Source organism: Saccopteryx bilineata, chromosome 2 (assembly GCF_036850765.1).
Source record: "Saccopteryx bilineata isolate mSacBil1 chromosome 2, mSacBil1_pri_phased_curated, whole genome shotgun sequence".
Classification (NCBI taxonomy): domain Eukaryota; kingdom Metazoa; phylum Chordata; class Mammalia; order Chiroptera; family Emballonuridae; genus Saccopteryx; species Saccopteryx bilineata.
In genome coordinates, this window is record NC_089491.1 from 29,635,501 (window position 1) to 29,779,679 (window position 144,179).

General features: G+C 38.8%; 1 protein-coding gene across 3 annotated transcripts; it reads right to left on the minus strand.

Moving 5' to 3' along the window:
• Nucleotides 1–16,976: 16,976 nt before the first annotated feature.
• On the minus strand, nucleotides 16,977–91,068 carry SMC2 (structural maintenance of chromosomes 2). Of its 3 annotated transcripts, none has more exons than XM_066256613.1 (25): nucleotides 90,895–91,068; nucleotides 89,798–89,997; nucleotides 87,805–87,954; nucleotides 85,114–85,236; nucleotides 83,259–83,297; nucleotides 79,474–79,584; nucleotides 79,239–79,283; nucleotides 77,426–77,659; nucleotides 77,086–77,235; nucleotides 59,654–59,887; nucleotides 58,097–58,256; nucleotides 57,099–57,216; nucleotides 56,332–56,470; nucleotides 55,833–55,952; nucleotides 53,626–53,830; nucleotides 51,439–51,574; nucleotides 48,841–48,965; nucleotides 42,964–43,157; nucleotides 41,847–41,990; nucleotides 36,692–36,886; nucleotides 34,602–34,802; nucleotides 30,998–31,114; nucleotides 27,401–27,561; nucleotides 22,909–23,056; nucleotides 16,977–21,524 (listed from the first exon to the last, which is right to left on the minus strand). In XM_066256613.1, the coding sequence occupies exons 2-25, from the start codon at nucleotides 89,963–89,965 to the stop codon at nucleotides 21,366–21,368; spliced, it is 3,576 nt and encodes a 1,191-aa protein (XP_066112710.1). In that variant the 5' UTR covers nucleotides 89,966–89,997; nucleotides 90,895–91,068; the 3' UTR covers nucleotides 16,977–21,365. The 3 variants fall into 3 exon arrangements, with proteins under 3 accessions (XP_066112710.1, XP_066112709.1, XP_066112708.1); XM_066256612.1 differs by having other exon boundaries at nucleotides 89,798–90,026; XM_066256611.1 differs by having other exon boundaries at nucleotides 89,798–90,026; nucleotides 90,887–91,068.
• Nucleotides 91,069–144,179: the final 53,111 nt, after the last annotated feature.

Genomic DNA, 144,179 nt, shown 5'->3' on the forward strand with positions numbered 1-144,179 from the left:
ATTTTGTAATCATCAGAGCTGTTTATTACTGTCTAATCTGGATACCACTGAAAATGTACAAACATTGAAGTTGAAGTTGTGAATACAACCCTGGCCAGTTGGCTCAGTGGTAGAACATCAGCCCAGTGTGTGGAAGTCCTGAGTTTGATTCCCCGTCAAGACACACAAGAGAAGCAACCATCTGCATCTCCACCCTTCCACACTTCCTCCTCTCTTTCTCGTCCCCTCCCAAAGTCATGGCTCGAATGGTACAAGCAATGTTGGCTCAGGGCGCTGAGGATGGCTCCATGGTCTTGCTTCAGGCACTAAAATAACTTGGTTGCTGAGCAATGGAACAGCACCCCGGATGGGCAGAGCATCACCTGGTAAGGAGCTTGCCAGGTGGATCCCAGCCGGGGCGCATGCAGGAGTCTGTCTCTGTATCCCCACCTCTCACATAATAATAATAATCATAATAATAATAATAAAAGAAGCTGTGAATACTACAGGGGTAAAGTGCTGTACACAAGAAGAAAACTAGGTAGATGGCCAGTAATGTTTCTTTTAGTCCTAAACTCTTCTTTAGAAAATAATGATCCAAAAATAATTTTAAAAGAAAATGACAGAAATTAACAAACACAAAACAGAAAAATTCAAACTGAGTGTAAAGTATTACAGGTTGTTTCCTTCAGAAGCAGATTCTAAGTCTGAGTTAGTTTGCTGAATGCTCATTAAGGAGTTTGTCCCCTTGGGGACACTCTCTGTAGAAGGGAGAAAAGATTGGATTGAGAAGAGAGGAGCCAAGTCTGGAGGCAAGTCCAATGACAGCTTCAGCCTGCTCCAAAAGTTGTCCTGAGTTAGAAATACCCCGTGAGAGTCGTCCTGGGTTGGCTGAGGCATGATGGCCAGGCTTTTATTTACTATCATTGGTCATTCATTAGATGTGAACTACTCACCAAAAGATGCAACTTTTGGCAAGGTGACTGACTCACTGCAGCGGAGGCAGACCCTGACAGCTGATGGCTGAAGGGGGTGGAACCCGTCAGCAGCATGCTCAACAATTGGGGCCATAAGTGCTTCACTGAAGGGCGATCTGGGTGATATATTGTCTTTTTTTTTTTTTAAAGATTTCATGTATTCATTTTAGAAAGAAAAGGGAGATAAGGAGGAGAAGGAAGCATCAACTCCCATACGTGCCTTGACCAAGCAAGCCCAGGGTTTCAAACCTGCGATCTCAGTGTTCCAGGTGGAGGCTTTATCCACTGCGCCACCACAGGTCACACTGGGTGATGTAGTGTCTCTAAAATCCATCCCCATGTACAAATCAAAGCTACTTTTTTGTATACAATTTGTGAGCAACTTCTACAGAATGCTAGCAGACTTCTCCTCTTGAATGGACTTTATAGAGGAGGAAACTGCATTCACTGCAGTTGGTCTCATTTTCTCCCTCTCTTTCTCCCCCTCCCTCCCTCCACTAGGGGGCAGCACTCTCCAATTCTAGGTACCCCTGGGTCACAGCTTCCGCTCAATTGGCAATGTAAGTGAAAGACCATACATACTATTCAGCACGTGCATAGACAGACCCCTTTGAACCGTAAGCCTATTGTGTCAGGTGGCATGAGTCAGACTCTTGAAGAAGTTTGCGACCGAGGCGGGGAATCTCTGGAACCCAGGTGTTTCTCATCCCAGGACTCCTGTGCTGCCCGCCCCATCTCGCCCTGGATCTCCCGAGATCCTGCAAATCCAGCTGCTCCTGGGAAGAGTGATTCCCCCGCAGCACCTCGGGCCTGATTCAGCCATTCCCTGAACCCATCCTCTCTCTGCCCTCCATCAGGATGGACACTTACTCCCCGCCACACCCTAAGCCACAGAGCATATCCTGTGGGCTCCTGTTTGCCTTCCTGGGAAGCCCCACCCCCCACCAGGCCCTGGCCTTCAGGTGTCACTCATGCTGTTCAAAGGAGGAGGACATTACCTGATGGAGGGGCCAGCTCCACTGTCACAGGGGCTGGCAGTTGGTCTGAGGCAAAAGAGAGAGCCGTGCACCGAAACCACCCTTCAGGGAGGCTGGTGGAGCAGGCAGCAGTGGTCTCCTGGGACAAGTTCAAGACACCTTACTGCTGCTGGGAGTGAAAATTGACCCCGCGGATAACGTGATTGTGCCTTTGTGTTGCTGCGGACTCTGACCTAGCCAGAGGTAAGCCTGGCGTCCCTGAGCCTGGCGGGCATCCTGGGGCTTTGGGCGCTTGCCCGTGTGCAGTTTTCTCCCTGACCAGATCTCGGTTGGTCAGGGTCAGGGTCAGGGTCAGCCTGGCGTCCCTGAGCCTGGCGGGCATCCTGGGGCTTTGGGCGCTTGCCCGTGTGCAGTTTTCTCCCTGACCAGATCTCGGTTGGTCAGGGTCAGGGTCAGGGTCAGCCTGGCGTCCCTGAGCCTGGCGGGCATCCTGGGGCTTTGGGCGCTTGCCCGTGTGCAGTTTTCTCCCTGACCAGATCTCGGTTGGTCAGGGTCAGGGTCAGGGTCAGCCTGGCGTCCCTGAGCCTGGCGGGCATCCTGGGGCTTTGGGCGCTTGCCCGTGTGCAGTTTTCTCCCTGACCAGATCTCGGTTGGTCAGGGTCAGGGTCAGGGTCAGCCTGGAGTCCCTGAGCCTTGCTGGGCCCCTGGGATTCTGACCGACCACTGGGTCAAGGGAAGTTTGATGTGAGGCATTCACTTTGACATGGTCTCCTGATGGTGATCATATGGCCAAGGGCAGGAGGGAGAGGCACAATGTGACAGTGGTGGGTTCCTTGGAGGTCTTGGGCTAGCTGATAAGGGACTTGTGCTTTATTTTGTTTATATAAGTGTGGAGAAAAGAGCTGTGTTAGGCTTGCTCACTTACCTTTGCATGGTTAGTGCATGAGCACGCACGTGACAGAGACACAAGTATATATAGCCTATGTAAGGCTACGGGCGCTTTGACTCAGGGTAAATTGCAAGCCTGGCTTTGGCCACCGGCATTATAATAAGCAAGCGAGAGAGAGAGAGACCCAGGAACGGAGAGAGATGAGAAGTATCGCAACTCATAGTTGCGACACTTTAGTTGTTCATTGATTGCTTTCTCATATGTGCCTTGACCGGGGGGCGCTCCAGCTGAGCCAGTGACCTCTTTCTCAAACCAGTGATGTTGGGCTTCAAGCCAGCAACCTTTGGGCTTCAAGCCAGTGACCATGAGGTCATGTTTATGATCCCACGCTCAATCAAGCCAGTGATTTTGTGCTCAAACTGGTGAGCCTGTGCTCAAGCCGGCGACCTCGGTGTTTTTAACCTGGGTCCTCAGCATCCCAGGTTGATGCTCTGTCCACTGCACCACCACCTGGTCGGGCAATGCTTGATTCTTGATGTAGCATTTTTATCTTAAAAATGGGATTGTTGGCCCTGGCCAGTTGGCTCAGTGGTAGAGCGTCGGCCTGGTGTGCAGGAGTCCCGGGTTCGATTCTCGGCCAGGGCACACAGGAGAAGTGCCCATCTGCTTCTCCACCCCTCCCCCTCTCCTTCTTCTCTGTCTCTCTCTTTCTCTCCCGCAGCCAAGGCTCCATTGGAGCAAAGTTGGCCTGGGCACTGAGGATGGCTCTGTGGCCTCTGCCTCAGGTGCTAGAATGGCTCTGGTTGCAACAGAGCGATGCCCCAGATGGGCAGAGCATCGCCCCCTGGTGGGCGCGCTGGGTGGATCCCGGTCGGATGCATGCGAGAGTCTGCCTGATTGCCTCCCCATTTCCAACTTCAGAAAAATACAAAAAAAAAAAAAAAAAAAGGGATTGTTGCTACATCCACCCGGGCTGTATGATCACTTTGTACCCATGGTTAGGTATCCCATCTCTACAAGGACTCGGTTTCACACTAGGAGTTGTTCAGAGGATAGGAAGTCTCTGCTGCAGATGGCCTTGCCCCTGCGTCTGTGTTGTAAATATCCCATAAGTTCACATAGTATCTTTTCCTGCAGCTGGTCATACCACAGGTCTTTCCCCCTCGTCTGTTCCAAGTGGCAAAGCTGCTTCCAGCACACCCTGGCCTTGCTACTTCCTGTCGTGGCGCCATCTCAAAGCTTTCGTGTCACGTGGTATACAGGTCAACAGTATTCCCAGTTATTCAATGTACTGCGTTAAGAATTTTAAGAGGTCTACCAATCATTGTGCTTCTTTGTCCTGGGAGATGCAACAATTTATATTTTATTTTGTATAGGATGTCCTGGAATGCCTGTGACCACTAGACCAGTGAAATTTTTCTCATGTGGCATATCCCTGAGTTGTCCCAGGGTTTATCTCTCATCCTCCGGAGCACGTATCTTAACAAGGTCTCTGCAGGCTAACCACTTCCTGCCCATCTTGCCTAGTTAGCATGATGTCATTGATATAGTGGATCAACATGGTATTTATAAGATATTTAGATTTTCCAGGCTTCTTCATATATTTTGATAGCAGAAGGAAAAACTAACAGAATCCTGGAGCTACACTCTAAATCAGCGATTTTCAACGGGTGTGCTGCAAGAATTTCTAAAACGTGCAATACCTATTTAGTCAGGGGCACTGACCCGTTTCCTTTAGAATGTCAGATAAAAAAATGACGAAGTGCAACAATAGTCATCCTGTGTGAATGAATACAAATTACACCAGTTATTTTTGTCAGATTGGCAAAAAATATATTTTGGTGTGCTGCAGAATTTTAGTAATTAGTTTATGTGTGTCATGAGATGATAAAGGTTGAAAATCACTGCTTTAACTATATACTGTTGCCTGTTATCTGCATTCAAATTATTTCTGATACCCTGTTCTGATAGTGATGGAAAGACTACGTCTGATAAATCAATGGCTGTATCCGTGTACCCAGCGCTGTTTTAATTAGCTCAAGCAAAGAGCTTCCACCTGGGATGGTGGCTGTAAATTAAAACTACTCTTCGGTTGTGAGTTTCCATAGTAGAGTGCTCTATCGTCGGATCCATCTGGTTTTTGCAGATGCCAGAATGGTGAAATAAGTGGGAAAAGGGCTGGGGCCACCAACCCCGGGTTCTGTAGATTGTTGCAAGTGGGATATGGGATTCTTTTTTATTTGTTGTATTTGGAAGGGAGTTTTGCAGTATCAGAAGCTTCCACTTAGGTTTTCACACTAGAATAGTTGTTACCCTACCGTCCAAGGTCCTCATGTAGGCACTGTACCATTGTCAAGAGTGTTTGCTGGGACTACATTTGGGACCAGGAAAATGACCACTAGGCGGGTTCCTACCCAGTGGACTCCTGTGAACCAGTTTTCATTTAGTACCTAGCCTCCATACACCCCCTTTCACAGATCGTGTCACTGTAAGCCTCCAAATATCTATTTAACCCAGACTTTTTACCCATCATTCCATAAAATGTTTGGCGATTTACCTGTTACTAGGACACAACCATTCTAGCATATAGTTGAGTTGTCTTATTAATCCAATCTAAAAATTTCTGTCTTTTAACTGGTGGTTTACACCATTTTTATTTCATGTAATTATTGGTATATTAAATTTTGGCCTAACATTTTGTTTTCTCTTCATCCTTCTGTTCTTCATTTTTCTGCTTCTTGCCAAATTGGTTGTGACTTATTTGAATATGTTTTAGAATTTTATTTTAATTTATCTGTGTGACTTTTGGACTGTGTCTCTGTTTTGGTTTATTAGTAATTGCTGTACAGATCAAAATGCATTTGCCTAATTTTTCAGTCTACTTAAAGTTAGTATTTTACCCCTTCAACTGGACTGTAAAATCGTTATGGCTACATAAGTCTCTTTACGCCCGCCCTTCATTCTGTGGTTGTCCTATACATTACACGTGGCAGGGAGAGGGAAGAAGTGGTGGGGGGGGGGGGAGGCAGACCAGGAGTCGGACAGGAACAAGAAAGTAATGCACTAAAGAAGAAAGACTGGGCAAAAAGGAGCAGTGAAAAGTTTCGAGCCTCTTCATATTTATAAGTTCTATTCAAGAGTGGACAGACACATTCAATTCTTAGGTTTTTAAAATATATACCAAGGTTTTAAATGAAATTAAAAGCTCTTATTTTCATTCTTCCTATCAAATATACCAGTATCCCCACTAAACATACTTCATTTACCAATATAGCTCTTTTGTAGTTCTGGTTACGGCTAAGAAAGGCCTGCGGGCTGACAAGGTGGGTGGGTCTGGTGCTCTGGAGAAGATGTGTAAAATTAAGATCAGAAAGACTCACTGAAAACCCCCTTGGACTATGGTATGATTTTTGTTTTCCACAGTCAATATATATTTTAAAGAACTAAAAGAGAAAAAAGTATATTTTATATGTTTACTTATTTACTGCTTCGTGTTCCTTCCCTCGGTCTGAAGTTGCCCCGTGACGCCATCCTTCCGCCTGCACAACATCCTTCTTCAGAGCCGGTCCGTGGAGACCAGTTCTCTGTTGTATTTCGTCTGAGAGTGTCCTAACTCGCCTTCATTTCTGAAGGCTGTTTTCTCTGGATAGGGGCTTCTGGGTAGACTATTTTTTTTCTTAGCACTTCAAAAATATTTTTCACTATTTTATACCCCTCATGGTTTCTGATGAAAAATCTGAGGTCATTCAAATGGGCATTCCCCTATATGTGATATGTGGCTTTCCTCTGGCTGATTTCAAGATTTATTTCTTTATTTTTAGTTTTTAGTAGTTTGATCACGATGTAGTGGAATGTAGTTTTCTTTGTATTTATCCTGGTTAAATTTCACCAAATTTCTTGTATCTGTTGAATTGTCTTACTCCAAAGTTTGGAAATTTGAAGCTATTGTTTCTTAAAATTTTTTGCATTGATTTTTCTGTTTCTTTCTGGGATTCCACTGACATGAATATGCATTTTTTTTTGAGATGTCAAAAGTTTATGTCTTTCATTTTGTCATTGGAAATCTCTCAGGCTCAAGGCCTATTGACTTTTTTCTTAGGACCAGTTTTAACAAGTGTGTTGCTATTTTTAAGCCCACGGGAAACGAAAAGGAACAAATAAAACCTTTATTTCTAAGAGAAAGGTTAAGAAGGGAGGGACAGCAAAAATTAGAATGCTGACAAAATTTAACAAAATGCACAAGTCTTTTAAGGTAATGGAAAATACACACACCTTCTGGGTCAGCCAGTGAGGATATCATTGTTATAGCACATATAATTTCTGGAGTCATCAATTAAAAGTTAAATTAAAAGAATACATTTTTTTAATATTGTCTGGTGGGGTCTTTGAAGATTTGTTCATTTTAACAATTTTTTTCTAGTTTTAATTTTTTTTTGTATTTCCCTGAAGCTGGAAACAGGGAGAGACAGACAGACTCCCGCATGCGCCCGACCGGGATCCACCCGGCACGCCCACCAGGGGCGACACTCCGCCCACCAGGGGGCGATGCTCTGCCCCTCCGGGGGGTCACCAGAGCCACTCCAGCGCCTGGGGCAGAGGCCAAGAAGCCATCCCCAGCGCCCGGGCCGTCCCTGCTCCAATGGAGCCTCGCTGCGGGAGGGGAAGAGAGAGACAGAGAGGGTGGAGAAGCAAATGGGCGCCTCTCCTATGTGCCCTGGCCGGGAATCGAACCGGGGTCCCCCTCAAGCCAGGCCGATGCTCTACCGCTGAGCCAACCGGCCAGGGCCTTTTTTCTAGTTTTAGATTGGAAAAGTTTAATTGGTCTGTCTTCAAGTTAATTGATTCTTTCCCATGTCATATTCATTTTGCAAGTGAGCTATTTAAGTGATTTTTCAAAAATCTCAGTATTATATTTTCCAGTTCTAAAATTTCTATTTTTTTTCTTTTTTATAGCTTCTGCTTCTTAGCTTAGAACATACCTTCCTATTCATTTTATGAATATTTGTCCTTCATGGAGTATGGTTATAATTTCTGCTTTAAACTGTTTGATAGTTCCATCCTCTGGGTCATCTTAGGTTTAGCATCTGTGAATTTTCTTGCACTTGTGAGCTTTATTGAGATTTTACTGGTGCTTGATATGTCAAGTACCTTTCAGTTGTATCCAGAACTTTTTGAATATTATGTTGTGAGATTGTTACATTCTTCAGAGATGTTGACATTTTTGTTTCAGCAACCTACCTTATGAAGTTCAAAAGCAATTCTTAACCTTTCGTGGGCTGCAGCTTAGAGGTCAGTTTAGTTTTCCAAGTTTATGCCATGCTGCTTGAGCTAGTCTGGCGAGTCATCAGTGATTAAAACTCGCGTGTGACAGCACACCTCACGTCAGTCTCCTGTCTGTGCCACCCAGAGGGTAAGCCTGGGACCTTGTGCACAGATCGAGGAATCTACCACAGATCCCTCCTCTCTGCAATTTCCCCCACACTCTGTCTTCACGAGATCCTTTTTTGCTGACCCTCTGGCCATTATGCTGAACTTTTCCTGTTCTGTGCTGTCATACACTTCCTGTAACTGGGTCTGCCTAAGCAGACAGGTGATGAGAGGAGGAAAAAAATAATAACCTGAAATGTCCCATACTCTTTGGATCCAATGACTTCTTTTCTTTCAGTCAGAAAAAAAGGATTTTATCTCACATTGTTAAATTTTGAGTGGCCACTGCTACTATCTTTTTTAAATTTTTAATTTAAAAATTGTTTTATTTATTGACTTTAGAAAGAGAGAAACATCAGTTTATTGTTCCACTTAGTTATGCATTCATTCATTGGTTGGGTCTTGTATGTGCCCTGACCAGGGATGGAACCTGGCGTCTCAGGACCCCGCTCCAGGGACCTGACCGACATGGCGGGGGAGGGGCACGGCTGCTCTCCTCGCTATGCAAGTGCAGCTTCCTGACTGGGGCTCACATGGGGCTGTGACTTTCATTAAAACTGGAATTTCCTCTACATCTAGTCTACAAACTGCCTCTCCCGCTCTTTCTCATCCTCTGGGCAGAAAAGGATTTTTCTGCCCCTGACAGCAGATTTAGGATAACCTAAAGCCTACGGTGGAGTCATGGAAACAGAACGAAACAGGAACTGCGAGGCTGTACTGGTCGCTCTTCCAAGTTTTTCTTTTCCTCCCAAATCTGCTTGCTATTACTGATTTTTCAGAGTTCTCAGTTAGTACTTTTGTATTTTGTCCAGGGTTTTTAGTTTTAATAAATGGGAGAGAGAAGGTAGAATGTGTTTACTCCATCTTAGTTGGAATTTGAACCCCCAAAATTGAAGTTTGAAGAATTTAGAAATTAATTATTGTGAACCTCACAAAAAATATTAATTAAATTAGTCATGTCATTTAAGAAACTTAAAAAAAAACAGTAGGGAACATTCAATAGTTTTTCTTATTAGAACATTTTTACTTAGTCAGTTGGTTTTGAATTATTCTTTAGTTTCACTTCTTTTCACACATTAAATGATTTCAACACTCTTTGATATAATGAGAACTTTAAGTGTTTTGTTTCACAAATGGGCTCATTTGATCTATTTTTTAATAAATGCAAGGGTTTGACATGCCTGCTAGAAAGATTAAAGATCTCTTAATTTTTCTGTATTATTTTTTTTCCTAAGTGAAATGACTCCTTAAATGTTAAGGATTTTAGCCATTTTTGAGAATAAATTGCTTTATAGCAAAAATGGTTTTAACACCTATATATCATAATAAATTAAAAAATAGCATTTTCATGCCCTGTGCACAACTTCAAAAATTTTAATGTATTATAACAAGCTTCAAGAACATTGACCATAATACTATCCCTTGATTATATACTAAATTAAATTGCTTTCATAATAAAAAGGAACAATTTAACTTTTAATAATTGCCATGTCTCCTATGAATGTCTACCTTTTCACATTCCCATAAATATTTTAGTCTTGATGATAAAATTTAAATTAAAAAATGTTTCTCTATTCTGCCTTGTACTAGCGATCATTCTGAGCAAGTTATTTCATTTGTCCTGCAGCTTCTCTGCTATAAAATTGGAACAGCACCCACAATTTTACATTATTGTTGCCCGAATTAAATGAGGGTATCTGAAATTGACAGGCCTAGTAGTTTGTAGATTTTTTGTCTCTTGAGAGTGAGAGAGAGAGAGAGAGAGTGAGAAAGAGAGAGAGAGACATAAAGGGGCAGTCAGGCAGGAAGGGAGAGAGATGAGAAGCATCAATTCTTTCTTGTAGCTCCTTAGTTATTAACCGAGTGCTTTTTCATACATAACTTGACCAGGGGGCTCTAGCTGAGCCAGTGAACCCTTGCTCAAGCCAGAAACCTTGGGCTTCAAGCCAGCGACCTATGGGCTCAAGCCAGTTACCATGGGGTCAAACCTATGATGCCATGCTCAAGCCGGTGACCCCACACGGAAGCTGGTGACCCCACGCTCAAGCCAGACGAGCCTGCACTCAAACCAATGACCTCAGGATTTTGAACCTGGGTCCTCAGTGTCCCAGGCTGATGCTCTATCTACTGTACCACCACCTGGCCAGGCAGTAGTTTCTAGTTTTGAATGGTTATAATGTATTATTGTTTCTCCATACTCCCACCATAACACACCATGATCAAATTCACCCACTGTCAACAGATGGCATTTGTGCTACAGTTCTTATTCCCACCCTCCTTGGCTCAGTTCCTAGGACTGAGTTTCTCTTATTTACTATTCAAGTTCTACTCTCCTGGGAATGAAGGTGTGTAAATGCAACTTGAAGTTATGTCCCCAAGACTACGTCCCTTTCCACTCTACACTCCTAACCCTCCTATACAGGTATTCTGGGGCCAATGCAGTTCCCAGCCACTCGGGTAGGTACGCTGACTCTAAGCTGTACTCTTATGATTTGTGCATGTTTCTTTACTATTTTATCCTTAACAAGCTATAACTAAAATATATAAATGAACACAAAACAAGAGGGCTGAGTCAAAGATACCTAGGATTTGGAGAAAATGGTTGTATATCATACAGGGAACAAGATTTGGGAGGAGAAGCCTGCATGGTTGAGAAGGACTGATACGAGCTGCTCAGACTGGTTCGACGGACTGTTCCTCATTTGTCATGGAGGAGTGTGTGTGTCTGTTAGAGTGAAAGGAACGCAAACAGCTGGAGACGCTCTCATAAATGATGAATCTTGCCTTTTTGTTAAACCCAGTGATGATTTTTATAAAACGCTACCCAGGACTTCAGGACAACACACTTCAATACTACCCTTGCAACTCCAGGTGCTCCCTCCTGCCCGAGTTTTCCTCAGTGTCCGTAACTGCCAAATTGGCATCTCCAGGTGACAGGATAAGGACCGTTCCACCCTGGTGCCACTCAAGAATCATCCTGTTCAGAGGGTCAGTTTTTCTAGGCCCTGCCCCACTTCCTGTACCTTCCTGAACACTTATCCTGACACTTACAAGCCTAAATCAGCAGCCTTTTATAGCTGTGCCGAATGTTTTCACACATGCTGTAAATGTTTCTGCTCCCTAACATTGAGGCACGCCATAAAACATATTCACCCATGTTATTTCAAGTTCATCTTGACCTGGCTTCCCGGAGTGAGAAAATTCAGAGCACGCAAACATTACTAGCAGTGTTCATGGATCAGGGAAGCTCATTGAAGTGACAGATCTAGAGAACAAGAGTCAACATGGCCTACAGATAAGTTATGTAAGGACAGGACAACACACTAAATAACCCTAGGCTACATTAACTAAACTACCCTGGAGAAAATTGTCATTCTTTTTTCTTAGGAGCATTCTGAGATTACTGAGCCATATTTCCAAAATATTGTGGGTTTTGTTTGTTCATTTGTTTGTAGACTTCCCTCCCTTTCACGCAAGCAGGAAGACAGGGCCTGAGCAAGGACAAAGTGAAATCATGGTGTAAAGGTGACATTTTGAATTCATTTTGCTTGAAACTACCAAAGTTAGCTGCGGTGTCCTATCTTTGCCAAAGATGGACCTCATAAATGCCAAATTCTTGGGGCCACCAGTTCTACACTTTAAAAGTATAATAGTATTTGACCACTTTGATTATTGAAATGTTTGGACTAATGATGAGAAGTGTGTGAAGCAATTGTAGTTACTTCTGTATTCTAAACCCATTCAAAAGAAAATTCACTAAATGTCATTAAGATGCTAGAAAAACACAGATGAAAATATTGGGGGTTATATTTGTATTTTTTTGAAGTGAGAGATGGGAGGCAGAGAGACAGACTCCTGCATGCGCCCGACCAGGATCCACCCGGCAAACCCACTAGGGGGCGATGCTCTGCTGCAGTTGGAGCCATTCTAGCACCTGAGGCAGAGGCCATGGAACCATCCTCAGTGCCCAGGCCAACTTTGCTCCAATGGAGCCTTGGCTGCGGGAGGGGAAGAGAGAGAGAGAGAGAGAGAAAGGAGGTGGGGGGAAGGGTGGAGAAGCAGATGGGTGCTTCTCCTATGTGCCCTGGTCGGGAATTGAACCCGGGACTTCCACATACCAGGCCGACACTCTACCACTGAGCCAGTCGGCCAGGGCTGAAAATATTGTTCTTGACTGATGTAGTTGATGGTCCAATTTGGGATATAGAAATAAAACCAAATAAATGCAGTTCAGAATCAGGGTTATAAGAGAAGAATGGTCAGAAGCCGAGGGGCAGGAAGAAAGGCATGACACAGGGGAATTCATGCATAAGTTGGGCTTCAAAGAGTGAGAGTTCATCAGGAAGAAGAGCTGTGGGTGAGGTGTGGATGAACATGCATGTTATGCTGTGGCTGCAGCAAAGTGTGGAGGCGGCGGAATGAGGCGGTGGAGATGCCCTGGACGGCTGGACTACAGTTAAATATAACTGTGTTTACTTAACTTATAGACAATCGGGAATAAATAGTTTTAAAAGAATGACATGAACAGACCTCTATTTTAGAAATATGCTGGAAGCAGTGTGAGCTGTGGAAATAGACAAAAGATAGAGACAGTTACAAGGGCAGAGAAAAACCTCAGTAATAACATGTACTCTCACATATTTTCAGCTTTGAAAAGATCTTATCAAAGGCAGAATTATGTTTGCAATTGAATTTATAAATGATGTGAAAATTTTCATTGAACAAATATTTGATACCTGTCATGTAACAGGTATCGAGAAAACAAATATACCTGAGGCACAGGTAAGAATGACAGGCGCCTCGGAGTGACGTGTTGATTCTGACACTGTAACCTAGACTCACTCTAAGGGTCAAGCACAGCACCGAGGCCACCTGTATCCCCCTCGGTTCTGTCTGTGTCTGCAGGGTACAGAAAGCAAGAGGCACCAAAGGGTGTGGTCGATTTTCAGTGTGTCTGGAGTGGACGCTACTGAGTCAACAATTTTCACATCATGAATTCGAGTTTGAATATGTCAGACTTCTAATTTAGTTATAGATAGTGCTTTTTATCTTTCTTTCTTTTTCTTTCTTTGAACAGAAAGCAAATCAGAAGGCCTCATAGTTTTAGGTGAGGCTCTTTTCCCAGCCTAAAGTCTGGAACATCTTCCACCTGCTTTTGCAGTATTTTTCTCCCCACTCAGGGACACTGTTTCCAGTGATTGCTCATCTTAGAATTGTGCTAATTTTTTTTTTTTTTTCTGAAGCTGGAAACGGGGATAGACAGACAGACTCTAGCATGTGCCCGACTGGGATCCACCCGGCATGCCCACCAAGGGGCGATGCTCTGCCCCTCCGGGGCGTCGCCCCGCCGTGACCAGAGCCACCCCAGCGCCTGGGGCAGAGGCCAAGGAGCCATCCCCAGTGCCCGGGCCATCCCTGCTCCAATGGAGCCTCGGTTGCAGGAGGGGAAGAGAGAGAGAGGAAGGGGGGGGGGGTGGAGAAGCAAATGGGCGCTTCTCCTATGTGTCCTGGCCGGGAATCGAACCCGGGTCCCCCGCACGCCAGGCCGACGCTCTACCGCTGAGCCAACCGGCCATTGTGCTAAATTTTAAAGGTTGGGTGATGGGTCCACATCCACATTAACAATGTCACATTTTTTAGTGATACCTCTCATAAATTTGCAAATATGTAATACGGTATTAATTATAGTCACCATACTGTACATTATATCCTTGTGACTTACTTTGTAACTGGGCAGTATTTGTTTTTCTCACTTAACACAATGGTTTCAATATCCACCCATGTTGTCACAAATAGCAAGATTTTCTTTTAACGGCTAAAAAATATTCCATTGATGTATACACTACACCTTCTTTATCCAGTTGTCTATTGATAGAAACAGGTTGCTTCCACATCTTAGCTATTGTAAATAATGCTACATTGAACATGGGGGCGCATATATCATTTTGAGTTGGTGTTTTTATTTTCTTCAGATACTTAGGAGAATTGCTGGATCATATGGTAGTTGTTTTTAATTTTTGAGGGACCTCCAAACTGTTTTCCATAGTGACCACACCAATATAAAACCCCACAGTACACAAAGGTTCCCTTTCCTCCACACCCTCCAACTTCATTTCTGCATTCCATTTACCCACTCTATCCCAGGCATATAAAATATTTTCAGTTACCTAACATTCAGCATGTTTTCACATTTTCATGCTCTATGTTCTTCCCTCTCTGGAATGGCATTGCCTTTTGCTTCCAGAAAGGGTTCATTCTCTTATTCTTACATAGGAATAATCAGTCTTCATGCCTTTTGCTATGTTTTTGTTTTACAAATAAAGCACTTGGCCCTGGCCAGCTGGCTCAGTGGTAGAGTGTCAGCCCAGCATGTAGATATCCTGGGTTCAATTCCAGTAAGGGCACACAAGATAAGTGACCATCTGCTTCTTCACTCCTCCCCTCTCTCTCTCTCTCTTCCTCCTGCAGCCATGGCTCAATTGGTTCGAGCTCATGGGCCCCAGGTGCCGAGGATGGCTCTGTGGAGCCTCCACTTCAGGCGCTGAAAATAGCTGTTGTGAGCATGGCCCCAGATGGGCAGAGCACTGGCCCTAGACAGGGGTCACTAGGTGGATCCTAGTTGGGCACATGTGGGACTCTACCTGCCCTCCTCTCTACTGGAAAAAGAAGAAAAAAGAAAGCACTTGTGGTATGGTTACAGGTAGCATAATGAACCTCCTGCAAAAAACATCTGCAATAAGTAGGTTTTATTTGACATTCTTACAGGACTTCAGAGATTAAAATTAGATTCCAAATGGTAGAACTATTCGAGCTTTTTCCTTAGATTCAAAATGAAAGTCCTGAAGCTATCACCTTTCAAGGAGGTGTAGAAAGTTAAAGCATAGTAGAACATAGATGACAAATACTCGTAAGAATGCTACTGTGGAAGGAACCTTACCTTTGTCAGAGAATGTCTATGCAAGTTATCAAGTGAAGGCTCGACATGCTGTAGTGCAGTCCTTTTCAAATTGCTTTGAGGAATCAAGAATTCTTAGGACTCTGTAATGTCTCAATACTCTACATTTTTTTTGTTTTGGTAAAATTAAAAATGAATACCTACATATTTGGGGCTCATCTCAACAACTTGCATCTTAACCCTGCATGATTTCAGTGCTAGCATTTATACTTGAGTAATAATCTTTTTAGCATGAAGTACCGGTAAGTGTATTTTAATGCAATGTGCCATGAAATACAAGGTGTTACTATGTACATGTGGCATCTCCACAGTAGAGGAAGACCAAACAGCATTCGCCCTGCTGTGCGGTTCTAGAGCGGTGTGTGTGGAACAGGGAGGAGGATGGATGAGTCCCTACATGGTTCACACAGATGCTAAGGCACAGGAGCCGGCTCAGCACACAAAGCAGTCTCTCTGAACAATTTTATTTCACCCTGCATTGGCATGATTGTTATTAAGCTAAACATTGTTCGTGGTTGTTTGTATTTATTTTGTATTTTCTATTTAATAGTTTTTGAGAATGGAAGGCAAAAGGAGTTCATTTCAAAGTTTATGTTCATACACATTAAATATTGTGTGAAAATCACACTTCCTTTAAATAGCTTTTATATTAAATGTTTTAGAAACAACTAAGGTGAAAGATTGTGAACCCTGGAATTGAACATATTCAAAGTGTTGCACTTTAACTGAGGAAGTAAATTCACTTCTTTGAGCCTATGTTTTCTCATCTATGAGAATAATAGCAACTTTGTTGTTAAAACCAGGAAATAGGTAAAGCTGTGCAGTCAATGTAAGCTTTTCTTTGTTTTTAATCTTCAATCCACATCTTGCTGTCTATATTTTTTCAGTAGAACCCACCAGGGAATAGCAAGGGCCACAGATTAGCAGCACAAGATACAGCTTAGAGTACTGGAATTACTGGTTTCAGGTGTACAGCAGAGTGGTTAGACAGTCATATACATTACAAAGCGTCCTCCTGATAGTTCCAGTACCACCTGACACCATACAAAATCGTAATATTAATGGCATTCCCTATGTTGTACTTGACACACCTGTGACTATATTGTAACTTCAATCGTACTTAATCCCTTCACCTTTCATAATGCAACACACCTCACCTCTTGCAACCACCAGTTCATTCTGTGACTAAGTCTGTTTCTATTGTTTGTCCATTTATTTTATTTCTTAGATTCCACATATAAATAATTGAAATTATATGGTACTTGTCTTTCTTAGTTCACTAAGACCCTCTAGGTCCAACCAGCCGTCTCAAATGGTAAGGTATTTTCTATAGCTAAGTAATATTCCATTGAATCTATGCAACACTACTTTATCCACTGTTTTATTGATGGGCACTTGGGTTGCTTGCATATCTTGGCTATTGTAAATAATGCTGCAATGAACATAAAGGTGTATACAGTCTTTCAAATTAGTGTTTTAGGTTTCTTTGAATGCCCTTAAGTGGAATCACTGTGTCATAAGGAAGTCCCATTTTTAATTTTTGAGGATCCTCTATACTGTTTTCCAAAGTAGCAGAACCAATCTGCATTCCCAGTACCAGTGCATGAGGATTCCTGTTTCTCCACATTCTGGCCAACACTTGTTTATTGACTTATTCTGAGAGGTATGAGGTGATGTCTTGTGGTTTTAATTTGTATTTCTGATTAGTGACACGGCATTAAAAAAAAAACAACCTGTGAATAAATTTAAGAGGTAAAACAATAATTTACCTCTCAATAATTATAAGATACTAAAGAAGCTGAAGGTACAAATAAATGCAAGCATAAACGGTCCTCATGGATAGGAAGAATTAACATTATTAAAATGTCATATTATTTAAAACAATCTATAGATTAAACACAATTACTAGAACATTTGTTCTAGTTCATATTTCAAAGAACTAAAATAATCCGATAATTTTATGGAACCACAAAAGAAACTGAATAGCCACAGCAATCTTGAAGAACAAAGTTGGAGGTATCACAATACCTGATATTAAAATATATAAAGCCACAATAATCAAACAGCATGGCATTGGCATAAAAAGACATACAGATCAGTTGAGAATATGTAGATAAGAATACTTAGTATTAGATCATGTAATAATTCTTTGACGCTAAAAAAAATGAGACAATAGTTTCTTAAAAGTTGCAATGTTGAATTTGAGACCATACCAAATGTTCTCATACTGTAACATTAAAAACTCTGTTGGTCTCTACTGTATTTAGAATGGCTGTCTTATTCACGCAGGTTTTTATAGCATTTCACATTGGACACTGGAAAATACCACTCACTAAGTTATGCGGATCTTCACTATATTAACACATTTCATAATACAATATAAAACGCCCACCTGACCGAGTGGTGGCATAGTGACTGGAGCGTCAGCCTGGGAGGCTGAGACCCATGTGTGAAACCCTGAGGTCACTGGCTTGAGCGTGAAATCACAGACACAACCCCATGGTCACTGGCTTGAGCAAGGGGTTTCTGGCTCAGCTGGAGGCCCCCCCCCATCAAGGCATGTTTGAGAACGCAATCAATGAACTAAGGTGCCGCAACTACAAATTGAGGGTTCTCATCTCTCTCCCTTCCTGTCTGTCCCTCTCTTAAAAAAAGGAAAAAAAATCGCATCAGTATTACCACCAGTATTAGAAAAGTCTTTTAAGTACTGAGAAGTTGTCAAGTCACAATGATGAATACAAGTTTGCCAAAATTCTAATTTTCATTTGAAAGGTACAATTTTATTATTTGCAACAAATATGTCAGGTTCTTATGACAGGATCACTTTGTTCATTATTGAAAAATGTCTATCAAATACTATAGACTTAATAACCAAATTTGTCTTAGTCTTATATTCAAGTAAAAAATGGTATCCCATGAAAAATAAATGCAGTTAATTCAGACCCCAACTGAAATAACTGCATTTCTGCAAAATACCCATCATGTTTTATGCATATGTACATTATACATAATTCCCATTTTATCATTTCAATTATTAAAAATGTATACTCAGCAGGTTGATATGTTTTCAGCTTCATCAAAGACACTTAACTGACATTAAAAAATTCAGCTACATGGTAATGAAAACTACCACTGGTGTGTTGTACTGCCTTTATTTGTGTGTGCATGAAAGGTCGTTTGTTTTTCTACAGAAGTATCTAGCCATCAATGCCATCATTTAAAACAATTTGACAATAGCTTATTGCTTATAAATGTTAAAGATTCAATTTGCTTATATTTTCAGGACTTTTGAGGACTAGAGTCCTACCATTTTCTTGTTTTGTTAATGTCTCTGTCAAGTTTTAGCATTAGAAAAATACTGGCCTCATAAAAAAGGATATAAGAATTCCCTCCCCATCTATTTTCTGAAAGACTTTGTGTAAGACTGATGCTATTTTCCCCGTTAATGGTAACACTGACAATATTAAAATGATACAAATGATCCCTGACCATAACAAAATTAAACTAGAAATCCGTTAAGAAAAAGCTACCTGAAAAATCCCAAGTGTAACTGGCAATTAAAAAATACACTCCAAAAACACCAAAACACTTCCCAATTCACTTTTTAAAGCTAGTATTACCCTGAAACCAAATTAAGGCAGTAGGAAAAAAGAAATCTACACGAAAATACATAAAAATCATGACCAAATTTTTAGCATATAAAAATTATATACCATGAGCAGGTGGGGTTTATTCCAGGGACACAACACTGGTTTAATAGTCAAAACTGAAACAATGTAATTCATAATACTAACTGGCTAAAAATGTTATATATCATTTCAATGTAGAAAAAGCATTTGACAAAATTCAACATTCATCCATGATAAAACCATGATCAAACCAGGGAGAGAAGGGAACTTCTGTAACTTGATAAAGAACATTGAAAGCTAATATTATGTTTAGTGGTGACAGACTGATTAATTCTGGGAAAAACACACTTATGCTATTACTTCTACAGGTATGAAAAGCATATACAATAGATCAAAAGGAAAACACTGCTTGACGAATGGTGGCCTGTGATTCTTCCAGCATACTGGAAGAGGGACTCTAAAGTCTGGGCTTTTGCAGTTGTTGGTGTACTTGAAATGCTCAAACAAAAACAAGGAATCCTCTCTACAAATGTGTGAGGTTCTCCTACAGGTAATTTTCACATGTTGTGATACCACTCATCCAGGTAACCCTTAAATTTATTATGAACAATAAATACAAATGTTCAAGCTGTCAGAGCTAGTTCTGGAGGCCAAGCGCCAATTCTGCATCTTGGCTCTGCCACTAAACAGTTAACACTGTGGGCAAGTTTCTCAACCTCTCCGTTCACTTCAATTTCCTCAATTATATAATGCTGCAACAACAGTACTCACCTCCATGGGTTACTACAGGATTACATGTGAAAATATGTGCATGTGAGAACAGTATTTGATGCAGAGAAAGAGTTCAATCAATGTTACTCATATTATTACAGATGTGCGAAATAAATGTCCGCAGCCTACTTAATATCTTCCTTCTAATCAAAGAATAACCTTAACACAAAAATTTAATGTTTAAGGATTTTCATCAAAGAGCAAAGTATAGATAAGATAAAATTAGAAAAGCAAGCAAATAGAAAATTTGTAGCAGAGGGAAATTTGTACATACTGCAAAATATTCAAGCCCAGCAATTATTTATACAATGCTAGTTTAAACAGCAACGCAGTGCCGTTTTATAGCTAGTGAATGACAAGTATTAAAACTAACGCCCCGTGTTGACTATTGTGGTCAACAGGTAAACTTACTGGTGACAGTGTAAATTGATGTAATTGTTTTGGTAAACAATCTACAATACATCTGAAAGAAAATAAAAAACTTCTTACGTTGGTTAAGTGTAATATTGGGCTGTCACTCAGCATTTACACCTTTGTCCCCCCCCCCCCCCCCCAAGTCAGAACTAATCCCAGTCAGTTCTTTCCAGTGTATCCCATAACAGCTGCCTGGGCGTTATCTGACATCCTCACATATGTATGAGGACAGAGAAAGAGAAATGTTAAACCCAGGGTCAAGAAGCATGAGCATATATTATATTAGGGAAAGGATGTAGGATCAAAGAACATACCCAAGACCCTATTAGATCATATCAGAGCATTCAAGATTCAGTTTGGAGACACTGGTGGTATACCTATACTCTTCTAGATAACAACTATTCTTAGGGTGTTTGTTAGTACAGTCTTTTGAGAAATGTTATCTTTTTGATCAGGAAAGCAGAAGACACTAAGAAATACAATAATCATCAAACTTTGAGTCTTTTTGGTAGAACAGAGGGAGGAAAAGATAAATTTGGCTTGGTCCATTGTTCTACACTTTCTCTCACCAATACAGTTACTGATTGCATTATGAAAAAGCTGACAAAAATCTCTGAAAACACTGGGAGACTTCAGATAAAGTTGCGTCAAAAGTAGTATGAAATATATCATCTAAGCTCCTACTGAAATATACATAAAGGTGTTTTTTAAAAATGTATGAATGCACAGATCCATCTAAGCATATAGAAACATGATATTCAAACATAAAATGGGAACTAAGATCTTCAAAGATTTCTGTCATTAGAGCCTAAATCAGGGACCTACATTGTGTCCTCAAGGAACTAATCACAAATAGCTCAGAAGATGCTCAATACCTTTCTCTGTTCCCTTTGTTGCTTTATATTCTTTACTTGAATGACTTTATTAGCAATAGAAAACACATTAATATTATCTTAGGAATTAAATGAAAAGCTGATTATCAGCTAAATTTATCCTATGACCTAATTTCATCTGATTCTTTGTATTTTTGCTTTTGCAAACAGAATTTCCAACAACCAGGTTTCTCAGGCTCCCTAATACATAAAAGACTAGTGTAAGAAAAATAACTGATGACATGCAGAAAATCACAATCACAGTAATTGGGCCATAGTTACATTAAGTAAGAAAAGTAGAATCATGCTCATTTATAAGTAATTATATAAAGGAAGAAAAAATATGGGTCAAGCAACAAAATAACATTAAATCTTTATATAAACAAATTAGATAAATCCCAAGTTCTGAAAAAGTTTGTTTAAAAAACAGGTCAAGGTGAAGGAGTCAATTTATACAGGTAACTTCCGTGCATGATCACTTGGGGCCTTTCGCCTTGGACTTGGCTTCCTTTGGAGCCTTTCCATTTTGACTTTGCGTAAATCTGGCTACTGTAGAAACACCATCCACAAACTTGGTTTTGAAAAGGACGTTTGCATTGTTGAACATACCTTCCTTTAGGGACACCACAATGAACTTAAAGAAAAAAAAAACAGAAAAAATAATTTTTGTAATAATCTTGAAAAAGTTCACTTTTTTAAAAAAATAAATGGAGTTAAAGAATTGATTGTAGATATTTTTATTTTATTTCTTTCGATGCTTGGTTCCAAGCAAACATATATCCTCAAATGTAGGTAACAACTAGTTTTAATATCAGGCACCTAAAAGTTAATTCTAAGCTTCCCATATTTGGTTTTAGGAGGCTCTCAATTTTACCTTGCGCACTTCATTACCCAAGTTTACACTTCCTGCTAGCTGACTGCTTGTTGCTATCTTCTGTAGCTGACAACTGTTTTATTGCTGGCTCTAAGTGCCCTGGTGAAACATTTTTCTCTGTGATATTTTAATAATATCAAGGCTTCACGTTCCTACATTACCACCAGCTCAAATGGAACATTTGTATTTGTTGCCTGCTAAAAAACTGCCTTAACTACACTGTTGGCCCTGGCCAGTTGGTTTAATGGTAGACCGTTGGCCTGGCATGTAGAAATCCCACATTCGATTCCTGGTCAGGGCACACGGGAGAAGCGTCCATCTGCTTCTCCACCCTTCCCCCCTCCCCATCTCTCTTTCTCTTCCCCTCCCACAGGCATAGCTTGAACGGTTGGAGCAAAGTGGGCCCCAGGCACTTAGGATGGCTCCATGGCCTTGCCTCAGGCGCTAAAATAGCTCTGAGCAGCGGCCCAGACAGGCAGAACATTGCCTGGTAGGGGGCTTGAGGGGCGGGTCCAGCGGGAGCACATGCTGAATCTGTCTCTGCCTCCCTGCCTCTCACTTAATAAAAAAAAAGTATACTGTCTATGGTAACTATGATATGGGAACCCCCAGAGGTACACATGCATTATCTATAAATCATTTTTGGCAGCTCCAGTTCAATAAGAAGAAACTATTTAGTAGAAAAGGGCTTTCTCTACTTTCTAGCCAGGAGAAACGAAGGGTCCACCACCGAGTGCCACATGACATTCTGACACAGGCAGAGCCCTGAGACATTCCTGTTTTGACCACGCTGGTCAGCTAGCCATAAAAAATAATTCCATTTAATCATCACTTAATTCCAAATGATGAAAATATCAGATTCTCCTTCATGCTACAAAATCAATGATTGTAACGTCCGGCATTTTTCTTTAATGGGAGACCAAACCCTCTTTCATTTTAAACCCATATGAATAGCAATATACTATATATATATATATATATATATATATATATATATATATATAAAAACATACAATGCTTTAGTATTCCTCAGTCTTAAACATCTTATTAATGATGACCACTACTAAGGAACAGTTATATAAAAACAAGCACTATTACAGAGACATTTATAAAACTTGAACAGAGCCTCCCTCCTGGCTGCTACCTGTGAGTGTGTGAAGTGGGTGCGCAGCATCTGGCCGATGTTCTGGGTGTGGGACAGGTCCAAGGCCGCGTCCACCTCGTCCAGGATGTAAATCGGGGCTGGCTTGAAGAGCAGCATGGACAGTATTAATGACAGAGCCACTAAAGACCTAAGAAAAGAAGGTGGGAGAAAGCTGTCAAAACTTGACTGTATTAGTTTTTCCCAAAACACTGAAGCAATTCTGCTATCCTGTTATTATGAAAAGTACAGATTTAGCTGAGAGAGTCATAGAAAAAAATAACCTTGAATTTCAAACTTCAACACTTTTATTAAAATGTTTTTTATTTTAGGCTTTCATTATTTCTCTCTTTAACAAGTTTCATTTTGAATAGAAAAGGTTTATAATTTTCTTTCCAGTCAAATAATCAGGATATTACATTTGGCATCTATATTTAAGAAAAATATTAATGTTAATAGTTTCTGCCCGAGTAGGCGGTGGCAGAGTCCTGGGATGCTGAGAACCCAGGTCTGAAACCCCGTGATCGCCAGCTTCACTGTGAGGTCATAGGCATGACCCCGTGGTAGCTAGCTTGAAACCCAAGGTCGCTGGCTTGACAAGGGGACACTGGCTTGACTGGAGTGCCCTCTGGTCAAGGCACATATGAGAAGCAATCAGTGAACAACTAAGGAGCCGCAACGAAGAATTGATACTTCTCATCTCTCTCCCTTTCTATCTGTCCGTCTCGTCTGTCCTTTCTCCCGGGAAAAAAAAAAAAAATTTTCCTTCCACCACTGCACAAATGCCTACGTGGCAGGTGATTAAGGACTATACACTTGTTAAGGTAACAGCTATCGTCTTGGTAACAATGTAACTGGTTTTGATGCCCTCTTTCTAACTTTTACTATGTACACATCCATGTGCACACACACTATCAACTTTTTTACTGGCACCATTTGAGTAAGCTGCATAGATTATGGCCCATTACTCTAAATACCGTACTTCAGTGCCAAGTTTAAGCAATCCTTATGTGATAGTTAATTCTGTGTCAACTTGACTGAATCGCAGTGCCCAGATACCTGACTAAACATTCTTTCTGGGTGTGCCAGTGAGGGTGTTTCTGGATGGGAACAGCATGTGACTGGAACTGAGTCAAGAGTCTGCCCATTCAGCCGCCGAGAGAGCAAACAGCAGAAAGGCAGAGGAAAGCGCTCTTCCCTTCCTACCTGATGTCTGTATTTGGGACGTGAATATTCTGCTCAATGCTCCTAGTTTGAAGGTCTTCACACTCACCAGACTGAATTACACTACTGGCTTTCCTGGGTCTCTAGTCTGCAGACAGCAAAATGAGTGATTTCTCAGCTTCCACAATAAAATGAGTCAATTCCTCCTAATAAATCTATTCATACACATACACACACATATGTATGTATATAAAATCTCTTATTGGTTCTTTTTCTCTGGAGAATGGTAATACATCTTATTTAACATTTGTTGTCATGCCCTCTTAGATTCTGCAGCTCTCAATAGTTCTCTTCTAGCTAACCATACTAGTTAACAGGTAGCTATTTTCTTTTTTTGTATTTTTCTGAAGCTGGAAACGGGGAGGCAGTCAGACAGAATCCTGCATGCGCCCGACCAGGATCCACCCGGCACGCCCACCAGGGGGCGATACTCTGCCCATCCGGGGCGTCGCTCTGTTGCGACCAGAGCCAGTCTAGCGCCTGGGGCAGAGGCCAAGGAGCCATCCCCAGAACCCGGACCATCTTTTGCTCCAATGGAGCCTCGGCTGCGGGAGGGGAAGAGAGAGACAGAGGAAGGAGAGGGGGAGGGGTAGAGAAGCAGATGGGCGCCTCTCCTGTGTGCCCTGGCCAGGAATTGAACCCGGGACTTCCAACAGGTAGCTATTTTCATTCTAATCTCGTATAAAGAATCATATTAATTTTTATAACATTTTATAAGAAAGCCCTGTTTATTTTAAATACAAGACATTTACAATTATTCAACATTATTATAAAAGTTACAAGAACATTGTAACACACTTACTGTATAAGCTGATATACCTCCAGCATGCAGCACTAGAACGCACTGTCACCCTAATGCTCACTGCACGCCACGACCAGGGGATGGATTAGGAAACATGTAAGAGGGGGCAGAGGAAATGTGCACAAGTAGAGGGGGGTCTAGAAAGGTGAAACCAAAATGTCTAGCAAAGGAAATGAATGAAATGGTACAATAAAAACAAATAACAGTGAGACGGAAATCTGCCTCTACTGAAGGTAGCTGAGGTCATTCAAGCAACCTAAAATTATTATTTTTTGTATTTTTCTGAAGTTAGAAGCAGGGAGGCAGTCTGACAGACTCCCGCATGCGCCCAATCATGATCCACCCAGCATGCCCACCAGAGGGCGATGCTCTGCCCATCTGAGGTGTCACTCTGTTGCCACCATAGTCATTCTAGCGCCTGAGGCAAAGCATGGAGTTGTTCTCAGCGTCTGGGACAACTTTGCTCCAATGGAGCCATGGCTAAAGGAAGGGAAGAGAGAGACAGAGAGGAAGGAGAGGGGGAAGGGTGGAGAAGCACCCTTCTGTGGGCGCTTCTCCTGTGTGCCCTGGCCGGGAATCGAAACCCAGGACTTCCACACACTGGGCTGACGCTCTACCATTGAGCCTACCAGCCAGGGCCGCAACCTAAAATTATTTTTAATTGGCTTTCTATGAACCAAATGTTTAAGGCATTGATTGAGCTTTCAACTTCCTCATTCAGAAAAAAAAAATCTCACCAACAGTTAAAATAATTTGGATAGTGTTATAAATACAAATAATTTTATATCATCTTAATTATGGAAATAAGTTTTAGGTCCCAATATCAAAATAAACATATATTTTCTGTTTTCCTCAAAATATTTTCTCGGACTTTGGCAAAAGCTCTAAAGATACTGGGACCTAAACTGTGGAATTCAATTTTGGTTGACAGGCAGCAGAAACTCAAAGTATTTAGGCATTTTATCAGTAACAAATACAGAGTGGATTGCTAGTCTACTCATAAAAATGACAATAGATTCCATAAAGAAAATAAACAAGTCCTAATATTTTCTATATATGTAAGAGAAGAGTAACGATGGCATTACAGGGAACATGAAAATAATTCAAGGTCTATGGATCGTACCCTGCAGGGGGAAAAATTAATAACCATCTTCAATTATATTAATATTCACAATTTTCTCTTAAAAGGTTTTAGCTCTCTGCAGGTAGGGAGTTAGGCCACTTGACCTTGAGTTTCTCTTGTTATGGTGATAGCCTTGTTACTTCTGGCAACGGTTTAAGATTTTTCTTCTAATCACTGGCATATAAAACCACAGCAATTTTATACGACATGCCTTGTCATGTCTTTGTAGTTAGATATGTGTGGGGTGGGGTGTATGTTTATCCTACCTAAGGTTAACAGAAATCAAGTAAGTAGGTTTACAGAATTTATCAACTTGGAAAATCTGGGACCATTATTTCTTCAAGTACTTTTCTGTTTGGCCTTTCTTTCCTCTTGCAACTCCACCGCATGTATATTTGATGGCTTAATATCCACAGGTCACTGAAGCTATACTTGTTTCTAGTGTTTTGTGTTTCTCGGGTCAGCTTGAATAGATTCTATTGCTAGATCTTAAAATTTACTCATTTCTTTTACGTTGTCTAATTTAATGAATAATCTCATGCATGAACTTTTCCTTTCAGGCACATTTTTTATCTCTAGAAGTTTCACTTGCTACTTTTATTAAAAAGTTTCCATTTCTCTCATCACATTCTTTTTTTCTTGAAATTCTTAGGAATAGTTGATGTAACTATTTACCTTTCTTATCTGCTAGTTTTATCACCTATCATTTCTAGGTATGTTTTCATTGGTTGATTATTTCCCTATGGTATGAGTCATTTTCTTGATTTGTCTATTAATTTTTATAAGATGCTGGACACCTATGTTGTTCAGAGTCTGTTTTGCTGTCTTTCTTTAAAGAATGTTGGGCTTTGTTCTAAGAAACAAGTTATATGCAGGTCAGCTTTATTCTTTAATGCCTTCAATTACTTTGCTAAGGTGCATCTATAGTAGCTTTCCCTTCAGGGAGAACAGACCTAATGCTATGCTGTCTATGCTGTAGCTCACGGGAGCCTCCCAAATGTGCATTCCAGAAATTGCTCCCAGAAAGAAAGGGAGGTCAATAGCACTTACATTTCCTTTCTCAAGTACATATTCCTGGGCTACTCATTTGCCAATGTCTGAAAATAATTGTTTTTCATACATTTTATCTAGTTTCTAGTTGATTTCATTTCCTTTGTTGCCTTCTATTTTAATCAAATGTTCTAACTAAAGTGTATAGTCTTGCATACTGGGTTCCTCAAATTCTATGTATATGCAAGTAGAGCTAAGCAATGCAAAACTGAAATAAAATTGGTAAGCAAGGAGATGATGGATTATAATAAAGTAAGAGGAATCAGGAATTGTAATATAACTAAGGGATTACTCACCTCTGACCACCACTAAGTTCAGTTAGGTTTTCTTTCCAAGTGTTTCCTAGGGCAACCCTGAACTCCAGACCGTCCAGCACAGTGTGCCCCTCTGGGGGTGCAAGCATAGCATTAGCACCAGGCAGAAGTGTAGAGAAAATAGACCCAAAGTCTTTGTTCACCTGGGTAAAAAAAATATTTAAATATCATGTGTTTTCTAAAACATCAAACATTGACATGTGTATATTAGAGCCCAGCAGTGCATTTTGTTGTCTGTTCCTCTAAACTAGGGTTGGCAAGTTATGGCTCATGTGACAAATCTGGCAATACTCAATTCACTTATATATTTTCTATGGCTGCAAGCACTATAACGATGAGTCTAGCAGTTACAACTGAGACTATTTGGCTCACAAAACTAAAAAAAATAATAATTTTTCCTTTACAGAAAGTTTGCTGAGCCCTATTCTACTTCTAGAGGGAGCTGGAGGCTTTACCTCAACTCGACCCTTAAGTTTTGATAGTTTTATAGGCCATAGTGCAGGAATCCTCAGAGACAAACAGTGTACAATATAGGAGAGTAAACTTGTGGATAGAGAAACAAAGACAAAACAAAAACTCTTCTGCCACAAAACGTTCTCTTAAAAACTTGTTTTCTGTTAACTGGTATGGTAGATGGGACTGTGGTTATCAGCTAACCTTAAAAATTCTAGGATAGGCCCTGGCCAGTTGACTCAGTAGACAGAGTGTCAGCCTGGCATATGGACGTCCCAAGTCAGGGTACACATGAGAAGCAACCATCTGCTTCTCTTCCTCTTCCCTCCCCTTTCTCTCTCTTTCCCTCTCACAGCCACTGACTTGATTGGTTCAAGTGTGGCCCTGGGTGCTGAGGATAGCTCAGTTGGTTCAAGCATCAGTCCTAGTTGGGGGTTGCTGGCTGAATCCCGGTTGGGGTGCATGCAAGAGTCTGTCTATCTCCCCTACTATCACTAAAAAAAAAGAAAAAAATCTTTGTAACATCAGGATGGCTCTAGGAGACAAAGAGGTATGAAATCAAACAACCAAATCTTTCAAGGTTTTCAATGGTCTTTTTATGCTTCTCATAGCCAAAAAAGTGAGGTCTCAAGGGACAGGAAAAGGATTGGACCCCAAGAGAAAAGGCTAAAGAAGCTGTCTGGCCTATCTTCATCAAGTCACAGTAGGAAATTACAGAGACTTAAGACCAATGGTGCAGCTTATAATTGGGTAATTTTCGTGCATATACACTTGATGATTTGCGAATTCGGCCATCTGTTCTCAAAGACATGACTAATAACCTTAGAGTTTAGCAGACACTGTGACAGTGTATACACACACCACACACCCACAGATCTGATAGCCATGTTCTCTAGGAAAATCTCCAAGTTCAAGTAGAGACCTGAAGGAAAATATACTTTTTTATGAGTATTTTAGGTAATGAGAACTCTCCTAGACACAAGCAGTGTTCCTGAACATGGACTTACTAAGGAATACATATTTTAAGAACACCTGTACACATGCTCAGTAATACCGTACTACAGAGAACGGAGGTGCTAGTTTTATCTGGGAGGATGCTCAGGGGCAGGCAAGGTTCATCTCAATGGGGAGACAACCATGTCTCTTTTAGGAGAGCGGGAAGATAGCAGAATAATTTATAAACACCCTAGGTTCTTTATCTTTTTTAAAAAAACTTTTGGCCAGACAAGAGAGAGACACTCAGAACTAAGAAAATGGAATGCTACTAAACCCTCAACATGGCCATGAACTCCATATATAAATTCCTCCAAAGGGGAAATGAGAAACTAACTTATCAATTAAAGGGCAAAGAAGATTATAGCCTTGTCCTGATAGAAAATGAAGTATATTCATGGGTAAACATAAAGATAAAATACAATCAAATTTTGAAAATCCAATGAGGCTAAGAAGGGGACAAAAATACAGTGACTAAAATGCTCTGGCTTTGCGAATCAAGTGTACTTAAAACCAGAGGGAAGTACAAAATATTATAATACTGATAATATGTACCTCATTAGGTTTCTGTGAAGATTAAACTAAATATTAATATGAGAATAATGCGCAACATAGGCACTCAACAAATTTACATGCTTTGTGAGAAACTTGGATATTGGGAAGGAATCAATCTAAAGAGTAAATCTATACTAGCACTAAATCCGGGAACCTTGCGGAAAACAAGAGACAAAACCTGTCAGATCCAATATTAAAATCCACATGTTGTACAAGAATAATGGGGGTCCACTTCTGCATGTACTTTGAGACAGACAAACCTGACACTGAAAATAAGTTGTAGAACAGGAAAAACAAGGGGACTGGCAGGAATTAATTGTGCTGCTATAACTGAAAAGAAAGTTTCTATAGAATCAGGAGAAAAAGAGGCAAGATACTCAGTTAAATGCCAGAAGCACAGGATTGCTCAGGTACCAAGCAGCACAGTAACTATGTTCAGAATTTAATGAGAAAGTGTTTTTTGCTATGGTAGATATAGGAAAACTTCCACAAAAAAAGGTTAAGAAATTATCCTGAAAGAGACAAATATATACAGCAAGGTAAGTAGAAATAATGGTAAAAAACCTTGAAATCTTCCAAAGTTGTCATAAAACAAAACAAAAATGTTAATTGGAATTTTTTTTTTAAATTAGAGTTCAATAAAAAAGACTACAAAATGCCTTGTTTACTGTCCGATTCTTAAAGAGGAAGGGTGGAAGCAGTTAGCACCAAAAGAAAGTTTTAACTTTGGTACTACCAGTAATTTAGGAAAAGAGAATCCTAGCTTTTCCACCTTTGGCTACATAATTTTAGTCTATTTCATTGTTGTAAGCTTTGGTTTCTTCATGTATAAAATGGGGATAATACCTACCAAAGTTATGGAATTGTTTTAAGATAATTCATGTAAGTGAACTAACAGAGGGGCAGTTTAATATGTGTTATCTAATATACTTATTAATCTAATGTACACAAAAACGCTTTGTTAAAAACCCATAGAATGCATATCTATGAATTCTGAAATGCAATTAATAATTTGTAAGTGGTAAGGAATATCCCAATCTTGCTATATAGAAACATTCTTAGAACATTTGACCACCGTGAGTCTGGGTAAGAGGAACCATGGAAGTCATAACTAAAGGGGTCGCTGGGTAAGCTTTTCCAACCATTGAAAATGATACCACTCTCCAGTTTCAAGCAGAGGGTAAGTGGGCAGTATCTAAGGCTTCTTCCAAATATAAGAGCCTATGATCTCCTGGGAAGTAAAGGGGGACAGTTGTCCCCTTTAAGGTAGTACAAACTTGGCAAACAGAGTAAGAATAAAAAATGGGAGAAACCGAAGAAGTTAGGGAGGTAATATAATCTAGGAACCACTCACCATGAGTGAGTATGATGGAGTGACACAAACTTACCTTTCCAACTCAGTAGTAAAGTCCAAAAGGACAAAATGCATGAGGTCCAGGTTTTAATTAAATATGAGCATGAGCTTCCTTCAAACACAAATCTGCCACTTCCAACTCATCTTACAGCATAAACCTACTGCCCACATTCTTCACCTTTGCCACACACAGAATAAATAATATTATTTTTTGGTTCAAATACCTTTTGCCAAGCAATATTCAGGGCTTGGTTTTTCTTCTGGTCAAGGTCTTCTATAGTTGCAAGGATTTTGGATTTGTCATTTTCTACAATTCTCTTCTTCTTCATCAAGTCATTATACTAACAAAACAAAAAGCATATATAATTTGAAAAATATAAAAAATTTTTTCTATTCTAAAATTCAGCCAGGAATAAAGACCATTATTTTATATACATTATATACAGTTTTATGTACCAAAAAGATATACTGTATTAACAGCTATAATGTAAACCACTTATGGGGAAAGTAAGTATCTCACCTATACAGTGTGTCCGTAAAGTCATGGTGCACTTTTGACCGGTCACAGGAAAGCAATGATAGAAATGTGAAATCTGCACCAAATAAAAGGAAAACTCTCCCAGTTTCATACCTATTCAGTGCAGTTCGATGTGGGCTCACACACAGATTTTTTAGGGCTCCTTAGGTAGCTATCCCATATAGCCTCTACAGACTCATCACTGACTGATGGCCTACTGAACGGGGTTTCTCCACCCAAACTGCTGGTTTCCTTCAACTGCTTATCCCACCGAGTAATGTTATTCCTATATGGTGGCACTTCGTTATAAACGCGCTGATATTCACATTGCACTTTGGTCATGGATTTGAACTTAGCGAGCCACAGAACACACTGAACTTTCCTCTGTACCGTCCAAATCTCGACTGGCATGGCCTTGGGCTGCTCCGCTGTATACACGGTGTTATGTCATCATCTGTGCATGCGCACATGCTGCCACATCATCCTACAGAAACTGGGAGGGTTTTCCTTTTATGTGGTGCAGATTTCACATTTCTATCATCTTTCACATTGAGAATTTATAGGATAACCTCCTAAAACATTTTGACTCCACTAATATTCCATTACTTCCTAGCAGCCAAGGCACCCCCCACCAAAGTGTCATATGTAAGCTCAAACGTAGCCCTGCATACTTTCTTCTTAAGGTTAGCCTTAGCAGTAACATGAAATGTCAATTCTTCACCGCAATGTACAAATACTACTGACCCTGGCCTTGTTTTTTTTACCTGACTCTGGCATCACACTCCTCCCCTTGAACATAACAAGCTCACTGTAGGCTTATGGCCCCTGCACTGTCTTCCTGAACATTCTTCCTCTGTATCTGACCTACCTGCTATCTCAAGTTTCAGCTGGAACATAAAAACTTTAGTGATCTTTCCTGGCTAACATAGAAATTTTCTGAAAAACAATTTGAGGAAGGCTACAGACAGTTAATTATACCATAACTAACAGAACTTCTTTAAGATCCTATTTTCCCTCAAAACCTCACATATCAAGGCCTCAAACTCTCCCTTTAAAATCCCAGCTAGTCCTGCTGGCTAGCTCCCTTGCTGTCCCTTATTTAAGGCTAGGCTCCTAAGACCTCCCTACTCTCTTACTTTTTTTTTTCTTTAGGTGAGAGGGGGAGAGATAGACACACCACATGTGCCCTGACCAGGATCCACCCGGCAACCTGTCTGGGGCTGATGCTTGAGTACTAAGCTATTTTTAGTGACTGAGGCTAATATGCTCTGAGCAACCGAGCCATCCTCAGCATCTAAGGTCATGCTCCAAACAATCGAGCCACTGGCTGCAGGAGGGGTAGAGGAAGAAAGGGTGGAGAGGGAGTGGAGGAAAATGCAGATGGTCACTTCTGTGTGTCCTGACTGGAAATCGAACCCGGGACGTCCATACACGGGCCAATGTCCTATCCACTGAGCCACCGGCCAGGGCCTAAATTTTTTTTTAAATCTAATTCCTTGCATAATTCCATGTAGTAGTAGTTTCTTATGTGGACACACATGATAAAAAAAACAAAAAACCAAAGGTCATCTGTTTATCAATAATAGAGCTTTCCTCTCTGGAAGTGGTGATTTGATCAATTCTTTTTTTTAAAAAAACTAGACCCAGTTATCATTATCTGATAAAAACAAACAAGTAAAAATGAACAAATTTCATGATGCTAAACAGCTCAAATTTAGGCCAATGGTTTACTTCCACAAATATGCTATACATTGCAAATGAAGAAAGAAAAACTAGCACGAACATTTTACAGAGATCACAACACATACATTAGCCTGTTTGGAATGTAATATAGATTCTTTGTAGATACTAATGCCAGTAAGTTTTTTTTTAAAAAAAAAAACCCACTACAGCAAAATTTCTTAGAAGTAACTGAGCTTATCCTAAGTATTATCACTTTTACAGAACTCTCATTAACTGTTACGCAAATTCAAAGTTTTACAGAATTAAAGAAGGTATAGGGCATAATAAATAATTACTCAGATTGCTAATTCCTACAGGGCTGTCAAGAATAGAGATTGCTTTCCCCTCTGCATTTTTCTAGTGACATGAAGAGATGTATAACATTATCCAGTAATAAGAGTACTAAAACAGAAGATGCTGTTCGATTTAGAGATTAGTAAAACAGTGGTTATGTATATGACATCTGTAATCATTAATTATATAATGGTTCCAATATACACTCAGAGTTAAAAGGAAGATGGTAGATGTGGAATGACTGGTAAAGAAGCAGTATACCTTATTTTTGATGGCCTTTCAAGGTAAGTAAAACAAATAATAACAATGTGAGGCATTAACATGGTAAGAAAGTACTGGGGGTCCTTGGGTTACAACACAGTTCCATTCCTCCAACAGTGACGTAACCCAAATTTTGGTCTAAATTGAAACACACCCTATCTAAGTCACTTACCTATCCTAACACAGTTGTAAAACCATAATCTAGAGCATAAAAACACAACTAAGCCACAGAAAAAGGAAAAGGATATAAATACACTGTACTGCAGTGGTCTCCAACCTTTTTTGGGCCACGGACCGGTTTATGTCAGAAAATATTTTCACGGACCGGCCTTTAGGGTGGGACAGATAAATGCACAAAATAAAATTATGTGACCGGCGTAAAAACTGTGGTATTTTTAAATATAATTGTCGAACTTACGAGACAAGTGTCAAGAGTGAGTCTTGGATGTAACAGAGGAAATCTGTTCATTTAAAAAAAATAAAACATCGTTCAGACTTAAATATAAATAAAACAGAAATAATGTAAGTTATTTGTTCTTTCTCTGTGGACCGGTACTGGGTCGTGGCCCGGGGTTTGGGGACCACTGCTGTACTGTACACTGTACTGCATCTTCTTCCATTGCTCAACCTAACTACTTTGCCCACGTAGTCTGTAAGTACAGGCTAACAGCGTAACCCAAAACACATCTCAGTTTAAGTTTTTACGGGAGTGAGCATTGTAAATTTGAAACGTATATTGAGACTGTCATAACCCGAGGACCCCTGTATTGTGCCTATATACCAAGCGTAAGATAAAGAATAGAATATATTTATGACAAAGGGCAAAGCCACCAAAAATATCACTCAAGGACAATAGAACATATAAACTGGTGATGCAAAATGAATGAAATAGGAAAACAAAGACCTGTGAGGAGAGAAAAGGAAAGCCCAGAGCCTCAAACAATAGGCTGACCGTGGGAACTGTCTCAGAGCTTAGCAGACATCAACGCTGCACCTGCTCTACCAGGACCAGCCAGCCACAGGAAAGGGCTTACCCGCTCCTCTGCTTCCGTCAGCACATTCATAGCTCTCATGTTGACATTTCTTCCTAGTTTCTCTTTCATTTCTTGCAACTTCTGAAGTCTCTGACCAGCTTCTTTTGGGTTGTTTGTTTTGAAATCATAGGCGCTATTGGGTAGCCCAAAGAGGTGTCTGTCTGCTTTAATCCAGCCATAATCTTTCAACATTTTGGATACCTAGTCGCATATGATTAACAGAAGGATTTATCACTGCTTATAAACCTACATTTAAACCAGATTTCTTAAATATGTAGTTACTAAGTTTTTAAAATCAAACACTGGAGAAAAACCCCTATAGTAAGTATGAGTATTTTTACCTGGAGGATAGGCTAAAAATAAGAGGTTATATAGAAAAAATATCTTCCTATTACTTAGCATTACAAGAAAGCCAATGCAGGGAAATTCTTATAACATATATGTAAAACATTTAAATTGGAATGAAATATGAGGTTTCTTCAGATTTTACCAAATTCAGTCATTGCTTCAAAAAAACTTGTGAAAGTTAAAATTCTTATAAGAATATTTAAATCACAGATTTGCTAAAATCACGGAAGCCTATTCCTGACTGATACACCTAGTAATTCTTCTCAGAATTACAATCTAAGTAAAAAAACTGTCCTAAACATAGATCCCATCCCCTCATCACTCACTCTCTTCTGACCAAGCTGAGGAAAATATATCTTCAGGTAACCAATTAAAAAGTTTAAATATAGTGCTTAAGGAAGACTTCTCTTGATTAGAATTAGTCAAGGTGGGTTCTGATTGGTAGAATCTGATACTTGTCAATTTGTTTATTCTTACTAATTCCCTGGGTATGAGCTCACCACTAGGCTCCAAAGTAAAAGGATTATGTCTAATTTGTCTTCCCTGCTGATACATAAACTCTGTGGAGGCATTCTGTGTATGCTGCTCATCTTTGTATCTTCAGTGCCTGGCACAGTATCTGACAGTATGTCAGATATGCAGTACATATTTGCAAAACCGTGTATTTCACAAAACCCTGATTTTTTAGCATTCTACTTCCATGCCCCTTTCCTTACCCCCTTAACTGTAATAAATCCCCTAGCAATCACCAGTACTAGCGTGTTCAATTACCAAATAGGCTAATGAGGAATCAATACTAATAAAATATTAGGATATAATGATGTGGCCATAAAAAATATTTTTTAAACCAAGTAATGAACCCAAGCATGGCTCTTTCAGGGGCTGAGAAGACTTTATATGCTGTAATCTTTTTGAAGTTAAGTCTGTTGTACTTTTATGATGCTACAAAAGATTTAAAAGGCACCAAACTATTATATACTCTAAGAAAATATAATAGGCATGAATTTCTCTCCAAAGCATGTATTTTCCTTAAAGCACTTAAGACACTGTGATCCACCAAAGGAAGAAGCTTGGCAATGGGTTTACGGTTGGCCCACCTCTGTGGGCCTCTCACAGTGTACCCAGGCCAGAGGACACTTCGGCCTGGGCCCACTGCCTAACCCCCTTACCTGTGGGCTTCAGCCATTCAGGTAAAGAAAAGAAAAGAGGGGAGGGGAGGAAGTGACCAAAAACAAAACAAAAACCTGTGAAATAATCTCAAAAAGATAACTGCGTGGTAAAACATCACATTTCAGATGAGAGTGCAAAATTGATTATACTGATCTTGAGAAGGACATCCAGAAGCCAATTATGTTTAGAAGTTGCTTGTGTATGTAATTTCTTTATCTTTACATTCAATGTAAAATAAGATAAAGAATATATGTTATTACTACTAATACATTAGCAATAGTTCTACGAACAATGGGAGAAGAAACAGCCATTTCCACGGGCGACCACTAAGTATGTAGTAAAAACATCTTGTAGATGGGAATGAATACCTGGAATTAAATTTAAAAACATTTGTGCCATTTGGTGAAAATGAGCCCTGCTGAGAAGCAGTTAACATAGCTGTACAGCTTCAAACTTGTTACACAGTAGTTCTGCCATCTATACCTAGCACTTCACCCAGCAAGCAGTTTACTGAATATTTCAATTACTCAGAAACAAAAACCTGAATCTGGGTAAAAATGAACACAGCGTGCCTTTGCAGCGGCGTCTTCAGCTTCCCGTTTGTGTTTGCTGATATTGTGATCCAGCTCCTTAATTTTAAGCTGAGAGTCATTGTTTTGCTCCTTATACTTTGCCACTTCTGCGTGTTTAGCTTTAATTACAGTGTCTTGAGCTGTTATCACTTCTTTTTGCTTGGTCATCTCTTCTTGAGTTTTATTTAATGACTCCTGAAACAAAGAATTAGGAGATAATATGGAGATATTTTTAGTTTACTAAAAGATCATCTAACAGACTTCTAGGTAAGATGGCAACATGATTACAGGCAGATGGTCACCTAATCCTCTTTACTTTACATCCCCATTAAAACGACAAATGAATTTTATACATAGGAGAAAACTGAGATTTCCACTGGAAATAAAAGAAAGGATTGGATGCAGTGATCACGGCTAATGGGTCAGGGAAGACTGGAATCAGACCTGTGAAATCTCTCAGAAAAGTGGCATTTAGTTAATAAAATCTGATAGACTCCTGAATGACATTTATTGGGAGGGGCAAAAAATAGGGGTAGAAGTAAGCTAAATAAACTTTACCAGTATAAATGGAAGGTCATGTTTGGTTCTAGCACAGAAAAAAAGAATGTTTTCTGAAGAAACAGATCTGTGGCATAAAAAGAAAACCTCCTATCCCCCAACTTCCCAAGGCTGAAGCTGATCAACCTCCAAAGGGGTCATTACAATTGGAATTTAGTCTAATACAAATGCTCCCTGCCCCCTAAAAATCCCATTGCTTCACCTAGCTCTTCAAAGAACTCACACAAATGCCTACAGAAAAAGCTACCTCAACTTGTATTTAAGGATAGAAAACAAAGAAGTAGGATACCTGCTACCTAAGATCCTGAGGAAGAACAGATCTTTGTAAGTGATTAAAAGCACCAGTAAAAATTTAAGGATTTTCAAAGCACTGCTCATTAGGAAACAAGATAATTTTGAACAGTAAAGAATACCTGACATTATAATTAGGTTATTGAATGAGCCCAAAGTGCTGTAACTTCTTTATACTGTTTAATTTGTGTCATTAGAGGGCTCTTACAAAAGGAAGATAAATCATGGCATTCATCTAAAAGAGCGATTTTCAACTGGTGTGCCACAAGAATTTTAAAAACAAACAATATCTCACTATTTAGTCATAAACACTGACCTCTTTTCCTTTAGATCAAGGGTAGTCAACCTTTTTATACCTACCGCCCACTTATGTATCTCTGTTAGTAGTCAAGTTTTCTAACCGCCCACCGGTTCCACAGTAATGGTGATTTATAAAGTAGAGAAGTAACTTTACTTTATAAAATTTATAAAGCAGAGTTACATCAAGTTAAAGCATATAATAATAATCACTTACCAAGTACTTTATGTCGGATTTTCGCAAAGTTTGGCAGAATAAATCTTTGTAAAACAACTTACTATAGTTAAATCTTTTTATTTATACTTTGGTTGCTCTGCTACCACCCACCATTAAAGCTGGAACGCCCACTAATTGGCGGTAGGGACCAGGTTGACTAACACTGCTTTAGATTGTCAAATTAAAAAAATGACAACAGCCAACATAACAATAGCTTTCCAGTGTAAATAAGATAAAATAAATTATACCTACTTTTTTTTTTTAATTGAGAGTCAACAGACAGACAGGAAGGGAGAGAAATGAGAAGCATCAACTCATACAGTAGTTGTAGCACCTCAGTTGTTAATTGATTGCTTTCTCTTATGTGCCTAACTGGGGGGATGGGGGGCTCCAGCCAAGCCAGTGACCCTTGCTTAATAGCCAGTGACCTTGGGCTCAAGCCAGAAATCATGGGGTCATGTCTGTGAGATTGTACTCAAGCCAGAGACCTCGGGTTTTGGAACCTGGGTCCTCAGTGTACCGGGTCGACACTCTATCCATTGTGCCACTGCCTGCTGAGGCTATTTTAGTGTTTTTTTGTTTGTTTGTGTGTTATTTTTGTATATTATGAAGTGAGAAGCTTGGAGGCAGAGAGACAGGCTCCCGTATGTGCCCAACCAGGATCCACCCAGCATGCCCACTAGGGGTGTTGCTCCTTTCTAACCGGAGCCATTCTAGGACCTGAGGCGGAGGCCATGGAGCCATCCTCAGCGCCCAGGCCAACTTTGCTCCAATGGAGCCTTGGCTATGGGAGCGGAAGAGAGAAAGGAGAGGGGGAAGGGTGGAGAAGCAGATAGGCACTTCTGTGTGCCCTGGCCGGGAATTGAACCCGAGACTTTCACATGCCGGACCGACGCTCTACCACTGGCAAACCAGCCAGAGCTATTTTAGCTTTTTAAAAGGTTTGAAAAACAAAGTGAAAAATACTCAGGTGCCACTAACCAAAAGAAAACAGAGACAGGTTTATTAACTGTATATGACAATAACACATTTATGATGAAGATTCTCTCATGCCTCAACATTAAAGACTGTATTGCATATGTAACAGTATTAATCTTTTTTTTTTTTTTTTTGTATTTTTCTGAAGCTGGAAACGGGGAGACAGTCAGACAGACTCCTGAATGCACCCGACCGGGATCCACCCGGCACGCCCACCAGGGGTGACGCTCTGCCCACCAGGGGGCGATGCTCTGCCCCTCCGGGGCGTCGCTCTGCCTCCACCAGAGCCACTCTAGCGCCTGGGGCAGAGGCCAAGGAGCCATCCCCAGTGCCCGGGCCATCTTTGCTCCAATGGAGCCTTGGCTGCGGGAGGGGAAGAGAGAGACAGAGAGGAAGGAGGGGGAGGTGGAGAAGCAAATGGGCGCTTCTCCTATGTGCCCTGGCCGGGAATCAAACCCAGGTCCCCCGCACGCCAGGCCGACGCTCTACCGCTGAGCCAACCGGCCAGGGCCTAGTATTAATCTTTTTTAAAAATCATTTTTATAATAGTAGGGAAAAACAGTAAATCTATTACTTAAGGCTGAGCGTTAATGAAATTTTAGTATTATTTGTTTGAAGGTAGTTAGTTAGTAGGCAGTATCTTTTCTTAGCTCCTGAGGAACAATTTAGAATGTAAAGGCTGAAAGAACAAAGAAATGGATACCCTCTTTATAGAAATAGGTACATGGTTTAAATTTCTGTATTTAGATGAAGGAAGGAATAAATTATTTTCACACTTCTCTTTAGAAAGACAATATCTAAGTTTTATAACACGATGCTCATGAAAGAGAAAATATGGAGAAACGAGATAAAATAGAGGGTGAGCAAAGTAGGTTTACTATGTGTTGCCTTCCACTGGTTCCACTGTGCATCAGAACTTCCATCAAGAATAAACTGTCTTGCATACTCAAAACTATAAACCTACTTTTGCCCAACTCTGAATATGAGATTAAAAGACAAATCAGAAGAAAACAAAATATTTTTAAAAACTAAAATTTACTTTGGAGACATAAGAGAAACTGAACAGTAACTATGGAAAACTTAATCAGCAACAAAACCCACAAAGCTGAGAAACATTTCTGTCCCTTATCTTTTTTTTTTTTTTTTTTTTTTAGAGAGGAGAGAGACAGAGGAGAGAGAGACAGAGAGAGAGAAGGGGGGGAGGAGCTGGAAGCATCAACTCCCATATGTGCCTTGACCAGGCAAGCCCAGAGTTTCGAACCGGCGACCTCAGCATTTCCAGGTCGACGCTTTATCCACTGCGCCACCACAGGTCAGGCTCTGTCCCTTATCTTAAAAAAAAAATAGTAAAAATTATTTTGTGATTGATTCGGTAAATGTTAAGAACAAAAGACGTGAATTTAGCCACGAACAGAATCAAGAAGAAACACCTTCTTTTCCAAACACTGGATGATATAATAATTAAATGATTAAAACAATCATTTCAAGGAGAAACCATAACAGAAGATGTCAAAGCAGATGACAAAAGGCAAAAACGGTCTTACTACAATGTAGGTACATAAACAGAACTCTTGTTAAAGCTATGGACATTTTGCCAACATGAAAAATCAATGACACACTACTTATAAAAACGGTATTAATGGCAACAAGACAGAAAGCTTCATTTTTTCAGTTACATCCCAAAATGAAAGTACAGCATGATTATTATAGTAAATAATGCTGTATTGCATATTTAAAAGTTGCTAAGAGAATAACTTTAAAAGTCCTCATCACAAGAAAAAAACTTGTAGCTGAGCTGATTGATGTTAACTAGACTTACCATAGTGACCATTTTGCATATTATACAAATAACAAATCATTACATTGTACACCTGAAACTAATATATGTCAATTATAACTTAATTTCAAAAAGAGAAGTAATATGTAACAAAACATAATTCAAGGTTAAAAATCAGAGACAAGAGGGTATCTAATATTAATAAAGAACAATCTCTAATAAAGACAAACCATAACATTAATTTGCAGGTAACCTAAAATTTGAAACCCCCTTCTCCCAAATCCACACACTTCACTGACTGCTTCTGATATAACACTATTTCTCTCTCACCAGCTACAATGATATTAAGCTCCAAAATAAAGAATGCTATAGGGACCTTGTCACGGTCAAGGGTTACAACTTGCATGGCTTCTCCTAACATCCCAGCGAGGGGGCTTCTCCGTATGCTCGCAGGCCGGGCACCTCCCCATGACAGTCTCCCCTGGCATCTAAGACAGCTATTTATTTCCCAGCAAGTGGGGCCCATGCAGCACTTCCCTAGACGGCTTCTCCTGGAACTCAAACCTCACCCTCAGTGGGCCACAGCAGTGTCTTCTTCAACCAGATCTGGTTCTCAGCCCTGAAGACAGAATGGGGCTCTTCCTCAAATTTGTTTCTTCCATGAGTGTACTGCCTCAGCCCTATGGGTAATAACTGCTCCTTGTATTTGCCATTTCTATTTTCAGAATTCTCTTGACCCCTTAGTGATCAATCCGGCATCATTCCTAATTCCTATTATAGTTAACCATTTTTATTTAAAATGCCCATTCAAATTACTGTATAGGTTTTGTCATCTGAATATACTTGGGCTAAAATAATCACAAAAATCATTTCAGGACTCTGAGTCGAAATCATCATTATTTTTGTCTCTCATCATAGAAAGAGTGAAGAGATTGAGACGACTGAGACCTCTAAAGTCAAATAACTCCAAGCTAACATGGAAAATTTCATAAGTAGATTAACACTTGCAATTTTTCAACACAGCTAGTAAATCTTACCTTACTTCTAGCCACCTCAGCTGCCATTACTTCAATCTGACCTTCATAGGACTTGATAGCTTCATTTACAGCTTCAAGCTGCTGTTCACAGGATGCATGCTCTCTTTTGAGCTCTTCCAGCTCCAGAGTGATAGCTTCAACTTCCTGTAAGAAACAGTATCTGGGATTCAATGGTCATTAACTACTGAAAAGTAAATGCTTACATATCAACAAAACCAGTAAGAATCTCATGCAAGTAAGACCCCACAGCTTGCTACTCAACTACCAAAAACACACATATGCTACTTCCCCAGAAGAAGGAAGAAAAAAGAATTTACTTTCCTATACTTAAAATTATGGGTTAAAAAAACTTTACATAAACTATGTCCTTAATCATTTTATTCCTATAGGAAAAAAAAATACAGAGTTCTACATAACAGATAAATTAAGTACATGTAAAACCTTCTCTCAACAATTATTCAATGTAAAAAAATCAGTTTCTCAATTTTTTTCTTTCCTATTTATAGCCTTTAACTCACTGGAAAATAATTTGTGCAGCTATTTACTGACAAATCATAAGATGGATTAAAAAAAAACAACTATGAAGAAAAGTGAAATTGTATGAAATGGTAATTCAGAGCCCAGCCACAGAAATATCTAGGTTTAATTTCCAGCTTCGGTACTTTCCAAAATATATAATCATATATCACTAGTCTCCAAATGAACAGCACTTTGTACATATAACATGCTTTGCCCTACATTATTCTTTCACAATATACATTCACATAAATGATCACCAAAAGACATACCATCACCGAATCTCTGATGCAACCTAGTTCCACCACACAATACAAGGATTGGTCCACTCTATAATGAAGCATTTACCAAAAGGCAACTTTGCTCTTACTCTAGAATGAGCAAGCAAATGCAACAAACACAATTATGACACTCAGAGGGTTTTCAGAGTAGACTATTTTAATTTAACTTCTAGGATGTGTAATTTATTTCTTAAAGAAGCATGCTTTGCTTTTGGATTCTGTGATGAATGCTGATTAATAAGGCCAATCAATGGTGCTCTTCCTCCTTCTGCTCCATGTAGATGTTAAAAGCTTGGTTCTATTTCTAGAAAGATTATTACCTGTTGTTTTTCTTTCATTTTCTTGCTGGAGGCATCTGCTTTGGTTTTGGCACTGTTAAGTTTGCTCTGAGCATCCTTTAGTTCTTTCTCTCGTTCAGCTTCTGCATTTTTCATTTTGTTCTCCAATATTTCATATTTTTCTTCTGCTTTTTTTTGAATTTCTTTGGTGTTTTTTAAGGTCTCCTCACTTTCCTCTGTTTAATAAAGTAGGCAAATGTGGCTAAATGAGGTACTCCAATTATTAAGTTATAGATAATGGCTTACAAATTCAACCTTTAATAAAAGAAGTGATCTAGAAAGTTAGAGGCTAGAGTTTTAAAAATATAACTGTTCCAACCTTATTCTAGAAATGGTATGTTGAAATACAGATCCTGCATAAAAGCAATACCTGAATTACCTAAATATCTGTGATGAAATTATTCCCAATCACATGAAATTGAGTAATATAAACTTTACCTACAAATCACCTACTTTAACAAGGATTTAAAACTTTTTAAAAATATCACAGGTCTTTTATTTTTAGAGAGAGACAGAGAGAGGGACAGACAGGAAGGGAAAGAGATGAGAAACCTTAGTTGTTCATTGATTGCTTTCTCATATGTGCTTGACGGGGGGTGGGGACCCTCTAGCAAGCCAGGGACCATGAGGTTACGTGTATGATCCCATGCTCAAGCCAGTGACCCCACACTCAAGACCAGGGGTCTCAAACTCGTGGCCCGCCGAACAATTTTGTGCGGCCCGCAGACTAATCCACGAAGTTCAAAATATTTTGGATAAAATTAAGTAAGCCTAGGGGCCTACTTGTATTTTTCATTTCTCTAGCATCCTAGCTAGATATTAGCTTAGTTAACAGCAGTTGTGATGCGAACTACAGTTTCTGGTTGTTTTGTGACACTGAGTAAACTGCATGTACGATTGTGCTTGTTGTACTGATTTTTTTTTTGTTTTCAACTGCAGTGAGAAAAGTGTTGCGTAACAGTTGCCTTTTGTAGACCTAGTGCGGCCCGTCGAACGGCTGTGATCTTGCTCTGCGGCCCACATGCTGAGTTGAGTTTGAGACCCCTGCTCAAGCCGCATGAGCCTGTGCTCGAATCAGTGACCTTGGGGTTTCAAACCTGGGACCTCTGCATCCCAGGCCAATGCTCTATCTATCCACTGCACCACCACCTGGTCAGGCACAGGCCATCTTTTTAACATACCTGTATGCTTCCTAAAACCAGAACTGAGAGAATATCTATATTTTTTCTTTATGTATTTTAGTTACAAGAAAGCTTATAATTAATTTCATAAGCAAGCTTTTTTTGTGTTCTTTGCTCATTAATTGATTCAAGGACCCTCTTATTAAAGAGAAATATTGTGAGAATACATCTAGGATGAAGCATAGTAAAAATATTGTCTCTAAATTTATGAAAAATAAAGACAGATGACACATTGTGACAGAACCTAGGTACAAATATAACCTTGGATACCATGAATTCACTGCAAGATATCACTGCAAGAAATCAAAAGATAAATTAAAAAAACCCTTTAGACAAATGAAGATGAAATACAACCTACCTAAATGTATGGAATGTACAAAAGAAGTTCTCAGAGGGAAGTTCATAGTGATAAATGCCAACACCAAGAAACAAAAAAATTAAAACGAACAACCTAACTTTACACCTCAAGGAACTACAAAAAGAATAAACAAAGCCAAAGTATGTAAAAGGAAAAAAATAAAAAAGGTCTGAGTGGAAAAAGAGACTAAACAACAACAACAAAAAAATCAATGAACTAAGAACTGGTTCTTTGAAAAGATAAACAAAATTGACAAACTTTTAACGAGAGTTGCCAAAAAAAAAGAAATAAAAAAATTGAGACTTAAATAAAATCAGAAAGAAGTTACAAACAATACTATAAAAATTCAAAATATCAGAGACTACTGTAAATACTTATATGCCAACAAAATGGATAACCTATCCTAACAATAAATCATGAAGAAATATAAAAGCTGAACAAATTATTACTAAGGAGATTGAATCAGTAATCAAAACCTCTCAAAATACAAAAGAACAAAGTCCAGTACCAGAGGGCTTCACTGGTGAATTCTACCAAACATTCAAAGGAGAATTAATACTAGTCTTTCTCAAACTGCTCCAAAAATAAAGAGGAAGAAACTCTTCCTAACTTATTTACATGGCCAGCATTACCCTGATAACAAAACCAAACAAGAATACCGTAAGATAATTACAGGCCAGTATCCCTGATGAACAAACATAAATGCAAAAATCCTCAACAAAAGATTAGCAAACCAATTTCAACATAAAAGGGTTATTCCCCATGTTCAAGTGGGATTCATCCCTGATATGCAAGGATAGTTCAACATCTGCAAATCAATGTGATAAGCCATATTAACAAAATAAAAGATAAATAATAATCTCAATGATATAGAAAATTAGACAAAATTCAGCATCCATTTATGAGAAAATTCTCAACAAGGTATGTGTAAAGGGAATATACCACAACATAATAATGGCTTTATATGACAAGACCAGAGTTAACATTATACTCAACAGTGAATAACCTGAAAGCTTTTCTTCTAAGCTCAGGGACAAGAAAAGGGTGGCTACTCTCACTTCTTTTATTCAACATAGCACTGGAAGTCTTGGCCAGCACAGTTAGACAGTAAAATGAAATAAAAGGCATCCAAATTAGAAAGCAATAAGTAAAACTGGCACTATTTGCAGACAATATATTAAGCAATCCCCCTTTACCACTTCATTAAAAAAAATAAAATATCTAGAATTAATTTAACTGGGGAGCTGAAAGACTTTTACAATCAAAACTATAAGATATTGATAAAGAAATTGAAGAAGACATCAATAAATGGGATAGTCCATGCTCATAAACTAGAGAAATGTTATCAATCTCTATCAAAATTCCAATGGTATTTTTCAGAGAACTAGAACAAATAATTCTAAAATAAGCATGAAATCACAGAAAGCCCCAAATAGCCAAAACAATCTTAAGAAAGAAAAACACAGTCAGGAAATGTACAGGAACAGAGCAATGTTCCCTTCTCTCTCTCCCCTGTCCTCTCTCTATAAAATCAATAATTAAAAAAACAGAAAGAAAAACAAAGCCAGCAGTATCATACGCCCTGATTTCAAATTATGCTATAAAGCTATATGTTCAAAACAGTATGGTACTGACAAAAAGACAGACACACAGATACATTGAACAGGATATAGACAAATGCAGAAATTAACCCTCACAAAAAACGGTCAATTAATTTATGAGAAAGGAGTTAAGAATATGCAATGGAGAAAGAACAATCTCTTCAATATATGGTGCTGGGAAAAGTGGACAGCCACATGAAAAGAATAAAATTGGACCACTGTCTTATACCATACACAAAATTAACCCTATATGGATTACAGTCTTGCACATAAGACCTAAAGCAATAACACTCTAGAAGAAAACAGGGTCATCTTAGTTTTTTGGATTTGACATGTAAAGCAAATGTAACAAGAGCAAAAATCAACAAGTAGGACTGCGTCAAACGAAAATATCAATAATTCTGCACAGCAAAGGAAATCATCAACAAAATGATCTAGTAATCATCAAAATATCAGAGACTACTATAAATACTTATCATCAACAAAAAGTATCTAGTGAATGGGAGAAAATATTTGCAAAATATAAAATAGGAAATAGCTAAAACATAAACTCATACAACTTAAAAGAAAAAATCCAATTAATAAAATGGACAGAGGCTTGACCAGGCAGTGGCGCAGTGGACAGAACGTTGGACTGGGACGCGGAGGACTCAAGTTCGAAACCCCAAGGTCGCTGGCTTGAGTGCAGGCTCATCTGGTTTAATCAAGGCTCACCAGCTTGAGCCTAAGGTTGCTGGCTTGAGCAAGGGGTTACTCAGTCTGCTGTAGTCCCCGGTCAAGGAACATATGAGAAAGCGATCAATGAACAACTAAAGTGCCACAACGAAGAATTGATGCTTCTCATCTCTCTCCCTTCCTGTCTGTCTGTCCCTCTCTGTCTCTGTCACAAAAAATAAATACATAAATAAAAATAAAATGGGGAGAGAATGTGAACAGATATTTGCCACAGAAGACATAGATTGCAAATAGTTGGTCAACACCACTAATCACCAGGGAAATTCATATCAAAACCACATTAAGATATCACCTCCACTGGCCCTGGCCGGTTGGCTCAGCGGTAGAGCGTCGGCCTGGCGTGCGGGGGACCCGGGTTCGATTCCCGGCCAGGGCACATAGGAGAAGCGCCCACTTGCTTTTCCACCCCACCCCGCTCCTTCCTCTCTGTCTCTCTCTTCCCCTCCCACAGCCGAGGCTCCATTGGAGCAAAGATGGCCCGGGCGCTGGGGATGGCTCCTTGGCCTCTGCCCCAGGCGCTAGAGTGGCTCTGGTCGCGGCAGAGCGACACCCCGGAGGGGCAGAGCATCGCCCCCTAGTGGGCAGAGCGTTGCCCCTGGTGGGCGTGCCGGGTGGATCCCGGTCGGGCGCATGCGGGAGTCTGTCTGACTGTCTCTCCCCGTTTCCAGCTTCAGAAAAATACAAAAAAAAAAAAAAAAAAAAGATATCACCTCCACTTTTAAGAATGGCTATCATCATAAAGAAAAGAAATAAGAAGTGTTATAGAGGACGTAGAGAAAAGGAAACCCTTGTGCACTGTGCTAGCAATGTATACTGGTGCAGCCAACATGGAAAACAGTATGGAGGTTCCTCAAACAGTTAAAAATAGCACTACCATATGATGCAGCAGTCCCACTTCTGGGTATTTATCTGAAGGAAATAAGACATTAACTCAAAAAGATATAGGCACCCCTCACCATGGTCACTGCAGCATTATGCACAACAGCCAAGATATGGGAAACAACCTAAGTGTCCATTGTGGATGAAAGACTAAAGAAAATGCGCCACACACACACACACACACACACACACACACACACACACACACACACAAATACTATTCAGCCATATAAGAGAAGGAAATCTTGATGTTTGTGACAATATGGACAGATCTAGAAAGCAATATGCCAAGTGAAATAAGTCAGAAAGACAACTACCATATCTCACTCATACCTGGAATCTTACCTACAAATTATCTAAGATCAGAGACAGAGAACAGATAGCGAGAGGCAGGGGGTAGGAGAATGGGGGTGAACACAATGGGTAAATTTTTTATTTTGTAAAAGAGAAAAAAAATAAAATATTAGTGGAGAAAAAGGTGTATGGATATTATCCTTAAAAAAGAAAAATTAAGACTACCTTATACAATTAAATTCTGATCAAAAAGGTAAGGTACAATAGGTTCTTAAAATTAGGGAAAGAGATAGCTATAAACTGAATCATACTAAACAAAAAATGTTCTCTACAAACACTCTAAACATAAAGTTAAAAGTCAAGCTAGAAGCCAAAAATATTAATAATGGAGATAAGCTACAAGAAATCAGAATGAGAATAGACAAACAATAAACAAATCAAGAGAAAAATGGGTAAAAAAAAAAAAAATCACAGAAGCAGAAGCCAAGGACCATACAATAAAAATAAAGATCCCAAACTTCACCAAGCAATCAGAGAAATGCAAATTAAATGCTAATGATCTACCTCTTCACAACATAACAGGAGAAATTAAGGATATATTTGGAGAAATGAGAACTTTCAAATGCCACTGGTGTGTATATGTGTACGGGTACAAATGGGCAGAACTTTAGCAATAGAATAGTCATAATATGTAATAATTAAAACAAATAAGGAGAATTCAAAAATTTTAATACAAATATATAATAAAGATAAGATCTAAATATCTAAAGGTTAGCAGAAACAGAGTAAGCACAAAAGTGCTTTATATTACCAATGGTTTTTTTAAGAGCATCTAATTCTTCTTCCTGCTTGTGATAGGAGCTTTGCTGTAGCTTGGTTTGTAATAACTCTGCCTCCTCAGTTTTCATCTCCCACTGCTGTTTTAGTTGGCGATACCTCAGAAAAAGAGAAGTTTGTAAAAATGAACACAATTTTCCTGATGTTTGAGACATGTATTCAAACTACAGGCTTTCACCTAAAAATAAACTCACATACTAAATATAAACAATATAAGATGTCACTGGTTACAAGAATAGTTTTGAGGCATCAATTAAATTCGAGTCTGATTTGGTCACTGAACATTAACAATTCTAAATGACCAAGACTGATAATAACTATTTACAGAAATACTCTTAATTTTAGAAAACACAAAAAATAATCTGAATAGGATTCCCTAAAAATAATCCCTCCTATTAATCCTTACTAAAAGGAAAAAATCCACAACAGCTCTCTGTCAGAAACCAGATTAACTATATAACAATTCTATAAAATTTCAGATATTTTATTTATTAATCTCCATTTTCAAATGTAAAAAAAATAACATTCCCTACATTTTCTAATGAGACTGATAGTATACTGAACAGATATTTGCAATGCACTTTTTCTTGTAAACCCAGTAATTCTACCCCAGTTCCGGCTGCTTAGTTATTTCTTTAGAAGGTACTGAGCTAATTCAGCTACAGTGAAATTACAAGTTATATAAATTCACAAGGTAGCTTGACACTAGAAATTCATGAGCTTTGAGAGAAAGTATAAAACACTCCCTTGAATACCTTGCCTGAGACTGCTTGATATCAATTAAAACCATATTTTTAAGTTAGTCATTTTTCAATTCATTAAAAAATGTAGTTGTAGAAAATCAGGGGGAAAAAAACAAATGCTACATTCCTGATAAGGTCTATGAAAGAATGGCTTTAGTTGACCCTTCCGCTCATACTTTTTCAAAATCCATTTCCTTTCCTTGACCTCAGTGCCACAATTTGTCTACACGACAATTCTGCAAAACAAATGATCCAACACTACTGAACGAAGTTAACAGTTCTGAGCCAAACACGACCACAAACTAATGGCATTGCCAGACCTTCCACACATCTCAGAGAAACTGTGCGCTTTTCTCACAGAAAAAGTTCAGTCACTTTATGGGTAAATACAGAGTTTATATGTATATGATGTTTGAAAGTAGACATTTTGATACAACTTATATCTTAAAATAAACACACTGATTATGACAATTTCTTCAATATACAGAGTTCTAAAGGTCTTGTTACCATTCTAAACTTTAATAATTTTAGAAGATGAATCCTAAAAATCTACCAAAAAGCTTCATTTCAAAGTTTAGATTTTTAAAAATCTTTATTCAGTACTATGAATTCTGAATAAAAGATTTGGTTTTAATTTTGCCAACTTCAGAGGGATTGGAAAAAATTACAATTAAACTTTCAAATAATGTACTTTGTAAGTTTGTGGCAATTATACTCCTGAAGCTTTCCAAGCAAGTAAGGACTCTTCCCCAGAATAACCTATGGAGTTAATTCACATCATTCAGGCATTTATTCAACAGCCACCTTCTCAGTGAGGCTTTCTCTGGACACCCAATCTGAAATTTCAGCACCTGTTTGTCCTGGACAGCTCCCACAGCCTTTCCCGGTTTACTTTTTCTTCTTATAACTTGGCATTACCTAACATGTTTTACCAATTTAATTTTCTTTATTGTTTGTTTCCCCAACTATATGTGTTTAAAAACAAGGTGAGGAAAGAGATTTATCTGTTTGATTCACCACTGTATTCTAGGTCCTATAAGAGTATTTGGCATATATGAGGTGGCATTTAATAATGAGTAAGTCTGAGTGACAAAAAAGAGGCCACTTAATAGCATGATCTCAGTTTTGAAAATATAATAATATGCATATACCTTGTAAAATACACAATAAGAATACTGAAAGATGCATATATATACTTATGTCTATACCTACAGAAGAAACACTGTAAGGACACACATCAGACTTTAATTTTAGCAGTGACATTCCGACATAAACTTTTTTACTTCTTCCACAGGCAACCTAGTGATCTTCAATAGCTACAGGACAGCCAGAATGCTGCTAAAGTTAGTGCCGGCACCTGATCAATGCTATATTGTATTGTATCATTTCAAATCAAGAACTCAAGTATCTCTATTAACCTCTAGAGTACAACATATGGGTTTCTCTACCAATCCCAGCACAGCACATCTCAAAGAGTAACGGAAATATTTGGCTATTTTTTCTTCCTTTTGTTTACTTAGCTTTCCCTAATTTCTATAACAAAGACATTTTTATTAGAAAAATAATAACTGATAAACAAGTTATCAAATTCACAATCTATTCAATTAAAACCAAGAATATTATAAGAAAAGCCAGAAGTTGTATTTCTTCTTTAAAAATATACACATACACATTTACAGGGTGGGCAAAGTAGGTTTACAATTGTGTGTACGCAAACACCAAGTTTACTCTTGTATTGCTCTTCATTCTTATTTTCCATACAAACAACTGTAAACCTACTTTTGTCCCACTATATATATATATATAGCTTAATTCAACAGAAGTCTTACTTCTCAGCAGTGTTTTTAAGACCTGCTAATTCCTCTTCTAGAGCGTGTAGCTCATTCTCCTTGATGCTCAGCTTATCTTGAACATCTTTGAGCTCTTGAAACTTGGTTAAAATAGAAGCTGCCTGGGATGAGGCACCTGACAGAGCAAATGAAAAGAGGCCCTGGACAGTAAGTTATCACATATTTAGTAAACAATAAAAAGTTTTCTAAGAGAATTATACTTGACATCATTCCACAGCCAATCTTGCACAGTGAGCTTATGAAGCTACAGAATTCACTTCACCATTTCATATTAGAGCATACATACATGGTAAATACTTCTACCTACTGGGCCCATCCCTCCGAGGCCCAATCTCCCCCCACTAATAGCGGGGTTTAGCCATGTAATTTGCTTTGGTCACAATGGGAAATGCGCCTCTTCTGAAAGTAAGCCTTAAGAGACAGCACCGAATTCACCCGTTTTCCCCTGGCCCATTCTTCCTTCAGCTTGGTCCCACAATAAGATTAACACGGAACAGAGACAACTGACCTACAGTCAGGTGACATAATTATTAAAAAGACTTGTAAACCACTGAGATCTGGGAACTGTTTTTACCACATCATAACTTTGTCTGAGCTCAGACAGAGCAGAGCAAATCGGTTTCACTTTATAAGCAACTGTATTTGTCTAGCAGTTAACAGGCTGAGGTGTTATACTGGCAAGAAAACTATATAGGTTTGATAGGAGAATACAAAGGTCAATTCATTAGCAATGCTATTATGAGTCCTTCATTAATATGATACAGGGTTACATATTTGCCATCCTTTAAGTATGAACTTCAGGAACATGCAAATCAATTAAATCTAGTTTCTTCTGTTTCAGATATTTAAAAATATTTGGTCAACTTGACTAGGCAGTGGTGCAGTGGATAGAGTTGGACTGAAACGCGGAGGACGCAGGTTTGAAATCCTGAGGTCGCCGGCTTGAGCGTAGGCTCACCAGCATGAGTGCAGGGTCGCTGGCTTGAGGGTGGGATCCTAGACATGACCCCATAGTCGCTGGCTTGAACAAGGGGTCACTCGCTCTGCTGCAGCCCCCTGATCAAGGCACATATGAGAAAGCAATCAATGAACAAAGGTGCCGCAATGAAAAATTGATGCTTCTCATCTCTCTCCCTTCCTGTCTCTCTCTCTGTCTCAGTCACAAAAAATAAAAATAAAATTAAAAAAATTAAAAAATATTTGGTCTATCTTTCAACTGTAACTACTAGTCATCTTATTGTATACTGGGAACTTGATACTTGATCCTGGGGTTCATTTTGTATTCTTGGCCTAGAAAAAAATTATGTCACTTGATATTGTAAGAAGTGCTATATATCCTCTTGGTTTCATGAAAAGCACAAATTGTAATGAGACTACCTAAATTCAAATTCTAAGTTTTGTCACCTACAAGCAAATTATTTAATCACACTATGCCTTACCTTCTACAACTGTATACTGGAGATGATAATAATATGCCTACCTCATCATTGCTATAAAGATTAAAAGAATAAATTATTAAAGCCCTTAGAATAGGGTTTCGTAGAATGATAGAAATGTTCTATAGCTGCATTTTCTTGTTACCCATTAACCATTTATGGTTACCGAGCCCTTAAAATGTGACTTGTAAAACTGAGAAAATTATTTTTAACATTAATTTTGATTAATTAAATGTAAGAGCCACATGTGGCTAACAGTTACAGTTTTGGACAGCACAGACTTAACAGCATTGCCTGGTATACATTAAGTATTATTCAGTGTTTGTTATTATGATCATTTGACACAGATCTGGAAACTCAATGTGGCAAATATTAGAACAAGAAGAATATTACCATTACCTAAAAATTCTTTTCTTAAAAGCATTAAAAAAGTACTATCTCACGGTACTTTAATTTTTTACTTTGACAGGAGCACTGGCATGTACGCAAATTAGAAGTTAACATACTATTTCCTGAAGGAGAAAATATACTGAATAAAAAGACTTCTTTCCCAATTGACCAGAATATCCTGATAGGGCAAAAAGCAAGAGAAAATAAGAGAACCCAACCCCTAGATTAGGAATAAAACTCTGTATTAAGTCATTCCAACCCTATTTCCTATTAAAGACAATAAAAGCCCACATCTTATTTACCACACAGAATCATTAGGACAAAATGATATAACACCTACCTCCACTCAACGTCCCTTGAGGATCAAATACCTCACCTCCTAGAGTTACAGTTCTAGTCATTATTCTTTTATCAAAGGCTACTTTTTTTGCATTATCCATATTGTTGCAAACAAATGTTGTTCCAAAGACAAATTCCATTGCTTTTTGAAGTTCTGGTTTGTATTCAACCAGGGAAAGAGCTATATGAACATTGTTAGGCCCAATCTGTGGAAAAACAGACGTGTCATAGTACATGCTACTCCTCTCCTTTCAGGAATTATTTTATAAAATAGTAAGACGGAAGACCCGGGTTCGATTCCCGGCCAGGGCACACAGGAGAAGCGCCCATTTGCTTCTCCACCCCTCCGCCGCGCTTTCCTCTCTGTCTCTCTCTTCCCCTCCCGCAGCCAAGGCTCCATTGGAGCAAAGATGGCCCGGGCGCTGGGGATGGCTCTGTGGCCTCTACCTCAGGCGCTAGAGTGGCTTTGGTCGCAACATGGCGACACCCAGGATGGGCAGAGCATCGCCCCCTGGTGGGCAGAGCGTCGCCCCTGGTGGGCATGCCGGGTGGATCCCGGTCGGGCGCATGCGGGAGTCTGTCTGACTGTCTCTTCCCGTTTCCAGCTTCAGAAAAATGAAAAAAAAATAAAAATAATAAAATAGCAAGAACTGCTATAATAGAAAATCAGGTGATACTTACCTAGTACTCCAATTCCTTTTGAACTTTCTAAAAGGCTGTGGAAATCTCAAGACTTTTAGAAAAAAACAATCCTACTGCAAAGTAAAATATGTAGCAAAAAAATCAGGCACCATGTGAATTTTATCAAGCAAGAGCCACTACCAAGTTTCTGAATCCAAATTGGACTATTTGGATATATTTTCTTAATAGCACTTTATTCTTTTTTATTATTTTTTTAAGATTTTATTTATTCATTTTTATTGAAGAGAGAGAGAGAGAGAGAGAGAGAGAGAGAGAGAAGGAGAGAGAGAAAGAGAAGAAGGGAGGAGCAGGAAGCATCAACTCCCATATGTGCCTTGACCAGGCAAGCCTAGGGTTTCGAACCGGCAACCTCAGCATTCCAGGTCGACACTTTATCCACTGCGCCACCACAGGTCAGGCTGAACATACTTTCTTAATTAAAGCACAGTAATGGCTGCATCAACAATATGACATAAAATGTTTTATTTCAATTATCAGTAATATGGGTGGTTCCACAGTAAATACTTTTTTATTCAAATTAAACATGCTAAGGCAGCCCCATTAGTTACAGAAATAAAAACACAACTAATAATCAAAAGTTAAAAAAAAAATCTTAAATCCTCAGTCCTTTATTTTGATCCAACTTTCTCTTTTTAACCTTTGTTTATAATATAGTGTCTACCTCTGCCCTTCCTTTAGGACAACTAAGCATTTTTATGAAGCTCAGCAGCAGAAGTCAAACTAAAGACAGCTTTATGTAAATAACATATTCAGCATTGTACCCTGACACAAATAATTCTTATGCCAAATACACATATTTCGAGGTGACAAATTTTATTTCCCTATAGCTGCTTGGCTACAAGCCTGTTCAGCAAGTTACTATATAGAATACTATAGGCAACTGTAACACCATGTTATGTATTTGTGTAATAAGTTGTGTTATGACATTACTAAGAATTTACTAAGCCTTAAGAATTTTTAGCTCCATTATAATTTTATAGAACCACAGCCTTATAAGGGTCCTTCATTATCTGAAATGTCTTTATGGGGTGAGTGACGTTATTTACTGCCACCTGACAGTCATGTGACTTAAGGGTTTGAGATTCTAATACTACATACAACTTTAAAACATCAAAGGTAGTTTTAATGTTATAAACATTTTTATTTTCTTTCCATCTAATTTCATAAAGACAAACTCTAATGCAAGGGTCCCCAAACTTTTTATACAGGGGGCCAGTTCACTGTCCCTCAGACCGTTGGAGGGCCGCCACATACAGTGCTCCTCTCACTGACCACCAATGTAAGAGGTGCCCCTTCCAGAAGTGCGGGGGGGGGGGGGGGGGCGGAGGATAAATGGCCTCAGGGGGCCGCATGCAGCCCGCAGGCCTTAGTTTGGGGATGCCTGCTCTAATGTTTGAAAGCATGGTAGCAATACAATTTTGTGATTCTGCATATGATTATGTCCCCAAAATTAACATTCTCCAATTTTAAAAAAATATAGAGATAAAACATATAAATAAGACTTACAAGATTCTGAGCGACCCTCAGAGTTTCTGGAGGAATACTTCTGGCTGAAATTTTATTGAGTGGAATTATAGTGTATCGACGCTTCAATTCCCCCTTTTCTAGTAGCTTTTTTCCAGTAACCTAAAATATTGTGCATGTAAAATAAAAATACATACATATCATTAAGGATGACAGAAAACATTCAATTGGAAAGAGTTTCACATTTAGAAATCCATAATCAAATAAATGTTTAGTGCCTACTGTCCTGAACAATTAAAAGTCTAAGATTGATTATGCATTTTGGATTCCTGAGTAAGTATAAAACTTCCTCTGAAATGCAGTCAATCAAATATAATACAATCAATAATATAGTAAAAACATCATTAACTGAACAGCTTCACCCTGTGAAGATAAGCAACCTTGGGAGAGCTTAGAAAGAACATCAAGAAAGTACGTTCTAGCAGCTCATGATTTTCAAGCTGAAGAGCAATTACAAACATCTTTGTTAAAATCCGTTTACCTCTGTGTCTACTACAACATTGTAGAGCCGCTCCCCAGCCACCAGCTCCAACGCTCTGGTAGCAGAAGTGTCTTTCACACTAATCAAAGAAGCCACAAGTCCTTTCACACAATTTCTATTCCAGTTTTTTTCCGGGTCTCTAAAATGGAAAAGTTGACAAAATTAATCCTAGATATAAAAATAAAAAAAGATGTATGTAAATTAATACTAAGAGCTCTTTCTGACAATACATTAAATTGAAAGCAGAAGAATCATAGTTTTAACAAAATAAAATTTTTAAAATGTCCCCAATAACTATCTAGCTATTGTTTTTAAATAAATCAAAAGCTCTTTTAGTATATATTGTTTTTTAGTGAAACAGAAAGAAATGTGACTTTCTTATCTTTGTAATGCCTATGTTACTGTAGCATTCCATGAAAAAAGATCCATGTAGGAAATCAAATTGTATATTGTTAATGTAGACAATTAACATTAATAATAGGAAACTTCAAAAAAATTTTGGATTGAGATTAACTTCCTCTCATTTTGGTAAGATTGGAGGCATTACAACCACTAAATTTCACAAGAAATAATTTCCCCTGCCCACATTTGAAACATTTCAGTGAATATTTAAGAAAATAAAAAAAAAGCAATTAAGGTACAGCTGTTTACAGTATTTTCATACAAAAAAATCTCCAAGTGCATAAAATTTTTAGAATGCCTTCCAGCCAAAATTCCAATCTATCTTGACTATTACGATGTTAAAATTCAGGATTTACATCTCTTACCTGTAGGCAAACTGAAGATTGGGAAATCTGGCCAAGAGAGCTTCATGTGTTTCTTTCAATTTACTGATATCACGTGATAGCTGCCTTCGCTTTTCCAGAAGGCTTTCCTCCTTGTTTTCTAAATAGTAAATCATAACTAAATTAAAATCAAGTTTAAAAATCGAAATATTCTATTGTTTTAGGGAAAATATTAGTAACCTCTATTTCTGAAGCATTTCTAGAAGCAAAATACAAATTTCTGGTAAGTACTAAATAAAAAGCTTGCTTAAGGCTCTGGCTAGTTGGTTCAGTGGTAGAGCACTGGCCCGGTGTGTGGAAGTCCTGATTCCTGGTCAGGACACAAGAGAAGTGCCCATCTGCTTCTCCACCCCTCCACGTCTACTTTCTTTCTATCTCGCTCTTCCCCTCCTGCAGCCAAGACTCCATTGAAGCAAAGTTGGCCCAGGCACTGAAGATGGCTCTATGTGCTCCGCCTCAGGTGCTGGAATGGTTCCGGTTACAATGGAGCAACACCCCAGATACACAGAGCATCGTCCCCTAGTGGGCTTGCTGGGTGGATCCCAGTTGGGCACATGCTGGAGTCTGTCTCTCTGCCTACCTGCTTCTCACTTCATAAAAATACAAACAAACAAAAAAGCTTGCTTAACAAAATTTCTATCAAGTGTCATGGAGACATATCTGACAAATAATATAATTTCCATTCCTAAACAACAGATGGATGCCTAATAATGTAGAAATAAATAGATGACAATTTTGAGTTTTTAAGTGGCACTTCAGAGTGACAGAAGCAGGGAATTCTCAGTGAGTTTTCAAAAATTGAAAGCACTGTTTTATAGATATTTTTGTGACTATATTTATAAACATTTCTTATACTAATAATACCTACCCATTAATAGGATAAAAGAAACTATCCTACTTGCTTTCTTCTATTTAAGTTAGTTTTTACCAACAATCACTACTTCCTTATTGATCTAATAGCATGTCTTTTAAAGGCAAACCTTCATAATTTAGCTTTTTCATTTCAGCTTCAAGTTTTTCTTTAAATTTCTTCACAGCCTCTAAAGCTTCCAGATCCTTCCTGTAGCCACTATCCATCTTCTTAACTTCAGCTTGTTTAGTCTTTAGTTCTTGTTGCGCATGTTTCAGCTTCATCTGAGCCTACAAAGAAACATGTAGCAGACTATCTGAGGCACATGGTGCTAGTGATTCAATGGTCACAGATTCAGATTTGTTAAAGCAACATCAGCCTCGAAATTGTAACTAGTTTGTCCCTTGGACCAGTATGTCTATCTACAGATCAATCATTTCCTCCTTAAACACTACTCAGTAAAAACTAATACATGCAAAACATTAAATATTTTGCAATTTAAGGGCACATTTGTAGTATTTATAAAATATACCATAACATTAATAAGTTCAAAATTATATCAAATACTTGTCATTAGCTGGTTAAATTAAAACCACATTAGAAAGCTAGAAATCCCAACTCTTATTCTCTTCCTTTCCACTTAGCTTGTACTCTTGTATGTTGTGTTATCTAACAGTGGAGCTGTACTGAGCAATGAGAAATAACATCACATAGGAAAAAGGAGGCCGAATTGTCAGAATTTTAAGTGCTACATTATATAATTGAGTACTATTCCTTAAAACCATGAACTAGTATTCTAAGATCTATATAGGTGTATCCTCCCTCTGAAACTGACTGAAGGACCTTTCCAAATACAAAGTCTACAGAAAGACTAAGAGAGCTTTAAAGTATTTCTGCTATTGATTTTTTACCAATTTTTGTGACCATCATCATATGAAAAAGTAGCAATCACGTAACAGAAAACCTTGAATAGAATACACACACATACACACCCCTGTATATATTTTTAGAGCTGAATCTTCCATTAAAAAATGACTAAAAAAATGTACGTGTACACACATTTCTTCTTTCTGTCATCAAAAGTCTTGTAGTCACAGGACTTTAAGTTCACAACTAACTAAACAAATTTGAAAATCATTTTAATTTTGAGAAACATTTGAGGATTATGAAGTCAGAGTAGAAAAACCAAAGACTAGACCTGGAGTAAATGAGAGGGAGAGATACCACCAAAGAGCATGTTGTAAAGTTTCAAAACCAAAGTTTTAAGAACTAGATGTGGTGGGCCTAGAAACAGGGAGGACGCCTTTATTTTCCTGTTCAAGCTTAGTACCTCAAGTTTCTAATTTCAAAAAATACAGCAAAAATAAAATAACAATAAAATGACTAACCTCAAACATTCACTACAGTGCTAAAACAGAATAAACCATTTACTGCACTAACAATTTTAATTAACATATAAAGGTATTTTAGGTTTCAAAGCACCTTAAGCTATCATCAATATTTAGCAGTCAATATATTTGAATTTCACTGTATTAGATGTGATACAGTGGCAGGATAAAGTAAACAAGTTACCTGACATTGATCTGATTATTTTTTAACACTTTATAACAATTGCCAAAGCATAAATGTAAAACATCTTCTCAAAAACAAAAGAAGGAATAACCTAGTGCTCAATGGGCATACTTACCTGTTTGGCCTCTGTCTGAGCTTTACTTATGTCATTTTTACAGGCCATCATCTGACCAGCAAGAGTGGCTTCTGCTCCGTCTTCATTACTGGACAGGCCCGCGGACACGGCGTTGAAGTGCTGCTGCGCGGCCGCCAACGCTTCAGCATCTTTCGTACTTGCTTCTTGAAGGGTGGTCAGCCCATCTGCTATCTTTTTAACCTCTTTTTCTTTTGCTGCTAAAGTTTTAGAATCCTTTAGGAACAGTTTCAGATTGGAAAGTTACTATATTTTAGGAAAAACATCCATTTTCTTATGCACATGTACACACATCATCCAATTTCATAGCAATGTGAAGTGGGCATAGTAATAATAATTTAACCATAAGTTTAAATACTTAACCCTCATTTTGAAATTCGCTCTCTTTTAAAGATAATTGCGTCTCTTATTCTACTAGAAATACTTTCAGAGGTTATAGTTGAATCTGGGAGATAATGAGCTAAAATATCACTGCAAATTTAAACTACTTGAGGAAACTAAAAATCGGTTTCTAAATCTAAAAAATTGTAATAATAGCCATAGAGACAGATTTGTTGATAGAGAAGAGGCTGACAGATGTTAGGGTAGGAGGGTGAGAAGGGTAGAGGGATTGAGCAAAAAAAGACCAAAAAAAAAAAGAGAGAAACAACTCATGGATATGAACAGTGTGGTGATTGGGGGGTGTGAGGGTAGGTGGAGGAGGGTAGGGAGGAGAAATGGTGACTGATGAAGACTGGACTTGGGGCAGTAAACACACAATACAGTGTACAGAGATGTGTAATTGGGTACCTGAGACCTGTATAATTTTGTTAACTAGTGTCACCCCAATAAATAAATTAAAAAAAAAAGAATTTAGAATTAAAAGTATCTACATAAAAATATTTTTATAAACTATTAAGGGCCATAAAATTTAAGGTTATAAAATTGTGTGGACAGCATTACTTAATCTTTTAAGTTACATTAACCAGATACCTAGCACTATGCAAGATACAAGCACTAAAACAAACAAACAAACAACATATCTTTATTGGTTACATGATGTGACCAGAAAATCTGGCCAACCTGTTGAATTCATGATTGATTAAATATTTATTAGAGGCTTCCTATGTACCAGGTATTGTTTTAGATTCCTCAGGGAGCCTATATTCTAGAGTGGAAAACAAAGTTAGCAAATAAAGCAAGGTAAAGGGATGGGAAGTGATAGCGGCTATTATTTTAAGAAGAATGTTGACAGTCTTTTTGTGGTAACATCTGAGCAGAAACCTAAATGAAATAAAAGGAGTGACCATACTAATACCAGGGGGCGGCATACTTGGCTAGCTCTGAGGAATCTGCTTGGATGTTTGAGGAACTGTGGCCGGAGCAGTGAGCAAGGGGTAGGAAGGAGACAGGAGTCCTATCACACAGTGTTATAAGCCATGATAAAGACAGGACTTAACTATACTTGTGACTCTGAAACCACTAAAGGGTTTTAAGCACAAAAGTGATGTGATCCAATTTATATTTTGGCTTTTGTAAATTCCAAACTATAGAGCACCCAAGGCAACTAATAAGGACACCTTGCAGTATTCCTCATGGAAAGCGACGGGATATACCAGGTTAGCAGTGATGGAGGTGATGAAAAGTGGCTGTGTTCTGGACATATTTTAAAGTCAACAGAATGTGCTCATGGATTAGATGCAGAATTTGAGAGAAAAGGGGCATCCAGGAGGACACTAGATTAACAGTGGTATCCTTTACTGACATGAGAAAAATTCAGTAATTCAGGCAGGTTTGGGTAGGTGGGGAAACTTAAGAGTTCTATTTTGGATATGTTTTAGACTTTCTGTTAGTTATCTATGTAAAACTGTCAATTAAGAAACTAGATAATAAGTCCAGAATTCAGGGAAGTAGTCAAGAATAATTATAGATTTGAAAGGCATCAACACATAGACGGTATTAGGGCTACAGGGGTGGATGGGATTGCCTAAGAAATGAGTACATATGGAAGAAGCCTGAGCCCTGAAACATAACCAACATTTATACTATATTTCTAAGCTGGATTCAACTACCTAATCCACATCTCTCTTCAGATGTCTAACAGGCAACTCAAACCCATTAAAGTTCACACTTGTATGTCTTATTCTCCACTCAAAAATGGTAGCCATATCTCCAATTGTCAAACACAAAACCTGGACTTCTCCTTCATGCTTTCTTTTATTATTATTATTATTTTGTATTTTTCTGAAGTGAGAAGCGGGGTGGGGGAGAGGCAGACAGATTCCCACTTGCACCCAACTGGGATCCACCAGGCATGCCCACCAGGAGGCGATGCTCTGCCCATCTGGGGCATTGCTCTGCTGCAACTGGAGCCATTTCAGTGCCTGAGATGGAGGCCATGGAGCCATCCTCAGCTCCCAGACCAACTTTGCTCCAATGGAGCCTTGGCTGTGGGAGGGGAAGAGAGAGATAGAGAGAGAGGAGAGGGGGGAAGAGTGGAGAAGCAGATTGGTGCTTCTCCTGTGTGCCCTGACCAGGAATAGAACCCAAAACTTTCACACGGGCTGACACTCTACCACTGAGCCAACCGGCCAGGGCCCTTCACACCTTCTTTTTACATTCAACCAATCTCCAGGTCTATCTGGTTGGATCTACCCTTAAAATACACATAAAAGTCCCATAATTTTCTCAGTACACTCACTTCTACTGCATTTTTCCAAGAGCTATCTTCTGGATAAGCTACTATACTTCATTATTTCTTGAGTTTATCCTCAAAATAACAAGGGTAGGAGAAATTTGGGTAGATGGTGGGGTAGGTAAACACTGTGCTCAACTCCCTCCATGACCATATCAAAAAACAACTAAATGACAGAAAAACCATCATTGCAAACTGCGGGAAGACTAGCTGAACAGAGGTCCTATAACTGAGGATATAAAGAGGCCATGCTCAGACTGGTAGGAGGGGCACAGAAATGGAACAGGCAGATCCCATATGCTGGCATTTAAGAATCAGGAAGGCCAGGCCTGACATGTGGTGGCGCAGTGGATAAAGCGTCGACCTGGAAATGCTGAGGTCGCCGGTTCAAAACCCTGGGCTTGCCTGGTCAAGGCACATATGGGAGTTGATGCTTCCAGCTCTTCCCCCCTTCTCTCTCTCTCTCCCTCTCTCTCTCCTCTCTAAAAATGAATGAATGAATAAATAAATAAATAAATAAGAATCAGGAGGGCCAAGTAGGCTATGGATGTGTCCCCTGAGGTACAACAGGTCCCAGCCCACACCACACTCCCTGCCCAGGACTCCAATGCCAGATAGAGGAGCCTGTATAACAAATGAATGTAAAAACCAGTGGGCACAGTGTCTATGTGAGGCAGAGGTACAAGCTGCAGGTCTTAAAGGGCCTGCGCACAGACTCACTTACTCACAAACTTAGGAGCTCCGAGCTCCCACACAAAGGCAGCAGTTCAAAAACCACAGGGGCATACAAGGAGGAATCAGCTTCAGGACAAAGGCTAGAAGGGCAGGGGTTGGAACAGTTCTCTCCCAGAACTAAGTGCTTGCAGGTGCCACTGTTCCTTTGTTGAGCCCTCCCCCCACCCAGGCGGCTCAGTGCAGGATGGCACCAAGTCTGAGCTCTCTGTTAATATGGCTAACAGCACTGACCCTAGTAATTCTGAGACCCCATTACACCCAACAGAATCACTTACAGCGGGTGGCTCTTTGACTGAAGCAGCCTGCCTACCTTGAGCTATGGAATTTCCTAAAATCTCTCTAACATGCAGAAACCCCAAATAAATCTTGGTGTGCCTGGTACCTGTGGCTTAACTATTCCAACCCTAAAAGAAGTGGCAAACAGTCTCTACTTGCATAACTCCCATCAGATAGCTCCAAGCCTGGCTTGAGCAGTGGCCAGAAGTGGCTTAGAATGTAGTGTCAACTAAACTTCAAAAATCTGGCACAAGTGGCAACTAGCCTGAGCTCACAATATGCTTCCTACCCAAAGGTCCCAAACCTGACACAACTCACAGAATAGCCTCTCCTAAGGGCCTCCAACCCAGTACTGGCAACAACAAACCACAGGTCACATTATAGCTCCTACCAGATGGTCCAAGACAGGCACAAGTGCTTGCTGAATTTGACCAGCTTTGGAGTCCCTCCTAAGAAGATCCAGAACCAGCACAGCTGGTGGCGGTGGCTGGTATCAGATCACACCAGTACACCTCCCAACCATTTCCATAAAAGAAATACCCGAAGGGGAAGACATGGTGGGCATTAGAGGCTCACTGAAGCAACTCCTACTGCATAGTGTCTGCCTCTGCACAATAGCTGATCTGCTGTGGTCATGGTCATTCCCACACACAGCAATTAAGGCTCAACTACAACGAGAGCACAACAACCCACTTATGGAGCACAAATAAAGCAACCAGCTCAAGTGAGCAGAGAATGTGCCACTGGGTTCCACAAGACACCCACCTCATAAAGCACTCTGCCAGACTGGTAGATGTAGAGGATCGACCTACTACACAGAAACAAGCACAGGGTGGCAGCCAAACTGAGGAGATAAAAAAAATATGTTCCAAATAAAAGAACAGAACAAAACTTCAGAGAAGTAACTAAACAAAAAAATGGAGACAAGGAACCAACTAAATGCACAGTTCAGAACACTCAATATAAGGATGCTCATGAACTTAGCGGAATAACAGATTAGCTCAGTGACAATTTCAACAGAAATAGGAAACAAAAATAAAGTCAGCTGTGAAGAGTAAGTGAAATAAAGAATACACTACAGGGAAGCAAAAGAGATCAGATGAAGCAGGTGATTATATCAGCGATCTGAAATACAAGGTAGGGAAAACACCCAATTGGAACAGCAAAAAGAAATAAAGAACCAAAAAAAAAAAAAAAAACTTAGGATAGTTTAAGGAGCCTCTGGAACATCAAGAACAACATTTGCATCACAGGGATAATCTAAGAGAACAATCAAAGCATAGTATTAAAACCTATTAGCAGAAATAATAAATGAAAAATTCCCTAATCCAATGAAGGAAAAAGACACACAAGTCCAGAAAGTGCATAAAGTCCCACAAAAGATGAAGCCAAAGAGGCTCATACCAAGACACACAATTCAAAACCGCAACCTCAGCATTCCATCCAGGTCAATCAACCAATGCTTTATACATTGCATGAGCAATAGGTCGACACATCATAATTAAAATGCCAAAGGTTAAAGACAAAGAGAGAATCTTAAAAGCAGCAAAAGCAGGATATTTGAGGATGCAGAAATTCTCAACAAAATATCACCAAACCAAATTCAGCAATACATTAAAAAGATCATACATCATGATAAAGTGAGATCTGTTTCTGGATGCAAGGTTGGTATAATATCTGCAAATGAAATAATACAATATACTACATATGCAAAATAAAAGATAAAAAATCATATAATCATATCAGTAGAAGCAGCAAAAGAATTTAACATAATCAAACATCTATTTATGATCAAAAGTCTCAGTAAAGTGGGGACAGACGAACCATACCTCAACATTATAAAAGCCACACAGGACAAACCCACAGCTAACATCATACTCAATGGTGAAAAGCTGAAACTTTTAACTCTAAGATCGGGAACAAGAAAAGGGTGGCTATTCTTACCACTTCTATTTAACATAATATTTGAAGTCCTACCCAGATCAATTAGGCAAGAAGAAGAAATAAAAAACATCTAAAATGAAAAGGAAGGAGTGAAACTGTCATTATTTGCAAATGACATGATACTACACAGAACCCCAAAGATTCCGTCAAGAATTTATTAGAATAATGAATTCAGTACAACAGCAGGATACAAACATTAAGAAATTGATCACATTTTATACACTAATAATGAACTATCAGAAAGAGAAATTAAGAACACAATCCTATTTACAACTGTACTTAAAATAAAAAAACCTAGGAATGACCTAGCCAGCTGGCTCACTGTTAGAGCATTGGCCCAGTATTTAGATGTCCTGTGTTCGATTCCAGGTCAGGGCACACAGGAGAAGCAACCATCTGCTTCTCCACCCCTCCTCTTCTCACTTCTCTCTCTCTTCCACTCCAGCAGCCATGGCCTGATGAGAGGGAGTTGACTCCGGGGGCTGAGGAAGCTCTGTGGCATCCACCTCAGGTGGCTAAAATAGATCCGTTGCTCAGTGAGCAACACCCCAGACAGGCAGAGCAATGCCCCGCTTGCACTGCTGGGTGGATCCTCATCGGAATGCATGCTGGAGTCTGTCTCTGCCTCCCGTCTCTCACTAAATTAAAAACAAAACACTTGGGAATAAATTTAACCAAGGAGATAAATGGCCTATTGTGACAAAACTATGTCACTGAAGAAAGAAATCAAAGAAAAGGAAGGATATACGTACTGTGATCATGGATAGGAAGAATTAACACTGATAAAGTTATCTTACTCCCAAAGCAATCTACAGTTCAATGCAATCTCTATCAAAATAGCAATGGCATTTTAAACAGAATAGAACAAATAATCCTAAAATTTAAGTAGAACCACAAAAGACACCAAACTGTCAAAGCAATTTTGAGAAAGAACAAAGTTGGAAATATCAAGTTACCTGATATGAATCTATACTACACGGCTACGTTAATCAAAACAGTACGGTACTGGTATAAAAAGAAACACAGAGATAAATGGAACAGAATAGAGACCCTAGAAATAAAACTAGGAAATGGTCAATTAATCTATGACAAAGGAAGCAAGAATATGCAATTGGATAAAGACAGTCTTCAATAAATAGTATTGGGAATATTGGATAAATACATGCAAAAAAAAATGTATATGAAACAGACCACTTTCTTATACCACCTACAAGAACAAACTCAAAATCAATTAAAGACTTAAATATAAGACCCTAAACCATAAAACTCCTAGAAGAAAACAGACAGTAAACCCCTTGACATCACTCTTAGCAGTTTTTGTAGATTTCTCCCTGGGCAAGAGAAACAAATGAAAAATAAACAAATGGACTACGTGAAACTAAAAGTTTCTGCACATCAACAAAATGAAAAGACACCCCACTCAATGGGAGAACATACTCGCCAATACATCTGGTAAGGGATTAATATCCAAAATTTATAAGAAGCTTTAAAAACTCAACACCATAAAGCAAACAATCCAATGAAGAAATGAACAGAGGACCCGAGAACAGACATTCCTCTAAAGAGGGCATACACATGATCAAACAGACATATGAGAAGATGCTCAATGTCATTAATCATCAGAGAAATGCAAATTAAAACAGCAATGTGTTATCATCTCACACCTGTTATAATGGCTGTCATTAATAAATCAATAGTGGTAGAGGATGTGGGAAAAAAGAACCCTTGTGCACGGTTGGTAGCATTGTAAATTGGTGGGGCTACCAGGAGAAACAGTATGGAAGGTCCTCAGAACTACCACAAGGCCCAGCAATCCCACTGCTGGGAGTTTGTCCAAAGAAACCAAAACACCAGTTAAAATGATAAGCACCCCTATGTTTACTGCATCATTATTTACAATAGCCATGATATGGAAGCAACTTAAGTTTTCCTTGAGAGACAAATAGATAAAGGTGTGGTACACATATACAATGGTACATATATTACTGAGCCATAAACAAAGAATGCGATCTTGCCATTTGCTACAACATGGATGGACCTAGGCTGGGATCCCCAAAATTTTTACACAGGGGGCCAGTTCACTGTCCCTCAGATCACTGGAGGGCCGCCACATACAGTGCTCCTCTCACTGACCACCAATGAAAGAGGTGCCCCTTCCGGAAATGTGGCTGGGGGCCGGATAAATGGCCTCAGGGGGCCGCATGCGGCCCGAGGGCCATAGATTGGGGATGCCTGACCTACAGGGTATTATGCTAAGTCAATTGAGTCAGACAAAGAAATACCATATGATTTCACTTACATGTGGAATCTAAATAAGGTAAAATAGTCAAAATAAAAATAAATTCATAGTTGCCAGATAGAAGGGGGGTTTGAGAGAGAAGTAAAAAAAGGTGAAAGAATTAAGATGTACAAATTAGGAGTTATAAAAACAGTCACAGGGAATGTAAAATACAGCACGGGGAATACAGTCAATACTGTATGGCAGGGGTAGTCAACCTTTTTATATACCTACCGCCCACTTTTGTATCTGTTAGTAGTAAAATTTTCTAACCGCCCACCAGTTCCACAGTAATGGTGATTTATAAAGTAGGGAAGTAACTTTAGTTTATAAAATTTATAAAGCAGAGTTACAGCAAGTTAAAGCCTATAATAATAATAACGTACCAAGTACTTTATGTCGGATTTTCACTAAGTTTGGCAGAATAAATCTTTATAAAACAACTTATTATAGTTAAATCTATCCTTTTATTTATACTTTGGTTGCTCTGCTACCGCCCACCATGAAAGCTGGAATGAACAACTAGTGGGTGGTAGGGACCAGTTGACTACCACTGCTGTACAGTGTCAGCTGGGTAGTAAACTTATTAAGTTGAATACATCGTATGGTATATAAATGTCTAATCACTATGCAGTATACCTGAGACAAATATTGTATACAAACTATATTTCAAAAATTAAGAAAAAACAATACGTTTTCCAATTAAAATAAGAAATGTCAAGAGTGATGTCAGAGAAATGGTGCCATGAGGGGTGCTCCCAATATCTCCCCCTGAAATTTCAACGAATTCAACAACTAGAGACAGAAAAACAATCTCAGGAGCATCTGAAATACACATACATCAAACAAAGGTACAACGGGGCGAAAAGGTGGCTGAAAATATAATCCACTCTGAAAGAAATAAGGAAAACGGAGTATTCTGCTTTCCTCACTGACCTGAGGAAGGGCCACTTTCGCTTGGAACTGAGAAGAAAGGAGGGCTGGGGGTGAGGGAAGAAGCTGGGCTAAGGCAGATGATCAAGCTGAAGAGAAAGCGCGCTGGTGGTTCAGCGTGAGATCGCGGTCCCGGGAGCTAGTGCAAGCGGCAGACTCCAGCAGAGGTGGCCGAGCAGGTTGCCTGCGGAGGCCAGCACCAGAACAGCTTTGGGCTTAGTTCACTCCTGGTCTGCCATTGCAGGTGGTGTGCGAGTGGCTCCACCTGGCACCTCTGGAATGGGCGCGTGCGTTTGCAGATGGAGGGGATAGGCTGGAAATTGTCAGCAGTGGACTTCTGCATGGGCTGTAGCAAGAGTTTCTGTGTGGTCTGGCTCCCCGACCAACAGCATAGGAAGTACACAAGTGACCTGTCCAGGCAGGGTGCCTCCACCAGCAGATACAGGTTACAAAGCGCATTCCCACGGAGCAGACCTCAGAGAGCACTGTGGAAGTTGTGGGGGCTGGGCGCTGAGAGCACAAGCAGCTTGCTGCAGGCTACCAAACAGGGCACAAGGGAGAAGCCTGTGGAGATCAGACCCGCAGAATGCTGAGGCAAACTCGACATACCCAGGGACCCTCAGAAAGGAGCCTGACCAGCAGTCGGCTCCCAGCCCTGCCTGCTTACACTGGCAGCTCTGACTGACAAAGTCTTAACCAGAACTGTGCTTTGAGCCGACCTGGAGGAGGGACTTGGCAGCTCTTAGGGCCTCTTGCTCTGCAGGCAGTGGCTGGGCAACTTCCTGCCAGCCGATACAGGTTACAAAGTGCATTCCTGCACAGCAGACCTCAGAGACCACTGTGGAAGTTGTGTGGGCTGGGCTGAGGGCTTCCAAACAGGGCACAAGGGTAAAAAGCCTGTGGAGAGTAGACCCGTGGAGCACTGAGGCATACTAGACATGCCCGTAGGCTCTTAGAAAGGAACATGAAAAGCAATCCATTCCCTGCCCTGCCTGCTTACACTGGTGGCAAAGCCTTACCCAGAACTGTGCTTTGAGCAGACCTGGAGGAGGGACTTCCACAGTAATGGTGATTTATAAAGTAGGGAAGTAACTTTAGTTTATAAAATTTATAAAGCAGAGTTACAGCAAGTTAAAGCCTATAATAATAATAGGGCCTCTTGCTCTGCAGGCAGTAGTTAGGGCAACTTCACAGCTGAGTCCCCAGGTTGCTGGATCCGGAAGGAGAGATGTAGGGTGAGAAACCCGGAAAACTGACTCTCCCATTGTCGGAGCCTACAAACCCTAACAAGCCCCGTCTACCAACAAGACTGAGGGCTAGCTTATGTCACTGCCATAGCAACATGTCAACTGCAAATCTCTACTCAAGAGGGCCACAGGGGAAAAACCTGGGGTACAGCGCCACTGGCCAAAAAGAAAAAGAAAAAAGAAAACAACCTCTCAAAACCACATTTTAATAACTTTTTTCCATTTGTTTTCCTGTATTTTTCATCTTTTTTTTCCCACCTTGGTCATTTTATCCTCTTTCCATCTTATTCTTTCCTTTTCATTTTGAACTTCATTACCCATAGGTGTTGCATTTTCCATTCTTGTTTATGTTTATGAGGGTTTCATTCCAAAACCCTTAACTCTTTTTTTCTTTTTTCTTCTTTTCTCTGTCATTTTTTCTCTCATTTAACCATTCAAACAAATTATTTTATTCTGGATTCAAAATTTTCGGTGTGTGGCATTTTGTGTTTTTTACTTCGTTTTTTATCTCTTTGTCATTTCCCACAACTCTGGCTCTCCATTCTATGTAGTTTTTGTTCCACTTAAAACAATAAAATTTTCATTTTTTCACCGTATTTTTTTAAATCATCTCTTATTAGTGTTATTAACAATACCACTCTCAAATGCCATTAAGGAAAAAGAAATCAAATATCATGAATACAAAAGACATATGTAGCTCAGATAGATGAGGAAAAAATCTATAGAAAAAAAATTTCAATTGCTTGGAAACCTTGGAGTTAAATGAGAGAATTAAAAATTGAAGTCTTGCCCTGGCCGGTTGGCTCAGTGGTAGAGCATCAGCCTGGCGTGCAGAAGTCCCGGGTTTGATTCCCGGCCAGGGCACACAAGAGAAGCGCTCATCTGCTTCTCCACCCCTCCCCCTCTCCTTCCTCTCTGTCTCTCTCTTCCCCTCCCACAGCCGAGGCTCCACTGGAGCAAAGATGGCCCGGGCGCTGGGGATGGCTCCTTGGCCTCTGCCCCAGGCGCTAGAGTGGCTCTGGTCGCGACAGAGCGACACCCCAGAGGGGCAGAGCATCGCCCCCTAGTAGGCAGAGCATCACCCCCTGGTGGGCATGCCAGGTGGATCCCGGTCGGGCGCATGCGGGAGTCTGTCTGACTGTCTGTCCCCGTTTCCAGCTTCAGAAAAATACAAAACAAAACAAAACAAAACAAAAAAAAATTGAAGTCTTAAAAATACTCAAGGAAATACAAGAAAGCACGGAAAGGCAATTTAGAGAGCTCAAAAAACAATTCAATGAACAAAAACAATATATCACCAAGGAAACAAACTATGAAAATGAATCAAACAGAGATGAAAAACTCAATTCATGAACTGAAAAACGAGATAACTAGCTTAGTTAATAGAACAGGCCAGATAGAGAATTAGTGACATAGAAGACAAATGGAGGCACTACAGAGAAGAGGAGAGAGACTCACGAATTAAAGAAAAATGAGACAGCCCTACAGGAATTGTCTGACTCCATCAGAAAGAGCAACATAAGAATAATGGGTATATCAGAAGGAGAAGAGAGATAAAATGGAATGGAGAACATATTCAAACAAATAAAAGATAAGAATTTCCCAAGCCTGTAGAAAAAATTAGAGCCTCAAACTCAAGAAGCAAAGAGAACACCGAGTTATCTTAACTCAAACAAACGTACTCCAAGGCACATCACAATGAAATTATCACAAACCAATGACAAAGAAAAAATCCTCAAGGTAGTCAGAGAAAAGAATACAATATATAAAGGAAGGCCCATTAGATTATCATCAGATTTCTCAGCAGAAACTCTACAATCCAGAAGAGAGTGGACCCCAATATTTAAAGTTCTAAAGAGAGGAACTTCAAGCCAGGAATATTATATCCATCAAAGCTATCTATCCTTCAAAGACGAAGAAGAAATAAAAACATTCACAGATATAGAAAAGATGAGGGAATTTATAACCAGAAAACCCCCACTTCAGGAAATACTAAAGGGGGTTATCTGACCAGATACAAAAAACAAAACAAAACAAAATTACAAGTAAAAGCTCCATCAAGATCACAATAAAAACAAGATTAATCTGTGATAACAAAAACAAAAAGGGGAAAGGACAAAGATTAACAGTAGCAAAGGAGGACAGAGTGCAGAAGCACTCATGAGATGATGTACTACAATGAACATAATATGTATCCTTTCTATTACTCAATGGTAACCACCCTGGAAAAATCACCACAGAAACACATGGCTTAAAAAAAGAAGAAAGGCAGGAAAAAAGTAAGGCTTACAACCAAACAAAAACAATGATAGAAAAACAAAGGAGAAGAACCAAACAAGATACAAAGCTATCAGAAAGCAATATATATAATGGCAATAGGAAACCTTCAGTCAGGTGTCAATAATTACACTAAATGTAAATGGATTGAACTCACCAATAAAAAGACACAGAGTAGCAGAATGAATTTAAAAAAAAAATCCAACTGTATGCTGCTTTTAAGAAAGGCATCTAAGCTACAAGGATAAAAACAAATTCAAAGTGAAAGGTTGAAAAACAATTCTCCAAGCAAATAACATCCAAAGAAAAGCAAATGTAGCCATACTCATATCTAACAATGCTGACTACAAAACAGCAAAGATAATCAGAGACAAAGATGGTCACTTCATAATGATAAAGGAGACACTGAAACAAGAAGATATAACACTTCTTAATATATATGCACCAAACCAAGGAGCACCAAAATATATAAGACAGCTACTAACTGATCTAAAAATAAAAACTGACAAAAATAACAGTCATACTTGGAGATCTCAATACACCGCTGATGGCTCTAGAACATTCATCCAAACAGAAAGTCAATAAAGAAATAACGGCCTTAAACAAAACACTAGAACAATTGGATATAATAGACATCTACAGGACATTTCATCCCAAAGCGCCAGAGTATACATTTTTCTCCAGTGTACAGGGAACATTTTCAAGAATTGACCATATGTTGGGCCACAAAAATAACATCAACAAATTCAGAAAGACTGAAATTATACCAAGCATATTCTCTGACCATAAAACTTTGATACTAGAATTCAACTGCAAAAAAGTAAACAAATCCACAAAAATATGGAAATTAAACAACATACTTCTAAAAAATGAGTGGATCAAAGAAGAAATAAAAGAGTTCAAAAGATACATATAGACAAACAAAAATGACAATACGACATATCAGAATCTCGGATGCAGCAAAAGCAGTAATAAGAGGGAAGTTCCTATCACTACAGGCCTATATGAGCAAACAAGAGAGCCCAAGTAAACAACTTAACTTCACATCTTAAGGAACTAGAAAATAAAGAATAAAGGCAACCCAAAACTAGCAGAAGAAAGGAAATAATAAAAATCAGAGCAGAAATAAATGAAATAGAAAACAGAAAAACTATAGAAAAAAAATCAATAAAACAAGGAGTTGATTCTTTGAAAAAAGAACAAAATTGACAAACCCTTGGCAAGACTCTCTAAGGCAGAGGTCCTCAAACTTTTTACACCGGGGGCCAGTTCACTGTCCCTCAGACCGTTGGAGGGCTGGACTATAAAAAAAACTATGAACAAATTCCTATGCACACTGCACATATCTTATTTTAAAGTAAAAAAAAACAAAACTGGAACAAATACAATATTTAAAATAAAGAACAAGTAAATTTAAATCAACAAACTGACCAATATTTCAATGGGAACTATGCTCCTCTCACTGACCACCAATGAAAGAGGTACCCTTCCAGAAGTGCGGTGGGGGCCGGATAAATGGTCTCAGGGTACCTGCATGTGGCCCACGGGCCATAGTTTGGGGACCCCTGCACTAAGGGAAAATAGAGAAAAAACTCATATAAAAACAAAATCCAAAATGAAAGAGAAATCACCACAGATATCATAGATATACAAAGAATTATTGTAGAATACTATGAAAAACAATATGCCAACAAACTTAACAATCTAGAAATGGATCAATTTCTAGAACAATACAATCTTCCTAGACTGAGTCATGAATAAGTAGAAAGTCTAAACAGACCCATAAGCAGGAAGGAAATAGAAACTATCAAAAACCTCCTAAAAAATAAAAGTCCAGGGCCAGACAGCTATACTAGTGAGTTCTATCAAACACTCAAAGAACACTTGGTTTCCATTCTACTCAAAGTCTTCAAAACAAGGGAGGAAAAGCAATACTGCCAAACACATTTTACGAGGCCAACATAACCCTCATACCAAAACCTGGCAAGGACAACACAAAGAAAGAAAACTACAGACCAATATCTCTAATGAATACAGATGCTAAAACACTAAACAAAATACTAGCAAATCGAATACAACAATACATTAAAAAAATAATTCATCATAATCAAGTGGGATTCATCCCAGAATCACAAGAATGGTTCAACATAGGTAAAACAGTTAAAGTAATACACCATATCAACAAAGAACAAAAACCATATGATCCTATCAATAGATGCAGAAAAGGCATTCGATAAACTACAACACCATTTTATGTTTAAAACACTCAACAAAATGGGTATAGAAGAAAAATATCTCAACATAATAAAGGCCATTTATGACAAACCATCAGCTAACATCATACTAAATGGCATAAAACTGAGGACCTTTCTTCTAAAATCAGAAACAAGACAAGGTTGTCCATTCTCTCCACTCTCACTCAATGTAGAGCTGGAAGTTCTAGCCTGAGCAACAGACAAGAGAAAGAAATAAAAGGCATTCATATTGGGAAAGAAGAAGTAAAGGTTTCACTTTTTGCAGATGATATGATCCTGTATATAAAAAATCCCAAGTCTCTACAGAAACACTACTAGAAACAATAATCCAATACAGTAAGGTTGCAGGATACAAAATTAATGTACAGAAGTCTATTGCTTTCCTATATACCAACAATAAAACATCAGAAAACAAACTCAAAAAAATAATCTCCTTTGTGGTTGCAACAAAAAAAATAAAATACCTAGGAATAAACATAACAAAGAATGTAAAGGACCTATATAATGAAAACTACAAAGCATTGTTAAAGGAAATCAAAAAAGATGTAATGAAATGGAAAAAAATTCCTTGTTCTTGGATAGGAAGAATAAATATAGTCAAAATGACCATATTACCCAAAGTGATATGTAAACTTAATGCAATTCCCATCAAAATGCCAATGTTGTTTTTAAAAGAAATGGAACAAAAAATCATCAGGTTTATATGGAACTATAAAAAACCCCCGAATAGCCAAAGCAATCCTAAGGAAAAAGAATGAAGCTGGGGTCATTACAATACCTGACTTCAAATTATATTATAGAATCACAATAATCAAAACAGCATGGTATTGGCAGAAAAATAGAAACTCAGACCAATGGAACAGAACAGAGAGCCCAGAAATAAAATCACATATATATGCTAAAATGATTTTCGATAAGAGGCCAACAACACACAATGGAGAAAAGAAAGCCTCTTCAACAAATGGTGCTGGAAAAACTGGAAAGCCACATGCAAAAGAACGAAACTTGACTACAGTTTGTCCCCTTGCATCAAAGACCTAAATATAAGACCTGAAACAATAAGTTACACAGAAGAAAACATAGGTTCTAAACTCATGGACCTTGGCCATAAAGAGCACTTTATGAATTTGACTGCAAAGGCAAGATAAATGAATGTGACTATATCAGACTAAGAAGCTTATGCACAGCAAGAGAAACTGACAACAAAACAGCCAACTAAATGGGAGATGGTATTTTCAAACAATAGCACAGATAAGGGCCTAATATCCAAAATATACAAAGAACTCATAAAATTTAACAAACAAGCAAACAATCTAATTAAAAAAATGGAAAAAGGACATGAACGGACACTTCTCCCAGGAAGAAATACAAATGGCCAACAGATATATGAAAAGACGCTCATCTTCACTAGCTATTAGAGAAATGCAAATCAAAACTACAATGAGATACCACCTCACTCCTGTTACTGTCAGATTGGCTATTATCAGCAAGACAGGTAATAACAAGTGTTGGAGAGATTGTGGAGAAAAAGGAACCCTCATTCATTGTTGGTGGACATTCAAATTAGTACATCCATTATGGAAGAAAGTATGGTGGTTCCTCAAAAAATTAAGACTAGAACTACCATATGACCCAGCAATTCCTCTACTGGGTATAAGCCCAATACTCAAAAACATTGGTATGTAAAGACACATGCACCCTCATGTTCTTCGCAGCATTGTTCACAGTGGCCAAGACATGGAAACCACCAAAAAGCCCTTCAATAGATGACTGGATAAAGAAGACGTGGTACATATACACTATGGAATACTACTCAGCCATAAGAAATGATGACATCGGATCATTTATGACAACATGGATGGACCTTGATAACATTATACCGAGTAAAATAAATCAGAAAAAACTAAGAACTGTATGATTCCATACATAGGTGGGACACAAAAATGAGACTCATGGACATGGACAAGAGTGTAGTGGTTACCAGAGAGAGGGGAAGGGAGGAAAAGGAGGCGATGGGGAGAGGGGATGGGCACAAAGAAAACCAGACAGAAGGTGATGGAAGACAATTTGACTTTGGGTGATGGGTATGCAACATAATCAAATGTCAAAATGATCTGAAGATGTTTTCTCTGAATCAATGTACCCTAATTAATCAATGTCACCCCGTTAAAACTGTCTAAATAAATAAATAAAAAGAAAAAATGTCACGTTTCTGCTTAACCAACTCCAGTGGCTTCTCGTGTCAGTGAGAATATAGGTCAAAGTCGTTCACACTGTTTTGTAAAATCACCTGCGTACCTACATACCATTACTTCTCTGCATTCCTACTACTTAGTGTTAACCAATCACACTGATGTCCTTTCTTTTCTAACAACTTATGCTCTGGGGAATTTCCTGGTCTTCTGCCTGGACCAACTTTCCCCACAGCCTCCAAATTTATCTACATGGTTCTCTGGCCTCTTATATCTTTAATGAAATACACACTCTCTAAGAGATCTTCGAAAGCTATCCAACTAAAATGCACAAACTGCATCCCTCTCTTATATACTCCTAATCATTTCCCAGCTTTATTTTTCTATCCACATAAATTATCAACTATACAGTATGCTATATATTTCATTTTTTAATTTTCTTTACCACCATTTCCCTCGCTAGACTGAAGATCCACAAAGCAATTTGTCTACTTTTGTCATTTTGTCCATACCAAACAAGTACACTAGGCCATAGCAGACACTCAATATTAACAGAAAGGATAAAAGTATACCATAGTAATTAAATTAAGCTTGTTTGCTTACCTCAATCATATTTTTTTCCAGCTCTTTGCGTTTGTTCTCTTCACTTGTCAGATTTTTCTTCTTGAGATCAAAGGCACTTTGAGATTTAGTATGAACTCGCTGAGCTTCTGCAAAAGCATCTTCTAAAGATCGGAGTCTACCTCCAATTTCCTAGGATCAAATGTACCCAATTCAATCACCATACTTAAAATTTGTTAATGTCATCATTTCTTGTATGATTTCAAAAGGAATGATTTACTTTTTAAAAGATTAGATTGACAATGCCCAGTGAATACCAAATAGTTTTTGTATATAATTTTAGTATTTGTTCAGAATACATTATCTTTCATGTATATCTGACCTTATCTTTTCTTTTTTCCAACTCTTCTATTTCATTATTAAGTGCTTTTATTTTTTTGTCATTCTCAGACAACACCTCTTGAAGATTTAGAATTTTATCCTGCATTTCTTTTAACTCTTCAGCTGAGCGTTCTTTGGTATCTTCAGCCAGCAAAAACTGATAAGCGATATAAAAACGACTCAAATGTTCAATTTCCCTCATTACTTTTTGATACTCCAAGTAGGAAGATCTTTCCTGAAAGAGAAATCACCAATAAAGCATAACTCAAAATTTGTATTTTTAAACAAATTTCAGAATCAAAGTATAGCAACATGTATAACATTTCCCATTACATAATATATTTTATCTTAGACTAAATAATTAAGGGTTATAAATCTTATAAAACTTGGAAGTAATATCAGAATTCTGGCTTTTTAGATAGCAGTATACCAACTCTGGTGAATCTTATGTGACTGTTTCTCCTGGTACATAATCAGGCAGTTGGAATTAACACAAAATGTGGGCACAGGTTCATAAGACATCTATAAAAACAATCTGTACAATTACTGATGATACACTATTAAATGTATTTTGTAATGGTCCAGTCATCCCTCTTTACTCATAAGGGACTGGTTCCAGACCAACTGTGGATACAAAATCTACAGATGCTCATGTACCTTACATAAAATGGCATAGTACATGGTACACATATTACCAAAATGCATACCCAACACTCATGTAATTATTATTATTATTTTTAATTGAGAGAAAATAGTGAGGCAGACTCCTGCATGCACTCCGACTGGGATCCACCTGGCAACCCTGTCTAGGATCAATGCTCAAGTACCGAACTATTTTTAGTACCTGAGGCTGACATACTTGGACCAACAGAGCCATCCTCAGCCCCTGGGGCCATGTTCAAACCAACAGAGCCACTGGCTGTGGAAGGGATGAGGGAGAGAAGGGGAAGAGGGAAGGGTGAGAAGTAGATGGTTACTTCTCCTGTATGTGTGCCCTGACTGGGAATCAAACCCAGGAAGTCCATATGCCTGACCAATGCTCTATCCACTGAGCCACTGGCCAGGGCCTCATGTAACTATTTATAAGCATTCACTTACACAATGCTAAATCTGATTCTCATAAGGAAGCCCTGGGACAGAAAAGCAATCAAACTCCTAATTTACAGATAAAGAAACAAATTCAGAGTGGTTAAATGACCTCTTTGTGATGTCAGCTTCAGAAAGAATTTAGCAAAATTAGGTGTGAAACCTAGGTTTAAACCATAATCTAGTGTTTCATACTAGATCATGCAAAGGGAGTACCTTCAAGATCACGATTTTTCAGTTTTCCGACAATACTTATGGTACTACATGGATTCTGAAGACAGCTTTGAGAGTTTCAAGTTTTAATGAGAATTTAATAAATTCCTAAACATATAACTTTAAAAACAATGTGCTACAAATGTGTTCTTTCCCTGAAATATTGATTATGACATCAGAAACTAAAAGATTATAGAGAAAGCTTAATTATCTGTTTCAATACCTTCCATTTACCCAAATGCCTTGACAGCAGTAATTGTAGTGACAGCCCCAAGTATCCCAGAAGTTATTCTCTACCAACAACAGTCACTAAGAGTGCTGCATCTAAATTCTAATTATCAAAAAGAAATCTAGATTTATTTCTCTTCAACAAAGTATTAAAATCTGGCATATCTGAGATTATCCAAAATCACTGTAACTTGATAGACGTGGTACACATTTAATCCTTAAATGTATGATCTTGAATCAGCAACTGTGAGAGTCTAGCTGGTTGTATTCACATATACAGTATATACCTCTTTTAATTTCTGAATTGTTGGAGTAATTTCTTCTTCAAGTATCTGAAAATTAAAAAAAATAAAAATTTTCAATATGAAAACTATCATAAAAGACACTTAAAAAGTAGTAGGAGCATGGAAGACTGGAAAACTAAACAAAGGGGTAAGGTGAAATTTCCCTCTTTAAAGCAGAGAAACTTTAATTGCAAAATTACTCCCTTCTCTAAAAATGTTTTAAAATAAATTTAATTACCGTCTTAATTTCTTTCAGCTTAGCCTCCTTTTTTTCTATAGTTTTCTGGGCAGCTATTTTTTTATATTCATACATACTGGTTCCGGCTGCTTCTTCTATCATGGCCAAGATCTAGAAAGATAATTACATTAATATTTTAGGAATCTAAGACAAGTCTCATTGGAATTTACATTAAGAATATCGTTTTAAGCCTTGGCCTCACTAAGCATCTTAACGAAATAATGGTACAAATGGATCATAAAACGTGAGTATATAAAAATGTACATATTAGCCTTAACATTCACGTTCCAGAAACGTATCTGGGCTTCACTCCAACTCTAACATCAAACTTTATGCTAATACCAACATATTAGCGTACATTTCTTTTTTTTTTTTTTTTTAATATTTTATTTATTGATTTTTTAGAGAGAGAGGAGTGAAAGAGAGAGACAGAGAGAGAGAGAAGGGGGAGGAGCAGGAAGCATCAACTCCCATATGTGCCTTGACCAGGCAAGCCCAGGGTTTCGAACCAGCGACCTCAGTGTTCCAGGTCGACGCTTTATCCCACTGCGCCACCACAGGTCAGGCCGCGTACATTTCTTTTAAAATGAAAGTCAGTAATTCCTCCTTCCTCTTTTCCTTCAAATACAAGTCTAAAAAAATTAAAGGTGAACACCATTCAGCTTTCATTTTAGAAGATTCTACTTAAAACTGTTCCAGGTCAGAATTCAGTCATTGTATGCCTACAAGAATGAGGCATGGCATAACATCTGCATCCCGACTGTGGCACATGTTTACAGAACCTGGGCAAGTGACAATTCTGTCTGTTTCTTCATCCAGAGTACTCATGATATCTCACAGCACTGTTGGGAATTCAACAAAATAACTCATGCGAAAGACACTCTGATAAGACAAATATTAATCAATTATTACTGAAAAGGAGGGCAACTCTGCCAGCACTCCATTTTTGGAAGCTTCTCCTCACCAACCGATTACTATCTCAAGAGGATTATTTCTCTGGAGATCACTTTGATTTCTATGTATTTGACAGTTTTCAAATTAGAAGTTTTTCCTTAAGATGTTATCTAAAGAAATAAGCATGCTCCAGATTCAAACTAGACAGGTATTACCAATTATCAGTCTTACGAACTCTTTTTAATAATTAAAGAGCCTGTGTTCCTTACAAAACATTTATTCCTTCATACCAACTCTTCTCAAGGGGACTCCAAGAGATTAAACCTTAATGCCCTAAGTAATCCATTGTATGTAATGAATTAATTTCACTTGAATCTTTTTCTGCAGAGATTTTCTATAGGGTTTAAATCTGACATAAAACACGGGTTGAAAAGCTGCTTTATATAGTCAAAGTTTTTTAATATTGGGAACATAAAACTCCCAGAAAAAAGCATTGGCAATAAGCTCCTTGACATCCACCTTGGCAATGATTTTTTGGATGACACCAATTTTGCTTTTTTGCAAAAGCAAAAATTAACAAGTGGGACTACACCAAACAAAGAAACAAAAAATTCTGCACAGCAAAGGACAACATCAACAAAAAGAAAAGACAATCTATGGAAAGGCAGAAAATATTTGTAAGTCATGTATCTGATAAGGGCATAATATTCAGATACATAAGGAACTCAACAGGAAAAAACAATCCAATTTAAAAGAGGGCAGAAAAAGTGAACATTTTTACAAATAAGATATACAAATGCTGGCCCTGGCTGGTTGGCTCAGTGGTTGAGTGTAGGCCCGGCGTGCGGATGTCTCGGTTCAATTCCTGGTCAGGGCACACAGGAGAAGCACCCATCTGCTTCTCCACCCCTCCCCCTCTCCTTTCTCTCTATCACTCTCTTCCCCTCTAGCAGCCAAGGCTCCGTTGGAGCAAAGTTGGCCCAGGCGCTGAGGATGGTTCCATGGCCTCCACCTCAGGCACTAGAGTGGCTCCAGTTGCAACAAAGCAATGCCCCAGATGGGCAGAGCATCGCCCCCTAGTGAGCACGCCAGGTGGATCCTGGTCAGGTGCATGAAGGAGTCTGTCTCTCTGCCTCCCTGCTTCTCACTTCAGGGAAAAGAAAAAAAAAAAAGATATACAAATGCCAGCAGGTACATAAAAAGGTACTCAACATTAACAGTCACCAGGAAAACAAAAATTATAACTGCAATAAGATACAATCTCATACCTGTTAGGATAGCTATTATCAAAAAGACAAGGAATAACAAGTATTGGCAAAGATGTGAAAATAGGGAAAACTATGTGCACTGCTGGTGGGATTGTAAATTGGTTCTGCCACTATGGAAAAAGCTTGGAAGTTCCTTAAAAAAGTAAAAATAAAACTACCATATGATCCAGCAGTTCCATTTCTGAGTATTTATCCGAAAGAAAAACACTAATTTGAAAAGGTATTTGCACCCCTCCGTTCACTGCAGCATTATTTACAATAGCCAAAACATGGGAGCAAGCTAAGTGTCCACTGGCGGATGAAGAAAGAAAATGCGGTACACAGGCATACCTTGCTTGACTGCACTCTGCTTTATTGCACTTCACAGGATGTTGTATTTTTTTTTACAAATTGAAAGCAAGACTCTCCACTAGCAAAAAGATTATGATGTGCTTTATTGCAGTAGTCTGGAACTAAATCCACAATATCTCTCTGAAGTATGTCTGCAGATATATGATGGACTATAATCTAGCTATTAAAAAAAGGAAAACCTTGCTGTTTGTGACAACATGGATGGACCCTGAGGGCATTATGCTAAACAAAATAAGTCAGCCAGAGAAAGATAAATACCATATGATCTCGTTTATATTCTTTCTCAAAAAAGAAAACAAAACCAAACTCATAAAGAGAAGACTGGTGGCTGCCAGAGGTGGGGGTTTGGAGGCAAGTAAAATATGTGCTTAGAAAACTTCCAGTACTAACATAAATAAATCATGGGGATGCAATGTACAGCATGGTGACTACAGACAATAACAAAGGTATTTGAAAGCTGTTATGAGAATAAATGTTAAAAGTTCTTATCACAATGAAAAATTTGTGTCTGATCAAAAGGTGGCACAGTGGATAGAGCATCAACATGGGACACTGAGGAACCAGGCTCAAAACCCTGAGGTCACTGGCTTGAGCACAGACTCACCAGCTTAAGCGTGGGATCATAGATATGGCCCAAAGGTTGCTAGCTTGAGCAAGGGGTCACTGGCTCAGCTGGACCCCCCCCCTACACACACCCCACCCCCATCAAGGCACGTATGAGGAAGCAATCAATGAACAAGTCAAGTGCTACAACTACACGCTGATGCTTCTCATCTCTCTCCCTTCCTGTCTGTTTGTCCCTGTCTCTCTCTAAATAAAAAATAATGAAAAAATTTAACTGTGAGATGTTAATTAGATTTATTGTGGTCATTTGCAATAAATATATATATTTAATCATTATGTGGTTTACATAAAATTAGTGTCAATTATTTTTCAATTAATAAAACAATTTTTTAAAAATCTGCTTAACACATCTTATGTCTCTCCTTATAATACATTCCCACTTAACCTCAGAATAGACCTAAGGTTAGGATTATTGACTCTAATTTATGGATTAAAAAACAAAGGCTCAGATGGTTATGTAATAAAATTTAAAAGTATGAAAAACAAAATATTGGGTAAATAGTCTTAAAAATCTACTTTCTTTGCTAATCATTCTTAAGCAAATGTTCCTAATAATTTAATAATGGAGGTATGTTGAAAAATTAATTATTGAGAAGGTTAAAGCCATTATCTACCATTATTTTACTACCTAAAGAGTAGTTCTCTTACCTCTGGAGGTTTCATGTTCAATACTTTTGTGATTCTGCCCTGAAAATAAAATGGCAAGTTACCATAACGATAACAAATTAAAGGAATACATGTTTATCTGCACTGAAGATTTTGTACCCTAATATATAAATCCTTTTGGAGTTCTTTCTTTTACATACATGAAAAGATGCTTCTTTTATGCGAGACTGCTGACATTATACAATTATAGAATCTTGCTATTCACTTTCTTAGTAACTAGTGATACAAATTACAGCAGTTATTAAATGATACAAAGTTAATTCAGACCATATTTCTGCAGCAGTTTAATACAAATGATGCAGAAATCTCCAATTCTAAACCAGACAGGTATATTAATAAATTGTAGCATAATCACTGAAGTTTTCCTGATTTTTTTGAATGACAGCCCTTGAAGATCATATCTAGAAATAGACTACATACTTCTAGTCCTTAAAGAGAATAGTAAAATGTTTTCTTTCAATGCCAGAAAATCATCAAATTCATTCAGTGCCAATAAAAAATACAAATAAAACTCACAAAAACTTGCTATCCAACAAACAGAAAATATTATTTAAGATTTGAAGTAAAGTTTCACTTTTTTTTTTTTTTTTCATTTTTCTGAAGCTGGAAACAGGGAGAGACAGTTAGACAGACTCCCGCATGTGCCTGACCGGGATCCACCCGGCACGCCAACCAGGGGCGATGCTCTGCCCATCAGGGGGCGATGCCCTTTTAACCTGGGTGTCGCCATGTTGCGACCAGAGTCACACTAGTGCCTGAGGCAGAGGCCACAGAGCCATCCCCAGCACCCGGGCCATCCCCGCTCAAATGGAGACTTGGCAGAGGGAGGGGAAGTGTGAGAAAGAGAGGAAAGCACGGCGGAGGGGTGGAGAAGCAAATGGGCGCTTCTCCTGTGTGCCCTGGCCGGGAATCGAACCCGGGTCCTCCGCACGCTAGGCCGACGCTCTACCGCTGAGCCAACCGGCCAGGGCGTAAAGTTTCACTTTTGAGGCTATGATGTAGTGAAAATTTTATTTTGGTCCCATCAGGATCCTGCCTATGAATGACCTTGCTGTAACTTTCTCAAAGCATAGCTGAATGGGTGAAGTGAGATACTGTAAGGACAAGAGAACATTTGTTCTTATTTTTCATTTGAGTAAGTCTCTAAGGAAGAAAATTATATAAAACTCAATATATATTTGAAATAACACAAAATTTTAATCCAATATTTTAAAAAGATGTACTATGACAATATTCATAAAAAAATTTTTTAGTGAGCATGTATTTTTCTTATAGTAACCAAGGTTAAGGAAAGATGTTCTCCAAAATTCAAACGTAGCCTGACCAAGTGGTGGCACAGTGGACAGATAGAGCATTGACCTGGGATGCTAAGGACCCAGGTCTGAAACCCTGAGGTTCACCAGCTTGAGCGTAGGGTCATAGACATGACCCCATGGTTGCTGGCCTGAAGCCCAAGGTTGCTGGGTTGAGCAAAGGGTTAGTGGCTCAGCTAAAGCCCCAGTCAAGGAACATGTGAGAAAGCAATCAATGAACAACTAAAGTGCTGCAATGAAGAATTGATGCTTCTCATCTCTCTCCCTTCCTGTTTGTTGATCGCTGTCTGTCTCTCTCACCAAAAAAATAAAATAAAAATAAAAAGAAATGTATGTGTACAACATGTTAGAATACATCATTAGAAATAAGTAATCCCCATTTCTTAACAGATGCCCAAACACCAGCATAATAATAATAAGTAAAAAAATGGAAAATCAAAAAGCCCTTCTCTTATAGTATTATCTTAAACAATAAAAGATGTCAAAACCACATGAAAGAGATAAAAGGATCACAAGCACAATACCTGCATGATGAGAAAGTGAGGGTTGTTAACATTAAGGCCAACAGAGCAGAAGAGATCCTGTACTCTGGTATTGTTTGCATTCACTCCATTGATTAAATATTTATTTCTGCCACCAATAACCACCTAAAAAGGGAAGTATTTTTCAAAATATAAATAAACACACGCACCTTGAACTAAGATAATAAAGTCCCAAATATATCACATACATTTGTTTGTTTTGTCTAATAATAAACAAAACCAATCCTGAGCAAACTGGAGTGTGACAGTCAAAAAGAATACGAGATTGAGTTAGGACAACTGGCTTCCAGTTCAGGAACTTTTACTAACTTGTGTAACTATGCACAAGCCTCCTAACATTCCTGCACTGGACTGGGTCCCTAAGGTCACTTCTAGCTTTGTTTCCAAGTACGTGTAGAACATATTTTCTATCCCCGTCACCCTCTTTCTGCAATTTTTCCATACTCAGAGGTTAAACCCTTTTCCTTCCACCTTTTCATTCCCAAAGAAACGAAAGTCAGATACTAAAAAATAAAGATAAGCAGTTAGGTATCAATCTTTAACAAGACTCTTAAAGGTATTAATAAAAATATGACTAGTGAATACTTGCAAGAAAAAGAGTAATATAGACCTTCAGCATGGGCTCATTGAGAACATATCAGACACCAGCTTGTTTATACTCTACTATAGCACTAACATTGTCATTATTGAGTCTGTCTCATATTTTGAGGTCCTTAAAGACAAGATCTGTTTCTCACTCTTGAATGCACTGCATTTCCCAGAGCATTCAAAAATGCACAGCACACATCAAGCACTTAATATTGAATAGACGCTAAATTTATTTTCCTGATGGGATTAGGCTAACAGAACATACATTAATATATTCAAACAGACCTAGCATACCCATAAGCAGGCGTCCCCAAACTGCGGCCCCCTGAGACTATTTATCCGGCCCTCCCGCCGCATTTCTGGAAGGGGCACCTCTTTTATTGGCGGTCAGTGAGAGAAGCATTGTATGTGGCGGCCCTCCAACGGTCTGAGGGACAGTGAACTGGCCCCCTATGTAAAAATTTTGGGGACCCCTGCCTATAAGTAATTTGACAAAGTCACTGTAACAAAATTATGGTGAAGATACAGGCATCTGGATCACATGAGAGCAGGGATTTTAGGTAGATTAGTAGCAGACCTACCAAAAATTCGAGTGATTACTTAATGACTGCTTGATGACACGGAACAGAATTCTGTCCCAACCTACTCAATGCTAGGCTTCTCTTTTCTTATCTCCCCCCCCCCTTTTAACCAGAGATTTTCATTAAAATAGAGAGGAATATCTGTAAGTTACATACACTAAGATGGAGAGTAAAAGGGAGTTAGAATTTTTTAAAATGAAACCTGACAAACTAAAAACACTGTCTGACTATAATAAGAAAGAAATTTTAAGGGACAAATGTAAGGTCCTGCATTAGTTTAAAAAACCAGCTCACATACAGAAATGGCAGTAACATGGCTAATAGCACATGTGAAAAAAAATTAGGGCGATTCTAAGTAAATCAGATATAAATTCATAAGGTATTATTAACTCTCATTGAGAATAGAAGTACAGTACCTAAAATAAAAGTGACAGTTTTGCTTAATCCTGACCTAAGTAGACCAATTCTGGTACATGCAATTTGAAGTGTCATGCCTTTAAAAAATGAAAGAAGAGCCCTGGCCGGTTGGCTCAGCGGTAGAGCGTCGGCCTAGCGTGCGGAGGACCCAGGTTCGATTCCTGGCCAGGGCACACAGGAGAAGCGCCCATTTGCTTCTCCACCCCTCTGCCGCGCTTTCCTCTCTGTCTCTCTCTTCCCCTCCTGCAGCCAAGGCTCCTTTGGAGCAAAGATGGCCTAGGCGCTGGGGATGGCTCTGTGGCCTCTGCCTCAGGCGCTAGAGTGGCTCTGGTCGCAACATGGCGACACCCAGGATGGGCAGAGCATCGCTCCCTGGTGGGCAGAGCGTAGCCCCATGGTGGGCGTGCCGGGTGGATCCCGGTCAGGCGCATGCGGGAGTCTTCTGACTGTCTCTCCCTGTTTCCAGCTTCAGAAAAATGAAAATAAATAAATAAATAAATAAATTGAAAAAAAATGAAAGAAGAAAAAAAAAAGATATAAAGAACTGGAGTAAATTTGTATTCAGTGACCAGACAAGTAAAGGAACTAGAAACAAATATCAATTAAAAGAACTATATTTAGTTTATAAAACATTTAGAATTACAAAACACTTAACGGAAATATGGAATGAATTATATTTGCTTTTTTTGTTCTTAAGAGAAGTAGGATTAATGTTAAAACTTGAAGACAGCACTTTGGCTCAGTTTACACAAAGAACTTTCTAATTAGACCTGTCCAAAATCAGAATAGGTTCCCTCAGAAGACAGCAAGTCCCAAGTACTGTTAGGTATTCCAGCACAGAGTAATTATGGGTAAAGAATGAAGCACAGCTGAGTACTTATAATGACAGATGACTTTCAAATCCCCTTAAACTTCATGGTAAATGGTATGATTTACATGATCACTTAACATAAGGAAGATACTATGAATCTAGTCAATATTTGATGCATTGATTTCTCTCATAAACTTTCTCTCTTCAGCAAAGTCATATCACCAAAAACACAGACATGTAAGTTCTTAGGTATCCAAGTATTTAATAGTCACTCACCTGCCTTGTTACTGTAATTTCATCATGAATTTCAAATCCTAATGGACTTTGCTTTTTGTCAGAATTGTCAAAGGTGATTGAGACTGAGGCTTTAGTAATACCAGCCTGCCCATTTTTGTAAACCAAATCTTGTAAATTAGAAGCACGAACCTAAAATAGAAAAAGTTTATCAATTACAAAATCCCATATTGCACAAAATGGCACTAAAAATGGGTTTCTTGATGCTGAAAAACCACCCCTTTAGGAATTTATCCATTCAGGAGCCAAGGACAGGCACTTGCATTTACAGGCAAGGAAAATAAGCAACAACCTGAAATAAATGCCTTTTTCCATAGGATTTTTTCAACCTTCAACTGAATTTCTATTTATTTTTTAACATAAGTTCATTTAAAACAGTGGTAGTCAACCTGGTCCCTGCCGCCCACTAGTGGGCGTTCCAACTTTCATGGTGGGCGGTAGAGGAGCAACCAAAGTATAAATAAAAAGATAGATCTAACTATAATAAATTGTTTTATAAAGATTTATTCTGCCAAACTTAACAAAAATCTGACATAAAGTACTTGGTAAGTGATTATTATTATATGCATTAACTTGATGTAACTCTGCTTTATAAATTTTATAAAGTAAAGTTACTTTCCTACTTTATAAATCACCATTACTATGGAACCAGTGAGCAGTTAGAAAACTTTACTACTAACAGAGATACAAAAGTGGGCGGTAGGTATAAAAAGGTTGACTACCCCTGATTTAAAAGATTGAAGGGTATACAGCATCTAAGAATTTCCCTCTTCACCAAATCTTATTAGCAGATACTGAGGAGGCATTACAGCCCTGGGTGGGTGTAGGGGTCAAGGGGCAGAATACAGACTCTGGAATGAGACTGCCTTAAAGTAAGGATGTCTGAGTTTGAGTGTTGCTCCAAAAACCGTAAGAGGATGCACCTTATGCAATCCATCTAAGTTTCTATTCTGACCTTAAAAATTGAAGTAATAATCCTTACCTTTAAAGGACTGCAGTGAGGTATAAGATAATTCTCAAAGTAAAAAAAAAAATGCAAATACTGGTGGTGTAAAGTGGCCTGCGAGTTCCACAAAGACACCAAGTCCAGATGAATCTTTAGAAGTTTATTGACTGGCAACTACAGGGAGATAGGGCAAACCAAATCCTGCAGCCCCTCACAGAACTCTGAGGCCCCTTTCTGAAGACCAAATTACACACTGGCTGGGCTTGAGAGGAGGGGGAGCATGGTATAAAAGTCATTAATCTCATTAACAAGCTCATTGAATTTTACTGTCTTGTTACAACGTTTATCTATAGCAGGGGTCCCCAAACTACGGGCGGGCAGGTGGTGGCATGTGGCCCCATGAGGCCATTTATCCGGCCCCCACCACACTTCCGGAAGGGGCACCTCTTTCATTGGTGGTCAGTGAGAAGAGCATAGTTTCCATTGAAATACTGGTCAGTTTGTTGATTTAAATTTACTTGTTCTTTATTTTAAATATTGTATTTGTTCCCGTTTTGTTTTTTTACTTTAAGATATGTGCACTGTGCATAGGGATTTGTTCATAGTTTTTTTTATAGTCCAACCCTCCAACGGTCTGAGGGACAGTGAACTAGCCCCCTGTGTAAAATGTTTGGGGACCCCTGATCTATAGGATCTATCAAAAGGAGAACATTGCTATACCCTAAAGGCTTTTAAGAAAAGAGAATTGAAGGGATTCTCGGATAAGTTCCACCTTTCTTGCTGTGTAGTTAAATTATGACTTAGCTGACCCAGTTGCCCTTCTTCCTGCATTCTTCTCTTTCCTTTCTTCACAGAAAGGAGGGGGTAAGGGGCCTGACCTTTCCTCTTTAAAATGGAATTGCTAACGCTAAGTTTTACAGTTTCTTGGCACCTTATCACACTGGATATAGTTTCTGAGTTCAATGAGGGAGGATTAACTTTAGGCTCCCCACACCTAAATTCACATAAGTCAGACAGTTTACACTTTACCTGAGACAGGTTGGAGATGCCCAGCAAAAAGCAGATGGAGTCCAATATGTTGGATTTCCCACTGCCATTTAAACCAGTGATAGCATTGAAGAGGGGGTCAAAACCATTGACTTCAGTCCGCTGAGCATAGGACTTGAATCCTTCAAGAATGACTGACTTAATATGCATTTTCACTACTGCCTTGGACAGGTCGGCCTTTCCTAGGAATCAAATAGGCCACAAAGCAGTTCTGTACAAAACAGGAACAACACATAAATGGAACGTAAACCTGGAGTTACACACCTAGCGGATGTAAAAGACTAAAAAACTAGAAATGACAGCTCAATACCAGCTACTTGCCAAACCAACCTACTACCTCTGATGTGGAAGTTTAAAGTTGTTTTGCTCCAGCTTAAAAACATTCAAGAGTTTGTCGTTACCTGGAAATTCATTAAAATTCAACCTGGGAGTCAACTGCTTACTTTTCCTGGCTTATCGTCCACCGTTCTAACACGCCAGCTAACAGAGTACTGATTGTTATACATGCCATTGCTTTTGCCCATAGTGGCTCACTCTCCTTTATCATCACCCTGTCTTTGCCCACACGTCCCCTTACCGGAGTCCTTCCTGACTGCTCTACATAAAAGAGCGCCTCTACCCAGCCCACTGCTCTGCTATCTTTTTCCTTCATTGAACTTAAAGGTAACATTAAAGACTATTTATTTATTCGTCTATCTAACCTATCATAATGTAAGCTTCCGAAGGATCTCCGCGTACGTCCCCACTTGTGTGCCCAAACACAGTAGTGCCCGACTCGAGGGCATGCCGGGGGCAGCGGCGGCGTCAGTAAACATTTACTAAACACATGAATCCCATTTATTCGCCAGCTTCTTACTTTCAATCAGGCTGTTCCCTCGCCACACCAGGCCTTCCCGTCAACACTTCCTCGCCCTACTCCCAAGGCTGGAGAGGAGCTGGCCATTCTGCCAGGAACCCTGAAGGGCTAATTCTGGCCTAAGGTCCCTTCTTGCTACGTCCCCCTCCCCGCCCAGCAGCCCCCAGCTCCTGCCAGAAATGTCAGGCTAGGCCCAACTCGCCGCGCGCACGCACCGCCTCACCGCTGCGTCGGGCCCCCTGGGCTCGAGGCCCTCTAAACGCTCTTCCTGGTCACAAAAGCGGAAAGTGGGCCAACCTGGCCCGGCTTCGGGCGCTACAAGGTATCCTCCACCATAGCGGCTCCAACAGCAGGTCCTGCTCTGTACCCTTGCCGGAAATATTTATACCTTTGAATTTCGGCGCGAGCAAAGGACCCCACCTCCACTGCTTAGTTCATTGGCTGGTGCCTAGGGGATGCCTGACTTAGGTGGTTTAGTTTTTCCCTCCCATCGAACAATCAACGTGATAGCGAGCTTCAAAAGAGAGTTGTGACAAGGTCGGGGATGCGACTCCTCGGGACGGCGGACTATAGAAGGCGGTGGCATACATTGAGTTCGGCGTCCGGCACACCACGGGCAGCCCCATACCTCAGGCGCGGGGCCTCGCGCTTCGCTGGCCCCGCCCCGCCTCCGGCGCCGTGGGGCTGCGGGCCGCCCTGGAAGCCCCGCCTTCTCTTGGGCTTGGCCGACTTCGCGGGCTCTGTGGTGTTGACCGTGACTGTCTCAGAGCGACCGGGACAGGGGGACTGGGAGCCTCAGAATCTGCCCCCGTCGGCACAGAGTCCTAAAAAAGGAACCTCCCCCTTTTGGAGGCTGAAGAGGCGCCGGCTCTCTAGCGACTCGGGCTGGCGTTCTGGCTCCGCCTCTCGTCCCCTTCGGGTCTTGGCGGCCTTTCCATCCGGAGTTTCCTGCGCGGACGGGCTGGCGCTCCTCTTACCCGCACAGCGCTGAGCCCGGCGGGGAATGGATGTGGGCGGGTACTAGGTGCTAGACTGACAGGTGTTCTCCTCTTTCACTGAAAAGCCCTGTAATCGTAAACAGGCAGAACTAACCTTTCAGAGGATTTTTTGGGGGAAACATGCTTATGACAGCCAATATTTCTTGAGCTCTGTGTGCCAGTCTGTGTTTCGAGGGCTTTTAGAAATACTACTAGCAACCCTTTGAAACCCGCGACCCTGTGCTCATGTTACGCGTGAGCAAACTGAGTCACAGAAATTAAGCAACTTATTCCAAGTGCTAAGTGGAGAAGCTGGATCCGTTCCCGAGCAGTCTGCCAGAGCGCGCGCTCTTAAATGTTTTATAGTATCTCTCTTCACTCCAGTGCTACCACTAACAGATCCCGTTACTTATTGTCGTGCATTGTTCTTTCCTTAAAAAAAAAAAGGGGGGGGGATAACTAGCCAGTTTGCTCAGAATTGAGCACATTGATATCAAGGAGTTAGGAAGGCCTTGGTTTGAGAGTGCAGGGGTCCTATGTCCTAAGATACAGAAAGATGGTGCGGCCAGGATATTTTAGGCCATATGTTTAGAGTTCCTTTCTTGGCCCCAGAATGGCTTTTCAGTATTTGACAGCAGTCTTACACAGCAAGAACAGGCATAGCTATGCCTTGAAATTCTTCACCCAAGAAAGTGAGATGAGTTATGAGCAGGGTAGTTTAAGAAAGAATGCATATCCCACCCCTCTCCCATAATGTCAATCATTACAGACCTAACGTCAATTTAGTTAAAGCAGTTATTTTTGTCAACCTTGATTCTTGCATCCCCTTCACTCCACAGCTGTATTGACCCTATTTCATCTTAATTCATTTTCAGTTATGTCCCCTTCATCTCTTCACTGTGAATAGAGAATTTTAACTTGCCAAAAAATCTGGTGTGAATTTTACTAAGTTGTGAAACAAGTCTTTGAGGTGAAAATATAACTGTTAAGACGTTATTAGCCTTTGCATTTACCTAATAGATTAATAACTGGCTAATATATTGAAGATAAATGGATGAAAACATATATGCAAATGCACTTGCCAGATAAAGACTTCAGTGTGGCTATAAGAATATATACATCTCACTACTCCCACTAGAAGTATTCATTAAAATAAAAATTGCTTATATAGGGAGAGAGCTATGTCAATTTTAGTGGGTGCCAGAAACAGTAAGGAACTGTTTAGTGCAGATGGACCTGAAGAATTCGCTAATGGCTGAGTTATAACTCTGCCTCCTGAGATCACAGGGAAGTGGAAAAGGTCAAGGCACAAAGGCACTGACACCCTCCCTCTTTGAAGAGGTAAGGACTGGAAGTAAAGGTAGACTGTAGGGTAGATGTAATATAAATAGAACACCGTTCTTGTTTTATCCCCATGGATCAAAAGCTTTTGAAAGCTTCAACTCTGGCAGGCCAGAGGAGTCTTAGTCCTTATGTGCAAGGCAGCAGTACCAGCAAGGATACCATTAAAGTCATAAAAGGGAGACCTAAGAAAAAGATCTGAGGCTCTGCTCTTCCAGGGCATTGGGAGGGACCCTCTTTCCCAGGTGCACTTGCCAAATTTTGGAGTCCTAAAGTAGCATTTTTAGGGGCCTGGGTGAGTCCTCTATCCCTGAAACTTAGGACAGAAGAAGAAATGAAAGAACTATAGAAAAAAAGAAAGATTGGTTCAACATGTTGAAATGGGATTGATTTTGGCTTCAAGGGGATGAATTGATAAAGACAGGAAGTTCATACTGTACAATTGTATTGAGTAGCAGCACATTTTGAATACACCGAGTATAACCTGTCTGACAAACTTGGAAAGAAATGCAGCTGAACATAATTTAAAATGAGGATGAGAAAAGGAGGTAAATATTCATTCACCTAGGCAGTGGTTCTCAAAGTTTTTGAAGTCGGGCTTATTTAAAATCCTACAAATAATTGTAGGCACACTATATACAAATTTATGAGAAATATGTTATAATAAGTCAAATATTAAAAAATATAAAGAAAAAATATAAAGTTGCTGTATGAGCTATATGATAAGTAAATGAAATAAATACAACAAATTTAAATTTATTCTAACATTAAAAAACATTTTTATGTTACATTTTTTGTTATGTTTTTTAGAATTCGTAAAAAAGGGGTTAAATAAAGACAAAATTTTATCTATATATATATATATATATATATACACATTCTTAGTTAGATTTAATAAATTCGGCAGGTCCCAGAGCAAATGTGTTGTTTTTTCATTCTTGTGTTTATGAGAAAAATGAGCATGATGTGTCCTAGCAATTTCTTCAATGTTTGGGCATATATTTGAAAGGAAAACTGTCATTTTCTCATCAATACATTGAAGAATTTCTCTCTTTTTACTCTTAATTGTGTTGAGTACAGAAAACTCCCACCATACATATTATTTTAATTTTACACCAAACAAAGGATAGAAGAAACTTGCCTCCAATCTTTCCGGGGAACATGGGGGGTAGTGTAAACAATCCAGCACCACAGCTTAACAGCCTTTTGCAACCTAATCAGGCAAGTGAGATGGGGGGTTGGGCAGACTGTCAGCTTACAGTTAATTCCTCACACCTCTGTCTCCCAAAAGTCTAAACTTCAAAAACCCTGTTGGTTTTTTGGTCCCCAACAGGCACATATTTCTCTGGAATACCATGGGGCACACCTGGAAATCTTCTAGGGTGCACCAGTGCACCCTGGCGCACACTTTGAGAACCACTGACCTAAGGTGTCTACTTAGACCCATTCATTTTCACTTCAGTGGCAATATAGCTTTCAATCCAACATGTTCTGTTTGGTTCTTTGTGAAATCCACCTGTTCTTTTTAAATTTCTATTATTTAGCATCTTTGATCAAGTTAAATATCTTTATTTTATCTTCTCTTTCAGGTGCTTCTATTATTTCCAGCTTTTGAGTTCCTAACTCAACTGTTCACATTTGCTGACTCGTACCCAGAGTGATTCCTTCTGTGGTGCTGTTCTGGGTGGGGTTATATTTGTGGGAGTCTCTTATACCCTGAGTTATAAAAGAGTTCCTTCAGAGAAGTTATGTATTTGCTCCTGCCAGAGTTCTTTAGCTCTTAAAGATCTGGGAGTATTGGTAAATTATTATTTCTGTTTGTTGTTCAGTCGACTATGGTGGAAGAGTCTTCTCATTTTCTTTTAATGAGAAACATCAGTGATCTTTGTTCTACTCCTGCCAGGCCTTTCTTTCATTTCTTTCAGATTCTCACAGTCCACATTCAAAGTAACTTTAAGAAAAGAAATCTGGTTCCAGCTCTTAAGAAAATACTATTTTCTCACTGCTTCTAAAATCCAGCCTCTTGTTACTCATCCCATATTTGTTCTTTCGGTTTTTCCAGCCCTCCTTGGCTTTTATTACTTCCATGCCGGTTTATAGTCAAAGCTACTCATCGCATCTCTCTCTCTTCTGTTTTACCACATCCCTTCCTTTATGGAGTTGATTACTTGCTTCTCTTTCTCAAACGTGCTTCCCATTTCATTGTTCTCTCTGTCACTGTAGTCCATTATTGACCTTTGTTGGAAATCCATACATATTTTCTGACCTTCCTCCAATTGGTTCCCTTTGTTATCAACTCAGTTTTCACAAGATCTGCCTCTTCTGTAATGAATGTTTCCTTTACCTATTACATCATTCTGCAGTCCTCTACATTCTCCACATTCTGACTTAAATTCCAACTGCAACAATAATTAGCTGCCCATCTTTGCCCTCACTGAAGGTCTGGTGTCCAAAATATGTTTCTGTGTCATAAATAGGATGTCTCTTCAATCTGTATAAATCCTTAGTGAAAACTGCCTGCAGAATTAATTCTAACCTTTTTAAGGTGGCATGCCTGGCCTTTCACAGTTTCTTTTCAACCTACATTCCCAGACTCATTTCTGTTGCTTTGTTGTTGGTTGCTTCAGTGAACCTAGCACCTACCTACTGTTCAGTCACATTGAGAAGGAAGCAAGGCCAAATGTGGGGATAAAACAATTTAATGGGGCATCTGCGGACAGTGGGCTGAGACCCTAGTGGCATCAGCTCTGAGTGTCTGGGGATTCAAGCCTTTTTTAGGGTTAGTAAACAATGTTAGTGAGGTGGTTAGCCTTGACAGGGAATCCTGGGGCAGGTTATTCTTGATGTCTTGATGGGGAGTCCTGGGGTGGGGTGATGGTTGATCACTAAGCCACAGAATGTTTAGATAAGTGATGGGAGGAGAGCTATGGACACTGCCCTGGAACCAAATCACCTTAAGGTTTTCCTGGCTAATTGAGAATATGATAAGGCACCCTGGACCTGAACCTAACACCTACCATATCTCTCTCTCTCTCTCTCTCTCTCTCTCTCTCTCTCTCTCTCTCTCTCTCTCTCTCTCACACACACACACACACACACACACACACACACACACAAGTGTTAGCTAACTTTGTTAATGAGTAGATAAATGAATGTACTCATTGGGCATTTATAGAATGCATACCTATGCTAAGGATTGTGTTAGGTGCTGGGATACAAAGATAAATAAGATACGGGCCTGTCCCCAAGGAGTCTATAGTTGAGTAGAGATGACACATATAAACATATAACCAGAGCAAGAGAAAAGTGAAAGGTATTATAAACAGAGAAGATAGCACAGGCAAGGGCATAGAAGGCAAACACAATATATGAGGCAAGAAGTAGCAAGATTTAGTGCAGGAAATGCTCAGAAGCCAGACTATGGAGCTTTTTATGTGAATCTTAAAGAACTTGCTGTCATTGCTGAAATATTGATGACTTCTTCTCCCTCTCTGTGTCTTTGCACGCACGTGCTGAACTTGAAAGGATCATCCCCATCTCCCTATCTCCCCTATATATAATATATAAATAGAAATGTGTATTTTTATTTATATTTCAACCCCTGAATCTGATCCATTTCTGGCAAAATTATTTGCAAACTTCTCTGTAATCCCTTAATTCTTTATCCAGATTTTTCTTCTGACTTCTATTCCTTTGTGACATACCTCAGGACCTAGCACATAGTATACAATAAATATTCATTGAGTATGAATACGTTTAGGTGGTTCATTTGCTACTTTCTCAAAAGGTAAAGGCCAAGAATAGATTAAAAAAGGAAAAAAGACTTGAAGAATGCTGAATAATAAAATATATATTTCACAAACTTCAATATTATAAGGTTCAGTAAGTTAATGTAAGTGATTATTTTCATTGCTCTAACATTGATTTTTTTTTTAACTAGCTAGCAATGTGTTGCGTTTGTCTAATATCATCGACCACTGTCACATTCATAAGGCTGAAAACTGCTGTGGAATACATATTTCAGCTTTGGGCAGAGGGCTCTCAGCACCATATAGTTCCCCCATCCTGATTTTTTGACCTGTAAATTACAAACAATCTCCTACTATGCTATGGAACAGCTGAAGTTTCAGGTTGAAAGAATATACTTTAAATATCACCACTTCTTTAACTGCTACCCAGGTATAATTAACCAACCCTCTTTTGTGCTCCTTTATTACACAGATTCCTGTTATTGGATTTATTCATCTATGTTTGTCTGCCCACCGTGAGCACTTTGATGTCAGTGGGCTTTTCTTATTAGTGTTTGCATCCTAGCATCCAGCCCAGTTCCTGACACAGAGTTGTGCTCCATAAATGTTTATTGAATGCATGAACAACTACATGAACAGATAAAGATGATAAAGGCGGCCATTCTTCCTCAACCAGAGAACACTCAGTCTCTGCTTTTTAGGTTTTTCAAATAAACCTTGGTTGTTATTTTTACCCATATTTAAATTCCTAGGTAATCACATTCCATTGAAAGAACATTAGCATGCATAGGAAATCTGGAATGACCGCTATCTGTATCTCTCCTCCTCCTTTTCCCATTCTGGCCTTGTCTCCAAACATTGACTTCCATAGCCCTCTGTGTATTCCCTTTCAGCCTCCACTCTCCCTGTACTCCGTTCTCCCCAAAGCCCACTCCCACCCGTAGGGGTAGGGTCTTGCCCTTTGCTTCCCAGAAGAGTGTAACATCAATACCTTTATTAGAGTTTGAGGGGTTTTGCCTTCAAAATATTAGCATTTGTGAGACATTCACGGTAGAGTTGAAGTGGGGCTTCAGCCAAATCTAGTTCTCTTTATGTCAGCGGGCAATAAAGATCATGTTTCTAAGGCTTTCCTGCCATTTCCAGGTCTCCCCTCCCAATAGTACATGGGGTACTACTTGGGAAGAAATAAAAAATGAAAAGCGATACTCATATACTTCTCTAAAGACTAGCAATAAAGTAATAATGGCAAAAATCTATAAGCATAGATTCATAATTATAATCTACCTTAGATTCATAAATAGTAAAGCATGTTTTTAAAAGAAACAGACTCTGCCTACATTAATATGAACATGTGACAATATTAAGCAAAGCTGTTTACTCCCTTTGTACTACATGTCTAAAATCTTTCTATTCCAGCAGAGCACTGTTGCTCTCCATCTGTATAAACTTGAGTATCTGTTCAGATAATTTTACAAAAACAAAGGATTTTTGTGCCTAACATTTACTCAGTCCTTCACATTTTGGGAGGAACAACAATGTTTACAACTTTTAAACAACAGTTTTCCTCATTATTACTCTTCAAGGATTCAAAATAGTCTTATTTCAGACTTCACTTAAGCCATTTTATTATTGTTAAATAATATTATTACTTAAAATATTGATACCTATTTGTACTATGCCATGTTCCAAACACTTTCCCTAAATCATTGCATGTAATTCAACAATTCTATTAGTATAATCTCAACTTGATAGATGAAGGAGCTGAATCATGGGACTAGACCTGGATCACAGAGCAGCACCAGGACTGCAGTTCATTTATTTAACAAATGTTTGAGTTCTTGCAATGTCAGCGAGCAGTACTATGAGAATGTCTGCCTTATGGAACTTATATTTTAATAAGTTCCATGGATATCAATTCTTATTGATTGCAAAGCGTACCTTTTTACCACAATATTATATTGCCCTACGAGTAGCTATCAGTCTTAATCACTCAAGTAATTGCCCTTTCCATGTGACAACAGAAGCCCTCAAGTCAATGAAACTCCAGCTGACCTATTTTACCAGGTGCCTGGACATTTTCAGTCAAGCTTGGTTTCCAGTGGGTTCTTAGGTTTACATCAAGATACTAAACTCTGGACCATTTTAAACATTCCTCATAGGGAGTAACTTCGTAGTGGAGAAGCAATGCCCCACTAGTAATAAATGCTACAACAGGCTAAAAGGTAGATTTGTAAATATTTATAAAAAGGAGATGGGGTAGCCCTGGCCAGTAACTCAGTGGTAGAGCATCAGCTCAGCATGTAGATGTTTCGGGTTCAATTCCTGACCAGGGCACACAGGAGGAGTGCCCATCTGCTTCTCCACCCTTCCCCCTCTCCTTTATCTCTGTCTCTCTCTTCCCCTCCCGCAGCTAAGGCTCCATTGGAGCAAAGTTGGCCCGGGCACTGAGGATGGCTCCATGGCCTTCACCTCAGCACTAAAATGGCTCTGGTTGCAATGCAGCAAAGCCCCAGATGGGCAGAGCATTGCCTCCTGGTGGGAATGCCAGGTGGATCCCTGTCAGTCTGTCTCTGCCTCCTCGCTTCTCACTTCAGAAAAATAAAAAAAAAGAAAAAGAAAAAGCAAATGGGGTGTATTTAGGTAGAAGGACTGAGCGAGGGAACAGAAGGAAATGTTCTTAACAGTGCTGGTTGGTGGCATCTTCTGTTTAATACAAAGAACTGTTTCCAGCAATTCTGCTTGTACAACTAATTGGGAATAATTGTTATTTTGTATATTTTTTTATTAGTTAATGGGATGTGGGAGTGTAATAACCTGGTGAGAATTTCTCTGCAAATGGCAATCAAATTAGTCACATCCATGAAACACATAAATAAGCTATAATTTAGCATTTTATGTATAGGGAAAATAAAACTAGAGTCATGCTGTTTAAGAGGACAAGGAATTTAACAGAACACTGGGGAATTGATAGCAGATTAATGATGAAGATATATTCTAACTGGAAGTTTAATTGTGATTTAAGTTACAGGTCAAGCTGGGCAATGTATTTTCATGGGAAAAATCTTTGGGAGACATAGTGTGTTTGTTTAAAGAAACAAAACAAATAAAAACCATTGCGTTTTCAGTTTTTCTAGACTCTTATTCTTGGTGTTGTTGTTGTTGTTATTTTAAGCTCCTTCAATTAAGAGTGCCCCTGAGCTCCTGATGGTGGCTGTTGTGGTATTTCTTTGTTATATTTCTTTGTGTTACTCTCGCCCTCTGTTTTAGAGCAGCTGTTTCACTTGACAGTAATAAAAAGATGTAAGCAGCATATCTGCCAACAAACTAATATGGAAACCTGAGATAAGATATTTCCAGCCTTTCTAGAGTTATGACATCCTATCATTGCAGGCTGACACAGAAACCCATCAAGTTCTGCAATCGGCGGGGCCCTTGAGGAATTATTGCCACTCATTTTCCAATTGGGAAATTAAGGCTTCTAGTGATTTTCCTAAATTTACTCTTTATCTAAAGTAAATTAAGGAAGGTCTAATAAGATAGAAAAATATATGTATGAATAATTTTAATTCAAAGTATAAAGAAATTGCTTCCATGTAAAATTAAAATAATTAGATAATCAGAGCTTGCCTCTTTAGGGAGGATTTCTACCTAGAAAGAACGGTTAGACCTGACAACCCGCTCTTACTCTCTGACATTTCCTTCCCCTCCGGGGAAATCCCTCAGTAAGTACCACCACATCCACCACACCGGATTCAGCCGTGGGTGGGGATGGAGCTGGGGGTGGGAATGGGAACAGGAGGCCTGTGAAGGAATTGAAATGATCTGCTCTCCCTTCAGTGCTCTGAAACAAAGCCATGTTGGGAATGAAACATTTAAACAATCTTTTACTAAAGCTTTAGGACCAATAATGGGAGAAGAATCTAGAGAGTATGTTCAAAAAGAGAGAAGAATCTAGCTTATGAGACACCGTAGCAACAAGATACTCCGGGACTCACAGATTCAGTGTCATCTGCGTGGGCCTCCAGAGAAACAAGTGGCACTACAGTGTCCTATTTGGACACCTCCTGTGATTCCCCTCGCCTACCCTCCTTACCCTTACTTGGTCTGTGCTGTACATTTGAGGAGCAGCCTCACCCACTTAGAGGGCCTTTTCCTCATACAAGGCGAACTTATAACACAGGGTTGGTGCAAAGTGGCAAGAAAGACCACAAGAAGAAAAATAAATTATGATGGGGTCACCATCCAGAGATACTTCCTGGGAGGATGGGTAGCTCTTAGAATAAACATGCTTTTGATAGTTAGAGAAGGAGACACAGTCCGAGTAGACAAATCATTGCAGACAAAAACTGAGAGTTAATAGTATCAACAAGCAATAACCTGGCACAGACTGACAATGATTTTATTAGAAATGTATATATACTACTGTTGTCATGGAAAATGTGTTGTACTTCACCCCCTCATCTCCCACCCCTCAGAATCGAAGCAGAAGATCCTCCAGTTGCTAGGAGTGTTGACTGCCAGTGGCTCACTTCCTAGGCGTTGCCCTCCACTGAAGGTAGCTGCCTAGCTGCAGGTTACACCTTGTCTTCTGTGTTCGCCCGTATCTACTGCATGCCTGCCTGATGATGCAGGGACACAAAAGCCCCTTTTCTTTAACCAGGACAACTAAAAAGGGCCATCTAAACAGCTCCCATACCATCAACCGAGGCCTTGTGACTGCATTGAATTGTGGTTTCTTCTTGTGGCCGATTCTGTTTTGTGCCCCAGGTCACGAGTGTTCTGAACAGCACTCCCATGTATACCTGCGTACAAATCTCTGTCTCAGTCTGTTCTCTGAAAAATCCACCCAATCAGGGGGTCGTCAAACTTTTTATAAAAACCGCCCACTTTTGCAGTGCTGGTCAACCTGGTCCCTCCTGCCCACTAGTGGGCGGTCCAGTTTTCATGGTGGGCCAATCGCAGCGCTGTTTGGTTGTGCGGTAGGGACCAGGTTGACCAGCACTGCAAAAGTGGGCGGTTTTTATAAAAAGTTTGAAGACCCTTGTTTGGCATCTCAAGTTAAGTGCTGAATTACTAATTTATATTCAACTGATTAAGAACTGGAAAATGAGAAAAATCTTACCCGAGCTGTAATTCTTCCATTCTCAAGCTTTGCCAAACTCATCAATCAGTTCTGGCCACTAAGTATTAGGGGATCTATTGAAGGCTCCATAGTAAGTTATGCTTTGAAGAAAAAAAAAATCACACACACACACACACACACACACACACACACACACATCAAGGGCTTAAAAATCAAATACAGTTTATTTCTTTTTCATGCTACTTATTAATTACAGATCAGCAGGAGAGAAGGCATTTTGGCTTATCATTATCATAGCCAATAAGGAAGCCCGTGGAATGGAGCAGCCTTTACCTAGAAACCTATAGATCCTGCCAGAGAGAACAAGAGCTCTGGAAGGGTCTAGAACTAGAATTTAAAACACTCCATCCAAAATGACACACATCACTTACAAATCACAAATATATACCATAGGCGGCTCAGGAAATGCCATCCCAAAATGTTCCTGGAAATGCGTGGTGGTGTGGGTAGGAGGCCTGGGCTGTTTGGTAGATTGTACTAATAAAGACTTGGGAAGAAACGTGAAATCTTTCTAGAAAATAAATAAATTAATTAATTAATAAAATAATAATAACAGTAAAAGAAAAATCAAGTTAAACAGGTAGTTAAATCCTCAATTTTCAATTAAATAAAAAGAAACTTAGTAGTAAGGAAGCATCAATCCTTTACCTTTCAAATCATGTTTGGATTTTATATTTACCTACTTTATAAACATGTGTTACTTACTTTCTATTTACAAAGTGCTGTGGTAGTTACACTTGGGGCACAACTATGAAAACATCTTGATTTTTTTTTTCATAAAGGACACATATCTAGTTTGAGATATATATCATTCAAAGTATATCCGGGAGAGAATAAAAAGAGGGAACAATGTTTAGTGAGCGTAACAGGGAAGTGTTAAGTGCCAAGGTTCTGTGTTTGAAGCTGGCGTAGACAAAATTGTGCTTCTACAAGAACACTTGAAAATATCCTTCTGATCTGAGCTATAAAGAGGGCTAGAAAAGCAAAAGTGACTGTTACATTATGTTTTTAGGCCCCTTCTTATTTCCATTTCCCCCTCCCATTCCCAACCTTTCTCTTTATATTGTTTCCCATAGATGCTGCCACAGACCTTTCTGTGGTTAGGATAAGTTATTATGAACTGAAAGCTGACGTTGTTGCACCTTAAAATCAGTAGCCACACTTTTTTGGTATTCTGTACGCCATCCTTCAAGTTAATGACGATTTATGGTGATAATTATAATCAATTGCACCGCTAATGCCTATTAAAGCTCATAAAGCAAGTTTACATATACTATTAAAGTTATTTCCACAATATGCTCATGAGATAGGTTCAGGAGGTTTTAATACAATTATTTCCATATTATAGGTAGAGAAATTGAGGTTAAAAAGAGTAAAATAATTGAATTATATTTGTGGTTATTTATAGCTGTGAACAAACCACCGGAAAGCAGTGCCATGAATTGATCGCACTCATTTATGTTGCGCACCTGAGGGTTCACTAGGCTCAGCTTACAGTCTCGCGGGCAGTTGCACCCCAGTGATGGCTGGGGCTGAGGTCACTCAAAGGCCTCACTCACATGTGTGATGCCTGGGTCGGGAAGACTCAAACATCTGGTGTGAGAACAGCTGAGGCTCCTGAAGCACAGCTCTGTCTTTGTTCTCCCCACTTGGTCTCTCTACATTGGCTGTGCCACCTCCTCCCCCAAGGGATGTGAATTTGGGAAACACGGTTCTTTGCAGCCGAAGCATTCCCTGAAGGTGGTGACAGCTGAAGATTGTCTGCCAGAAGCCCTCCCAGCACCTTGAAGCAACGAGTTCTTCATTACAGAATAATTATAGCCCTGGTGGGATAGCTCCGTTGGTTAGAGCATCGTCCCAAGGTACAGAGGTTGCTGGTTCAATTCCTGGTCAGGGCACATACAGCAGCAGTTCCATGTTTCTGTTTCTCTCTCTCTCTTGTTTCCTCTCTTGCTAAAATCAATAAATAACATGTGTTTAAAAATTAAAAAACAAAACAAAAACAATTACAAGGCAGTCCTTGGTTACGAATGAGATAGGTTTTGCAGGTTAAAAAAAAATGTTTAGCCTGACCTGTAGTGGCACACTGAATAAAGCATTGACCTGGAATGCTGAGGTTGATGGTTCAAAACCCCAGGCTTGCTTGGTCAAGGCACATATGGGAGTTGATGCTTCCTGCTCCTCCCCCACTTCTTTCTCTCTCTCTCTAGAACAAATAAATTAAAAAATATGTTTAAGTATTTATATGCACAGAAAGGTCCAAATGAATACTATGTTAAGACAAACATCTATCTAAGTTGCATTTAATAGGTAAATGTACCTGTTCCAACTTACATACAAATTCAACTTAAGAACAAATCTACAGAACCTCTCTCCTTTGTAACTTGGGGACTTCCTGTGCCTCATTTTGGCTTTGAATCCAGTGCCCTGTCATTATACCACACTGTCTCCACTAATATAACATCACTATTCTGTCAATATTAATAAATGTTCATTGTAAATTAAATTATATAGTGAAAATGAATAAGCACATGGATGGGGATACTTGGTTAAATAACGACACAGCACTTTTGCATGTATACATATTACAGGAGCATGCCATACCTTACAAATTTGTAGGTATTAATGATATCACATCAACGTTAGTGCTCAAATCTTGCTCGTTTCAAACTCTCACATGCTTCCCAAACAATTCTAACTCCTTTCCTTTCAGAGTAAGCACCCTTACACATTTGTGGGGCTACCCAAGACGGGAAATACAGACTATGAGTGAGTCCAGCCTTTCTTGATGCCCCAGGCTGCACTGCCAACGCCCCATCCCTAGTTCCATGCTTGTTGCAGTGGAGATCCTTGTGCTCCAGCCTGTCCATCAAACTTCAGACTCCTACATCCAACTGCTTAATCCGTTTGTCTGCCAATAGTGAGCCAGCATCTCAGAATTTACTTGTCCAAAACCAAACACTGGATTTTGCCCACCCAAACTTCTATGCTTCTACATTCCAGTAAATGGCATAACCATTCTCTAAAACCTAGAACTCATCCTTGATGCCCTTCTTTCACATCCTGGGTGTGAACACATGAAATTACATTACTTATTTACTCATCTATTTATTTATTTTCTGTCTCCTCGTCCTAAAATTTTAACTCCCTGAGAACAAAAAATGTATTTGTTTTGTTCCCCAGAACTGAAAATAACTTAGGACCATGACTTAGAGTAGACACAAACCAATATGCAATGAATGAATTTGTGAAGAAGTTCATTTCCTTTAACTAATTCAAGATTCCACAGCCACTGGCAGCAAAATTTCTAAAAACATGTTTCTCTAAGAAGGCATGCTTCTGCTCAAAGCTGAAAGAGATCTCACTGCCTTAGAATCAGCCTGTTTCTACCACCGCCATTTATTAAAACAGCCTCTCTCTCAAGATTTGCTGATGTCACAGCCATGCTTTTAGTCTGATGTGGATTTCTTAGCTGCTGGCCATACAAACTGTTTTGCCCTTATTTTAATGGCACTGTGAGCAGTGGCCTAGGAGTGGCATGATCCAATATTACTCCTGCCAATATGCAAATGTCCCTGCACTTGTGAAGTACGTTATGTTGAGTTGTAAAAAGAAGTATTTCAAAGCAGTTATTTACATCCCAAATCATTATTGAGTCTAGTGAAATGAACTTTCTTTCCTTTCTTTCTTTTTTTGTATTTTTCTGAAGTGAGAAGTGGAGAGGCAGAGAGACAGATTCCCACATGTGCCTGACTAGGATCCACCCGGCATACCCACTAGTGCAGGGGTCCCCAAACTTTTTTCACAGGGGGCCAGTTCACTGTCCCTCAGACCGTTGAAGGGCCAGACTATAAAAAAAAACTATGAACAAATCCCTATGCACACTGCACATATCTCATTTTAAAGTAAAAAAACAAAACGGGAACAAATATTGAATACAATATTTAAAATAAAGAACAAGTAAATTTAAATCAACAAACTGACCAGTATTTCAATGGGAACTATGCTCCTCTCACTGACCACCAATGAAAGAGGTGCCCCTTCTGGAAGTGCGGCGGGGGCTGGATAAATGGCCTCAGGGGGCCACATGCGGCCCCGCGGGCCGTAGTTTGGGGACCCCTGCTAGTGGATGATGCTCTGCCCAGCTGGGGTGTCGCTCCATTGCAACCTGAGCCATTCTAGCACCTGAAGTGGAGGCCATGGAACCATCCTCAGCATCTGGGACAAATTTGCTCCAATCGAACCTTGGCTGTGGGAGGGGAAGAGAGAGAAAGAAGAGGGAGAAGGGTGGAGAAGCAGATGGATGCTTCTGTGTGCCCTGGCTGGGAATGGAACCAGGGACTTTCACATGCCAGGCTGATGCTCTGCCACTGAGCAAGCCGGCCAGGGTCTAAGTAGAACTTTCAACAGACACACAGCACCTTTTCTTCTCCCTGGACCTACTATACACTATTATAGTTGGGTTAAGTTGGATACAAATAAAATTATAACACTAAAGGAGCCAGTTAATTCTTATACTAATTCCTTCCACTCTTTAAGAAAATTATCTTGCAGAATCCTCATTGTCTTATATTGTAGTCTGGCTCCAGATTATCAGTGCATTCTTCCTTCTTCCTTTTCTCTCTGTCTCATTTCTTACCTATCTCACAGAGCTAAGTACAGAGGAGACAAAGATGAATTAGACAAAGTCTGCAATCCCAAGCTACAGACATGTATTTGGAAAGGTACAAAGAATTGTTTCAGGTTTATGACAAATGTATGTTCAAGTTATAGTGGGTCACAAAGATGGGAGATGTCAATTAATAGTAAGTAATAAATAAATCTTGAGGAGGAGAAACAAGTTGTGTCTGGCTAGAGATACAATTAGGTTTTTTTCTTTTTCTTTCTTTTTTTATTTTACTTTTTGAGTGATGATGGAAGTATGGGTGGTGAAAGGGAAAAAGGAAATACAGGTAGTTGGGGAGCAGCATAGGCAAAAACACAGAGGGGTACCCCAACTCAAGACATACTGTAATGTATTAAATCAGTCTACGTCGTACACTCAAAGATTTCTCCGTCTTCAATTAAAAAATGTATTATGAATTCAGACATAAACATTTCATATCAGAGAATTGTATTCATATCTTTTTATTTATTTTATTTTTCTTTTACACATTTTCTTTTCTTTTTTTAAAAATTTATTGATTTATTTTAGTGAGAGAGGAAGTGAGAGAGAAGGAGAGACAGAGAGACAGAGAGAGAGAGAGAGAGAGGAACATTGATCTGTTCTTGTATGTGCCCCAATCGAGGATTGAACCAGCAACCTCTATGCTTTAGGTCGATGATGCTTTAACCAACTGAGCTATCCTGCCAGAGCAACTTTTCTTTTTAAAAAATTTTTATTTATTGATTTTAGAGAGAGAAAGAGGAAGCAGGGGGAGAGAGAAAAAAAAAGACATCAATTTGTTTCACTTATTTATGCATTCATTGATTCTTTTTTTTTCTTTAAATATTTTATTTATTAATTTTAGAGAGGGGACAGAAATAGAGGGAAAAAGAAAGGAGGGAGGAGCAGGAAGCATCAACTCCCATATGTGCTTGACCAGGCAAGCCCAGGGTTTCAAACCACTGACCTCAGCGTTCCAGGTAGAGGCTTTATCCAATGCACCACACAGGTCAGGCTCATTGATTGATTTTTGCAAGTGCCCTGACTGGGGATTGAACCCACAACCTTGGCACATCTGGACAACCTTATAAACAGCAGAGCTTCCTGGCCAGGGTCTACAAATATGATAATTATAAAAGTGTATATTTTTCTATATTATACCATTCTGGCATATTTTCTCCCAATTAAATATATGCTTATGTAATATACACATATTTCTAATATTAACACAAAATCATTCATATATAGCTAAGGCAATATCTTACATACCTTGCTACTTTTTCCTAATCTATAGTGCACATATGAATCTAATTGCTCAAAACCAAGGTGTTGTTGGATCTGTGATCTAAATAGTTCCACAGAACTGTCTGTTCTAGGACATGATTACTTTTTGTGAGTGGCCCAGTAGGATGCCATTTTCTAAGATAAAATTAGGGTCAACCTGGTTCAGGTTTCTGATTGATCTGATAGATTTCTTCAAAAAAAGCACACACATTTTTAAAATATAAATTTATACAGATATAACTGTATATGTGTATAAAATAGACTGCATATAAGATATAAAAATATTTTCCTTATTATAATGATGCATAATCTATGTTTTCACTTGTTTGGACAGAATAATAGCGATGCATCATCAAGCACTGATTATTGGCAGATACTGTTCTCAGTTTTATCATGTATTACATGTAATCCTCAAAACGATTTCTCTGTATTTACAGTTGGGAAAATTGAAGGTCAGGGAGATTAAATATTATTGCCCAAGGTCACACATCTAATAAATGCTCAAATTGACATCAAACCCAGGAGGACTGTGGTAATTATTATGGCATGAAATACATGCCACAATCTATTTCTCTATTCTCCTATTAATGAATACTTAGATTGGAGAAACAGACAATAATAATTTGATGGTAGTTTTCTCTGTCTGGTAGAATTTAGGAGCTGAGTTTTACTTTATTCTTTATTATTACAATTAGAGGAAGTTTATATGACAGTGGCTCTGCCAACTGCCAGCAGTGCGACACCGGGCAAATACCTCTTTCCATTTAATTTTTTACCTTTGACTTATCTGGAAATTGCCAGTGCTCATCCAGCATTCTGAGGCTCCCTTCCTGCTCAGAAATTCTGTGACTGTAAGACTTGTCAAGGGATAGAATATTGCATGCAGAGGACCTATATAATATTGAGACTAAAATTTATGTTTACATAATATTATTTCTAGAAATACATTACAAAACCCAATTTTGTCTAGCAAATACCAATAAAATCTCAGAGGAAAAGCCAGAGAAATGAGTCATTTAGGAAGAATAGCATAGTAGAAAAAAAAGATTTCACTGAGAAGAAAGACAGTTACCTTCCATGGTTTGCTATACTGGATATGTTGACAAAATGCTTTTTCTCTCTGATTCCCAGTTGCATTTCCTGTACTAAATGAGGCAACTGGGAATGGAAGAAGTTAACCTATTGTTATATTAGGCAAACTTGATGCTACATGGGAGTTTTGAACCAGAGCTGTAGGTGAAACAGGCTTATTACCTTTTGGGGTGTGGAGGGAGGGCAAACACTGCTTCTCTATATGCAGGCTTTCAGGGAGAACTTGGGGTAGAGAGGTAAGGAGGATTAACTCTTGATTTCCACGCTACAGAATACCTTGAGCCGTGCTCTGTGAAGATCTGTATGCTGATATGCAGAGGATTCACATGGATCCATCCAGTCAGCCTTTAACTAATTAAACACTCCCTCCATATGGGAGCAGAGAGAGGTGCCCATTTTCAACGATTTTTTTCTTTCTTCCGAAAAATAAACCTCTTCCTTTCAAACCATGGTGGCAAAGCTAATATGGTCCTTCCTTACTGTGTAATCATAATCCATGGTCTTGATGAGGGGAATCTGGCAGCTATCATAGCTCTCTTCACTGAGGTCTGAATCAAGAGAAAAAAGAAATCACAGTATATTGCAGGTGTCATTATAGGATAACAAGAAAGTACATAATTTATTTTAGAAAAAAAAACAGGGAGAAAGAAAATTCTCATACAAGGTGAGAGAATTGTAAATTGGTAATATCTAGTAAAGATGAAGGTGTATGTTCCGTAAAACTCAGTAGCTCCTTTTCCAGCAGAGAAACTCTTCCATGTGTACAAAACGAGACTCTACGACAGCATTGCTTGAGAAAGGGAAGGACTGGAAATAATTGAAATGTCCATCAACTGGAGAATAAATACATTGTGTGATACAGTCATAAAATGCCATGTTACAAAAATAACACAGCCAAGATAAACCAGCAGAGCAGCAGAGAGAATAATATGGATGAAGCTCACAAATGTAATGTTAAATAGAACAAAGCAATCTGAAAAGTAATACCTATAATATGATGCCAGTTATATAAAGTTAAAAATTCTGCAGAATCACAATACCTGTTTAGAGATAAATGCAAATGTAGAAGTATTAGAAAACCTAAGTAGAAATGACAAACCTTGACTTGATGAGAGTAGGTTAGCTCTGAGGAGGGAAGGGAATGGAAATATGAGAGATTTCAGAGAGAATCCCAATTATAACTAAAGCAAATAGGGATTAATATGAGAGTAGGATAACCAGGTGCTGAGCATATGTTTTTTATTATATTATTCTTTCTTTTTTGTGTCAGAGACACAGAGAGAAACAACGAGAGGGACTGATAGGGACAGACAGACGGGAAGGGAGAGAGATGAGAAGCATCAATTCTTCATTGTGGCACCTTCGTTGTTCATTGATTGCTTTCTCATATGTGCCTTGACCCTGGAGGCTACAGCAGAGCGTGTGATCCTTTGCTTAAGCCAACAACCTTGGGCATCAAGCCAGCAACTTTGGGCTCAAACCAGCAACCATGGAGTCATGTCTATGATCCCACGTTCAAGCCAGTGACCCCATGCTCAAGCTGGTTTACCTATGCTCAAGCTGGATGAGCCCACACTCAAGCTGTCGACCTTGGGTTTCATACCTGGGTCTTATGCAGCCCAGTCCAGTGCTCTATCATCCACTGTGCCACCACCTGGTCAGGCTATTCCATGTTTTTGTTAGAGGTTTTTGAACTACTTAATAGTTTTAAAACTCTAAAGAGCTTAAATGTTACATATACAGTATAGAACATTCAAGTTTGGGTAATTTTCTTTGTATAAGATATTGCCTTTGACATGTAGAAAAGGCAAAATGCCAGACAAATGTTAGAAATACTGAAATGCATGTTCATAGGGCACTTTATAAACATATGAACCCATGACAAGAGATTAATTAGGGAAATTAAGGGTTTCATTATCATAGGGAATGATATTCTCTTATGCGGTGAGAAAAAATTTATCTGTTTTCATATGACTCAAATTCCAGCTCTGAGTTTTACCACATACACACACACACACACACACACACATTCAATTTTTCTTGGACATATTGGTGTTTTCAGACTATTGTTTTAAAGCCCTTTGCTAAGGTGTTATAAAATTATAATCAAGTCAGCACATTTATTTGACTACTAAACACAAGATGTGTTTCATTTCAGTGAGTAAAATTCATGGGAAAGCATTCTCACTGTGTCTGTTTAAGACACATTGAGGAATTGAGGCTCTATTTTGTTTTTCAAGATTTTTATTTAAGAGAGAAGAGAGAGGAGAGAGAGAGAGAAGGGGGAGGAGCAGAAAGCATCAACTTCCATTGTGCCTTGATCAGGCAAGCCCAGGCTTTTGAACCAGTGACCTCCGCATTCCGGGTGGACTCTTTTATCCACTGCACCACCACAGGCCTGGGCTTAGGCAGTGAGATTCTAAGGTAGAGTTCTATTATGGTAAAAGTCCTGGAAGCATGGGAAGTATGTAACCATACTGATTTTTTCCTCAGCTTGCAATAAAGAATTTATATACCCTTTTGTGCTCTCATATAAAAAAAAATCTATTGTCAAAAATAATGGCCCTGAACCAATTATATACTGAAAATGATCAAATACATTTTTTTAAAATTCCCACTTTTTATATGACATAAAACTATAAATTACAAAACAGGAGTTTGGAGAAAAATGGTTTAAGTTGTTATAGCTTTTAGCACCAGTTTTTATTTTGCTATATATATATTACATAAACATAATTTTGAGACAATAATGCATTTATTGCACATTTTTTTGTTAAAACATTTACACTTTTTTAGAAAATCTTCTAAATTATATATCTCTAGAATCCACTCATTTGCTATTTCTTGTGGACTTATTATTTGCAGGACATGGCAGACCAAGATATATAAGGGACATGTAATTTAGCATGTATTGAGTATATATATTCATTTGTTAAGTATTTTAAAACAAATATCTTATTTCATAATAGCTCAGAAATATGATATTCCCATTTTGCTGATTTTGGCAGCTCCTCTTTTCAAAGGGTAGAGTCTATATCCCACTAACTTGAATCTGAATTTCCCTTTATTTTAGTTTTTGGCCAACAGAATGCGGTAGAAGTGACTGTCATTACTGAGCTCAGGCTCTAAGAAACGCTCCACTTGCTTTGTCTTGCATCTCTCATTGCCATGTGGGAAAAGCTCGGGCTAGGAGGATGAGAAGTTATGTGGAAAGAGACTAGTTGTCCTAACAGACTTTCCTAGATCATCAATTGCCAGCCAACCACATGTGAAAGACCCCAGCCAAGATCAATAAAGCTTCCTCATTCATACACATCTCATTGTGGATTCATAAGCATAACCAGCAAACACCAGGAGAGTCACCTAGTTTACTCACAGATTTAACAGCAATAAGAAATCCTTACTGTTTTAAGCCACTGAGTTTTGGGGTATATTGTTATACCACTATAGTTAACACTGATCTTTAGAAAAGTGACATAATTTATTTTTAAGTGACATAATTTAGATTAAAGCTGAATATTGAATCACATCTGTACAATTTTAACACACACACACACACATATATATATTTTTTATATACATTGCATGGAATACAGATAATGATGTAGAAGTATGGAACAAAGTAACATAGCTAGTCCAAAGAGGTAGAGGTCACTTTGACTGAAGTGCTTAAGAAAGTGATAATAAGGAAGATATCTTTTAGCTGTGCCCTTAGTAGCTGGAGAAGGAGGTTTGCATTTGAAAATGAACTAAAGTGCAAAAGCAAGAAGGTAGAAATCATATTCAAACAATGGCAATCAGAAAGTACAGCTGGTGGAACAAAATGCTGGAAGTATCTTAAAATGGTTTTCATTCATACTGGTTTATTTTTTCATTCAGATGAAAACTTATATGGAAAGATATATTTATTGATTTATAAACAGAAATAGTAATTGGTTAAGAGTTTTGATTGCTTAAATTGTTATTTATTCATGTCTTGAATGATTATATATCAATATAAAAAATAATTTGTAATAGAAATTTGTATTTAGAGAAACATATATTTACCTTTTTAAATGACTCAGTGTAAGTTAAAGATCACAGAATTTAGAGAGAGACAACATTGGATCTAAAATTCAGCAAAGTCATTTAACTACATGATCATGGACAAGACATTTAACTTCTCTGAGGCACATAATAAGTACTTGACAAATAGCTCTTTTTTTTGCTAAATCATTTAATACATTTGAAACATTTAATACATTAATAAGTCCCATCAAAATCAAAGTGTTAAGCCCTGGCCGGTTGGCTCAGTGGTAGAGCGTCGGCCTGGCGTGCAGGAGTCCCGGATTCGATTCCAGGCCAGGGCACACAGGAGAAGCGCCCATCTACTTCTCCACTCCTCCCCATCTCCTTCCTCTCTGTCTCTCTCTTCCCCTCCCGCAGCCAAGGCTCCATTGGAGCAAAGTTGGCCTGGATGCTGAGGATGGCTCTGTGGCCTCTGCCTCAGGCGCTAGAATGGCTCTGGTTGCAACAGAGCGATGCCTCAGATGAGCAGATCATTGCCCCCTGGTGGGCGTGCTGAGTGGATCTCAGTCGGACACATGCGGGAGTCTGTCTGACTACCTCTCCATTTCCAACTTCAGAAAAATACACACACACAAAAAAAATCAAAGTGTTAATAGTGACTTTAATATGATGCAGTCATGACTAAGTTCAGCAATACTCTTCAGTGCAGAGATTCTTCATGTTTTATTGATATGGTTTCTTAGATTCTATGTCACAAACCTATGCTTTTATACAATTATGGAGCTTGCAGTGACCCACCTCCCCATCTTATCTGTTTTCCTACTTCATGGACAAGATGAATTGCAGAATGACATATGTCTTTTTCCAACATCAGAAAATACTGAACTAGTGATGTTGTGGTAAGAATAAAGTATGAAATGAATCCTTATCAAACAGTTGAAGAATGAACTAGCAGACTAGAAAGGGGCCAACACAGGGGTAGAATCATTTCCTTTGAGAGGATTATCATCTTCCCTGTAACCTTGTCACTGTTTTCAGAGTCCTTATATCAGAGAACTGCTATTGGGAAGGGAACAATGAGTCCCCATAGCAACAATCACATATAGAACAAAATTTAATCTATTTATTAAGGAAGTAAAATCAAGTGATATGATGTATCTTTTTTTCAACTATTAAATTAGCACATAGTGAGTTTGTGTTGAAACTAGTGCATTAACTTACACTGATGAGACCATAAATTGTAGCAACCTTTTGGAAACAAAAGAGCAAAGACTTTGAAAGTTTCAAATGTTTTAAGCTGTTGTTATTGCTGAGACTATGAGGAAAAAAAAATTGTATGCAAAAGTACTCATGGCTAACATTTATAACAGTGAAAAGTTGAAAGCAGCTTAATGTCTGAAAACTGAAAAATAGTTTAATAAGTAACAGAATATCAATTTGTAGACTTTAAACCATCCATTTCAAAGCATTATTGTGAGGAATAGCAACATGTAAAAATGCTTATAATGTAACGTCAAGTGAAAAAAATTAAAATGAATACTGTACATTCAAACACATAAAATTTGTTTTCTTATGAACAAGAGAACAAAACAAAATAAAAACAAAGGTTCTGTTAGTGAAGTGGTGTTGTAAAAGATTTTTCTTTTTATTTCTTTCATTATTGATATAATACTTCTTGTGCTGCAAATAGAAAACAGAATTAAAAACCAATAAAATGGAACTAATTACTCTGATGTCAGACCAGGGAGGCAATCTACAAGTTGATTCTTTATAGTTTACCAATATCAGTGTAATTTCCTATTTCTAGAAATGCTTCATCTCCTTTATTCAATAGATTCAATTAAATGTTTGTGAAGCAGTAAATGTACATCAATCTGAAATAAATACTGTGAGAATAATAGGCTTGCATTTAGGTAGTCTGCATTGGGTGAAGTTTAGAATGAATCATAAGGCAATTACTTACCAGTTCCTCAATACTTCAATACATCTTGTACCAGGGAAAAATATATATATATATAAGTTCTGGAAAATGGTGTTTTCAATGTCTTTTGGTTTATTTTTTGAAAAATGAAAACACTTTTCAATAATAATAGTTTGATGAATTTTAGCTAATTATAGCATTCACATTCCACATTAAGTTATACAATTATTTCAAAAATTTTTATTTAGAAAATTAAATTTAATGGAGTGACCTATATCAATAAGAGCACATAGGTTTCAGGTCAACATTTCTATAGCATTTGAACTGTTGATTATGTTGTGTGCCCATCACCCAAAGTCAAATCACTTTCTGTCACTCTATATTTGTCCCTCTTTACCCCCTCCTTTCCCATAACTCCCTCCTCCAGTAGCCACTTCAATTTTATCTATGCCCATGAATCTTATTTTTACATCTCATCTGTGTGTGAAATCATACAGTTCTCATATTTTTATGATTTATTTATTTCACTCAGTATAATGTTCTCAAGTTCCACAATTCTTTATAAGAACATAGAGCTCCTTTTTTCTATCCACATCACAGGAAAAAACAACAACATAATATCGAGCATTTGAAAGAATAATTTTTATGTGCTGAATGCTGAGTTTTAGGATTTCAATCTAAATGCTAGCACTAATTTCTGAAAGAGATATTACCTGCTTTGAGCTTCAAAGATCTTATCTGCAAACTGATGGTAATTTTCCTATTTTCTTTGCTTTTCAGGAAAAGTTATGACAAGCTTTAAGTTAATTAAAAGAATGATAAATTCACTGGAAATGTAAAATAATAAAATTCCATTTGCTATCCATTAGAGAGGCATTAATAAATACTGAACCCCTTCTATTACAAAAATAAAAAGAAATACATATTTCCAATCTACATATTTTCTTCTGTCACTCAAGAAATATTTATTTGGAGCCTATAATCACTTTGCTAGATGCATGGAATACAATCATAAAACTGGCGAAGATCTTGTTTCACAGTCCAGTAGGAAAGGCAGAAAAATGAACAGACAATAACATTACAGTTTGATCATTTTATGGTAGGCCACCATGGCAATGCTATGGATTGAATGTTTGTATCCTCCCAAAATTCATGTTGAATTCCTAATCCCTAATGTGATGGTGTTGAGAGGAAGGGGCTTTTAGGAAGTAATTAGGTTTGAATGAGGTCATAGGAGTAGAGCCCCCATGATGGGAGCTGGAACTCAAACAACAAATGGTATTGAGAACTGAGGTTCTGCTGTAACAAATACCTAAAATTGTGGAAGTAGCTTTGAACTGGATAACAGATAAAAGCTGAAAGAGGTTTGAAGTGCATGTTAGGAAAAAAATCTAATATTGCTGTAACGGTATTTTTTTTTAAAGGCAATTCTGGTGAAGCCTCAGAATGAAAAGAAGAAAGCTTTAGAGAAAGCTTCCCTCTTCTTAAAGATACATCCATAATTATGTACCGATGTTAGTAGAAATATGAATGTAAAGGCCATTCTGATGAGGCGACAGATAGAGATGCAGACTGTGTCACGGACAGTGGAGAAAAGACAATCCCTGCTATAAAGTAACAAAGGAGTTGGCTGAACTGTGTGTGTGTGTTCCCTGAAAGATTTTGAACTGAGGAGATTTCTAAGCAAAGTGTTCAAGAAGCAGCTTGGTTCTTTTTGACTACTTATGGTAAAATAGGACAGGAGAGAGAAAAATTGAAAATGGAATTGTTTGGCAAAAAGAAATCAGAACTTGGAGATTTAGAAAATTTTCAGCCTGTCCATATTACAAAAAAAATGAGAACACTAAGGTGTACCTGACAAACCTTTTGATGAAGAGATTAAGTGTGAGAGTGAACCATGAATATAATCAGCCATCTCAGCAGAGGCTGGGAAGAGAGACAGGATGTTACCAGCAATGACACTGTGAGTTTCAACTGAAGAGAATGGAGAATATGGAACAACCTAAAGGAAGGTTGTAGGACCTCTTAGACTCTACAGGACTATACTGTAGAGCTGTTTGGCTGTGGATTTGGGCTCTACTTTAAAAAGAGAGAAGGACTGCATGGGTGATTCAGTGATCATTAGAGATCAATATGCCAGATGGCTTCTACCCAAAGCTATGGAGGTGATATTGCCAAAGGGTTATCTCAAGCCTTAAGGTCTAATGGAGTTTGCCTTGGGAGGTGTTGGACTTGGAATTTATCACTCCTTTCTTCCTTCTCATTTCTCCCTTTTGGAATGATATTATCTATATTATGTCCAACCCATCATTGTTCGTATGTTGAAATATGACTGACTTCTGTATATAGACCTTGTATCTTCTGACCTTGTTAAATTCACTCTTATTTTCTAAAGAGACAAGCATATCTTCAGTGAATACCATTCTCCAATCCAGTCTATCAGACATTTATTTCTATTCCTTCCTTTTTTGCACTAGTCAGTATAGTTCCACATTGACTAGGGGTGATAAGAGAATACATTCTTGCCTTCTTTCCCATCTTTCTTTCCATTCTCTCACCATTAAGTAGGATGGTAACTGTAGCTTTAGTTTTAGTTTTCTTTACCTTGTTGAAGAAATTCTTTTCTGCCCCTAGTTTTTTCTTGAATGTGGAAATTTGGCAAATGCTTTTTCAACATCTCTTGAGATAATCATATAGGTTTTCTTACTTATACTGTTATAATAGTTACCTAATTGCACATGATATCATCCTTTTTATATATACTTTATGCACATTTTACATGTTATTAGATCTGATTTGCAAGTGTTTTCTGGCTGTTCTAATGTAGAGTGCTCTGATAGCAGCTCAGATACTTGAATTTGTACAGAGGGTAATCAAAATTTTTGGTTTTAGCTCCAATTTTTAAAAAAATGTAGGGGTGGCAAAGTGAATGTTTTTATTCTTTGTGAGTCCAGTACTGCTTTAAAAGCATATACATACAAACAATATATAGTTGTTTAGTATTTAGAGGGACTTACAGAATACATGGACTTCATAGGGTTATAAATAGAAATCAACTCATCAGTTGAATCAGTAGTACATCCTCTGCAACATTTTGATAAGAAGGAAATTGGAAAAAAAAGATGATATGTAGTCAACACACAATAGTATAACTAGGAAGTGTCATACATAGGACGAGAATTCAGAGTCATCTGCACCGAAGTCCATGCTATTTCCATAATACCATATTTCCACATTTTTGTAGGGTATATATCATATAATGGGAAATATAGCAAAAGGCATTATAAAATTGCTCATTTTTGTATATATGTTTTCACAGTTTCTCATCTGCAGGAAATTATTGATTTTATTAGGAAACCAGTCTATTTTATTGTCAGAGCACCCCATGCTAACTCATGCTTTTACCTCAGCTTGCTTTATCTTTCTTTTTCACTAGCTGCATTGCAATTTGCAAGAGTAAGAGTTTCTGTTTCTTCGTCAGGATTCTGTGGATCCTCTATTCTGGCTGTAGTCATTTATTCAAACTGTCACATTTCAGCAATTAGAAAACCTAGACTTACTTTCATCAAACCAGTACTGAAATCACAGCTAGTGCTTTCTTGTAATCAGAGTACATTGAATACATTCATTTGAAGGCTTGTATGAAAGATTTTTACCCAAAGTTTTTTTCTTCTCACATCCATCTTGCGTTACAAACATTTTGAGCATGTTGCATCATCGTGTGCTATTTTTTTTTAAGTAATAAAAATCCACACCTAATTTGACATGATTCCTTTTGGCATTTAATAAGAACACATTATATAGCTTAATGAATCTGCAAACTAAATAATGTTTGTCGTGGGTGTGAAAATAGGGATATTTAAATGCATAAGGAAATTTAGCACACATCCCAGTGGCCATATAAGTAGACCTCTGATTCTTTTATAAATTGCAAATATTTCCTTGTGCAGAAACACAGTGAAAAATATAGTCCTGCATCCATACATAGAGCTCATTATCATCCCTCAGAATGCTCACTATGTGCCTATTATCCACTTAAAAGCTTCATTAGAACACTCATTTTGGTTCAGCAGCAGGTAAACAAGTCAAAACCGAAGCCTCATTTGTCACTACTTGTCCCCAGAGATTAAAGACAACAGTATAGATGAGGTGTATTTTCAATATACATCTCCATTTATTTTGATAAAAAGCTTTCAAATATGACCCTGTGTCATATAGTCAGTATTCAAAAGCTCATTATCAACATAAATTCTAGAATAGACAGACCCAAGAGGAATGTACACGAAGAAAAATAATTGGGGGTAAAGGACATTTGGTGGGTTGCACTGTTAACTTGTTATAAGAAAACTTAAGCTTTTTGATGTAATAGTTGTTTACTGTTATTTACAATCTATGTATAAGGATGCTTCACATGAAAGTAAAGTAATTAAAAAATTACATATTAGTGAGAAATAGAAATTGAGTTCCAAGTAAAGAAATCATAATATGGAGGCTGCTGACATCCAGAATATGCCATAAAGCTCATGCACTTTGAAACTTGTATTTTTAATAGACTGTGATAGTCTCTTCCCTTTTCATTTGGCTTTATCTACCCTTTATCTGGATACCACTGACCATTGATATGTTGTCACAATTGATGTGTTGTCATTAAATGGGCAGATGACAGCAGTATAAACAAACACAAAACAAAATGTGGGAGGTAATGTTTAAAATAAATACAAAACGAGTGAGTAGTCATATGGAAGTCAAACAATTACTTGTATGCATTATGCTGAAGCCTTGGCTGTAGGCCATGAGATGAACTATGATGTCTATTTAGGTGAGTGAGCTCAGATCCATGCATATGCATGTGCTTTTCATGTTTAAATGTGAAAGGTGTATTACTATTTTGATCCATTCCTCTATAATTTTATGCAAATATAATTATAGGAATTCAATACACATTTTTCAGCAATATAAAAACCTCTTTCACAACGAGTGTTGGAAGAACCTTCCTAAAAATATATGCATGTCACTGTTTAACCATTGTACTTAAGCATGTATTTCACTTTCTTTTTAGTTTTTTATTTTAATCTGGAGGAAAGCAACCATCTTGCTGTTTCATGATTTCTGGATGCAGCAAATGTTGGGGTTTTTTACTAATCATGGTCCTTATACACTCTCCTTTTTCCTCTTTCATTTAAAGAAGCCTGATTTTATTTGATAGGTAGCACCCAAAGTTCATGAAATTACTCATGAGTAATTTCTTAAGTTAACCACTTCTTTATGTTAGTGGAATGAGTGAGCGTGTCACCTGGTTCTGGACAATAAGGTGTTTAAAGGGTAGGACTCCTATGAAGGAATCTGCTCCCTGATCAAAGAGAAAAGTCAAAGTGAACCTTTACTGACTCTCTAGTGCACTGTGGGGACTTGATTTAGAAGCCATGTTGGACCCATGATATTACCATATCTCTTCTGTGCACTGGCTGGAAGATGCTGGAGCTAATTTGAGTGTAGACACACTGATCAGCCCTGTGTAAATCTGACTCATTTGCAGGCCTCTAATTTCACCCTAGGGTATCAGTCAATAATTGTTCTCGGTATGCCTTTCTATTTTCTATCTGTCTTCAGCTTGCAATAATTATCTTTGCAGAATAAAAAAATATATAAGTAAAACAATTTTGTACAAATAACTGTTTAGTAGAAAAACTCATTCTTTGAATCTATATACCAAAGGGTAGTGTTATATACAATTATATCACAGTTAAATGCAGGAACTAAAAGCATCATACTGATTACGAGGAGAAACACTAAAGATGTGTTTTTCAAGTTTCTTCAAACAATCTTATGTGCAGTAGATAAATATGGAGAATTTCTGGCTGAGTGGAGGTGGAATCATAATTAGAGGGAGGAATAGAGCCATACAATATTCATAAGAGGTGCCTTTTAGCCCTTGTAATTATTAGATTAAAAATACATTAGAATTTGCAGTATAAAATAAACAGTAGAAATATTAGTGTCAGGCAAGGAGACACTTGGAGAAAGTCATCAAGGAGTAGTAAGTTTTTATGTGTTTGTTCCTCCAAAGGAAAAATAAAGAAATGGGAAATATATCAAAGTAAAAAGTTTTTGTATAGTGAAGGAAACCATCAATAAAACAAAAGACAGCTTACTAAATGGGAGAAGATATCTGCCAATAATATACCTGATAAAGGGTTATATACAAAATATATAAAAAAAAATTCATATAACTTAAACCCCAAAAAACTCAAACAATTTAATTTAACAATGAGCAGTGAACTTTTAATAGACATTTTCCAAAGAGGATATCCAGATAGCCAAAAGACACATGAAAACATGTTCAACGTCACTAATCATCAGAGAAATGCAAATTAAAACCACAATGAAATATCAATTCACACCTGTCAGAATGACTACGATCAATAAATAAACAAACAGTGCTGGCAGAATGTGGAGAAAAGGGAACCCTTGTGCACTGTTGGTGGGAATGCAAATTAGTTTAGCCATTGTGGAAAACAGTATGAAGTTTCCTCAAAAAATTAAAAATAGTGCCTGACCTGTGGTGGCGCAGTGGATAAAGCATTGACCTGGAAATGCTGAGGTCACCGGTTCAAAAAAAACCCTGGGCTTGCCTGGTCAAGGCACATATGGGAGTTGATGCTTCCAGCTCCTCCCCCCTTCTCTCTGTCTCTCTCTCCCTCTCTAAAAATGAATAAAAAAAATTAAAAAAAAAAAATTAAAAATAGAACTACATTATGATCCAGCAATTCCACTTCTGAGTATTTATCTGAAGAAATTTAACAATAATTTGAAAGGATATATGTATCCCTATGGTCATTGCAGCATTATTTACAAGTTAAGATATAGAAGCAAACTAAGTGTCTATCAATAAATAGATAATTGGATAAAGAAGACATGGTACATATCCACATTGGAGTACACTCAGCCATAAAAAAAGAATCAACTCTTACCATTTGAGACAACACAAATGGACCTAGAAGGTACTGTACTAAGTGAAATAAGTCCGACAGAAAAAGACAAATATTACCATCTGATTTTACTTATATGTAAAATTAAAAAAAAAACAAATAAACAAACAAAACAGATTCATACAGAGGACAAACTGATGGTTGCCAGATGGCAGGAGTGTTCAGAAACTGAGTGAAAAAGGTGAAGGAATTAATAAGTACAAATTGGTAGCTACAAAATAGTTATGGGGATGTAAGGTATAGCATAAGGAATATAGTCAATCGTATTGTAATGATTCTGTATGGTTCCAGGTGGGTAGTAGACTTATCTAAGGAATCACTTTGTAAATTATATAAATGTCTAACCACTATGGTGTAGACCTGCAACATATATAATATTGAATGTCAACTGTTACTAAAAAATAAAAATAAAATAAAGGTACAGGGGTCCTTTCAAAGATTGCTTTACTTGGCTATGTTTCCCTAGCTCTGCTGTGGCCCAGGAGGGGAATCTAGTCGTGGCTTAAATAATATCCACTTAGTGTTCATACTTTCTTTTCAAACAACTCTACAAAACCTGGGATTTTTTGATGTTGAGACTTATCATTGGGCTTGTGACATTTTATTCTGATAATGTTGTTTTATGGGTGGTGAATAAACTCTGGCAAATCACATTAATTGAGTGGAAGCATAATTAGCAACAAATCTAAATTATTAAATATTCTTGTTTTGCTTTCAAGAAAACTAGATGATAGACTACAAAAATGTAGTTTTTAAGATAAATGGTTTCAATGAATAAGAACAATGGTAATTAGCCTATCACCCTGAGTATTTATATGTAAATGATACTTCTACACTATTTGAGCTTGCTTGAAAGTAATTTTTTTAATTAGTTATAAACTTTCAGCATTGTGCTCACAATAGTTTTCCTCTATTAATTAGCTTAACAAACCATTTCTTTCTCATTAAAACAAAAGTAAATGTCCACAGAAGAAATATTCAGCTTTGGTTGGTGAGAGTGTTGTCCCAATAGACAAAGGTTGCTGGTTCTATCTTGGTTAGGGCACAAATAGAAACAGATTGAGGCCCTGGCCGGTTGGCTCAGCGGTAGAGCGTCGGCCTGGCGTGCGGGGGACCCGGGTTTGATTCCCGGCCAAGGCACATAGGAGAAGCGCCCATTTGCTTCTCCACCCCCCACCCCCTCCTTCCTCTCTGTCTCTCTCTTCCCCTCCCGCAGCGAGGCTCCATTGGAGCAAAGATGGCCCGGGCGCTGGGGATGGCTCCTTGGCCTCTAGAGCTAGAGTGGCTCTGGTCGCGGACCCCCTGGAGGGGCAGAGCACCCCCCCCCCCGTGGGCAGAGCATCGCCCCCTGGTGGGCGTGCCGGGTGGATCCCGGTCGGGTGCATGCGGGAGTCTGTCTGACTGTCTCTCCCCATTTCCAGCTTCAGAAAAATACAAAATAAAAGAAAAAAAAAAAAAAAAGAAAGTGAAACATCATTATTGCCCATATGGAGAAAGTTTTAGTGGTCTGTATGGAAGATCAAACCATCCTCAACATTGCCTTTAAGCTGAAATCTAATCCAGAGCAAGGCACTAAATCTTCAATTTTACAAAGGCCAAGAGAGGTGAGGAAGCTGCAAAAGAAAAGCTAGCAGAGGTTGGTTTGTGAGGTTTAGAAAAGAACCCATCTCTATAACAGGCGAGTGCAGGGTGAATGAAGCAGCAAGTGCTGATATAGAAGCATCAGCAAGTTATCCAGGAGATCTAGCCAAGATACTCAGTGAAGAGGGCTACACTAAACAACAATTTTCAATGTAGATGAAACAGCTTTATATCGGAAGGAGATGCCGTCTCGGCCTTTCATAGCCAAAGAGAATGCAATGCCTGGCTTCAGAGCTTCAAACGACAGGCTGCCCTCCTTGTTAGAAGCTAATAGTGCTGGAGGTGACCAAGTTGAAACCAATACTCATTTACCATTTTGAAAACCCTAGGGCCCTTAAGAACTATGGTAATTCTACTTTGCTTATGTGCTATAAGTGAAACAACAAAGTCCGAAAGACAACACATCTGTTTACTTAACAACACATGGTTTACTGAATATTTTAAACCCACTGTTGAGATCTACTGCTCAGCAAAAAAGATTCTTTTCAAAATATTACTGCTCATAAACAATGTACCTGGTTGCTTGAGGTGACCATATATAGAGATTCTTCTGATAGGTCTGGACAAAGTAAATTTGAAAACCTTCAAGAAAGGATTCACCATTCCAGATGCCATTAAGAACATTCATGATTCACGGGGAGAATGGAATGTCACAATACCAACATTAATAAGAATTTGGAAGATTCGAACCCTCATGAATGGTTTTGAGGGGTTCAAGACTTCATTCAGTGAAGGAAGTAATTGCAGATGTAGTGGGAATATCAAGGGAACTAGAAATTAAAGTGGAGCCTGAAAAAAAATGACTGAATTGTTACAATTTCATAGTAGAGTTCAACAGGTGAGGAGTTGCATCTTATGGATGAGTAAAGAAAGTTGTTTTGAGATAGAGTCTACTACCAGTCAAAATTGTTGAAATGACAACAAAGGATTTAGAATATTGCATAAGCCTTTTGATATAGAAGTGGCAGGGTTTGAGAGGATTGACTCCGATTTTGAAAGAAGTTCTTTCCTGAGTAAAATGCTGTGGAGCAGCACTGCATGCCACAGACAAAACGTTTGTGGAAGGAAGAGTCAATCAATGTGGCAAACTTGACTGTTGTCTCATTTTAAGAAACTGCCAAAGCCACCCCAACTTTCAGCAACCACCACCCTGATCAGTCAGTAGCCAACAATATCAAGGCAAAAAGATCGATTTGCTTTATCAGGGACATTCACCTTATTGCCGTGGTCTGAAACAGAACCCTCGATATCTCTGAGGTGTGGTCAGGGTGAAGCGGGGTAGTTATCTACACACTTCCATCTCTTAATGCCAAGAAAGTTATTTCTCTTAATGTCAGAAAATGACATTGGCTATCACATGCACTTTTGTCTGTCTGATCATCCAACATCTAGCATAAGTGTCAGTTCTAGCAAAGAGATAGTCTTGTTCGTAAGACTGCCTATGACACAAAATCAAAGGACAGTGTCCACCTCTAAAGACTTTGCATCTTATCGTTCTGCCCAGCGTCGGAGGAGACCTGGTGCAGAAGAGTGAGCCCCAGGGAAAGCAGGCTCCTGAGTGACGTGAAGGGGACAACTGAGTGACTGAGAGCTGCCTAACAGAATCATCTCCGGTGACAAATGCACTCAGTTTAAAGAAGTAAATGCAATAAATGGATCTTGATAACATTATACGGAATGAAATAATTAAATCAGAAAAAACTAAGAACTGCATGATTCCATATATAGGTGGGACATGAAAACGAGACTAAGAGACATGGACAAGAGTGTAGGGGGAGCACAAAGAAAACCAGATAGAAGGTGATGGAGGACAATTTGACTTTGGGTGATGGGTATGCAACATAATTGAATGACAAGATAACCTAGAGATGTTTTCTTTGAACATATATACCCTAATTTATCAATGTCACCCTATTAAATTAATAAAAATTTATATTAAAAAAAGAAGTAGCCCTGGCCGGTTGGCTCAGCGGTGGAGCATCGGCCTGGCGTGCGGAGGACCCGGGTTCGATTCCCGGCCAGGGCACACAGGAGAAGCGCCCATTTGCTTCTCCACCCCCCTTCCTTCCTCTCTGTCTCTCTCTTCCCCTCCCGCAGCCAAGGCTCCATTGGAGCAAAGATGGCTCGGGCGCTGGGGATGGCTCCTTGGCCTCTGCCCCAGGCGCTAGAGTGGCTCTGGTCACCACAGAGCGACGCCACGGAGGGGCAGAGCATCGCCCCCTGGTGGGCAGAGCATCGCCCCTGGTGGGCGTGCCTGGTGGATCCCTATTGGGCGCATGCGCGAGTCTGTCTGACTGTCTCTCCCCGTTTCCAGCTTCAGAAAAAGAAAATAAGAAAAAAAAAAAAAAAGTAAATGAAGTAAATGCAAAACTCTAAGAGAAATAATGTTTTAGCATAAAAGCCTAGAGGCTCTTGAGGATAGATGATGCCAGAAAAATGTGAGATTATTGTGTTTGCCAGAGTATATTAATACTATAAATATAGATGATTTCCTAAAAAAAAAGAACCCTTGAAAATGTACCAAATGTATAGTGCTGCATATCAAGTTAAACAGCAAAGACACAGTGTCAACTGAGCATCAGTTTCTGCCCTTCTTCCTCATCATTGTCCTGAAACATGGCTGGGATGGCTCATAGGCACCTCAGATTAGAGTGGGCCCCACGTAGAATTCATTAATTCTTTTCTCATGCTTCCTCTCCTTTCAGAATCTCCATCTTTGTTAAATGTAGAGATAGACACCAAGAGCTATAAATGATCATATTCATCCTTTCACTCAACAAATACTTATTAAACACCTCTGAAGTGCCAGGCACTGTTCCCAGCACTTAGGATACATTTGTGAACAAAACAGACAAGTAGTTCTGCCCTCCTGAAATTTATATTCTAGTGACGGTGAGCAGTATAGACATTAAACAATAAATATAACAATCAGTACATTATATATTGTTTGATAATTGCTATGGAAAAATCAGTAAGTAAAATAAAAGAGGGTCAGGATGTGGTAAAGAATGATGGGATAGATGGCTTACAATGTTAAATTATGCAGTCAGTGTAGACTAAAATTGAACAAAACTCAACTCTACTTCTTGCTTCTTTTCCTTACCTCTTGCCATTCTGAACCAAGTTCAATTCTCTCATCCTTCAAAGCCCCATCCTCTGTGATGCCTGCCCCGATTCCTTCAATATTCCTTATGCATGCTCTCTACATTCCCACGTGTGGCTGCCTGTGTTGTTCTTTACCCTGTGTCCCCTCTGAATTGTGGACAGTTCCTGTGCCCAGGCTTGTGCAGTCCGACAGTGTCCCACCTCAAGGGCTTACATCGCTGCTTCTGTCCTTAGAGCTTTCTCTAGTGCCAGTGCTTAAAGTAAGAGGAGTCCTTAAAGTTCTGGTGATTCAACACCTCCTAGAGATAATCCTCCAACTAGGAGAGATGGGAGTGCGTAGAAAACTACCCCAGCCTCCCATTCCCTGTTGGAGTCATTCTGAAGTGCATTCCACAAAATTCCTCAGAGGGTCCCAATGGGATTAAGCGCCCGTTGCCAATCATATCTGTTTTTTAATGCTCCATTTATTGGTGTTTTACCCTTCCCTGTCTCCCTATCACTTGAGTTTTCTATACTCACTTTGTCACTAACCTACACACACCTAAATCCTTTAGGGAAATCTAATTTCAAATAATTCAGCATTTTAATTCTGAACTCCTTATGATCATATTGGATTTTTCTTTATATTATTTATGGGCATTTCCCCCTTCTACTAACTTGTGAGTTCTCTAGTTTACATCCTAAAAACTCTATATTCTTAAACATAGTTTTTGACCTTTAATCTGAAACATTAAGTTACCTATACCTATATAAGTTATCGATACCTGTATTCAAATTCTGGCTCTATCAGTTAAAACATATTTGTGAGCACAATTGTCTGCCTCAGATTTCTCATTAGTGAATTGGCAATAATATACCTACCTTGCCAATTGTTCTGAGGATAAAATAAGAAAATGTATGCAAAGGTCTTAACATATTAACTGGCATTTATTGCCTGACCAGGTGGTGGCGCAGTGGATAGAGCGTCGGACTTGGATGCAGAGGACCCTGGTTCGAGACCCCGAGGTCGCCAGCTTGAGCACGGGCTCATCTGATTTGAGCAAGAGCCCACCAGCTTGAACCCAAGGTCGCTGGGTCCAACAAGGGGTTGCTCGGTCTGCTGAAGGCCTGCGGTCAAGGCACATATGAGAAAGCAATCAATGAACAACTAAGGTGTTGCAACGCACAATGAAAAACTAATGATTGATGCTTCTCATCTCTCTTCGTTCCTGTCTGTCTGTCCCTGTCTATCCCTCTCTCTGACTCACTCTCTGTCTCTGTAAAAAATACATACATAAATAAATAAATAAATAAAATAAAATAAAAAGTTTTAACTGGCATTTATTAGGCACTCAATCACTATAAGACTTTTCATACCTCTCCCTGCCTTTCTCTTTCTTGCTAAATTCAATTTTTTTAAAAACAAAGGAACTGGAACAGGAACAATAGCATTTCAAGTCTTTTTGAAATATTAGTATGCTAAATCAGAGACATTTCATCTGTGTAAGAAGCATACCAGAAACTGATACATGTTTCTGTTTCCTCTTATTCCTTTTAATTCAATAAATAATTTGGCATGATATGTGGCAAACTTCTCATTTATCTCTTTAAAGTGTCTGGTATATATGATAGAAATACACTAACAATAAAATAATCACCTTGGCCAACTAGTTACCTAGGGCAGCTGTGTGCAAAAGATGCATTGCATTATTTTTAGCATGTACAATATTTGCCAATCAAAGAAATGTGTTCATTATTAGATACTCACTTTTACCCTACTCTTTATCTTAAAATAGCGATTTAAGGAGAGGAGCCCAGCTAAGTGTGGTGCCTTGAAAATTATAAGGAAACATTATTTAACTCACGAATAACAACAGACAGTGAAACATTTTTAGAATTTCCACTTGAGAAATAGTTCCTGCATATGCAAATTCCTGTATCAGGTGCTTAAAGCACACAGAAAAGAGTAAGTGCAGGGGAAGATTTATAATTGTACATAATTTTATAGGCTGGGGTCAAATCTGTGTCATGAGAGACGTATGAACTCATTGCAATATTGGTACAAAAGACAAAAGGATAAGAACTATTTCAGGAGTTAGGAAACTTTCATGAGGAGATAAGAACTGAGATGAGTGTGTCCTAAGGATATCCGCCTGCAGAAATGAGTAGGGGATATTTCTGAAATGAGCAGCAGCCTATACAAAGATAGGGTCAGGAGAAATGAAAGAGTATTTCTGAAAACAGATTGTAGTCTTCCAGTTTGGCTCAGAAGTCAGGTGTATTGAAACAGGTTATAGATGGGGGTGGAGGAAGCACTAAGGTGAAGAATCTGAAAAGCCAGAGAGAGAGAGAGATTTGTAGTTAGCTTCTATCAAATGGGAATACTTTCAGCGGAAAGAAACTGAAAATTCTGCCTTAACTTATTTAGGTGTTAAGGAAAATTTATTATCTAACTCAAGCAGAACAGGGTACCCCAGGGTTGGTTAATTCAGAGTCTCAGGGATATTATCCAAGAACCAAGTTCATTGCCCTGCTGAAGCCGGGATGTCAGCTCGGTCCTCTGCCAGCCACCTCATGATCACAAGTTGCCAACACTAGTTCCAGGCATCAAATGCTGACAAGACATCAAACAAAAGAAGAATAAAGACTATCTTTATATATGTACAGAAACATTTTTCAGAAATCCTTTTCCCTGAAGCAGACTACCTCTCACATTTCACAGACTAAAATTAGATCACATGCTCCATACTAATTAATTACTGACAGAGGAATGGAATGTCCATAAGGGCTAAGATAATTCAATTTATATCACTAAATCATGTCAAAAAGGAGTGATTGCCAGAAAAAAAAGATTTTCTTTCAGGGAGAAGGGAGGAATGATTGTTGTGTAGGCACCCAACAGTCCCTGTAAAAGTCAAGGTAACCATATATCCTGGCTTTCCAAGACAGTTGAGGTCCAAACCTGCTTTCCCAAGATAATTAATAATAGTGCTCTTTTCATTCTTGATAATGTCCCTATTAGGACAATAATTTATATGGTCATTGCAGCTAAAATAGATGATTCTAGATACTACAGATTTGAGTACAATAGCTGTGATTTACAGTAATTCATTAGTTAATGTGATTAAAAAACCACTCAAAGCTAAAAACCAAGAGAACAGTTAAGATGTCTAGAGCTGTTCAGACAAGAAAGTCCTAACTAGTGTGGTGATTATGGGAATGGAAAGAGGCAGAGTCCTTGCAGAGGTAATAATTTAAAATTTGGCATCTGTGATGTAAGACTTAACAATAAAGTAGAAGAATAAAAAGTGAAAGGAAACGTTAAATATTTGAATTTGTATGACTGAGGGGGTTGGATTGCTCTAATGGAAACAGTAAAGTCAGAAAAGACGGTTTTTTTTCTTCTTTTTTTTGTGTGTGTGACAAGAGAAAAAGAGAGAGACAGAGAGAGGGACAGATAGGGACAGACAGGAAGGGCGAGAGAAGAGAAGAATCAATTCTTCGTTGTGGCATCTTAGTTGTTCATTGACTGCTTCTCACATGTGCCTTGACCAGGGGGACTACAGCAGAGTGAGTCACCCCTTGCTCAAGCCAGTGACCTTGGGCTCAAGCCAACAATCTTGGGCTTCAAGCCAGTGACCTTTGGGCTTCAGCCAGCAACCATGAGATCACGCCTATGATCCTATGCTCAAGCCAGTGACCCTGCGTTCAAGCTGATGATCTCAGGGATTTGAACCTGGGTCCTCTGCCTCCCAGTCCAATGCTCTATCCACTGCACCACTGCCTGGTCATGCAGAAGGACGTGTTTCAATGGATAGAATGATAAGGTCAATTTTGACATGGTGAGTTTAGTTCTATTGGGAAAATTGGGTGGAAGTATGAAGCAGGTCTACTAGGGGTTTATCAACAGCTTCTGTGATAATTTAATTAGTCATATGATCTTTTTGGTAGGTTTCATGAAGCTGGAATTTATAAGCCAGAACAAAAGAAACAAGTAAACAAATAAATTTAATCCATCATTTACTCAATAAGTAATTATGATCCTTAGAGTTGAGAAATCGGCAGTAATCAAAACTGACCCAGTCTCTGTCCTCTTGGAACTTATATTCTAATGGAGGGTATTACATAAACACTTAAATGTATTCATATAATATATTTTGACAAAGGTGATAAAATAAACATAAAAGTATTTTGGATGATAATGCAAGTCTTTTCTGTTATAGTGCCATTTGAGTGAAGAACTGAAGGAAATAAATCCCACAGATATGTAGTTAATAAGTACTGTAGTTTGAGGGAACAGTAGGTACAAGAGCTGTCACTGAAGGGTTCTTAGAACTTGCAGGAACAGTAATGAGACAAGTGTGTCTGGACCTAGGGAATGGGGAAGATGGTGGGAGTTAACAACCTGGCCTCTGCTATCTGACCAATGAACACAACAAATGAGAAAGGTCCTATGAAAGGTGCTTTATAATAATTAATGGGTAGTGAGTAATGCTACTTGGTAAAATGGTGAGTTAATATTTATTGTCTCTCTCCGAGAAGGCAGTATTTGAGGATGTGAAGCATATAACCACATAAAGAGCAAGAGAGAGAGCATTCCAGGGAAGAGAAAGTTCCTGTGTAGCAGGAATGAGTTAAGTGGCTTCAATAATGGAAAGAAGACTTATGAGGTTCAACCACAGTGAGCAGGACAGGGAATGGCTAGAGATGATGTGTGAGATAGAAGCACTATCATGGTGTTCTTTGTAGGCTGCCATAAGCAATTTATATTTATAACTAAAGCGGAAGTACATAGAAGGGCTTTAAGTAGAGGAGTTTCATAATCTGATTGGCTTTTTACAAGTGATTACTGGCTGCATGGAGAACACATTGGGTCTAGGAGCAAAATAAGAGAATGTAGTGCCCCAGTAGAAGAATTACTGCAGTCGGCCAGGTGGGAGGCAATGGTGACCTGGTGAAGAATGGTGGCAGGGAAGAAAAAAAAGAAGGCATAAATTTTCAAGGTAGAGAAAGCATTTACTAATAGACTAAATATAAGAGATGAACAAGAAGGAGGCATTTAAAATGATGTTTAGATTTGTGGCTTGAGCTCTTGAGTTAGGCCAATTCCTGAAATATGAAAGGTAAAGAGAAGTATCAATCTTAAAGGGAAAAACATGCATTTCATTGTTTATATGTTAAATAGACTTAGATTTATGGAACTGGAGATAAGAAGAAAGATTTGGGCTATGTATTTATACTGGGAAGTTGCTGACACATATATATTATTTAAAATCATAAAAATGAGTGAGATTGCCCAGGAAGGGTATAGGGAGAAGATAAGGTCGCAGAGTGAAGGAAAACCAAGAAGTATACAGAAAGAGAAAAGTCAGGATAAAGTAGAATTATGAATTCTAAAAGGGAAGAGTATTTAGTGAGGGTATGGCCCATGAGGTCCAGTGAGACCAGAAGCATGGGGGTCATTGGAGACCTTGACAAGAATAGTTTTAGAGAAATGCTGGGGTGGAAATGAAACAGAAACCAATTGAAGAGTGAACAGCTAGGGGAAGTGTAGACAGTGTGTTGACAGCTCTTATAAGAAGTTTGTTGCCTGACCTGTGGTGGCGCAGTGGATAAAGCGTCGACCTGGAAATGCTGAGGTAGCCAGTTCAAAACCCTGGGCTTGCCTGGTCAAGGCACATATGGGAGTTGATGCTTCCAGCTCCTCCCCCTTCTCTTTCTCTGTTTCTCTCTCTCCCTCTCTCTCTCCTCTCTAAAAAAAAAAAGAAAGAAATTTGTTGAGGAAAGGGAGCAGAGAAATAGGAAAAGAGGAGGTAGGGAAATATAGTTTAAAGGTGGATGGTGTAAACAACCTCTGCATGCTAGCAGGAATAATTCAGTATGGATGCAGAGACTGATGACACAGATGACAGGGGGAATGATCAGGAAGCAAAGCCCTTGAATAGGTGAGTGGCGGAGGGGCATGGAGTACATGTGAAGGAATGACTTCAGCTGGATGTGAGGTGGGAGATGATGCCTTTTTGATTGCATCTGATAGGTAGAAGATAGGTGTAGTCAGGTAGGTTTGTTGGCTTAGTGATAGGAAGAGGAGGAGTTTGCCATAGTATGACTTCTGTTTTATATGTAAATTATGAGGCAAGGTCACCAGAATAAAGTGGTTGGAGGCATGAAAAATAAAGTAGCTGAATAAAGAATAGAAAAAAAAGCTTCTTGGAGACACATAACCGGATTTCAGGATGTAAGTGAATATACGTGAAAGGCTGGCAATCACAGTGTTCATGAATATAAAGTGACATTAATTACATGAATTTCTCCGGTTGTGTGATTTTCTCAGTAATTCTCCCTATTTATGTTGTGATAGAAACTAAAATTATGTCCTGTATGCACATATCATAAAAGTAAGATTTATTATGTTTAAATGGGTAAACATTTTCAGTTTCTCTTAACTGCCGCTAATGGAACACCTGCTCCATGTCAGACATTAGAGTCAAAGACAGAAGTCAGGGTCCCTGTTGTGAGAAACCCCCATTGTAGTAGTGCCACAGGCATTTACAAAATAACTACAAGCCACTCACATCAGCATATAAGAGTCTGCTGCTCTAGGCCATGTAAACATCGGTTTATATTGAGTGTGTGAGGTCTTTCAGCTTAAAAAATTTATAACAACCGTATAATGAAAAAAAAAAAAAGCAGACCTTGGCCAGTTGGTTCAGTAGTAGAGCATCAGCAACCATCTGCTTCTTCATCCCTCCCCCTCTTCTTTCTCTTTTCCCCTTCTCTCTCTTTCCCCCTCCTGCAGCCATGGCTGGACTGGTTCAAGCACATAGGCCCCAGATGCTGAGGGATAGCTCCATGGAACCTCCACCTCAGGGGCTAAAAATAGCTCAGTTGCAAACATGGTCCCAGATAGGCAGAGCATCAGCCCTACATGGGAGTTGCCGGTGGATGCCCGTCGGGCAACATGTGGGAGTCTGTCTCTCTAGCTGCCCTCCTCTCACTTGGAAAAGAAGAGGAAAAAATCAGCATTATATGCTTTTTCAATCATAGGATTATACAAGCTGGTGTTTCTTATGTTCTATTCCCCCTCTTTACATAACAACATTGGATATATATATTTTTCTTAACTAATTGTCAAAACAGCCTGATAGCCTGTTTCCTGTGTGAGTCAGAATCTCTGAAGGTACATTTCACATCCTGAAATTATAAATACTAATTCTATGTTTATACATGTGCATTCTGCTTCAATATGTGCTACATACTGTGCTAAGCACTTCACATACATTATGCCACTCTAGCATCATACATACAAGACAAATGTACGTGTCACTATTCACATTTTTTCCTCATTAGAAAATAAATTAGAGAAGTAGGTAAATTATTTGGCATCACGGTTTGAAACAGATCAAATTAAACTAGGTTGTACAGCTAATCAGCCTCAGTCTGTACTTTTAAGAGATGCTTCTCTAATTCAATTTTAATAAATATTTTTAGGAATTGTTTTAAATGTTTAATTGTTCTTTACTTAAGTCCCTCTCCTGCTTCCCATCCACTGCCTTCCGCTTCAGGCCAACCAAAGCAGAACATTCTTGTACACCTGAGAATGTTTGGACATTTCTAATGAGAAAAACAAAAACAATTTTTTTAAACTTTCAAATAAATTTCTACTGTGCTATTCATCCTCATTAAAATGAGCTTACAGTGTGTTTTCCTGTAGAATTTCTGAGGGCAGACATGTCTTAAATTTCCATTTACCCTTCTCTCCTGGTTTAGTTCCTGTCAGAGTTAGAACTAAAAAAATGTCTGTTCGTTTAAACTAAAGATTAAATGTAATATTGTGGTGGGAGCTTAAATGGCTGTAGCTCTAGGCTGAGGCAGAGCATGATGACATCTGGATGCTCTGACCAAAAGTTCAGCAATGCCTGGTGATCTGTGAAGACAGATTCACAGACACTGCTGTTGCCTCCAGGATATTCTAATTAATGACGGAGTGTATTAGAAAAACAGTGAGCTCAGTGAGTGTGGGGTCTTCTTTGACTAACACTTAGGTCAGGTTGTTCTGAGTAGCAGTGGCCCAGAACAGTGAGGCAGTGACTCTTCTGTACTTCTATAGCATGGTGGTTCCACCACTGTCATGGCTCTTATCTCATGGTAGCAAGAGAAAAGACACACACACACACACACACACACACACACACACATCCTAATCTACCTGCTGCTTGTTAGGTCTATAATTTTAGTGAGTTAATTCTGTGAATCTTACATTCTTCTTTTTTTTTTTAATAAATAAATTTTTATTTTAATGGGGTGACATCAATAAATCAGGGTACATACATTCAAAGAAAACATTTCCAGGTTATCTTGTCATTTAGTTCTGTTGCATACCCATCACCCGAAGAGAGATCGTCCTCCGCCACCCTCCATCCAATTCTCTCTGTACCCCTCCCCCTCCCCCTCTCCCTCCTTCCCTCCCCCCACCCCCCGTAACCACCACACTCCTGTCCATGCCTCTTAGTCTCGCTTTTATGTCCCACCAATGTATGGAATCCTGCAGTTCCTGTTTTTTTCTGATTCGCTTATTTCACCCCCGCACAATGCTACCAAGACTCCACCATTCCGCTGTAAGTGATCCGATGCCATCATTTCTCCTAGCTGAATAGTATACCATGGTGTATATGTGCCCCATCTTCTTCATCCAGTCCTCTATATATTTTTTTACAGTGATTAAAAGCCTTTAAGCAAGCTCTTGGCCAATACAGAAAGAATCCATAAAAGAGTAGTGTCCTTAACATGTTCACCAAGTCCAAGTGGCCCCATCACCATGCCAAATCCCTGAAAAATGCAACCCAACCACAGTTCAGTCTGTTAGGAGCTGTCACAGGGAGCAGGAGTCCAGGAAAGTTCCACACAGGAAAAGTCCGCATGGCACTGGAATTGTTGTCACCATTCTATACTTTGCAGCTCATGTCCAAGTCCCAATGACCGCTGTTTCTAGCTGGTAATGATTCAGGTAGACTGGAAAAAGCCTTTGCAGCATGCGTGGATATGGAGCTTCTGTTCTCCTCTGCCTGGAGAGTTGAGACCAGGTTGCTTTTCCCTGGAGCTCTGTGACTGTGGCATGGTAAAGAGAACCTTGGGAGGGTTCAGTCTCTTCCAGCCCTGCTCCAACCACCTATGACCTAACCTTGCCCAGAAAGCTGGAGTTTGCCACTGAAGGATGAAGGTGCCCAGGGCCGTTGGCCCCATCTATGACACTGTGGACGAGCCTAGGGTATTTCTTCCAAGAAGCGGGTAAACTGATCTCATTTGCACAAGGGCCATTAACTATGTTTTGCCTGAATAGTCAGGTTTTTTATTCTTCCCTCAAAGATCTCTGTTGTGGGTGTTGATAGTCCTATTTTCTGCTGCTTTGCTTAATATATAGTGTTTCCTTTATTCCTCCTACCTCAATGCCCCACTCATATTTCAGGCTGGGACCTACTCCTAATTTAGAGCTCTTTCCTCCTTTTGCCAACTTGTATTATGAATTTACCTTTGCCACCCAGCTTAGTGTATCCCAAGGTTCTCTCTACCATGAATCTTACATTCTTTACAATGTATTTTTCTCCTAGATTTGATATAAGATTTAAATGAGAAAACATTTATGTACCCTGTGGAAAAAAACTGAGGTTCTATGTATTGTGCAGAAAATGTTGAATTAGTGTTACTTATTGACATCATGACATTTTTTAACTGACCTGGAATTATGCCTTGTTTATTTTTATTTTCCTGATGACAAATCTGAGCTCAACTTAGATTATGAATCAAGAAAGGATTAATAAAAGTGATACTATTGTTCTACTCTTCTGTCTTTCAGTCTTCCAAAGACCTTTAGGAAGCTGAAGTTATGTATCAGATTTTTCTAACCACCTATTGAAATTATCAAGAAAACTCTGCAACAATTATGGTTAAACAATTACAAGACACACATTTATATTTTAAATTATTAATCACATACATCTAGTTTAATTGAATCTTTTTATTTGCTACTTGTCTAAGTGACAGTAAATATAGTCATTCTCATTATAAACTAATTTGAAAAGGTAATTTTCCAATTAACAAATATACACCAATGTAAACTGTGTTCTTAGGATAAAATAATTATAATAGCTGCTGACAACTTTGGAAGCAAAACAAAGGTATTTCTTAGTGGTGAGACCTAATAAAAAATCTGATGGGCTAAAGTAGAAAAACTGACTAGCACAATTCCCCCCACAAGAACAATTTGTTACTAATGATGAAAAATAACCAGAATGAAAGTTGTGAGATTCATTGTGAAAGCCCTCAGGGTAAAATTACTTTTTTTTTTTTTATAACACAGTTTACAGGCACACAAAAGAAAATTGCTTGTGCCAGATGGGATGGGAGGAACATCGTGAATAAGAATAAGCATCTCTTTTCTGCTTACAAATATCTGAATTAAGACGGTACCAGTACGTCTAGTTAATGCAATAAAGTACTGATGGTTGCACAAGTTTCAACAGATTTTCTCATTCTTCTTAAATGGACTTTGTCAACACAACAAAGTACTATAAGCAGTATATTAAGCCTAGTACTTACTATCTCAGTACGTTTTATTCTCTTTGAATTATCATTGCAGATGAAACAGGGAGACTACAGTGGGTAAGTCACTGAATTTTGAGTCAGAGAATGACTATGTATGTGTTTTTCTTTGGGCTCTACCGCTGAGTGAAGGAGGGTAGGCAAGCCAGACTCTCCAAGGGACAATTTATTCATTAGTAAGTGAGAATAGGAATACCCACCCTTCCATCCACTAAGTTCCATGAGGATTAAATGCAGCGGTGGGATTCAGCTGCTTCTCACCAATTTGGCAGAACCAATACCTAATTTTTTGTTGAGTTTGGTGAACAGGTTGTAAAAATGGCATGTGTAACCAGGGATCTCTCTAAGGTGGGTGCCTGGGCAGCATCCCAGTATGGAAATCACAAATTTACATTCCTTACTCTTTTTTAATGTTCATCTATGCAACAGCATATTCTAAGCACTCATAGTAATGTTCATTCTGTCCATAGGTGAAAAAAATTGCGAGTGAGGATACCAATCAAGAAGCAATTTGGAAATATCTTAATAACAGTTTTATTGTTTTTTGTTAGATATTATTTAATATTTTCTCATTAATATTTTAAAACTCTTTCTTATAATCTAGTTTGGTGTACCTCTTTTACTGTTCTTATTTAAGCATTAAATGCATAAAATAATAAATGACCTTTTGCTGTATTGTTTTTTTATACAGTACTTAAAAAGGTTATTAGGGCAGAGAACTGGTTGTTAAATTATTTGAAGAAATAATAACTGATTAAATAAGATAATGAAGGTAAACATTTCTTGAAAATCCTAAACCATAGGCATGTAAACTTTGATTTTGTGGCTTGTTTTTCTGGAAAAGGACTGGAAATTCTCTGCAGTGTTACCCTGAATCCTGTCTAAACGGTTGGGGCACAGATGCTCACTATCATATTATTGTAAGCTCGTGCATTTTTCTGCATAACATTTCAAATTAAATCATTAAGAATGCATCTGACGGCGATCGCGCCTTGCTCTAAGCACCTATAACAGTTGCTTAGTATTTATCATAGGCAACAATTTATCTTCATATTCACATGTCCTCTCCACGCGGCTGTAACGCAAAACCTTGAATACTAATCCTGCAGCTAATAACAGCTAACAGTTATTATTTACACTATGCCAGGCACTGACTGGGATAAGCATCTTCAATAGACTATCTAATTTAACAAGAAGCATAAAATGCATCGTATTTTTTAGTGGGGTCACATCATACATCTGTTATATTATGTAAATGAACATGTCACACTCAGCAGCTCCCACTCTCCCCAAAATGGAAGACTAAAAAGCTATAGAATTACATGTTTATGTAGTGTAAACATTTGTCCTATCATATCATTCAACGAGCTGACGCCCAGCGTAAAGTGAATAAGCCCTCTCCCCAGCTGAAGCCACTTCCCATATATGCCTCATAGTGTGAGTATCTTTCTGTAAAAAGTATGATTGTAATTTCTAAAGATGGGTCTTTTTTGTACAATACAGGCTTGAATGTAGGCTGTATAATTTATCTGATAGTAAACTGAAGAAAGTGTCAATGCTAGAGGAAAAGCTGGTTCTACAAGATTTCTTAAGAGAGGATGGGTTAGTTTTCAATATAGAACCTTCCAAGAATTTTTCAAGGCTCATTTGACTCTATGGAGCTTTTGCCATACCAGGCAGTCGTCAATGAAGTGGAAAGTAAGAGCATCAGCTGAAAGTGAGAAGAGAAAGGAGCTCTGGCAGTTTCAGCGGAAAGGGAGGGAAGCAGATGAAATGGTAGTGATGTGGTAAAGTGGGAGAGTAAATGAAATGTTAGTGAGGCCCTGGCTGGTTGGCTCAGTGGACAGAGTGTCAGCCTGGCATGTGGATGTCCCGGATTCAATCCTGGTCAGGACCCACATGAGAAGTGACCATCTGCTTCTAGTGCCTCCCCTCTCCCTCTTCTCTCTCTGTTCTCCTCTTGCAGCCGGTGGCTTGATTGGTTCAAGCATCAGCCCTGGGCACTGAGGATAGGTTAGTAGGTCCAAGTATTGGCTTCAGGCGCTGAGGATAGCTCGGATGATTTAAGCATTGACCCCAGACGGGGTTGAGGGGTGCTGATTGGATCCTGGTCAGGGTGCATGCAGGAGTCTGTCTCTCTACTTCCCGTCCTCTAACTTAAAATAATAATTAATAATAATAATATCCATAAAGCACCAAATCATTGAAGTGAATCTGGACTTCCAAATCTTTAGCTCTTCAAATACATATTTTGAAAAAATTTCATCTCAGGCCTATTTATGATGTAAAATCATACAATCTCACAAGATTTTAAAAATACACTTCCATTGACTATAATTCAGATTTTTTTAATCAATTGATTTTGAGAGAGAGAGAGAAAATCTTTGGCAATCCTGTGCCACCTTAGATAATATCTGTTCTGGAAGAAGAGATGGTTATGTCAAGCCTCCATGTCACTGCCATACTCACAACTGGGCTTCTTGGCCATCTCGCTCTGTCTCTTTGCATTCCCTTCTCATAATCTCTCCAGCATGATGGCATGCCTAGCTGGACTCCTAATTGGCAGCTCAGAGCTTCAAAGGCTCATGTGTCGGGAGAAAAAGAGTCAGGTAGTAAGAGAGAGACAGGTAGAAACTTTTCATGGCTTAGCCTTAGAAGTCATATAGCATTCTATTCATCAGAATCCAATTATGCATTTTAATATTAGTATCATATACATGTAATTCTCAGTGCATTTTTTCTTCAACACAAATAATTTCGGAGTCATTCCCAATAGAAAGAATAGTTTTATTTCCATGATTCTAAATATGGACATCTTGGATTACAAATGACGTTTCTCCTTCCTTATTGTTTTACATGCAGTGTCTTAGAAAGGAATAAACACTTAATTGCACTTAATATTACATTTAATAATTTGTCTTTATTAAAAGAATACATGAAATTGGATGCCTTAGCTAATTATACCAATGGATTCCTCTCTCAGATGGATTCTCTCCTCTTCTCTACCTTTGCCCTCTGATGTAACTCATCTCTTTTTTCTTTTGCCTGTTTCCCCCCTTCTTTGAAATATCAATACTATTAAAAAATGTATTTTGTTGTTGTTATTGTTGAAACATCTCATAGCAATGAGGGTTAAAAGATACAGGTTTTATGTTTCCTGTTCTTACTTTTCAAAGTCAGGAAATATAATATTTTATATTTATCTTTTTCTGAAAACAAACACAAAAACACAGCAGCACATGAATTATTGTTCTTGGTCACGGTATTCTACCGAAGGTTTCTACCTTCCAGGGAGCTAGTGTTTCATCATGACCAATGTTTCCCCATCCTGGCTAAGGTCACACAAAGTCTGTGTCTGTGCTTTCCAAAGGTTCACCAATCAATGTTCTCAAGTTTAGATTTAAAACTTTCAGCCTCAAGGGTATGTTCTGAACTGGAAAACTTCAATGTGAGGCATAGCTTGGGAGTGAAGTCTGTTTAAAAACAAACATAAAATTTCTCACAGCTGGGAGTTGCCCTTTCATTTTTAGAAATTCATTCTTGTTTCCGTAATGTACCAGTAATAAATATTTAGCCTCTGATCTCTGGTCACATCTCACAGGTTTTTGCTAAAAAGTGGCTGGCAGAGAATGCACTCCTTATAATTTCAGCTACATTAAATAGTCATTTTAAGGTATTCAAAATGCAATAAACAGAATGTAAAAAACCAGAGTATTTAACATCCATCCCTACTGAACACTTAGACATTATCCTCGAACTAGCCCGGATTTCTGTTTTGCATCTCTATTAAAAGACTAACAACTTCAACCACACAGTCAGGTGATGTACTAAAGCTAATTGTCCAGGGACCTCTTTATAGAACAGGATTTTATGTAGTCTCTCAATTTTCTAAAAATTGTTCTTTTCTTTTTTTCCTGAAGAATTAATTTGGTGTAAATTTCACCTAACATTTTTTGAAGACGTGAATGAAACTCTTCTGATAGCTTTAGAAAAGATTAAAAGCACGGTGTGCTTCATTCTTCTGGGCTTGTTTTAAAATGGTTATAGATTTTAGTTTGTAATGACTGGCTGTAACTGAAAAATCTTTTCAATTGTATTAAAATAGAGTTTTGTTCTAGCAAATGACTCTAGCTCTGACTTTTAATTATATATATATTCTAATTTATTATAATACTCTAATTATATGTATGTATGTATATATATTTTTTCCATCTAATCACTCAATGAATAAAATGAATAAAATTTAAATTTAGCTATTATACAAAATTTTATAACAATTCTTCCCTTATTGTTTGCATTGCAGGACAAAACTGCCTTAATTTCTGTACCCGTTAAATAAAAAAAAATTTAAGTGTATGCTGTTCTGAAAATTAGATAAAGTACAATACTGTAAAATACAGTGTATTGAAGGCTTATCAAGTGTCTTGAAAGCTCATTGAAGGCTTATTCCTATCTTTCCGTATGTCCCCCTATCTACATGATGCCTTGGTTTTGGGACATGTCAGGTGCCTCTGTCCCAAATATCTGATGAACAAAAAGCATATGTGAACATACTCTGTAAATACTAAAAACCCTATATAAATCTATTTTCTTTTGGACTTCCTTTGTATTGTGACTCCCTTCCCCTGTTGCCTTTCTGACTCCATGGTTTTTATTCATTTTGTCCAAAGATAATGGTGGCAATAATGGGAAAAGCAGAACTATGGGTTCTTGGTATTTTCCTGCTCAAATCAGTAGGAAAACGAATGAAAAAAACAAAACAAAACCAAAACACAACACACAACAGAACAGAAACTAGAATGAAGTAAACCTCCCCTTGCAAAAAGCTTATTATAAGATCACAATCCAGTTACCAAGCACATCCTCCACTGAATCAATGAACAGAGGTTGCATAACCGACAGCTGGGTGATGAGAAATGATCACCCACTCAATCACTGTCCCAGGACCTGATCTTGGTTTGCTGCTAAGAGAGAAGGAGTAGAAGAAGGAGAAGACAGAGAAGTGTGGAACTCTGCCCTAAGTTTTCTGCTTTCTCCATACTCTACCCCTCTACCCTAAGTGATAGCATCTATTACTATGACTTAAAAAACATGTACAAACTGTTGACTCCAGAATATATATATATATATCTTTACTTTATAGCTGAACCTCAGGTTTATTTATCAAATGAACTACTTGGCATCTCCACTTAGGTATCTTTTAGGTATGTCAATATTCATATGCCCCCAATAAAACCAATTATCATTTTCTCTACTCTATTCCCACAACTCCTCCAATCTATCAAATTAAATAACATAATCCACCCAGATGTTTGTGCCCAAAACCCAAGGGTCGTGTTTAGATATTCTGCTCTCTTATCCTATATTTATTCTGTCTCCATAATATGTCAATTCTATCTTCAAAATGGATCCACAACCGGACTCCCTCTCACCACCTTTGCAGATACCACCTCAGTTCCAGCCAGCATCCTCTCTCACTTGCAACAGTCTCTTACTTGTTCCTTTTCTTGCCCACCCTTCCTGTCCTAACACACACTATTTATTCTATACACAGAAGTCAAAGTAATATTTAAAAATCAGATAATGCCAGTGCCCTATTTTAACCTTCCTCATGTCCAGGTCTTCAACTTAATCCTTGACTGCTTTTACTCTTCCTTGTTATACTTCTGTCATCTTGGTCTTTTTTACTCTTTAAATGCAGACGTATTCTCCCACCTTGGGACCTCTACTTTTAACCTGGAGATTCCCCTCTGCCTGCCTCTTCACCTGGCTGGCTCCTTTTAACTTTCTAGTCTCACTTTACATGTCGTTTCTTCATAGATACTTCCATGAACTATCAGTTACTTTCTCTAATGGCACCTAGTTCTTCCCTTATAAGATTTACAAAGTTTCAGAGCCAAGATCATGAGAATTAAATGCGTTTTTTGACTCACCAGAAGCTTATACATTTTAAGATATACCTACCCTTTTGGCTCTCCTTTTTCCTCTTTGTACTCAGGTAGGTTGTACCCTCAACTAGTTCATCTTGAAATTCCTTTTCCTCTGTCAACCTAAGAACTAGGATATCTTTGTTAACTTATTGTAATTTTATCCAAAAATTTTCTTTCATTAGATATAAAAGCACTCTTCCTAAGAAAGCATATCTATTTTCAGGTACAAGGCAACTGGTTAAAAGGCAAACTAAAATCTTGTGGCCTTGGTTGGTTAGCTCAGTGGATAGAGTGTCGGCCTGTTATGCGACAGTTCCCGGTTTGATCCCTGGTGAGGGCTCACATGAGAAGCAACCGTCTACTTCTTTTCCCCTCTCTCTACTCCTTCTCCCTTTCTTCCCCTCTCGTAGCCAGTGGCTTGATTGGTCTGAGTGTCAGCCTCAGCGGCTGAAGATGGCTTGGTTGATTCAAGCATCTGCTCCAGGTGGGGGTTGCCAGGTGTATCACGGTTGGGGTGCATGTGGGTGCCTGTCTTACCATTTCCCTTCCTCTCACTTAAAAAATCCCCAAAAACTAAAATCTCGCATAATTGACATCAAAGTGGTTGTCTGTGGAACAAGCGTTACAATCTTATTCATTTAAATCTATATATTTGTTTACCTCCACGTTAATGAAGAATTTAAGGTAGACTACAATAAGTAATTTGACAAAATTACAGTAACATAGAAAAAATTAGAGCGAGAAAGAAAAGACAAATATGCCTACAATGAGGGAATGAGGGCCCAAATATTTAGCATAGTTGTATTCCAATCTGGGCTCTGAATTTTCTGTCACTGAAGATGAAATCAGAGCTAAGGAAGAATGCCCCTGTTCTAGAGCCACACAGCTCAGTAAGTCCCAGATTCTTCCAGGAGGAGATAGAGCTCAGTAGGCTGGGGCCACTACGCATCAGGAGAGTGGGATTGTGGATATCCTTTGGAAAATGCCCATTAGACTTTGGGGAATGTGGAGGCTCCAGAGCCACACAACTCAGTCTGTCCCAGATTTTTCCCTGACCTCTGTAGGGCAGAGTCACTGGGAGTTGGGCAGGTGAGGCCTCCAGAGT

Excerpts from the sequence above, each read along its gene's own strand:
- SMC2 (XM_066256613.1), bottom strand. The coding sequence starts at position 89,965 with ATGCATATTAAGTCAGTCATTCTTGAAGGATTCAAGTCCTATGCTCAG. Across the intron at positions 57,217-58,096 it reads GAAAAAGCTAAATTATGAAG|AAAACAAGGAGGAAAGCCTT; the intron begins GTTTGCCTTTAA and ends TTTACTATTTAG. Across the intron at positions 53,831-55,832 it reads TGAGGGTCGCTCAGAATCTT|ATTGGGCCTAACAATGTTCA; the intron begins GTAAGTCTTATT and ends GTTTTTCCACAG.